This window comes from Sinohyriopsis cumingii, chromosome 17, assembly GCF_028554795.1.
Source record: "Sinohyriopsis cumingii isolate HCF-2022 chromosome 17, ASM2855479v2, whole genome shotgun sequence".
Lineage (NCBI taxonomy): Eukaryota > Metazoa > Mollusca > Bivalvia > Unionida > Unionidae > Sinohyriopsis > Sinohyriopsis cumingii.
The window spans coordinates 90222509-90366687 of record NC_142977.1 but is presented as its reverse complement, the minus strand read 5'-3'; the positions used below and the strand labels follow the sequence as shown (position 1 = coordinate 90366687).

Genomic DNA, 144179 nt, shown 5'->3' with positions numbered 1-144179 from the left:
CATGTTGACATTAGTAGGTTATTAATATTCAGCTTAATGCCAACATTAGTAAGTTATTAATATTCAGCCTAATGCAGACATTAGTAAGTTATTAATATTCAGCCTAATGCCAACATTAGTAAGTTATTAATATTCAGCCTAATGCAGACATTAGTAAGTTATTAATATTCAGCCTAATGCAGACATTAGTAAGTTATTAATATTCAGCCCCATACCGACATTAGTAAGTTATTATTATTCAACCCCATGCCGACATTAGTAAGTTATTATTATTCAACCCTTGCTGACATTAGTTAACTGTCAATATTCAACCCAATGCTGACATTACTTAACTGTTAATATTCAACCCCATGCAGACATTAATTGTTAATATTCAACCCCATACTCACATTAGTTAATTGTTAATATTCAACCCCATACTCACATTAGTTAATTGTTAATATTCAACCCCACACTCACATTGGTAAGTTGTTAATATTCAACCCCATGCTGATATTGGTAAATTATTAATACTGAGCTCCATGATGACATTGGTAAATTATTAATATTCAACGCCATGCCGACATTGGTTAATTGTTAATATTTAACCCCATGCTGACATTTGTTAATTGTTAATATTCAGCCCCATGCTGACATTTGTTAATTGTTAATATTCAACCCCATGCTGACATTTGTTAATTGTTAATATTCAACCCCATGCTGACATTTGTTAATTGTTAATATTCAACCCCATGCTGACATTTGTTAATTGTTAATATTCAACCCCATGCTGACATTTGTTAATTGTTAATATTCAACCCCATGCTGACATTTGTTAATTGTTAATATTCAACCCCTTGCTGACATTTGTTAATTGTTAATATTCAACCCCATGCTGACATTTGTTAATTGTTAATATTCAACCCCATGCTGACATTTGTTAATTGTTAATATTCAGCCCCATGCTGACATTTGTTAATTGTTAATATTCAACCCCATGCTGACATTTGTTAATTGTTAATATTCAACCCCATGCTGACATTTGTTAATTGTTAATATTCAGCCCCATGCTGACATTTGTTAATTGTTAATATTCAACCCCATGCTGACATTTGTTAATTGTTAATATTCAACCCCATGCTGACATTAGTTAATTGTTAATATTCAACCCCATGCTGACATTTGTTAATTGTTAATATTCAGCCCCATGCTGACATTAGTTAATTGTTAATATTCAACCCCATGCTGACATTTGTTAATTGTTAATATTCAACCCCTTGCTGACATTTGTTAATTGTTAATATTCAACCCCATGCTGACATTTGTTAATTGTTAATATTCAACCCCATGCTGACATTTGTTAATTGTTAATATTCAACCCCATGCTGACATTAGTTAATTGTTAATATTCAACCCCATGCTGACATTTGTTAATTGTTAATATTCAACCCCATGCTGACATTAGTTAATTGTTAATATTCAACCCCATGCTGACATTTGTTAATTGTTAATATTCAACCCCATGCTGACATTAGTTAATTGTTAATATTCAGCCCCATGCTGACATTTGTTAATTGTTAATATTCAACCCCATGCTGACATTTGTTAATTGTTAATATTCAACCCCATGCTGACATTTGTTAATTGTTAATATTCAACCCCATGCTGACATTAGTTAATTGTTAATATTCAACCCCATGCTGACATTTGTTAATTGTTAATATTCAACCCCATGCTGACATTTGTTAATTGTTAATATTGAGCCCCTTGCTGACATTGGTAATTAATATTCAGCCCCATGCTGACATTGGTAATTAATATTCAGCCCCATGCTGGCTCTATTTGTAGGGCAAGGTACCTTTACAAAAATAACCTGCTTACTTGAATCTAAATCAATAAACTTTGTTATCAAAGCAAAGCACATGACCTAAGAAAGAATGTTTTTATTTATGTTTTTACTTAATGTTGACATGCTGTACATTAAATTGCTGAGACTGTTCACTGAGTAAACTTATGTTTAAGAGTCTTGTTTTATGCTGGAGAAAGAAACACTTGAACAGCATTTTGTAAGAGACAGACAAGCTGACAGTGAGATTCACATGGCCATTACTGATTTTTGTACAAGTGTTTCTCTTTCTAATCATGTATGATTGTACATCTGGTACAGTGTGTGATTGTACATCTGGTACAGTGTATGATTGTACATCTGGTACAGTGTATATTAAAACAGAAAAAGGATAATTTTATACTTTATTATGGCTTTGTTATTTTTAACTTTCAACATATTCTATTTGCAACTCATCAATTTAAACCCATTCAACTATGAAAATTATATATAACTCAAATATCAAGGATGAACATCACAAATGGTGATTTTATATACTCTTAAGTCACCTGTTAACAGAACACGTCATTTTATTATTTCCTCCAACCTTTACTCTTCATAAAGTTGGCAATACCCTTCCTGCAGTTTAGGACACTTTTTTCAAGATTTAAACTGACTTCCATGGCAAACGGGTTTGATTTTCCATTAACCTTAAGCCACACATATCAGCTCCATTTCCATCTTAGAATATTTTTCACCCAAGAATACACACTTTTCCATCCTTCCTTAAATTTTCTAACAACTTTAGATTGATTCTCCTCCTGAGAATTTACACTAACTTTCCATTTCATTGTAGTCTGAAGGTTAGAAAATTCATCACTGGCAGGTTGTTTCCGAGACCAAGGCACAAAAGAAAATGACTTATTTTTCACCATTGTTGTTTTTTAAAAAATATCTATTCACTCTGTGCAACATCCCATAATTTTTTACAAGATGAAACATTAATTAAAACATTTTTAAGTATTTCTCCAACTGAAACAAATCAGTCAGCAATAAAACACAAGCAGTCTACTTTTTCGTTTGACAGCTGGCTTCACAAGCCTCCATATTTTACACATTTTTGTCTAATTCAGTATAATCTGATGCACAATGAAACATATGCCTTATTTGATGATAGTTCAATTAAAGTTGTCCACTTAACTTTGACAAAACTGGTTTCACAAGCTGCTTTATGTTCCAATCAAATACCAATATTGGACCAAATGTTAATTCATTCAAGTTTTAAGTATTCCCTCTTCCTCTAACTATAAGAATCAGCAATGCATACCTAAGCACAACATTAGAGACCTGCTGACTCCACCCAGTTCCTACTGATTATACATAGGTGGATTTTATTGGCTAATGAGGTGTAAACAGTCAAGCAAATGTCACTGTCATACAGTACATTTGTTATGGACAGCATGTGATTAGTAGAAAATTAAGTTGAAGTCACATGAAGTGACTGTGATTTGGATTTTTAACGTAGCTTTAACAATTTTTCAGTCATATTGCTACGATGTCTACAATGTGGCAGTTTATAGTGATGACTAGCACTGGGGCATCATGCTGTAGACATGTAGCATGATGTCCCACCCAGTCACAATATCCTGACACCAGGTTGACCAGTCCTAACACTAACCTCTTATTGCTGAATGCCAAGCGAGGCAGCTGTTAGTACCATTTTGTATAAGTCTTTGGTATGACTTGGTCGGGGATCAAACCCATGACCTCCCGCATCCGCGGTGGATGCTCTAACCATTAGGCCACCTGAGCGGTGAAGCCATATGAAGGGTAGTCAAGAGTGATGTTCCAGCCCAAATCTAGGTGCAACATAAAGTACATAATCACGTAACTACAGTCATCAAAGCAGAAAAAATCTTCAAACATAAAATACCAACTAACTAGATAGTTTTATTAGAAAATTACCCTCAACCACATAACAGCAGTCCACTGAATGGACTGGTGCTCTAATGGCTGAAAAGAATTTCCAGGAATTATATATAAGACCATTTCTTCTTTTTAACTGCAGAGTGTTTAAACCATCTTTGATTATTCTTAAGTAAAAATCCAATTTTCACATTAGCTGCTGTGGTGGACATACTGGATCTCAACTTCATACCATTTTCATTTAGGCCCAACAAAACATCACATGAAGTCTTCTAGTGGAAACCCCATGTTGACATGAATTTCATTATGGAGGTGCAAAAATTACAAAATTTTCAAGATGGATGTCATGGTAACCATATCTGATATCAGAATGGAACCATTTCTATTTAGTACCAAGTAGACATCATAAGAAATCTTTCAGTGAATTCTCAAGGTGGCTTTCTTGGCATGCAAACCGAATGTCTGAATGGCAACATTAGGACCAACTAGACATCATAATAAAGTTGTTTAGTAAAAAGCCATGAAGGAGTAGTGATAATTTTTTCATTATGGCAACTCTTATGGTCATATTTTACATCAGATTAACACTATTTTCACTTTGCAGCAACTTCTGGTGTAAACCTCATGGCAGTATTCTTATTCTTTCAGTAGGATTATCAACAGCAAGATTTTCAAGGTGGCACTATGGTAGCCATACTGGACAACAAATTGGTACCATTATCATTCAGGATCAACTAGACATCATAAGAAGTTGTCTGTTGAAAACCGCACGGCAATATTACATTTTATTAGGAAGTAGCAATAACAAGATTTTCAAGATGACCACCGTGGCAGCTGTTCTGGATATCAGATCAAAATTTTCATTTAGGACCAAATAGACCATGGGATGACTGTGTGTGCATGTTCCACGGCAATCCTACAAGTAGTTTAGGAAGAGTTGCTGTAACAAACTTGTGCTAAAGGACAATTGGACAATGCAGTCATCACATAAGCTCTTCTTGTATATAACCAATAAAGCTAAAAATGGCTGTCACCAAAAATTAACCAAGAGAAAAAATGAATATGAATTTCTAACCCTCAATGGTACTTTTCCTTGAATAAACCTTATAGCTTTCAATACTGGAACACACTGAAAACTGAGCTCTTTGCAGTAAATTTGTGTCAAAGTAAAGATTGATGTGTGGCTATCCTGTTAACAGTGTGAAATAAATATGACAATATTTTAAACTCTTTTGCTTCTCTTCCTCACCGCTGAGAGAGTATTATGGAGTTCTGTTACATTCTTCTCCTTGTCAGTATCAAATGATTTAGTTTTGCCACTCAAATTCTCCTTCCCAGTTGGCCTCTGCAGGTAGAACTTTCTGTTGATGATTGTTGCCCAGTACATGCCCATAAATGGAGCCAGCCAATAGACAAGTATGTGATTCAAGAAGGGTGTGTCACCACAACCAAAGCTATGCCCTGTTGCCATTGCAGGATGCAGGTACATGCCAGTCATTCCAACACCTGGAAAAGAACATAGGTATTATGTGTCAACTATAAGGCACCTCGGCTTAATTTCACTAGTGAAGGGACTTTTCATGTCATCACTATTAATGTTTCAGGCTATAAGGTACCTCTGCTTAATTTCACTAGCGAAGGGACTTTTCATGTCATCACTATTAATGTTTCAGGCTATAAGGTACCTCTGCTTAATTTCACTAGCGAAGGGACTTTTCATGTCATCACTATTAATGTTTCAGGCTATAAGGTACCTCTACTTAATTTCACTAGCGAAGGGACTTTTCATGTCATCACTATTAATGTTTCAGGCTATAAGGTACCTCTGCTTAATTTCACTAGCGAAGGGACTTTTCATGTCATCACTATTAATGTTTCAGGCTATAAGGTACCTCTACTTAATTTCACTAGCGAAGGGACTTTTCATGTCATCACTATTAATGTTTCAGGCTATAAGGTACCTCTACTTAATTTCACTAGCGAAGGGACTTTTCATGTCATCACTATTAATGTTTCAGGCTAAAGGTCATCATAGCTTAATTAACTATTGTAGGTATTTTTCATGACATCCAGGGCTGGATTCAGACATAAGCTAAACAAGCTACAGCTTAGGGCCTCACAGTCTGATAGGGTCTCAATCTTTATTAGAATTTTTAAAATTTGTTAGTTTTATTTAGTTTTATTTAAGTAATAATTTAACCCATGTTTGTTGCATATGTTCAATATTATTATCTATGCAATATATTTTATATAAATTACATAATTTACATTGTAATAATTAGGAAAAAATTGCCAAGTTCAGTATTTAGACAGCCTTGTTCTCTCATTCTGTTAACACTTACCAGAAAGGGCCTCTACAGCTTCCCATAGATTAGGACCTCACCATGTCTAAATCCAGCCACGATGATATCATTATTAATGTGTCAGGCTATAAGGCATCTATGATTAATTTAACTAGTGTAGGCAACTGACATCACTGGTAATGTGTCAGGCTATAAACATCTGTGTTCAGTTTCACTAATGTAGGGACTTTCCATGACATCACTTTTAACAAGGATTTTTTAATTTCTTTTACAAATCGTCAAGAATCAGTAAATTTGTAATATCTGTGCAATGTCGATGCACAAATGATTAAATACACAAGGAATATTCAGATTTGGTGACGTCATCTAAATGCACCCATTAACACATTAACCCCTGGAGGTTTTTGTCATTTTCGCATGAAATTCGAGTAGGAAACACTTTTTGAAAGCTATTTCTGAATACATCCTAATAAATCAACTTCCAGGTGATCTTCCAATAACATAATGCCTAGTTGTATTAGAAACATCATTTTTCATTGGCTATTTGGCTGGCGCATGAGCAGAAGGGTAAAAATTAGAGTTTTTTTTTCTTTTCTTTTTTGCTTAATGGACACATTATTTTTGTATTGAGACCACTCTTTATTCCAAATGCCCATCTTATCCTACTTTTTGCAGAGGTTCATCTGTCTGTTTGCAGTTCATATCAGTCTGTCTTAGATCTGAGACCAAAAAGTCTAAAATCCGGACACAAAATAAGATTCAGACCATAGGTGAACTTTGGGTGGAAAAAAATCGGGTCCAAAAAATGAGCTTTTTTTCCCTCTGTATTTTGTAGTGCAAATAGAAATTCCAGATTTTTTGGTATCATTGTAGAGCTACATCCGTCTACCTTTCTATAATACCACCCACTTTAGTGTATCATATATGACCTTGACGTTACAGACCTCAGCAGTAGGCTACTACCTCCTGCCATGTAAACAAATCACCAGGGGTTAATGTGTTATTGAGTCAGTCTTGGATAGAGGAACATTAGAGTTGTAAGGATTCCTAAAATAATTTTCTGAGACATTAAACTGAATCCATGTTACCACGATTGAGCTCTGGTCATTAACTCTCAGTTTCCAAGTTCAGACATTCCTTTTCTTTACATCTAAGACTGAAAGTTTTCAAAGACTTGTGACCCTAACCTTCAATTTTAAAAGTTTTTAAAAGTGTTTGGATCAGGTGTGTATCTAGATGTTTGTCAGAATAATTCATGAATACAGACATCATTTCTAAAAATGGATAAACATTTTTTTTAATCAATTAGAAAGAAATGACAACATAACCAATACATATAATATCTTTTGCTCTATATTAATTTGAACTTACCCATAATAACCAGAATCCCACCAAAAACAAAGCTTATGACAACATTTACAGTATTACTTCTTGTTAAAACCTGAAGACCAACCCAGCTATCAAGCAATGAACCAAACATTTCCAGCAGGAATCCATAATATGCCGGAATTTTCAAGTCAGTCTCACATTCTTTATGAATAATTTCTGTATATACTGGGTGCAATTCCATAGACATGATCAACAAGCCAAGGTTATATGCAGATATCCCAGCAAAAATAAGAATTATGCATTTCACCACCAATTTCCAGATAGGTACAACACCTCTCAAATATCCTCCCCAAACATCCAATGGATTTCCAGACCCATGGTTCATCAGCAAAGCTGTTGTTGAATTTACTGGTACCATTGAAATTAAGTACCCCAGATGACCATAAAACCTGCGTGCAAGTCCATGACCCCATGGGTAGGCAACAAAGGTGAGACATTTGATGTAGTCCAAGACATATTCTCTGAGAAGATGTGGGGTTAGGAGTTTTGCTAGCTGGTACAAAGTAAAGCAGATGACAAAAATGGACAAGTATACATAATAAGGTGCAAGGAAGGTTGGAAGACTATGGTATGGTAGTTCAAATCCCAGGACTGATGTCCATACACTATGCGACAGCTGCATGTTGACAGGCTTCTAGATCTGTAATAAAAAAGAAAAGCAACTAGACAATGCTCTGTGACTACAGATGTCAAAATTTGAGAAAATATCAACATGGTACCTAATGATCCAAATGATTGGTTACCCTGGTACCCGATCAAAGGGAAATAGTTGTAAGTTCATACATGCCAACTCCCAGAGAGGTACCATAAAGAAGTATAAGTGTAATTATTACTAATATGAGCATACAAAGAGTTATCTATATATTACATGCTATAATTCCAGAAAACCATATGCAAAACATACATTTGTTTCTGCTACTTACCTGGATATGCCCACTACAACAGTTAAATGTTTGGTATAAAGCTCATAATCCCACTACAACAGTCAGATATTTGATATAAAGCTCATAATCCCATCACAACAGTCAGATGTTTGATAAAAAGCTCATAATCCCACTACAACAGTCAGATATTTGATATAAAGCTCATAATCCCATCACAACAGTCAGATGTTTGATATAAAGCTCATAATCCCACCACAACAGTCAGATATTTGATATAAAGCTCATTATCCCACCACAACAATCAGATGTTTGATTTAAAAATCTCATAATCCCACCACAACAGTTGTAAATGGTCCACTTTAATCTCAAACAAGCAAAACTGACTACTAACTTGTGGAAATTACATGTATGTGGCACCAGATAATTACTAAATGAGGCAATTACAGAACTATCAGATATGTGTTCATGGAAGATGTTTGCTTTATTGCAGTGACTTGAATGACCCATATACAAAACAAAACCAAGGTATGATGGACAGATGGACAAGGGTTACACTGTATACCCCCACCAATATCATGGTGGGGAATAAAAAGCAGTCAAGTTGATTTCCACATGTATTTATTTTGAAAAAGTAATGACAAACAAAGCAAGGGCAAAAAAGAGTTGCTGTTGTTGTTGTCATTGTATGGTTTAACACCATTTTTCAGCACAAGATAGGCTATACATGGCGGCCAGTATAATTGGTGAGGAAGAACCCTGGAAAACCCCAGGAAGAACCACCGACCAACGAGAAGCTACCGGCAGGCTTTCTCACGTACCAACGTTAGCCAAGGCTGAGACTCGAACTCACGCAGACAGAGGTGAGATGGCAGTGATCCGTAACAGCAAGCGCTTTAGACCACTCAGGCCCCAGCAAAAAAGAATAAATCCTTAAAATGAATGATCAGATGTTTGATACAAAGTTCACAACAGTCAAATGTTAGATATAAAGCTCAGAATCCCACCATAAGTCAGATATTTGATATAAAGCTTGTAATCATACCACAACAGTCAAATGTTTGATAAAAAGCTCATATTCCTACCACAACAGTTAAATGTTTGGTATAAAGCTCATAATCCTACTACAACAGTAAAATGTTTGATACAAAGCTCAAATTTGCAAAACAAAAGTCAAATGTTTGGTATAAAGCTCATAATCCCACCACAACAGCCAGATATTTAATATAAAGCTCATAATCCCACCATAACAGTCAGGTATTTGATATAAAGCCCATAATCCCACCACAACAGCCAGATATTTAATATAAAGCTCATAATCCCACCATAACAGTCAGGTATTTGATGTAAAGCTCATAATTCCACCACAGCTATCAAATGTTTGATATAAAGCTCATAATCCCACCACAACAGTCGCATGTTTGATATAAAGCTCATAATCCCACCACAACAGTCAGATATTTGATATAAAGCTCATAATCCCACCACAAGAGCCAGATATTTGATATAAAGCTCATAATCCCACCATGACAGTCAGATATTTGATATAAAGCTCATAATCCCACCATAACAGTCAGATATTTGATATAAAGCTCATAATCCCACCATCACAGTCAGGTATTTGATATAAAGCTCATAATCCCACCACAACTGTCAAATGTTTGATACAAAGCTCATAATCCCACAGCAGTAAAATGTTTGATATAAAGCTCATAATCCCACCACAACAGTCAGATGTTTGATATAAAGCTCATTATCCCACCATAATAATCAGATGTTTGATTTAAAAATCTCATAGTCCCACCACAACAGTTGTAAATGGTCCACTGGAATCTGGAACAAGCAAAACTGACTACTAACTTGAGGAAATTACATGTATGTGGCACCATATATTACTAAATGAGGCAATTACAGAACTATCAAAAGTTATATCCATAAAAGCTAACTGGGAGGGGTCACAAACAAAGTTTAATACAAGGTTAATTATTAAATGGTAAAAAAGTATTCTAAAGTTATTAGTTAAAATGGTGGTGCTCAAACATGGCCAAGAGGCATTTAGACCCCACCTCCAAAAGCATATGTGGGTTTATGGTGCTACACCATGTTGTCTGGACAATGATCGATGGTAATGAAACAAAATGTCAATTTGTGAGTAAACAATCGATGGTGCAAACATCAAATATGAAAACACCAAGTCAGGATTTCTTGTTTGAACTTTATGACCAAAGCCAAATTTATGAATGCATGACATTTGTTTAAAATGAGAAAAGCATTTAATTTGCATATGTGCCATGCAAAATGTCCCAAATCACTTTTCTTTCATAAAGATGAATAAACATGTATCAATTACAATTTCATAACAATACAGAGAAGGATCCATGAATAAATCATGCTGTCCTGATATACATGCCATCTTGCTCACTCTACATCTATTCATCATTATGTCTATTCAACCATGCCATATCAAAATCTATTTATAGTACAACAGGTTATTGTTTGGTAAATGGTTAGTTATGCTTCTATTCAAACAAACAGTTTTGCTGGTGATGTAAAAAAAAAAAAAAAACAACCTAAAACTGACCAAAACAGTTTGGGTCCATTAACATTTGCTGACATGTGAGTCAATGATGTACATGGCTAAGTACCTGCTCTTCAACCATCCAGTGGGACAACAAAAAAAAAATAATTTAAATGCTTCATTTTCACATCAAATTTTGCTGTGGATCACTGGTCTAGTATTCCATCTTCTATAAAGTACCAGTTGGAAGATAGCTGTCAGTTTTCCTTTCCAATATTGCTTGTCAGAACATTGCTATCATTAACTTGTAATTCATAACAGGCTGGACAAATTAGATATTTAACTAATGATTTCTTTTATTATTTTATAATAATTAGCATAAATCTATTTTAACTACATAATGAATAAAATCAGCACCTTTATGGTTCAGATGTATATAAAATGTGTCCATTTATCATCTACTCATAATCCATCAAGAAACAACTTAAAACATTACATTAGGAATTTACAAATATTCCCATGTAAAACATATTCTTAATATTTTTTAAGATGTTGGTGACCATTTACAATTAGCACAAAACAAGAAAAGATACATCATTGTTTCATGTTCCATTAAATTGGTATTAAAACTTTATTAAGGAAAAAAATGTAACTCATGTAACAAGCATTGAGAAACAAAATTTTATTTTGCTATCAAAAATTCATAAAATATTTGGGAGCCAGCAATTGACAGGCTTGGTGCTGGAAGTAGGTACACAAAATCTGTTAATGATATTTTGTATTCAGCTTCTTCATTTCGCCTTAATTTGCCAACTTTCTTGAAAAGTTGACTACCAGTGGTAATTCTGATATAAATTAAAAATAGAAATATTTATGTACAATGTATTATTTAGTATACTGGGTTTGTAATGTATTAGTACATTTACTTTAAAATATTTATAAAGTCCTAGATTTATATATTATTGCATTATTTTCATTTGTGATATATACTAGATTCTTTATGCATGTCTTGGCTTTTATGTATGCTCAGTGGAATGCCAACTTGCTTACAGTGACTTCTCAACTAAGCACCGAATGTCAAAGGAAACTTTTAGGTCCTTATTGTTTATCTGATGATTTTCTTTCTATAAAGTCTCTTAATTTTTTTAATTTTATTTTCTGGATGTTTTGAAAGAAATTACTGTCAAAAAGATTTCTGAACTACTTTGAAACAACCCCTGTAACATGTACATAGGAACAAATGCAAAAGTGACTTCATACTATACTGTTTGTAATAATTTCATTCTTGCTGATAAAATAATACTGTAACTACAGTGTACTTAATATACAATACATTGAAGCATTAAAGTCGATATATGACTGAACTAGACCCTTCTATCCAACCAAATTGACACAACCAAGAACAATTATTGCACATTGTGAGTGCATATAATTTTAGAAAGAGGGATTTTCTTAACATAACCACTTACTTTCTAGCTTCATTAAAAGAATCCATTGATAGGACTGCAAATTTATGTTTACATTATTTGCCTGCATACTGGTAGTAATGATATGCTTTGGTTAAATACTATCTGTTTCACCGTTTCTTTTGTATTTTCACAAAACTGAATAATGTCAGAAAACAACCTTGCCCGTAACAGTGGTTTTTCGAACTCCACAACATAGCAATGTTCCATATGTTTTTGATCTACATGACTAAATGTTTAGGCTAAATCAGCTATGACATAACACGTAGTTTTTGGTTTCATTGAATTATATATTTTCCTTAATCTTTTTGCCCAATTTTTTATGAAAACAGGCAAAACAGAGGTAACTAAAAGTTAACAATCATGTTTTATGTCAAAACTGTCTTTATTATCAAAGTAGCACATGAAAATATATAATAAAATTTTATAATAAGTAATATTTATGAGCAATTAAAGTCTAAAATACATTTCACAGCCTCTCTTCAACAAACACTAGCATCTGACAGTAGAATGTAGACATGCCACATACCAATTATTGGAAAAAAAAGACATACAACTACACACCACTAACCTCTCTAATGGCTGGCATGATCATAAGATGATAAAATTATGAGAGGGATCTATCCGATTATGCATGAGAGAGATCATGAATGCATATGACAGTCAGTGGTTTTTGGTATTAAAATTGACATGTCTTTCCTTTATATGCCATGTTGAAAAGAGTCCATCAAAAGCAGTGTTGCCCTACTGGCCAAAAAGAATTTCCATGATGAAAATGTTTCTTCTTTTGAACTTCCAAGTGTTGAAATCATGTCTCATACTCTTAAGCAACAACAAAATTTTAATTATACCATGTGGCAGCCATAATGGGTGTAAGACTGGCACCATTTTCATTAAGATCTAGAAAATATTATTAGAAGCACTTTGGTTAAAACCCCTACATCAATATACAGTGCATTCTGCAGAAGAAACAAAAACAAAACTTTCAAGATGGCTGCCATGGAAGCCATAGTGGATTTCAGATTGGCACCATTTTCATTTAGATCCAACCAGATATCATAATTAGAATTTTGGTTTAAAACCACATGTCAAGTGGCCATCCATTCAGGAAAAGTATCAATAACAAGAGATTCAAGATGGTGGCCATATTGGATACTTGATCAACATCATTTTCATTTAGAACTAGATAACATAAAATGTCTTCTGGTGAAAACCCCATGTTGACAGAGCAATGATTAGAAGAAGCATTAATAAGTATCTAAAGATGGATACTATGATTGCTATAATGGATGTCAGATCGGCTACAATTTCATTTAGGGCCAACTATACAAGCATAATAAGTCTTTTGTTGAAAACCCATGTCAACATTACCATCCATCAATGGGGAGCAGTGACAATATTTTCAAGATGGCTGCCATGGGAACCATTTAGACACTGGAGCAGCACCATTTTCATTTAGCGCTAACTAGACACCATAAGTGGTCTTGAAGTGAAAACACCATATTGATATGACTATCCATTTAGGAGAAGTAGCGATAAAAAGATTTAAAATGGATTCCTGCACCAAAATGATTTTTATTTTCCAGGAGATGACAAATTTCAAGATTCAATTTTAAAGTATGATACTTTGATTAAAGACACAATACTGTGGTTGAAGGCAAGTGTGCAAAAGTTGCAGTGAAAAGATAACATATTTTCTCTAACAAAATTTTAAGTTTAACTTTATCATATCAAATTCCAGAACATTTTATGACAAATAAGTAATTTTCAAGGAGGTTTTCAGGGTATTTTTGTTGAATTCAAATTCCAGTTGGATTCCAGGACCTCTTAAAAATCAGAAGGGTGCATTATCCCTGTTTGAAGATGGCTATTGTGTAGGTCATACTAAATGTACAGGTGATACCATTTTAGTTTAGGACAAACGTGATCTTGGAATGAATATATGTGCAAAGTTTCATAGAAATCCTGAAACATAGTTTGGGAGTAGTAGCAATAACAGAGATATGTATGACAAACAACAGGCCATCCCATAAATTCTTCTGGAACATGACCAGTACAGCTAAAAATCTAAGAATGTGATTCAACATGTTTAATACTCTGTATACCTGAAAAACTTGTCTAAATGTGAAGATTTGATGCTGCTAATGTTTTGAAGTTACATATTATTAAGTATCCATGGGTGGGCCCCCAACACACAAATATACACAGTGTGACAATTAATTCTCTTATTCATTTGTCCAGACTTTTCTGGATGCATACATTAGCTATGATTAATTCCTGTCTAAAGGTAATGAAAAATACCTTGATTAGCAGTACATATACATCAGAACTATAGTAGTTACATGTAGTATATATTATGTTAGTGTATGAAAAGGCATTTCCCACAAGGCAAAAAGATGAATATAGTTCATTAAAAAACAAACAATAAGAACTGATCCAGCAAGATATGAGGTTTCATACTTTAGTTGGTCATTCCTTCAGATCTATTATATGTTTTGATTGTCATTAATTGTGAACTGTAAACTAAATGTAGCATAATATGGTCAGAGAAGTTTGACATGCAGATGTCATCATTGTTCTTTTACACTTCTAAAGTATGACATGCAGATGTCATCATGTTCTTCTACACATCTAAGGTATGACATGCAGATGTCATCATGTTCTTTTACACATCTAAGGTATGACATGCAGATGTCATCATGTTCTTTTACACATCGAAGGTATGACATGCAGATGTCATCATGTTCTTTTACACATCTAAGGTATGACATGCAGATGTCATCATGTTCTTCTACACATCTAAGGTATGACATGCAGATGTCATCATGTTCTTCTACACATCTAGTGTCAAACTGGTTAGATGTAGATCAAGAGTTTACACATTTTTTTGATTCCATTATGCACTTATTGATATTTTGAGACATTTCTTGTATTTGTGTTAAATATTGTTTGCTCTTGTTTTGTATGTGATATTTTCATATTGTTTGAGTCATTTGCAAGACACACAAAGAAGAATTTTAGGAGGAGGTTTCATGCCACTAGTGGCGGACATAATCGTAAATATAGGCAAAGCATAAATAAGAGGATTTTGTGTAACAAGAGATGAGAAGGCGGAACAGTACTGTAATAACAAGATTAGGTAAAGCTGAAAGGGATATTTCCCTTTATGATAAAGTCACCAACATTGCTGTGTGCTGCATGTAACTTCAGTGTATTAAAAAGTTGCATGCATTTCATCATGAGAGTATAAATGCTACGTTTCAAATAAAACAGTGTGCAAACATTTTGGATAGCTACAGAATGATAAACCCAGTGTGCCTGAAAAGAGCTCATCACTGACATCTCAACTCCATGTCTTATGTGAATTAGCCCAGAAGACAGTAGAAAATTGTGGCAATCCTGTAACCTTGCATACTGAAAGTTAAAAATGGGGACTAGTGAACGTTTTATGATGTACATGTATTTGTCAATGGCTACAGCACAAAATTTCAATGGAATACAGGCAGGCAGGTATTTAGTTAGCTAGACAGACATACAACCAGATATACTGTCAAACAGATAGTTGCAGAGCTTGTACAAAAGATATATATGAATAGAGTTTATTAAAATATTCAAACTGTTTAACTTGGGAAGATCATAGTATTTGTTACTGACATTATTTTCAATATATTTAATACCAGCAGGCAACTGAGTAATGTATCTTATAAAATGCTGCCTATGGACTTCTATATCTTTTAGTAGGTTCTAGTTTCCAGGTTTTCATGACAGACTAGAATGTTTTTAATTTGCAAACATAGATGCAGAAAAAACAGCTTATGTTCAATATCTCAAAGATTTATACAAAATCCACTTTTCCTTACCGCACAACTATTGTTAAGTATTAGCTACATTTTTGTTTTAGTGTGTACAAACTTCATGTACACTGCTTCAAAGTCTGGTGGAAAAAAGATATGAAGTTCTTATTACTGTATGTTATTCTTTCACAAACTCACTGCTATGTGTTGCACTAAACTAAACCCAAACCAACAATTATTGCTATTTCTTCACAATCAAAGTGTATCATCCTCTTGCCACCTCCACCCCACAACCTGTACTATGATGTGCTTCAACAAAAGCCTTTAATAATTTGATGCATGAGCCATATTTACAATTGGGCATAGTATTTTACTTTGCCATTTCTTATACAGCATGGTCATGAGAACTATTTGTTTTGATGTTTATACAAAATAATAATGAGAATGTCCAGTGGTGTTTCTGTGTGTGTGATTTTGATTTTTAAAGTAGCTGTAACAATGTTAGTCACATCACTACAATGTCTGCAGTGTGGTAGTTCATAGTGATGTCTAGTATTGGGGCATCATGCCGCAGTCATGTAGTATCATCTCCCAGTCACATTATCCTGACACCAGACCAACCAGTTCTAACACTAACTTCTTAATGCTGAGCACAAAGTGAGGCAGCTGCAAGTACCATTTTTATAAATCTTTTGTATGACTCGGCCAGGAACTGAACCTATGACCTCCTGCCTCCAAGGTTGATGCTATAACTACCTTGGCCACCAGAGTAGAGTGGTCACCAGACTCACCAATAGTGTTTAAATATTGGGGTCATGAGAGTTAGCTATCATGAGACTAAACAATACTCCATGGCAAATTTGTTTACAAAAACCGATTCACAGGTTAAAATGTGTGCTTCATAAAGTTACAAATTGTGTTTTATGTCCTGAGGAGTCTGGCAATTTAACAAAATATGACAAAAATTTGTGACAACATGAAACAACCTTATCTATGTAGCAGAATCAGAATTTAATAGAATAGTTGTGTGTTATTTTGACAGAATTAGATATTTTATCATTTTATATAATTAATATTCATTGACAGCTGAACGAAAGTCACCAGTTGCATTTATTTTGTTATTCTTGCTTTGTAAACATTTAGGCAACAATGAACCAGGATTATCTGTTTAAGTTATTTTGTTCCCTCTGAGCAGTTAAGCACTGGTAATTTATTGTCAACATTAATATTCAATAAATTTACATATTTCCTTTTGTGAAGGGTACATTTTTTATCTTAGGTAATTTTTCAAATTCAGCTATAAGCTGTTTGTGATGAAATTTATGATCACTTTAAAATTGCTACTTGTGATATTGTTTTCATGATACTGATCACTACAAGTAAGATAGAATGCATGGTATTTAATTGGCCTGGTTATGTGAAAATCTATGTCCTGTATTTGTGCAGAAAAAAATGGAAGCAGAGGAAAATGCTGTTATTTAAAAATATATTTGATCACTTTCGATATTAATTTCCATCATTTACCACTCCAGTGGCCTAGTGGTTAGAGCGTCCGCCTTGGATGCAGGAGGTCGTGGGTTCAATCCCCAGCTGAGTCATATCAGAGACTTACAAAAATGGTACTAACAGCTGCCTCGCTTGGCGCTCAGCATTAAGAGATTAGTGTTAGGACTGGTCGGCCTGGTGTCAGGATAATGTGACTGGGTGGGACATCGTGTTACATGTCTGTGGCATGATGCCCCAGTGCTGGACATCACTATAAACTGTCACACTGCAGACATCATAGCGATATGACTGAAAAATTGTTAAAGCTACATTGAAAATCCAAATCACATACATTCCCAAAAGGTGCAATACTAAATGCATTTAGATCTTTTGTAATTATTGTATTTCATTTCTTTGTACTACCAGATGACTGTCTGATCTTGTTTAAAAAAAATGCAAAATTGACCTATGTCCCATTTGACCAAGTACCTTGATTTATGATATAATGTGACTGATATATCAGGTTTTTTGTATGTACTCTGTATATTTCTCTCAAAATGTATAACTTGTTCAAATATATTCCAGTGGAACTACTGTATGTTGATCAGCTTGTAGTACACTTAAGTTATCAATCTGTTTATTATTTTTTGGGCATACCATTCTGTGCCCATCTGTCTGCTCACTATTTTGCTCTATACTTTAACTGCTTTACACCTGTAATATGTACGTTTTTATATTGATTTTTTTCACTATCTCTATATGGATAATCAATAAATATAAGTAAGTCATTCTTATTGAATGTAATGGGAGATGACTTAATATGTGCATGCATAATTAAATAATGTACTGATTATATTTTTATGTATATGCTTATTCTTATCTGGACCTACCATTCTGTCCATGTGCCTGTCTGTATGCCCGCTATTTTGCCCTACGCTTTGATCGCTTTAAAGTTTAAATATATTTCATTGCATTTTGCAGGGTGAGAGAAAGCAAGAGAAATATAACAAAGTCGTTATTGATTTTACAAGATGCAAAAACTATTGCACATCAAACCCATTTTTAAAAAAGGACAATTGACTTGTTTTCCTTATCTTGGAACAAGAACAAGTGATGTAACATCTATACAATAAAGGTTATTTCGTGTTGTCACACATTTTCGTTGTATTGATAAAAAGAGACTCCTGCATTATGTATACGATTTATTGTATATATCTATGTACACAATGAAACCAAATATTCCTACTTGAAAATCAAAGACGCGAATACAACTACCTAAATAAAACACTTACCGATGTACCGTTTGCTGAGAAAATCTGTCCAGATGAACGTTAGGTTCCTACTGCAGAAAAGATAGCACTCAAGATAAAGGAAAACGGCCTTGAACTAGTGTCAACAGCTATTTCAGTGACATAATTATATAATGACAAAATATATAAGATATCCACTGATACTAAAAACGCGCATAAAGTATTTAAAATAACTTCTCCAATCCAGTTCGATTTGTAACATTGGATTGAACTATATGACTGTTAGGGGACGTAACTCCAACTAGCTTTCGGTGCATTCGGAACAAAACTGTTCGTCTCTTAGCCTGATTCCCGGCCCCTATAGGGATCAGGGTCTAAACGGACCGGTACCAAAAAGGCTCACGACCAAAACGGACTAGAGATTGTGTATCAATTACTAATTACTAGTATCATGTTAGTCCTAGTTTTCTCTGACCCTTGCCACCCCATTTTTGATATTTGGACATTGATATTGGGGTGTAGGGTCAGAGTCCACTCCCTATCGAAAGGTTGGAATTTGCCGACACTATTTGGTGTCGACATAGGGTAGCCACTTACTAGCCGGTCTAGCAAACTTGAACGACCTTTCATCAAGATATACCTGCATGAAATCGATAGGAATGTGATTTATTGTCTAAAATATCGCGAGCATAGCGTTCTTTTATGTCTTTAATCTGCAGACAGACCAGACGAAAGTACATAGTTGCTGAAATTTGACCTGGATTTTCCCGTTTGCGTTCCGAGTCACATGACTATAGAAATCTCGCAACCACTCCACCAGTTGGCCATATTAATTCAGTTCCCATAGTAAACCCATGCAAACCCCATGATATTAAAAATTCAATAACTTAAAATTTTTGAGTACTCATGATTAAACCTATATTTATCAGTATAGTTGAAACCTGGATTTCAGCTTCTGTGAGGCGGAAAGGATATGAGCCGCAGCATTTTCTGGACCGGCATGTGTTTGAAACATATGCTTTCAATTCCGCATCAAAGAGTCAGGTGCTAATTTTAGTAATGAGTGTGCCAAACTCAAGACTGTTAAAAGACTGAAATTCCATCAATAAAACAATGCCTTTATTTTTTCTCTCGCTTACAACTAGGATAAGCTCTCAAAAGGTTCTTTTTCCTACAACATAAGTTACATTATTAACCAATCCTGGTCAGCCAAACCCATATATACTCTATTCCAGGCTGGTTCCCATTTTCCATACCATTAGTACCGTGTGTCGTTGTTGTTGTTGTTGTTGTTGTTGTACGGTTTAACGTCATTTTTCAGCACACGATAGGCTCATGGCGGCCAGTATTAATGGTGGAGGAAGAACCCGGAAAATCCCCGGAAAGAACCACCGACAAACGAGAAGCTACTGGCAAGCTTTCTCACATGCCCACATTAGCCGAATCCGAGACTCGAACCCACGCATACAGAGGTGAGGTGGCAGTGATCCGTAACGGAGAGCGCTTTCGACCACTCGGGGCCCCAGTACCGTGTGTCCAGAACACGACTAATTTTACTATATGCTCTCTACGTTTGTTTCTCAGTACAGACATTTCCACTGTGTGACAATCGATACAAATAATATGTTAATCTAAAATACCTTCAAAGATGACTTTACGGTGAATTTCTTGTCAAAGGTTGACCTGCATTTTTTTAAATTATATAGATGATGAACTGAAAACAGAGCAGCATGTAAACAGAACACAAACTTCACTTCCGGATAATAATAATAATAATAATGAGGACTTTGTATAGCGCTAATCTTTAGAAGCTTGACAACATTAGACAACACCTATAAGATAAAAAAAAAGCATAATGATATGATTACAAAAACAAACACCATGAAATTAGAAAACAAAAAACATGCTGATAATATTTCAGGTAGGAAACATTATTAGGTCTTTAAGTTTGTTCTTGCAGTCGAAATAAGTGAATTTTGAGAGCCCTCTTGAATGTGATCACTGTGTCTTTGTGTCTAAGTTCAGTGGGCAATTCATTCCACGTTGCTGGTATGCAAAAGAACGCTGTCCATATGACTTTGTTTTCATAGTGGGAATAATGAGTATACGATTGTCTGAAGAGGAACGTAAGTATCTTGCTGGTGTGTACACATGGGTGAGGTCGGATATGTATGTTGGACTAGAGTCCGACAGTGAAACGTAGCACAGAGAACACATTTTGTGTTTGATTCTGGATCGAATGGATAGCCAGTGTAGGGTACAGAACAGCGGGGAGGTGTGCTCTGATCGTGATACTCTAAGTTTGATCCGAGCAGCTGTGTTTTGAACCTTTTGAAGTTTCTGGAGCAGATATCGAGATGAACCAGACAGAATTGGGTTACAATAGTCCAGTCTTGAAAGTACTAATGAACACACAAGTGTTTTAGTGGCATCAACTGAAAGATATTTGCGAACTGAGCTGATGCGTCTCAGCTCAAGATATGCAGCCTTGCATATGTTCATGACATGTTGGTGCAATGTGAGAGTACTACATTAATTCTGGCCGCCATGTGTAGCCATGCTGAAAAATTGCGTTAAACCCTACAACAACAACAACATAAAATACAGGACAGCACATGACTCCGACAGAATCTAGCCCATTTACAACTTCAAGGAAACTCATGTGGATCATAAGTAGTGAATGGGGTCGATATAGGGTCTATGGGAATTAGCATTAAAAAACACCCTGGGTCACTATAGGGTCTATGTAAATTTAACATGGACAAAATCCCTGGGTCGATATAGGGTCTATGAGGAATTAGCATTACAGACCTCCCTGGGTCTGTATAGGGTCTATGTAAATTTAACATTAATCACCCTGGGTCTGTATAGGGTCTATGTAAATTTAACATGGACAAAAACCCCTGGGACTGTATAGGGTCTATGTAAAATTGAAACAGGGAGGGTCTCTATTTTTAAAAAAAAAAAAAAAAAAAAATAAAATAAAAAAGGGGTAGGCAATGGAAAGGCTATCTCTTTTCGAGAAATATGGGGCCCTGAAAAGGGCCTTTGGGTTTTCTTCTTTTTCGTCTAATTTCTTCTTTTTCTCCACCAAGTTCTTATTTTATCTCCTACACTCTTCTTCCCTTTCTTTTTTTTCTTCTCCTCCTCTTCTTTCTTCTCTTCCTCCTCTTCTTTCTTCCTCTTTTCATTTTCTTCTTCTTTTTCAATTTTTTCGTTCCATTTGCTTATTCTTATTCTTTCCTCTTCATCCTCCTTCTCCTCCTTTATCTCTTTCATCACACCACTAATCTTGTCCTTTGCTTTTCTTAAGTTATTAATTTCCATCTTTACACGATGGGGACTATAGGAATAATGGTCTTCAACCAGTCTTATTAGCATCTGTTCCATTATTCCTAAGTTGTCTAAAACGTCTTGCAAGGTTTGTATTTTGTCCATTTGGTTTGACGCCATCTTCTTTTTATTCTTTGCAGAATGGTTTGAACGACGAACACTGTGGGTTCTTATAGCGAAAGCGCGTACGTGAAGGAAAACATCCCCCTGAAACATAAAATGGATCTTACCTAGATCATGACCCAACAACGCGCACTTGAAGGAAAACATCCCCCTACTTTCTCGTTTCATATAATATAACCCTAACCATACACTCTACATACACTAAGAATTAATAAATAAACCCTTAATCTACTATTCACACTAACTTACTTCAGCATTTACAAACACAAACACACAAACACACACTTGCACTATTCATAAAGAGTTAGTGTTTATTTTCACACTACTCTACCTACACACATTGGCAAATCTATAGTTATTTCTTTTCTAGAGTATTGGGTAGCCCTTAAAAGGGCTGTTTTTTTTGAACTCCTGATGCACCTATCTAATGGTTGCACCTTCCTGGCCTGGCGCCACACACGCATCTTCTTCCCCAGTCTTCTTTCACCTTTCTTCTGGGGAGCGCAGAGGGAGGATGATTCGCTTCAACACCCCAATCCTCTGTCTCGGGAATATTGAACGACATCCTCTCTTCTCTTTTCTTTTCCTCTTCTTCCCTCTCTCTTCTCTCCTCCTCTTCTTTCTTCATTCTTGCTTCTTCTATGATAGCCTCCGCTGATAGTTCGTTTACTATGCGCCTGGCATATTCCAGGTGCATCTGGAGTTCTAACAGTTTCACTATTCTGCTATTCATTCTTGTGTTAATCAATCAACAAGGGTAGCTGGACTGCCCAGCGAGTTTCAATTTATACTGAAAGCGCGGACGTGATGGAAAACATCCCCCTAAAAACATAAAATTCATCTTACCTAGATCATGACCAAAAAAAAAAACAACAACAACGCGCGGACCTAAAAGAAACACTCACTCACTTTTTATGCTACCCATCACTATTATAAAATTTTTTATAAATCACTTCAATAGACTATCCACATACGCAAAGCAATCCAATCTAACCCTTAATATACACCTCTAACAGTCAAAATAAACAAACATCATTTTAATCTACTATCCATACCAACTTACTTGAGCACTTACAAACACAAACACACAAACACATACACTTCCACTATTAATAAAGAGTTAGTGTTTATTTTCACACTACTCTACCTACACACATTGGCAAATCGATAGTTATTTCATTTCTAGAGTATTGGGTAGCCCTGAAAAGGGCTGTTTTTTTGTTTGCTATGGCATTCTTTTTTAGTTTCTAAGAATGCGATGTCCTCTGAGGATAGACTTTCTGGCAATAGGTCTGCTTCTTCGGAAAGAGAAGAAGAACTCTTTGGTGTCGATACGGCAATCGACAAAGCCTCTGTCAGCTTCAGGTTGTTGCTGTTGTTGTTGTTGTTGCTGCTGTTGCTGCTGTTGCTGCTGTCTCTGAAGTCTGTACTTCTCTGTCCATTCTTCTTTTTCCCTGTTCATTTCTTCTCTGAAGAGCTCTTCTATCAGGTCTTCAGTGATTTTTAACATTCTCACATTCTCTATTTCTTCTGGCTTCGGTATCAGACTGTGTCTGACCCTATGCAAATTCACGTAGGCTTCGTTGAGCTTAGCTAGTTTGGAGCACATCTTCTTAGGAGGATGAGTCGACAATGGATGGTTAGACTGGGAACAACCCCGGTTCTTAAAGTCAAAGCGCGGACGTGAAGGAAAACATCCCCCACACGTTTTTTCGAGCCGCAACGTTCATGAGAGGGATAGTAAGAAATGAAAGAGCATTAATCCAACATTCTTATAGCTAAACAAAAGACAAAAGCATTTTTTCAAAACACAACATTTTTTATTCAAAAATCACTTAACACTAAACAACAACTCTAACATTTTTAACAATAATCCAACAATATAACATCAAACAATTTTTTTCAAATCACAAACATTTTTTTCTCAATTTACAATCTACTTTAAACAGGGCTGACAACGTTGTGAATGAAATTGTGATTTCCACTGTTGGAAATCATTAGGCCATTGATGGACACTACGTTTCCTAGCTTGAGACAAAAGATAAGCATAATGGTCACAAAACCATCGATCTACTTTCACATCGTTTCTAGCAGAAGAACGAGGATCGAAATGAGTCACTAAATGTTCTAAGGAATAGCCCAGGCTGCGATGATGCAGAAAATACACACAGTACTGTCCACACACCAAGGAATCTGTGCCTTGTAATTTCACATTATTGAATCGGGTGGTTTGAGCATTTCTTCTCATAAAGTCGATGATATCGTCTTCCAAAGGGGGCAATCCGTACGAATCGAAATATTCCACACATCCTTCTTGAGGAAAGTAGACGGCTACCCAGTGGGTTCCTGGGAGATGACTGTCGTCCGTGTTGATCACGTAAGCTTGATGGTCTTTAGGTTTGCGATGAGGAAGTTCATCTTTAGCACAGACGACAGGATTCCAAGAAGCCGTATACGAACTGTGGTTCAAAAGGTAATAAAGTTCCCAGGTATCCATGTTTTGTGTGTGCTTTTTTTCTTCTTCACAGGTAATAATAAGTTGTCAATTCGATCCTGACTTTTTGCTTGAAAATGTCTGACGAATAAACGGTTATTCGTTCTGTTTCCTCACTCTGATTCAGGAGAGCTTCGATACGATGGATCTCTTGAGTGGTTAATGGTGGACAAGAATGTTCACGCAAGTCTTTATACCACTGGTGCAACACGTCTTTGTTCGAGATGAGACTCCAAGCTTCGTCCAGATACTCGTCCAATTTTTCTTCTTGACTTAACATCAGGCATTTATCGTGTTGAATTTGACTGGGATGATCGTTTTGACATCCATAGCAATCTTTCTTGATCAATTCCGTCATTTTGTCGACCAAGTGTTTGGCAAAACAGGAGACTAAATGGGCTTCTTGTTCTGGCCATCTCGATTTCATCATGATCACTTCTTCTTCTTTATCCACGGTCTCCTTACATTCCATGTCCAAAGTTTCTCCACTAGGTAAAGAGGGATAACAGTCTTCCATGGTTTCTAGTAATCTAGAATGACTTCTCTCAAACTGTTGATTTCTATGGTATTATCGAATTCTGCATACAGGATGACGTTCACTGTTGCTGGTAGTTCTTTTGCAAACTGAAGTTCCACACGAATCTGGCCAGATTTTATAGGGTGGAAATGTCCCTCGTCGCTGCCTTGGTCTGGAGTGAAATCGAAAGCCCACAAAGCATAGCCTCCTGCGTAATCGTCGTACGTAATGCCGTGACTGGTGTTGGTTCCTAACTGGCCGGTGGCTTCGTACAGGGACAAGTACGATCTCAAGTAATTCATTTTTGTGGAATCAAAGTCAGGTTCGAAAGGTCGGGTACACAAGGTCTTGCCATCGCGACTGACTTCGATTTTCTTCACGTCGAAGTGTTGAAAGTTGAAAGGATTTTGAGCGAAGGCTCCGTTGAAGGCTGAATTCGAGACCATACCAAGGATTAAACGCTTGGGTAACTGTCCTTGAAAAAGATGATCTTCGATCATAGAATGCTGTCCCTTGGGAATGGTGAACGTTTTCACTTCCACACGTCGTATGGGATACTTGGCGGTTGTTCTGCTCAACGTTTGACTGATTTCGTTACTTACTTTGGGTAACACTTCCACGCGTCGTACGTAGAGTTTGGCCTCCTCGATTTTGCTTTTAGGATTGCCAGCATCAGTATCAGCCAACAAATGGAAAGCGGCACTGCTACGATTCAGTCTCAAGCGGACATTGACCCCGTTCAGCAAATATTTCTCTTGCAACCACATGTCCAAATGCAAACGATCCATCAGTTCTAAACTCTTTCCACCTAGGATTTTGTTTAGTCTTTTCGCAAAACCGTCATTGCCTTTATCTATTTCGTTAAATGCATTCGCTTCGTCAGGTTCCCACAGCACACAAGCATCGAGATGCGTATCCTTGGCATCTATTCCGTACGTCAAGAGATTTTCCAGGTAGGCACGGTAAGGGTAAGTATCCATGCTGCTGCTAACCAGTTTGTTATTCAAGTACAAGTCCACTAAGCTGAACAAGGAATGCATGAAATTGTTGACGGGAGCTATATTCTCAGTGTCTGCTACTTCACCATTATCCTTATCTAGAACTTTGACTTTCAAGTACAAGTAACTGCTATTCAGATCGATGTAATCTTCGGGCTGTCCTTTGATTTCAAACTCGATGGGAGCGGAATCGGTCAATGAGGAGACGGGATGAAATTCCACCCACTGGGATTCTTGCATGGTCATCATGGTGGGGGGCATGGCAAACAGATCCAGTTCCGTCTTGGAACAAGCGCAAGACTCTCGGTGCATCATTTTGTTCTGTTCTTTCTCAATAATCGAAAACGTCTAAGTCTCGAACGGTTCTTCTTTTCTTGATCTTTCTCGCTTGAAGTCTGGTGAAAGGGTGGTTTCTTCGTCGTCGTCTCTTTCTGCCTTGTCCTTGCTGAATGCTTGACTCGGTAGCGTGCAGAGCATTTATAGGTGTGTCTCGTCGGCCTAAAATGTCTTTGCCCGTTTGCAGCAAGACATTTTTGCCTGCCCTCATGAAGGCTTCTTTAGGGTTTTGTTTGTCGATGATGACATTTTGGAGAAATTCTTTGCCTTGCGTCAGTGCCGCATCTTTCAAGGCGTGCAATCCGCGTGTCACCATCGGTTTCAACACAGGGGCCACCGAACGAAAGGCCGATTTTAACATATCTCCTAAACCGTGTCCTCGCTGTCGAGCAACCCCTTGGTACACTGGATACATGACTTACTTACGAGTCGTGAGAGAACCGTTTTCGAAAATGGAGTTTCACCGTGACTTTTCCTTTGGTGAATGAAATATTTTGTCCCAAATCTCCTTTTATAGCAATGTTGACCGTGTCCAAATACGACTTGCTGACAGGCAAATAATGAGGATGCACAAATTCCCGGTGGACGTGATAGGTGTTTCCACCTTCCTGGTCACTGGTTGCGGTACTATCCACTTTGAAAGGAATGACACGCAGTAACGGTACGGAGGTGTGTCCCACCACGTTGTACTCCACCACATCGGAATACACGAACATCAAATTCAGTCCTTGGTTCAGTTCTACCGGTTTTCCAAAAGCTCTGTAAAAATCCATATTATTGTTGATCTTGGGGCTCATATTTTGTGCGACCATTGTTGAATATCCACCCAAAATTTCAAACAAACTACCATTGAACCTGAAGGACAACAGTTGAGTATCCTGAAATTTCATCAGTAAGCGACGAGCCACTTTATGGTACTCCAGGGTGACACTTTTTTTGATTCTGTTCAGGGCTTTGGCAAAGGCGAACTCGAACCTGTCCGCAATAGTGTCCACCAAATGTTGGCCACTAAAATAAAACCCTGCCGGAATTTTCAAGGTGTAGATTTTGAAGGGTGGATTGCTGGCTTGTTTTGTGTCCCCTGAAAACCCGATGTCATTCATGACTTCTTGTAATTGTTGGTTCAGGATTTCGACCTCAAAAGTGTTTTGCTTTTCGGTGATGTTTTGGATTTGTGTAGGGTGAATCATTTCTACTAAAGCCACTTCCCAATGGGCTTCTTGATCTAAGGGGATGGCTTGAGGTAATTTGGCCGTGTAACAGCACAACGTGTTGTGGGGAAACACCTCCATGGAACTGTCACTGGGTAAGGTTAAGTAAAATTGGTTTTGGTGACTCATAATTCCAGAGTTCTGTGGCTGTCCGAGGGGTTAGTGGATGTCAGAGGCGTGTCTCCGCCCAAAATGGGGTTCTGGTTGTGGTTGTTGTTGGAGTGGTGACTGGCACTGGCACTAGACACAACGTTCCCGTTCGAGGAGAATTTCAGGGAGGGATTGGGAAGCAGGTAACCGATGCAACTGCTCAATAAAATGGTCCACAATTGTTTGTCTCCTTGTTGCAAACTCAAATTGGCAATGGCTGCCCCGATGACACAATACACCACGAAGATTTGGCAGAAAAAGACGATTTGCGTTTTAGGCACACGTTCTCCACACCACACCCACAAGGGTTGTTTTTGTAAATCTTGCACAGAAGAACTAGGTGAAGAAGGAGTGGTCGACGTAGCTGCGTCTGATGTGTGAAAGGGCATGATGGTCACTTCTTCTTTTTATAGTCGATGACTTGCGAAGCGTCGATCCAAGAATCGAAACTGGGTGGATATCCTTTCCAACGTACTTTGACTTCTTTGACACGTCGTTTGCCCACTTTACGGGTTCTGCGTTCGAGAATGCTTTCGATGTCGTACACTTCGTCTTCTTTTTTGGTGACACGTTGTAACTCGGGCAAATAAAACGTTCCTTTGAGTACTTCTCCGTTCATGTCTTCCAATTTATAGACGGCAGGATGACGGCCATGCACTCGTCCAGTGACGCGAAACAATTCGGTCGTCCAGTTAGGTAAGTAACCTTTGTCGAAAGTGCGTTTGGTTTTGCCAATGCGCACCCAATCTCCTACAACCAACTCTCCACTTTTCTTGGGGACAGCCCTCGTCGGGGACGTACCGAACAGGCGCTCAAACACCAGCACTTCGTTGTCGGGAGTCACGTCTTGCGTGGCACGTCCGATGCTTCGATGGTAAGATTGGTTGTACGCTTGCACCAGGTGCGGTAAGATGTCGATGTACTTCAGAGTGTGGTGATGCGTAAAATATTTCCACATGCGTTCTTTCAAAGTGCGTTGAAAACGTTCCACGATGCTGGCTTTGGTTTCGGGATTCTCGGTGGTAAAAAAATGAATGTCACGTTTCTTTAATTCTTTTTGGAAAGCTTGGTTCAGAAATTCGGTGCCTTTGTCCGTTTGCCATCGAAGAGGGTGACGACCGCTTTGTTTCAACACCCGTTGCAGGGCTCGCACTAACTCGCTGCTCGATTTGGAAGTCAAGGGCACGACCCAGGCAAATTTGGAAAAGACGTCGATGACACAAAACAAATATTTGTAACCACGATTGTAGCTGGCCAAATGAGAGACATCGGCTAAATCGGCTTGCCATTGATGATCGATGCCTTCCACTCGGGTGCGACTTCTGGCAAACTTGCGTCGAATGGGTTTGTGTAAAGTGTAGGTAGCTTGTTCTTGTAACCATCGTTGCACTTGAGGTAAACGGAGACTTTTCAGTCGCGTTTTGGCAGCACGATACAATTTTTGAACTCCTGCGTAACCTGCAGGATGGGAGGGATCGTAGTAAATGCTGGCTAAGACTTTTTCCATTTTTTGTGTTGGTTGGTGTGTTAATAAGGCACCCACTCTTGGAGGATGCTACTCTTTTTCTCTTGGGGTATTTTCTTGGATTGCAATGCTTTGCGTGTGCGACCGGCAATAAGTGTCGAAGAGGAGGAGGATGTCTAAGGGGGGGGGATATCGGTTCTTGTTTCACTTCTGTCTTCACTTCTGACTTCACTTTCTTTTTCTCTTGTGAGGAAGAAGGGGTGGCCATCATCTTTTTAATCCATCCAATTCTGGAGGTAGGTGGTGTTGTTAACTTGCGACCTTTCTCGGGTGGAGTTTGAAACACTTCCTCTTCTTCTTTTCCTTTTTTCTGTCTTGGTCACTGGTACTGGTACTGGTACTGGTGATGGTGCTGGACTTTTCATCAAGGTCATAAAATCTTTCAGAGTGGGTAGAGCTGTTTCGTCTAAAGCTTTCTGGTGAAAGAGTTGCAGTCGTTGCAAGAGTTGACCGTACTTTTGCGATTTTTCTGTTTCGGACAAATCTTGGCGATCCATCAAGGACTGCAATTCGTGTTGTAACTGGGACATCTCGCTCAAATGGGGATTGGGAGGTAAATGCGGGGTGTGTTGTTCTTGCCACCGATGGTATTCCATCCATCGTTTGTAAGGCACTAAAGCTAGTTTTCGTCCTTCCATGGGTTGTCAGGGGTCGATTCTGAGATCTTGGAACTTCCGAGGCCTTTTTATCTTGCTCCCACCAGTCCTCCAAACATGGTTCCCAAGACTCCTTTCAGTATGGGGCCTAACAAGAGAGGTAAAATACCTCCACGTTGCACTAACATCTTCTTTTTTTGACGAATGGGAATTTTCTTTCTTAACCATTTGGCGAAGAACGTGACGATGTTTGCCTAAGCATTGTTTCTGGTGTTTGGACAAAGGGATCGTGCCTTTCAAAACGTTCAAACAACATTCGCACACGGTATCGATGACCTCTTTGGAGGCTGTTTGAATGAGTTTTTTTCGTAGGGGTGGAGAAGCTTTGGACAGGACAGATAACATGTCCCCATGTTTGGCTAAACGTGGTGGCAGTCCTTTCCTTTTCTTTCCTTGGGGTTTTCTGGAGGGTGACATCTTTGAGTCTTCAGGAGCACCAAAAAAACACTGATACCCGACTTGGTCACAGGCCTTTTTTATACTGGAACGCGTCGCCACTGATTGTCTTTACGTCGTATTAGTTTGAGGACAGGCATGACACGTCGTGCAGGGGTACGTAACGGACTAAATCGAGCCAGTTCTTGCTTGGACAAATCCAGTAAACTTTGTAACATGCCCGATCTTTCATGGACTTTGATTTTGGGAGAAGGTACTTTGTGAGCAGCAGCCACTGCCGCTAAATTGGAGGGTCCTGCCACTGGGGAAGTTCTTTTGGGGGTCATCAACGGAGAAGTTCTTGGTGTGATCAACGTCTCCAAGTACTCTTCAGTTCCTGGTGACATCAACGGAGAAGTGGACAAACGTGAGGCTGCCGGAGAGGCAGTCACCGCTGTGGCAGGTCGTGGTTTGCGAGTGTAAGGTTGCGTCCTGGCCGAAGTACCTCTCTTGCGACTAGTTTTCTTCTGTGGACTTTTCTTTTTCTGGGGACTTTTTTTCTGTTTCTTTTTCTGGGGGCTTCTTTTCTTTTTCCGGGGTGGTGTCTGGTTAGAGGAGGGTCCTGCCACTGGAGAAGTTATTCTTCTTGGGGACCTGGTCTTTTTCTTTTTCTTCTTGGGGCTTCGTTGGACTTTTGTCTTGGGGATAACTTTGGGGGCATTAGGATCCCATCTTAAGAGTGAGCGAATGATGACCCCTCCTAGAGTACCGCTCCCTCCAGGTTTCAAAATGATTTGTTTTTTGGTTTGAGTATCGATGCGGGGATCGGCCAGTTGGACCAAAGCGACTTTGTTTCGATCGAAAAAGCGTTGGGTTTGATGAGGAATCTGAATGATTCCTTGGAGTAATTGACGTGCCGTCACCGTGAACCATCGTAAGACTTCTTTGAGACTAGCTTCTAAGACACGAGCTCGTGTTTGTGGATCTTTTTCTCGACTGATGCCATACAAGGCACGAATCAATTTGACGGGAAGATGCGACTGAAGGGACGTCATGTTCGCACTGAGAGTGAGACAGACGAAAAAGGGTCTGAGGTTTTTATAGACTTTTTTTATGGGAAGTGAAATGAAGTCGAGGACGGAGACGTGTACAGGACAGGCCCTCCGTCTTGGCACCAGTGGTGAAACAAGTGGGTACGAAATCGCAAATCCTCGGGAGTCGTAGGTTTCAAATCGACGAGTAAATAGGCGTGTGGCGTTTGAGTGGCATCGTCGTACGCCTGAGTCAGCCAAGGCGTTCCTAACTGTTTGGCTAAGACTTGCACTTGCGATTTATCTCGAGGGCTTTTAAACAAGACCACGTAATGCGCATTGAGACTGATGGTGCGATGGGCTTTACTTTGTTGAAACAAATTTTGGGTGATGTAAACGACACTGGCATTACGGTGATGCCCTTTGCGCGTGAACCACAATTTAATTTCTTCTTCGTCTTCTCCTAACATGTCGTCGAAAATGACCAAATGGGTTTGACGGGAGTCAGAGACGATGCTGTCGTCTTCTTTAGGAATGCCTTCCACAAACACAATGGAATCGCCTTGACTTTCTCGCAAGAGGCTGTACGCCGATTGCCACTCTTTGTAACACCACACGATCCGTTGAGGTGGCCGATCGATCAAATGATGTTTATGTTCGATCAAACGTTTGACGAATTCGGTTTTGCCTGAACCGCTAGGTCCAGCAATGAGCATGTTAAAGGGATGGCGAAGATACAAAGCCTCCCAACTGGCACGATCTAAGTGTTCGTCGATGACTTTGACAGTAGAGGAAGAGGGAGCAGAGACAGCAGAGGTAGCCATGGTGTGAGAAATGTCACTTGTGACACGAAAAACAAACAAGACAAGAGTTTATATACTTTTTCAGAACACGTTTATTGAATGGTTTTTTTTCAAACATGAATACGAAAGACAAAAATGCATAAAAGCCAAAGGCTTAAGTACAACAATAAAAGTCACATGATAACGATGAACGTGGAATAAACACAAGTGTCTGTACAACATGTTTTGGGTAATGTTCTAACCAGTTCTATAGTAGGGGGTAAGGTCACACAAGTGTCCTCCCGAAAGGGTCTTTCAGGTCTGTCCACGACAGTCCTGTCCTGGGTGACGGGTTCTTCTGGCACCGTCACTAACACGGGTTGAAAAGTAACTTTTTTCCTTGAACAACTCTCGTGCATACTGGGCCACTTCTTGGGTCCAAGCCTCAAAACCCCATTCTTTCCAGGCACGGACATCTGTCCAATGGGGATGTAAGTCACAAGCTACACACACATCGTCATACACGTCTTGGGTAGCTAAAAGTTGACGAATCTTTTTTTCCTGTTGAGGTCGAGAAGTATCCAGATGAAAACGCAAGGCTTTGAGCAAAATGAGTTTTTCGTGACCATTTAAGGCCATGGAGGTGGTAAGTACTGATCGTAAAGAGTCCACAAAGAATCGGCTGGTAAACGAAATCCCAAAAAACAAGTCACTAAGACACACACCACTTGTCGTCCCAAATTGAATGGATAAAATTCTTGTAATAATTGATGATAATGATCCACGGTTTGAATATGGTCATTGAGTTCCTTCCACGGAATCTGTTGGATTACATACGACATAAGTCGTGGCATAACAGCCTGTTTTTATAGTCTCTTTGTTTCGAAAAGAATACACGTACTTTCTAGCCAGAGATCTTCGTTTTCCAGTTGGGAATGTAAATCTTGCATACTGTAACCGAAACGTCAGAGTTCGTTTAGGTGTTTCCTCTTCCGCTAAGTAGATTCCACGTAACAAATGTTGGTAATCCTTTACCTTGTCTTCCTCAATGGGTTGCTCTAGGTGAATCTCGAAGTAACCAAAATGATCAACACGTGAATCATCGGGGGCCTGGAAGTATTGAACAAGGTCTGACCACTGAAACAATTTCTGACGAATCAGTTCTCTTATACCATTCAGGTACCAGTGGTTAAAGATCTGGTGACGTAACGGATGCAGTTGTTCTTTACGTTTCACTTGTATTTTCACCAGCTCTCGGTAAATGCGTTCTCTCAACTCCACAGGCAAAGCACGAATGTTCTCTAGCAAAGTATCCATGAATAGGTCATACTAAATCCTCTTTGGTCTGACACAAGAAATGTACTCTTTGCACAAACATGGTTTCACTTCAGTGTCGAATTTAAATCGTTGAGTCACTAATCTACACATTACAATTCGTTCAGAAGTTTCCTCTTTCACTAAGTTGACATTGTGTTCAAGATGTTGGTAATTCGTTAACTCTTCCTCTGGAATTCGATGCAGTACGTTTACAATGATGTAACTACAATCGTCCATACCAAACCAATCCTTTTTAAAACTAGAGGATCGTTGATCAATGTCTGTCCGATGGAACACTTTCAATTGAATCAATCCTTGTATAGCCTTCAGGTACCAGTGGTTCAAACACCGGTGACGTAACGGATGCAATTGTTCTTTACGTTTCACTTGTATTTTCACCAGCTCTCGGTAAATGCGTTCTCTCAACTCCACAGGCAAAGCACGAATGTTCTCTTGTAAAGTATCCATGAACAGATTATTATGGTAAGAAGTTACTTCAATGTCTCGGTCCCACTAAAGGTAAGTAATGACAATTCGGTGACCATCGAGCATGTTCTACGTAGGCCGAATCTTGCGGTTCCCAGTGGTGAAGTGACACACCGCAACTGAAGCACTTGACTTGATCTCCTTCGCCCAAGTAGAAAAATCCGGCTCTGGCTAATTCTTCGGGGGTCGGTCCTCCCAGATACTTAGGCCATTTTCCTTTGAACGATTGAAGACGATTTTCAAAGTCGCAGTATTCCGACAAACGCACAGGAAACGAATATTCGTCTTTCACAGGTTCGTTTCGATGAGGGTTGAGTGACATGGGTAGGAGTTTGCTCAGGGCTGGATGACATCCGTAGGGGGGTAGACGTAAAGGTGAACATTCCCCTTTAAAACGAAACCCAGTAAAATGTCCAAGAGGACGAGCAGCATCGCTTTCGCATCCCACAGGTTTGACACGCACAGCATCACTTTCCATGATAGGGGTAGGGGCACTAAAGTTCCCATGATGCTTTACGGCATCGCTCAGGTCACAACGTACAGCATCGGTCCCATCGCAAGGCTCACAATCGCACTCGTCTGCAAACTCGGTTACGCAATTACAATGGTAACCACATGGACAATCGCAGTTTCCTTCCGGACATTTTCCGTCGCAATGCCTGGGTCTTATCCATCCAGTATTAGTCACACTAGAGAAAGATACAACTTTTTTACAATCCCCAAACTGGAACGATGTCTCTTTCAAAGTATTCATCTTGTTCGCTCGGTCTTGGTAGTCACAATGAACTATCGATCTTGACCATAGCCCTTTTTTATACTAGTCGCAATGCAGTCTCCAGCTTGTACATCTTTCCTTTTTTACGTTTTTTATGTCTTGTTTCGGAAGGTACCGTCTCTAAGGTACCGTCAACATTGTACCGTAGTGTGATGGGTGGAAAGGCCATAGAAAGGTAAGGGCAGTGCGGAGACCATCGAGTATGTTCCAGAATAGCTGAATCTTTATAGATACATAGATCCATTCGTAACTTCAGTCCGCAAGGGAAACACTGTACCTCGTATCCCAATCCTGACTCAGGTCCCAAGTAGACAAATCTAGTTCTAGCTAAAACATGCGAAGAAGGTAATCCTTCCCTATCCGTAGGCCATTTCTGAAACGTGTCCAATCGACGGGCACAATCACAATAGTCAGGTAAGAAGACTGGAAAATGGTAGGGTTTGAACTTGGAGTTCTCATCGGGTTTCTCACTCGATTCTTGCTGTGACGAAGTCATCTTTCTGGTGAGTGGCTATCCTCTTACAACCAATGTTTTATACCAACGTGTCCATACGGTAAGGTGAAATGATTGCGAAGTCGAACTCGCTTCTGGTACACGATTTGATAAACTTTTTCCAAAGGTCGACTGACGATGTGGTGAGTGGGTAAACGTACAATCTTGTTCGGTTGGTAAGTGGTCACTTTAAAGTTTCCATCCTCTCCCGATTGCAAGGCTTCTTTCAATACCCCAAAGTTGACCACTCGACTGGTACGATAATTCAGAGTCAGTCCTTTCACTTTGCACGTCGTGTGCACTTCTCCTTGTTTGTCCCGGTATTCGTAGCCGTAATTTTTGGGACCGCCACTGACGAAACTTAGAATCTTGTCGTCGGGATGCTCGTCTGTCCAGGCTCCTAAACGGTCTCCTTCGATGTTAGGGTGATGTTGAATCGGGTGATGGATGTAAATACAACTGTCCGTGTCAAAGTACAGGACGCGTTCTTCTAACAGTTCTAAAGCTTCGTACAATTTTAAGCGAGCATGAGCTGTCACGTAAGCCGCAATGATGACATTTCCAAAAGGGTCGTCTTGTACAAAGTCCAGATCTTCTTCGTAATTGACCAAGATCAAATTCTCTCGAACGACGTCCACGTGTTTCATGTATTTGGTTTTGTCGTGAATCATCTGGAAGTAGCGGGAAGGTTCTGTCAAATATTCCGTCTTGGGTAAACACGGTCGTTGTGCCATTTTACCCCACAAGCAATTTAACATCACTTTGGCAAACGATCGCCTTCCTTCGTTTTTCTCGATGTGGTCTAAAGTGATGCCTTCTTGTTCGTAGTATTTCTCTTTGAATTGTATTTGGTCTTCGGGAGTGTGACACCAGGAAGGATAGCCGCTGGCTTCTTGCTTCAGTTTCAAAAAGGCATCCACGTAGTCGGCGAAAATGCCTTTCTGAGTAGGGTCACCCTTGTGGTATTGTTGTGTCTTGGGAAAGTGATAAATTTCGTACACTTCTAACAGTTGGTATCCCATGTCCAGAGCTTTGAACAATTCTACGCTGACCCAGGTTCCCGTCAAGGCCCGTTCTTCCTGGCTGTGCTGACAAGCTTGGTCTTGGTTGCACGTTTCGGCACAAGTACGGCACAAGGGAAACATCAGTTTGCCTTGACAATGGTGAGGTAAGACGGGATGGTATAGGTTCGTGGGAGGCAAAACTTTGCACTTGATCAAGCCTTCGTATTGTCGAATGTTTTTCAGGTCGATGTGTTCCGTCAGCAATTGCGGGTGCCCTACAGGAAAGCGACAATATTTGCACACGTAGGGATACAGCGAACACACGTCCAAGTATTTGATTTCTTCTCCTTTCTCTTCGTCGGCTTGGTACAGCAAACAGGTGGCATTGGTCCTTCCTCCGTACAAACTATCCCTCGGGTTCAGCGGGTCCATGAACTGGTAACTTTCCACGAGGCGTTTAAACTCGGAATCGGTTTTCATACGGTGATCGTACTCGTGTTCCCACATTTCCACCACTTGGTATCCTTGCTGTTCTAACTTTAGGCGTCGCTGATAAGTGTCCTGGTACAAGTCTTCCATGGTTCGTTGTAAAAACTGATTTTTAGTGCCACGGTCAGGGTAACAGACGGGACATCCGTGAAATAAGCAACCGTTAAACTCGTACACGATCTTGGGGTTTTCTAAGTCCCAACCATCGACCGAATACGTTCCGATGGTCTTTTCACCCCCTCCGTTGCGGGCATGCTGAATCCACTTGTCTTCCTTGTCGCACAAGTAATGTAACCAACGTAGGGCTTTGACCGAGTATTGACGTTTGACATAGTGGGTCGTTTGAGGACTGATGACAGCCACGGTGTTTTCAGGCATGAATCGTTGTCGATACACTAAGGAACACGCTTTGGCAATGGTGCAAGCTTCTTTCAAAGGATCGACCCCTCCGTGTTCCATGAACAGTTCTCGAAATTTTCCACAGCAACGCCGTAAAATGTCCACGTCGGAACGACAATACTTTAGCATTTCTTCCTGAAAGTCGAAAGGGTCCGAGGCGTGAGCCTGGTACCAAGCGTAGAAAGCTTCTCGTTGTTCGGTACGCATGTTGTCGGGGTCGTAATAGTGAGTCTCAGGCAAATGGGGTAAAACGGCATGTTGATTGGCTTCCGTATTGAAAAAGTGTGGAAAGTACCCTTTAGCCATTTCTGTCATTCCAAACGTTTTAGGCATTCGACTCAAAGGCATGGCCAAGTAACTCATCGAATCTTTAAACTGCACTTGTCCCACTTGCATGAAAATGATTTTGGCTCCGTTCAAAGTCACTCTAGGACGTTCGGTACCTTGTTCGGTATAGTATCTCAAAAGAAACTGTCCATCGTATCCGGAGAAATTGTGAGCCATCACTATGGCATGGCGATGACAATCTCGGTAACGTTCGATGTCCTCTTGGCTCCATGTCTTGTCGATGGGGTCTAAGACCCATTTGGCAAAATCGTCTAGCGTCTTTGGTCCTCGAAAGATTTTTTCACGCCCTCCAGGAATTTTGCTGCAGTGAGGGCAATGTCTGAAGATAGGTTCTTGAATACACTTCTCGCACGCTCGATGAGCCACGCAGAAATTAGGAATGTGAATGCCAGTCTCTTGCATGCATTCGAAATCGAAAAAGATGAAATTGCCTTTCTTCTTGTGACCGTCTTCTTTCTCTGGTGGGGGTTGGTATTTTTGCACGTAACATTGGTGTTCCAAGTCCACGATGTGGTGACAAATGTGACATTTTTTCTTTCCTGAACATACGTGTGTCTTGACACTATTGGTACGTATGCCTTGTCCACACGCGGGGCAGAATCTCAGCAGTTGACAAGCGCATTTCTTCTGTGAACCTTGCGTCTTCAAATGTTGTTGGTAACAGGTAGGGCTGACAAACGTGCGCAGACAAGTTGAACAAGGCACTGGTTCTTCGCTCAGACAGGGTGGAGAGGCCAAACATCCTGAGCATTTCTATCCACAATGTTTGTGTTGCTCTCGATTATTATAACCATAGTCACATTTCTCACAATAATAAACATATCCCAGGAATCCGGTGATACTGGTAATGGTATCGAAATGTTCATCGTGATGATAAACATGAATGTATTTTCCGTCCTTAAAATCTTGCCCTCGAAACAACAAAGACCCGCGCACTTCTTGAGGGTGCACTTTCAAGGTGTATCGTGGAGCTAGGGCATCTTGCAATTTTTGCATCTCAGGAATGCCACAGGGTGTGTCTTTGGACATGCCAGCTTGTCGTAACAGGAGTTCTGCTTCACTTCGTTGTTTGGCTCGGTCCGATTGTCGAATGTTCTCCCAGTCTCTTTTCCATTCTACCGTGTCGTTCTTGTTGGCATAGGTTCGTCCCACCACGATGGCACGGGCTAAACACATCTGGTCATGAGGATTGTGAATTTGGACAAGGCTACGCTTAATGCTGCGAAGGTCGTTCACCAATAACATCTTTTTGCGTCCGGTCCCTTGAGGAGGAGAGACGTGGGTCATGTCCAATGTGGCTTTTCCATCGGTGATGTCAAACTGGTCATTAGATTGTTGCACGTGTTGAATCTTGTCCATGACTTTGGAAGCGGTCAATTCTGCAGGGGTGCTAAACTCGATCCAAACAGGGGATTTCAAACCGTCGTGTTGTATGGAAAGTCTCAAGCGGTCGTCTTCTTTGGGTTGACATTGTCGCTTGAGTGCAGTGAGCAGAGAATCCCACACTCCGGTGATGAACCCTTCTGCTTTCTCTAACGGTACTTCGGACTTGAAATCTTTAAACTTCACCGTGTATTTGTAAGCCGTGGTTCTAAATTTTCTAGAGTAGCGCTTTTCCGTCTCTCGAATGGAATAGTATTTTTCAGGGTTGACTAAGGGTGGTGAACTTGGTTTAGAGGGTTCGGATTCTGGTTCACTCATGTCCTCTTCAAAATCACTGGCATGAATTTGTGCCAAGATTTCAGCCCTGGTACGAGGCGATAGATCACGTTTCTGCCTCTTACTTTCTTCTTCTTCTTTCTTCTCGAATGAATGGGATCGTTTCATCTTGAAAGCAAAAAGTCAAATGACTCAAGTTCAAACACCATGAGCTACTTTATAGTCATAGCAGACCAGCGTATATAAAAGGGTGTGTGTCTTATCCTTTCACTATTCATTTCACTCTCAAGCCGAGCACAACGATGGAAGAGACTAACCAGATGGAACGTTTCGTCAGAGCTTTGCGAGGGGTCATTAGAAAATTCTCTTCAGACCAGCCTACGGACTACTCTCCTTCCTTTAGAGATAAAAGTCAAGATACTTGCTATATCTGTCAGAAGAAAGGGCATTGGTCTTCAGAGTGTCCAGACCGTCAAAAAAGAACAAAAACAGGGACTAAAAAAGACAAAAGTCAAGATACCTGTTATTATTGTAAAGAAAAAGGACATTGGTCTCCAGATTGCCCAAAAAAGAAACAAGAGGAGTCAGAAGAAAAGAAGGATTCTTCAGAAGAAGAGAGGGATTCTTCGGAAGAAGAGAGGGATTCTTCAGAGGAAGAAGAGGAAGAAAAAAGACAATTCTATTTACAAGAGGCAAAGAAACAGGAGAAGAAGAAAAGAAGAAGGGAAGAAAATGAGGAAAAGACGGTGAAGAAATTCAAAAAACAGAGAGACTAAACAAGTAGAAAGAAGAAGTCAATGAACTTTTTATTAAAGGGTTGTGTTGTGAATTGTGAATTGGATTGTAAAAAATGGATAAAAGAATAAATGAATGATATAAGGTAAGTGTCTTTGAGTTTTGATTTTAAAATAAGAACGTACACTCACGCACTCATACACAGACACGTACTATAAGGGTAAAATGGGTGGGTTTTTTTTGAGTTATTGGCAAATTGAAATTGTATTTCTTTTCGAGAAATGTGGGTGGCCCTGAAAAGGGCCTTTTTCTTCATGGTGAAGGGGTGAGTTTAAGCAATCAACTTTAACTGCCTTATGCCTTTGCCACGGCCAAGGCCTACTTCTGGACTGCGTAATGTTGATGATGATAATGATTGGGTTGAAATCACTAAGGGTGGTACGGTAGGCTTAGTCACAGGGTTGACGTGTTTAGCTCGGGAAGGTCGTATTCTCTTCGGTCGTGATAAAGAAGTCTGATACATTTGTTTCAGACTTCTTAACTCCGCTAAAATGTCCAACAGTACCGTAACCGTTTGATTTTCACCCTCTTGTTTCTTTGCTGCTACTTCTTCTTGCTGTTGCTGCTGTTGTTTTTTTCTTACCTCTTCTTCTTGTTGCTGTTGCTGTAGGAGAAAAGCCTGTTCCGCTTCCTTTTGTCGTTGTATAAATTTCTCCAATTCTTCTTTCTGTCTCTGTCTAAAATTCTCCACTTGCGGTAATGAAGAAGGTAACGAAGGTTCCGGAACAAATTCTTGCGAGGAGAGAAAATCCACAAAATCCCAATTCACCTCTTCTGAAAGTAAGTCCGGGTTCCCTTGGGCGGTCTCCCCTGCTGGTGCACCCCATTGGATCGTTTTCTGAGTTTCCGTCATGTTGAATCACTGTCGCATAGATTGACTGCACACAAGCGCTAGCGAATCTATATAGACTACGTGACGTCACAGACTGCTGTCTTCGGATTGGATGCGGGCTGACTGAATTCTGTAACGCGTGTTCGGATTGGTGAATGAACTCAATCCGTTTCAATCCTACCTCTGCCTATAAATAAACGCAGTTCAGTGCATTGATTCACCTGTTCTCGTCGCTTCAAGATGTGGACCACAGCTGAGTCATCCACCCTTGTGTCTTCCATGATGTTTAGGACAGACATGCTCATGTATGTCCGATCCAAGTGGACCGTTGTCCACAGGACAAACACCAGCCTGTGGATACGTAGGATCTACGTCGAAAGACAAGGATGCCTGAAAAGAGTGCTAATTTACGGGCCAACAGTGAGACGCAGCCTAAGGACAAGAAGAAGACCAATGCGGTGCCCTTTATGTTAATGAATACATTAACATAAACCCAAAGGCCCTTTTCAGGGCCAGCCATATTTCTCGAAAAGAGATAGCCTTTCCATTGCCTACCCCTTTTTTATTTTATTTTTTATTTTTTATTTTTTAAAAAATAGAGACCCTCCCTGTTTCAATTTTACATAGACCCTATACAGTCCCAGGGGTTTTTGTCCATGTTAAATTTACATAGACCCTATACAGACCCAGGGTGATTAATGTTAAATTTACATAGACCCTATACAGACCCAGGGAGGTCTGTAATGCTAATTCCTCATAGACCCTATATCGACCCAGGGATTTTGTCCATGTTAAATTTACATAGACCCTATAGTGACCCAGGGTGTTTTTTAATGCTAATTCCCATAGACCCTATATCGACCCCATTCGCTACTATCATACTTCGAATGTATGTCAATACCTGTCATTAGGAATCAGGTCACAGTTAATTTTATATATATTCTCTACAGCTGTTTCTCAGTACTGAACTTTCCATTGCATCCAACTGATAATAGATCATATAGTTTTCTAAAGTACCTTCAGACGAACTATCGGTGATGTTCTTGTTGTAGGTTATCTGGCATTTTCATTTTGAGAGACTTGGCTATAAATACAGCACCGTACATTGGGTCAGATTTCACAATAAGGTCATAATCAATGCCTCATTACTCACAGTGCACTATTGCCGAAATACACGCGGACAACCACACCATAATGCCCAAATCCTAAAGAATAAACAAATACCTTTAGATCAGTATCAAGAATGCTAAATCTAACTCCTGTATCACTACCAAATGGAGAGAGGAAAATATGCTCTAAAATTAACTGTGACTACATTTGTACTGAACATGAAGTAATAATTGTAATATGATGCCATTAGACCACATCGGCTAGTTACGAAACAAGGACTGAATGACGAGTTGCGAATGCAAAGTTTGTTTTAGTTTGGTTCCCTGATTTATATGCTCATATGTTCGACTATGCTAGACGAATATAGTCATTATTAGTGGAATGCAACTCCGGGAGCATACGAAGCAGTGAGCCAGATTACTTTGTTATTCATTCGTAACTGCTCGGTCAATCCTACGGTCAGTCCAATCTTTGAAATAGCTGAGATGGTCCGGTTTACAAAATATGATTTAGAAACATTATTGCGCCGACAGACAACTGAGGCATCTTTTTGTCTCGCCGAGGAAACTCCCATTCAATCCTACGCTCAATCAAAACGTAGAAATACTCTGTATGTTGCGAATAGATTGTGGTTCTTTCTTGCGACGAAATTTCTGCTGAAAAAAATGTATTAATTTTCCTTAAATTACTTCGTCGATATAAACTGGAGACATATGTTTATCTCTCCAAAATAGCCGAAGGCATTCGGATACGATCTAGCTAGTCCGATAAATCAGCCCCACACCTTTAATAATATTGAATGGTGGTTTAAGGGCTGTTATCGCCTATTCATTAAAGTCTCAAAAAATTTGCTGCCGCTTTTTGTCTGCACACGTCAGTACATATTTTATACAATTACCAGTATTTCTCGCGGCTGTTGAGCTACCGTTGACTGTATGGTTCTTTTGGCGACATGTACATATTATTTCCGGATCAAATCCTATGTTTGGCGACTTGTAAATCCACGTGGAATAACACAACCCTCCTTCCTTTGACCATTTTGAATATCGCACTAGATTTGGCTGTTTCCAAATACCAGTAAGTGTCTAAACTCAGCGCAGATTTCTTCTGGAAAGATTTACATGCAGTAAAATTGCACATTTTACTAACCAGGTGAAATCAGACCCACATATCATCCATCAGCTTCACCACAGATTTGGGGAGCTAATTGATCGGACTACGATCTAGTCTCTTGTGACCTCCGTTACTTGCACATTAAATGAACCAGTTATAGCACAGTCATTACTTTATAAAATGTACCTTATCATTAGTATTAAATTGTTTAATATGCTTGTTAAAAAAGTCGTTGCAACATAGCGAAAATATGGACGTAATTGTAAAACGTTACTATTATAATTTTGTAAGTTCGCCATGATGGCACGCAATTTGATTTTTTTTAACGATATTCGGAACGTCCTCATCTCTTTCTGATGCTAGTAGAATAAATTCGAATCTCTGCAAAAGACTCAGAGGTAATCGCAGTGATACTTCCCAAACTGTTTTTTTTTTAAAATTCTTTTTCAGACGAGTATCGGACTAGATACGAGAAGAACATAATCTTATAACAAGATATGTCATGAAAATAATACTCGACTTCACCTGTCACGTTTGCCTGCCCGCGATTACGTAAGTCAGGAACAAAGGAATGGGTTAGCGCAATGAGTTGTCGACCCTGCACTGTTGTGGAGATTTTGTTTGTACAAGAACCCTTCGTTAGGTGTTAACACTAGCATATGGATGTTAAAAGCTTTATTCTAAGAACAAAGGACCCTCGATGCTATTGTAAATCTCTCCGCTTGACAGATGGCCTGAGGCTCGTCTGTTAAGGTGGACAGACTGGGGCTAGAATTGATATCCAATCATAACTGAGGAAGGGTGGGGCCATCAATCCGAACCAGAACTTAGTCATTTGAACTAATAACGAATTAGTGATTTGTAAGCCGTCGTACTGGTAAAGCAGAATATACTCACTCCGAGGGAGCCACTCGTGATTTGGCGGGAAAATTCTTAGTACATTCTAAGGACAGAAAGCTTCGTAAAGGAAGCTTTTGGGGACAGAGTAGTGAAGTCCCGAGTCTCAGAGAGACAGGATAGAAATAGGCGTTGAACGCCGGAAGGAGAAATAGAGAATAGAATTAGGCGGGGAATAAGCCTCGTTGAAGGAAAGAGAGAAAGAAAAGGAGGAGGAGAAAGGAAGACAAAAGGGGAGGAGGACAGGGAGAATCGGAGAACGCCGGAAGGAGGAAAGCAATTGGCGTAGTAAACTCAGATGTGTAGAAACCAAGTACAGGGGAAAGCCATCTCACACTAAAATCATGTGATGAAATAGGTTGTCACATGGTCGAGAGGAAACAAATTGGTTGAGAACTTAATATCGTTTAATTTGTATTATGTATTAAATTGTTATTCTTTTGGATTTCACCCTTGTGTTCTTAATAATTTAATTGTCGGTATTGCTGACTGGGGGCTCGAAGCTTTACCTCTCTCTATCACTAATTTCACTTCCTACAAAAACGAGCCAGGGTGGGAATTCCTCAGTAATTCAAATAAATGTTGGGAGCATCCCACCTCAACGACTAACAGGGAGTCATATAGAACTTCACAGTGGGCGCTTCGTCCGGGATTTGAATTAGACATAAATATTATTATACGACCTAAAGTTTATTTGTTAGGAAGTATTAGTGAACAGTGTGAGATATTTTCCATCCTGTGTATTTTGAATTTTATGATTTTTCATCTTGTGTATGTTATATTTTGATATTTGCATGCTTGGTAGATTTTTAATTACTTGCAGTAATTTTGAAGCAAATATCGAGCAAATTATCTTACCTGAGCGAAGTTAGTGGTGTTAACAGGTAAGTATTTGGTTAGAAACGTGTAACATCTGTCAATTGTTAGTGAGTCGAGACAAGGTATCACTTACTGTAATATCATAATAAAATGGCTACAGAAAGACAGATGATTAAGGAGTACCGTGCCATGGGTGCGGAAGATCTCGGCTAGGAGGGAGATCGCCTGGCGGCGTTCGTTGAAGAACGCATAAAAGAATGGAAGGCAGAAAGAGCAGCGGACAGAGAGCTGGCCAAGATATCAGCGGAAAGAGAAGCACAGAAAGAGCTGGAGCTGGCCAGGATATCAGCGGCCACAAAAGAACGAGAGCTCGCTCACACTCTCGAAATGGAGAAGGTCAGGTTAGCGGCTAGGGACACCGATAGGGACGACACCAGTACAAGTTCTGGAGGGACCGAACGACCTTTCATCGACCACCGAATGGTCCAGATAAGTATGCCGCGGTTCAACGATAAAGAGGAATCTATCGACGATTTTCTCGTGCAGTTTGAGAAACTCGCTCACGCTCATAAAATTCCTGAACAACATTGGGCGATTAATGTCTCAGCTTTTTTGCAAGGTGCAGCTCGTGAAGTCTAGCACGGCTTAGCTGCAGACGATGCTGACGACTATAATGCGCTCAAGAAGGCCCTTCTTTGCCATTATCGGCTGACCGCCGAAACGTACCGTAAACTTTTTCGGGACTCGACGAAAAAGGCAATGGAGATCCACTCTCAATTCCACACCCGTGTTCGAGGGTTATTTGAGAAGTGGATGAAGATGGCTGAAGTCGAACGATCGTACGACGGGCTACGCGAGGTTATACTCAAGGAACATGTCCTGAGTACTTACCGTCGCGAGTTGACAGTCTTCCTAGCAGAGAGAGAGTACCGGACGCTCGAAGAGATCGCTAGCATGGCGGAGCGATACGAGCAGGCACACTCGAAGAGTGGAGGTTCCGGGGGTGCGGACCGACCCCGACCCACTGAGTCACGCCGTGTGGTTGAGGTAGAGCCGGCTGTCCGTAACCGTCAGGGCGACGGGAGGGTCAGAGGGGGATCTACAGGTAAGGATCCCAACCATAGACCTGGACAGGCCTCACCCACGAAAGCGGGACTTGCAGGTGGGCGAGGGCCGCCGACATGTTACAACTGCAAGCGCCCGGGGCATATTGCCAGGGACTGTCCCAAGGGCAGGCAGACCCAGGTGAATGCCGTCGCTAGGAAGGAGCGCGAGCCGGAGGCAAGCTGTAACCCAGCCAACCTTGCGTCTGCTGCTGTCAACGGAGAAGGTGCCACCATCTTGTATGACACTGGGTGTAACGTTCCAGCCCTTGTCGACAAGAAATACGTGAAGCCCGAAGATTACACAGGGGAGGTAATCGAAGTTCAGTACGCGAACAGCGCGCGTGACTCATTGCCAGTGGCTGTCATTGACCTCGATTCACCGTACGTGAAGGGGAAAATTGAAGCTGCGTGCTTGGATGGTTTATCACATGACGTCATACTGGGATGTCGTTATGTGTTGCCACAACCGAACCCCGAAACCTGCACACCGATGCCTGTGAGTGCTGTGGAAACCAGGTCCAAGAGTCGACAGACGAAAGCGAAGCCGATGGAAGTTACATCGACACCGGTGAGTAACGTTCTTCCGGCCGAGCTGAGGAAGCTGCGACAGGAAGATGCAACTCTGGCGCAGTTGCACAAACACGCTTCAGCAGGAACGGAGAAAGAAACTCCGAATGGCGTGGTGAAGTTCGCATACAAGAAGGGGATCTTGTATCGCCACGCCAGGAATGGTAATGAACACTTTAAGCAAGTCGTCGTGCCAAAGGAGAAGCGAGGTGAAGTGTTGAAACTCGCGCACGAGAGTCTCATGGGTGGACACATGGGAATTGCCAAGACGCGTGACCGTCTTTTCAAAGAATTCTACTGGCCAGGGGTCCAGGGAGACGTTAAGCGGTTCTATCTCTCCTGTGACAAGTGTCAGAGAATGGCACCGAAAACGGATCATCGACCCGTCCCCTTGGGGAGTACACCCCTTATCGATGAACCGTATCGATGAACCGTTTAGACGCGTCGCGATGGACTTGATCGGACCGATAAAACCCGCGTCGTCCACGGAAATCGGTATATTTTAACGGTCGTAGATTACGCTACACGCTATCCGGAGGACGTCGCGTTGCGTAATATTGATTCGGAAACCGTCGCGGAAGCGCTGTTTGGGATTTGGTCAAGAGTCCGAGTGCCCGACGAGATCCTGACCGACCAAGGGACACAATTCATGAGTCGCGTGATGGTAGAGGTAAACCGACTGATGTCGATTAAACATCTTACGACTACACCGTATCGCCCTCAATGTAACGGGCTGGTCGAACGGTTTAACGGGACATTGAAGAACACGCTCAAGAAGCTGTGCGAAGGCCGCCCTAAAGATTGGGACAGATACATTCCTGCAATGCTTTTCGCATATCGGGAAGTACCCCAAGCGAGTTTAGGGTTTTCTCCCTTTGAACTCTTGTACGGGAGGACCGTACGTGGTCCAATCGCCGTACTGAGACAACTGTGGACGGACGATCACGCTGTGGAAGAGGTATGCACTACCTACCAGTACGTCGCGGACTTGCGCAACAAACTGGAGGAAGTTTGTTCCCTCGCACAGGAGAACCTCAAGCGAGCGAAGGCGCGTCAGGCGAAAAATTACAACAAGCGCGCAAAACCACGCCAGTTTGAAGTAGGGGACGAGGTGTTGTTACTGCTGCCCCAAGAACACAACAAGATGCAAGTTTCCTGGAGGGGTCGTTACGTTGTCACCGAGAAGGTCGGAGGTCAAACCTATCGGATACGGCTACCAACGAAGGAGAAATTGTACCATGCCAATCTCCTTAAGAGATACCGGGAAAAAGAGACCGTCAGCGGTTTTGTTATCGCCACGATAGTCACCGAGGACGCCGAAGCGATACGGAAGGTGCCAACACTGTTCCGAGTTGTGCGTTAACGAGGGCTGAGACACCCTCGGACGTGGAGTGCGACCCCATGTTGACTGCGGTACAGCGGGAAGAGATTGAGACGTTGCTGGCCGGGTATTCCGATGTGCTTACGGAAATACCCGGGAGAACGTCGCTTGTCGAGTTCGGGTTAAAGCTGGTTGACGACCGGCCAGTCCAACGGAAACCCTACCCCTTGCCCCACACAAAACGACAAGTCGTAAGGGAGGAAATCGAGGAGATGATTGCTCTGGGAGTAATCGAACCCGCCGACTCTCCGTACAGCTCTCCGGTAATCCTAGTGCAAAAGAAGGATGGCACCCATCGGTTTTGTGTCGACTACCGGAAGCTGAATCAGGTGACAGAATTTCAAGTCGAAATGCTACCTGACTCGGAACATATTTTCTCTTCTGTCTCGAAAGCGAAATATTTCTCCAAGCTGGATTTGTCTAAGGGCTATTGGCAAATTCTGGTAAGGGAGGAGGATAGGGTAAAGCTCGCTTTTGCTGCTCCGACGGGACCTACCAGTGGTTGGTCATGCCGTTCGGGGTACAGAACGCGCCCAGCGTCTTTACTGGGATGATGCGGAAGCTGTTGGAACCCTTGCGCGATAGGGGTGTCCACAACTTCATGGATGACCTCTTGTTAGCCACAGAGACGTGGGGTGAACACCTCACTCTGTTGGCTGACGTTTTGGAGCGGCTACGTCAGGCGGGATTGACAGCTCGCCCTTCCAAATGTCACCTTGGGTTCCGGACATTCGATTATTTGGGACATACCCTGAGCCAAGGCACGCTGTCCCCGGAGAAGTCGAAGGTGGAACAGCTGAGAAACGCCGCACGGCCCACCACAAAAACTGAGGTGAGGTCATTCCTGGGATTGGCCGGATATTACCGGAGGTATGTGGCCAATTTCAGTGCGATTGCGGGGCCGTTGTCTGACCTAACCAAGAAACGGGCCCCGAGTAAAGTTATTTGGACTGATTCGTGTGAGCACGCTTTCCAAACGCTAAAGGATAGGCTTACATCCGACGCGGTTGTCCGTCTACCAGACCTGTCCAAAGACTTCGTGCTTCGTACTGACGCATGTGACACGGGACTTGGAGCAGTACTACTGCAAGAGCACGAGGGCACGCTTTTTCCTGTCGCGTACGGCAGTCGGAAACTGTCTGCTGCCGAGAAGAATTACTCCGTATCGGAGAGGGAATGCCTCGGAATCGTGTTTGGAATATCACGGTTGGAGCGGTACTTGTACGGACGCAAGTTCATATTGGAAACTGACCACCAACCTCTCGCCTATCTCGCGCAGGCGAAATTGTCGAATGGACGCTTAATGCGATGGTCGCTGTTCTTGCAGCAGTATCAAATACAGATTAGATACGTGAAAGGAACTGAGAACGTAGGCGCTGATTTCATGAGTAGAAGCGCTGAAATGTCATAGATCGCTTTGTAGATAATCGTATGTTGTGTGTATATTCGTGTCCGTAGTCAGCGTGTAGTGTCGCTATAATTTTGTTATTTTATTACGTGCAGTAACGCGCATTTGCATTTCAAGTAATTTGTTGAATAAAATCCCGATTTTATTCTCAAGCGTGGGGGGGGGGGATTGTCACGTTTGCCTGCCCGCGATTGCGTTAAGTCAGGAACAAAGGAATGGGTTAGCGACTTGTAAAGCCACGTGGAATAACACAACCCTCCGTCCTTTGACCATTTTGAATATCGCACTAGATTTGGCTGTTACCAAAAACCAGTAAGTGTCTAAACTCAGCGCAGATTTCTTCTGGAATGATTTACATGCAGTAAAATTGCACATTTTACTAACCGGGTGAAATCAGACCCACATATCATCCATCAGCTTCACCACAGATTTGGGGAGCTAATTGATCGGACTACGATCTAGTCTCTTGTGACCTCCGTTACTTGCACATTAAATGAACCAGTTATAGCACAGTCATTACTTTATAAAATGTACCTTATCATTAGTATTAAATTGTTTAATATGCTTGTTAAAAAAGTCGTTGCAACATAGTGAAAATATGGACGTAATTGTAAAACGTTACTATTATAATTTTGTAAGTTCGCCATGATGGCACGCAATTTGATTTTTTTTAACGATATTCGGAACGTCCTCATCTCTTTCTGATGCTAGTAGAATAAATTCGAATCTCTGCAAAAGACTCAGAGGTAATCGCAGTGATACTTCCCAAACTGTTTTTTTTTTTAAAATTCTTTTTCAGACGAGTATCGGACTAGATACGAGAAGAACATAATCTTATAACAAGATATGTCATGAAAATAATACTCGACTTCACCTGTCACGTTTGCCTGCCCGCGATTACGTAAGTCAGGAACAAAGGAATGGGTTAGCGCAATGAGTTGTCGACCCTGCACTGTTACGGCGATTTTGTTTGTACAAGAACCCTTCGTTAGGTGTTAACACTTAGCATATGGATGTTAAAAGCTTTATTTTAAGAACAAAGGACCCTCGATGCTATTGTAAATCTCTCCGCTTGACAGATGGCCTGAGGCTCGTCTGTTAAGGTGGACAGACTGGGGCTAGAATTGATATCCAATCATAACTGAGGAAGGGTGGGGCCATCAATCCGAACCAGAACTTAAGTCATTTGAACTAATAACGAATTAGTGATTTGTAAGCCGTCGTACTGGTAAAGCAGAATATACTCACTCCGAGGGAGCCACTCGTGATTTGGCGGGAAAACTCTTAGTACATTCTAAGGACAGAAAGCTTCGTAAAGGAAGCTTTTGGGGACAGAGTAGTGAAGTCCCGAGTCTCAGAGAGACAGGATAGAAGTAGGCGTTGAACGCCGGAAGGAGAAGTAGAGAATAGAATTAGGCGGGGAATAAGCCTCGTTGAAGGAAAGAGAGAAAGAAAAGGAGGAGGAGAAAGGAAGACAAAAGGGGAGGAGGACAGGGAGAATCGGAGAACGTCGGAAGGAGGAAAGCAATTGGCTTAGTAAACTCAGATGAGTAGAAACCAAGTACAGGGGAAAGCCATCTCACACTAAAATCACGTGATGAAATAGGTTGTCACATGGTCGAGAGGAAACAGATTGGTTGAGAACTTAATATCGTTTAATTTGTATTATGTATTAAATTGTTATTCTTTTGGATTTCACCCTTGTGTTCTTAATAATTTAATTGTCGGTATTGCTGACTGGGGGCTCGGAGCTTTACCTCTCTCTATCACTAATTTCACTTCCTACAAAAACGAGCCAGGGTGGAAATTCCTCAGTAATTCAAATAAATGTTGGGAGCATCCCACCCCAACGACTAACAGGGAGTCAAATAGAACTTCACATCACCAATAGAAAAAGCTGTACATGTAATTTGCAATACTGTTTCAAAATTAAAAACTTTAGAAATCATTCAATTTCAGTTGTCTACAAAGTTTGGTTGCGTTCCTCTTCTAGTCATTGTGAGGTTGTAAATATATCACGACGTACTAACAACCAAGGGCTTATGAGTGACCTCCTGTAATAGTATGGGTGTAAAATTGCAATTTTTATTTTTTCAGTATTACGTTCGTTTACATAACTGCGAAAAATATGTACAGAAAATAATTTGAGATCGGGCGAAATGTCTTCCCAGTTTCATTACTGCAAAGTTTTATCGAAGCGCCTTTTATCAGAAACAGAAAAGTTTTTATTTAAAAAACTGTTACCAGTCCCCTGTACGGCGAAGCTCAAACTGGTTCAACGAGTTTATTTGATTTTTGGTGTCTAACGTGGGTAGCTAATTGTAGTCTTCACCAAACAGATCTTGCATGAATTCATTACATTTCTGCCATTCGAGATTATCTTTTTATTTTAATTATGTTGTAACGCCAAAACTAGGTTTTCGTCAAAACTGGAAAAGTGAGTCACTGACTAATGAGACGAGGCGATGTTTTATGTTAATTTAATGATAACGTACACATGAATATTTACATTGGGTAATTGAGGCACAGATCCTGCATCAGCGTCTGTTTAGAAAGTCGCGTTTAGTTTTATTCTGTTAAACGTTTCAATTTCAGTTGTACCTTGAATAACTACAGCAAATATGTCCAGAGAAATCGGTAACAGATCTACCAAGCATCTTACCAGACCCATAGTACCAGGAAATCTTGCAGGTCTCGCGGTATTAACTCCAATAGTAAATCAATGGAAACACCATGACATTAAAAATTCAATAGCTTCAGATTTCTGAATGCTCATGATTAATTCTATATTTATCAATACATATATCTTCTTAATGCAAGCTGATGTGTAGAGAAGACCATATGAGCCGTGGCAATTTTTTTTATTATCCACATGTGTTTGAAACATGTTTTCAATTCCGCACCAAAGAATCGGGTGCTAATTTCAGTCATGAATTTTACTTTCTGTATAAAGACTGAAATTCCATTAATAGAACATTGTCTAGGATTTCTCGGATTTCTAGGATTTCTCTTTAAAAAGAATCTTTTTACTAAAATTGTAGTTTCATTATCAACCAATACTGGCCAGCCAAGCAATATATACTCTGTTTTATCTTCACCGATTTCTAAACTAGTTGCCATTCTTACGTATGATTAGTGCCATAGGTAAGTAGGACCGCTCCTGTGGCCTAGTGGTTAGAGCGTCCGCCTCGGATACGGGATGTCGTTTGTTCGATCCCCGGCCGAGTCATACCAAAGACTTATTAAAAATGGTACTAACAGCTGCCTCGCTTGGCGCTCAGCATTAAGAGGTTAGTGTTAGGACTGGTTGACCTGGTATCAGGATAAAGAGTCTGGGTGGGACAACATGTTACATGTCTGCGGCATGATGCCCCAGTGTTAGACACCACTATAAACTTCCACACTGCAGACGTAGCGATATGACTGAAAAATTGCTAAAGCAACGTTAAAAGTTCAAATCACACACACACAGTACCGTAAGTCCTGCAGATGCTCAGATAATGTTAATTTGAGACTACCAAATATCAACCTGCCTGGAGTGAATCGGCATAATGTTTGCATAAATATCAGGGAAAAGAACGTTAAAACCACATATCCCCATGCAGATTCTTTAAATCAAGAGAATTTATTTTTATATCATCCATGAGTAATCATTGAGGCACATCATTGATAGCATGACGTCATGATATGAATAAAGTACAGTAAAATAATTAAACAGGCTTTTCTGGTTGCATGTGCGTCGTTGAAAAGATCTTTGTTTTTCAGCTCGATGTTAAGCTGACATTAGGAACCCTAGCACACATAGGTATTGTCTGAAACACAACTTGCATAACACATGAAAGACAGCAAGTCTGACAGTTTTACTTACTGCAAAGCATCAACTATTTTTCATGGAGCACGTGACCGAAAGTAATGATATATTGTTTAATTACCCCCCCCCCCCCACTTAATAATAATCTCCTTTCAAGTTTCGTGAAAGTCCAAGCTTAATATAAATCCCCTTTTAAGTTTGTTGGTGATACAAGTTTAATATTAATCAATTTTACGTTTAATGGTAGTCCAAGCTGTTAATCATGATAGCACAACGGCAGTCTACACCTTTACTCTTAACTTCGCCTGTCTCCACTTCACATGTACGTCTATCATGTCCGAATAGTCACGATGCTGCTGGTAAATATCTCTCTTTCTTTATTTCTTTTAATAATGTATGTGTGTGTCCACAACGTTTCTCCGTTTCAAAGAAGCGTCCGTGTTGTCATGACAGTAGGGATAAAACTATTCAGTGATTCACGAGCTTCTGTTGCAAAGCATAGCAATAATTATTTTTGAAAATCAAATTTCCGAATATACAGGTATGGTTATTCATAGAATAATTGTTGTTCATTCGCATATAATGCAACATTTGGTTCATAAAGTGGAATGTAAAGAGTGGGTGGTGGTGGTAAGATATATTATTGTTCTTTAAAGGTGCGCGATTAAAGGATCAGTAACTCGTATTTTCCACGAACCATACACTTTATAAAAAAAGACAAGCAAACAAATACTTTTTCTGCGATATACACAAAAAGCAATTATTATACAGTTTAGACAGATGTCAGATATATCGTTTACTAAACTATAAACATATTTTCGATGGAATGCAGAAAACATATTAGTCACAAAATATAGTATTTTCAATTAATCATTGGGAAAATTAGCCTTGCCAAGAATCATATATATATATTAGTCCCAACTGGATACCTAATACAAGAATCTCAACACAAGAACACAATACATTTTTCATCGACAAAGTTTTAGTTTTGAAAAGCTGTTCTTCGTTTATTTTCTTTCTCGCTGGAAATTATTCAATCCTGATCCATTTGTTGAAAAATGTAGTCTCGTATGCAAGGAATGTAAACAGCAACACAATAAATACAAAATATTAGGTTTGAGAGACAAAATGTTTGTGTTTGCCATTGGTTTAATTGGGAAATTAGTCTCATGACGTCATTTTAGAGGACAACCATTTCAGCACTATTTTTGTTATAAAATTGCGATAATCATGGTAGCAATCATAATCTAATATAATTACGGAGTTTAAATAGAAGATTATAAAGCAGTGGCGTCACTCGGGTTGGTGTCACCCAGTGCGGTAGCTCATGGTGTCACCCCCATGGTCCTCCTTCCGTAACAGACCATACAGAATCCTTAGCAATGTCATTTTGCTGTCACCCCCTCTGATGGTGTCACCCGGTGCAGTCCGCACCCCCGCATCCCCCTAGCGACGCCACTGCTGTGCCTGCTAGTCATGTATTAAACTATGATCGGTTATCCGCTTATGAAATCCGACTAGACCGAGCAGTGTGTGCTCTGTAAAATTTTCAATTTTCCATTTTGGTGTCACCCCTCTGAGATGGTGTCACCCGGTGCGGTCCGCACCCCCCGCAACCCCCGCCCCCAGCGACGCCACTGTTATAAAGCATAAGCACGTCCGTGCGTTATTTATGGATTAATAGTTGTATCTATTCAAATGGGTCGATGACAATTTGCAAAAGAGAATTTAATGACAAACTGGCAAAGTCGGTTGATTTTCTTTGTCGCTTGTGATTTGTTTTTGGTATGGTAATGGAATTTGATATATGCATTTTACCTAAGAAAATGATTATTATGTAATCGTAACATTCTTCTGTGTTCAAGTTAATTGTACAATGTCCCTCCGGATGGTTCTGTTACTTAGGCTGCATGCAATGAGGTGAATTGTGTTGACAATATGCATTGTGATCTACGTTTGTACGTTTCAGTGTGATTCTTGCTGCTAATATTTAATTTAATTTTGTCATATGTTGTGTTGTATGCGGGGACCGTGTTTGGGTTTCGGACCATACAACGACGGAGCATGCACCGTACTTGACAGAATTCTTGTACGTTCACCAGTAGGTGTTCGACAACACTTCTACGACAATATTGGCTATAGTGCACAAATGAAAGGGGAGGTAAATACCTTTCCGAAACTCAGACCGAGGCAGCCGACCCTGGATGGCATGGCATTGAACCCGTCAAATTGATGTAACGAACATTATAACCCTAATTAGTTCAGACTGTTGTAACGAGCATTATGACCCGAATGAGGTTATGTAGCCTTGTACAAGTTTTAATACCTTTTAAACAGAAAATAACAGACTCCATACATTTTGTAATGATTTATATACAAACTAAAATATGAAACTCAAAAACTGTCCTTTTGTATATCTTGAGTGAAATTTTAATACAATAAAAGGGTAACAATACAAATCTTAGAGAACGGATGAAAAAATCGAAAACATTAAAATTTATATGTTTAGAAGTGAAAAAACAAATAAACTCATCGTAATAGTTTTACCACCTGTTATTAAACTATGTTCAATTATGGTTAATAAAAGCACATACATCGTCACATTCCACATTACGCTAAACCATGCTTCAAAAAACACTGCAAATGGTCACATTCCACATTACACTAAACCATGCTTCAAAAACACTGCAAATGGTCATATTCCACATTACGCTAAACCATGCTTCAAAAAACACTGCAAATGGTCACATTCCACATTACACTAAACCATGCTTCAAAAACACTGCAAATGGTCATATTCCACATTACACTAAACCATGCTTCAAACAATACTGCAAATGGTCACATTCCACATTACACTAAACCATGCTTCAAAAAACACTGCAAATGGTCACATTCCACATTACACTAAACCATGCTTCAAACAATACTGCAAATGGTCATATTTCACATTACACTACGCCATGTTTCATAAAAACGATGCAAATGGTCATATTGTACATCACACAAAAATATAACACTGCAAATTGTTATATTGCACATAACTCAAAAGTATAGCACTTCAAGTCGTAATCTTTCACATCATACAAAGTACAACACTGCAAATCGTCATAATACAAATTACATAAAATTATGCACACAAACCGAATCAATATAATACTTGGATTTTTCGTTGCTCAGTAATACGTTATATAGTTTTATTACTGTGAAAGTATACATGGACATGTTCTTGATCAAAACATTGCCGAAAATAAAACAATATTCTCAATGTTTCGAAATAAATGTGGCCAAACGCTGCTAGTCGAACTGCCGGTGTGTTTGCAAGAATTTATTATTCCATCTTTTTTTCTTCCTATCATCTAGTTTGAGCGATTGTTTGTCATTTATGTGGTTGCACATAAGATACAGTGGAAAGTTTTCATAAACTCCAGTGGAATCAGTCACGACTTTTGTATAAACGAGTATACTGACACTCTATCAACATTCTGGTAAAAACGAGTATACTGACACTCTATCAACATTCTTGTAAAAACGAGTATACTGACACCCTATCAACATTCTTGTAAAAACGAGTATACTGACACTCTATCAACATTCTTGTAAAATTAGTATACTGACACTCTATCAACATTCTTGTTAAAACGAGTATACTGACACTCTATCAACACTCTTGTAAAAACGAGTATACTGACACTCTATCAACATTCAAGACATGAGTTTGAACGTAATGACACAAATTTGAGCAATACATTTGAACTTCATTGATTTCTGGACGTTTCATCCAAAGTGTGATGACGGTTGCAATTTTCCGTACAAATATGTTTTAATAACCAATTGATCACTATGAAGAGCGCTGTAAAAACGTAATTTTGAAAGATGAAACTGTTTACTGTTCTCTCTAATACTAAAAACCTCAAACAGGCAGTAATACAGGAATGTAGGTGAAAAGCAATTTAGACTGATATAAAGGTAAACTCTCTCTATATATAAATGCATTAATACGGGAATGTAGGTAAAAGCAGTCTAGACTGATATAAAGGTAAACACTCTCTCTATAAATGTATTCATTAGTACAGCAAGGAACGGCAAAATCGTCAATAGAACGAATGCCCGGCTGGATTGAGTCAGAGGGAGAACATGTCCGTGGGGGTTGTTATGTAAATAATGAATCTGCTCTTTCTACAGGCAGGGAGAAAATGTTATGCTTAGTAAAAAAAAACTGAAAATCGTTATATAGCATATTACTTGAACAACTGTTGGATTTTTTTTTTTTTGTTGCTGCGAAATTCTATTTGTTACTAACAATCACTATCTTCGAGACTAAACACGGACAGACACTTGTGTTAACATTGTTCTTCATTACATGATTATATTAATTTTATTATAACACGTGCACCCTCATTTTATCAATAGTAAATGCCATGTTATTTGTTGCTGACTGCTCATCATCTGACTGCACAACATACACAAATCATAACCAATCATCGAGAATAAAGTGTATTGGTACGGTCTTTTTAAAATTCTTATAATGTATAAGATTATTTGCACTGAAGATGCAGCTTGTACTTTAAAAAAAAACAACATTTATCTCCAATCAAAAAAGAAAAGAAAAGATAAAAAGCGAGGAGTAATCAGTGCCTCTTGTGATAACCTACGCGTGTTCGAACTGAGATTGGAAAAGTGATCATATAGCTAATACTGGTGGAAATGAAAACCTTTGCAACTATTTTGGGGTACCTTTACCTTACACTTTCTTATCGTTTCAATCGCCTTTCGAAACGTGTCAGTTTCGTACCGTTCAAACCGTCCATCAGACGTCTCTGTGTCTCCGTATCGTACAGTTCAAACCGTCCATCAGTCGCCTGTGCCTCCATACTGTATCGTCTCGCCATTACAATTAATGAAATTTGCTTTTCTACATCAATTTAACTTGAACGAAAGTTAATCGATTTATCTTAAATTCTATTAAATGAGATTAAGTTATAAGAATTGAAAAGAACCGTTCAAATCTTTCTATGTTATAAGGTTAATGTACTGTACCTTTTTTTGATACCATATCGTACTGTTTCGTACCGTTCTAATCGAACCTCCTCATAATTTAGTACGGTTTCCAAACATTTTCGTACCATTGCGCACTGTTTGCCTTTCAGTCTTCATACCACTTCCAATGTTGGAAAAGGAAGTTACTAGTCAATAGGAATGGGGTGGGGTGGGATTTCGTAAAAACTCTGCTATATTCTGTAACAGGATTTTAGTATAGCGGCACGTGAATGTTTGATTATTGATGGATAAGGTCAGGTTTAGCGACATTCCCTATTGCAACATACAACTTCAAAGCACACTTACACTGCTGTCAGTTTGCGTAAATAGTTCTTAAAGCTGAGGTTTCCTAAGTCTCATTAATATTATTCGTCTGGGGTGGACTAAATTTCGTAGGAATATAAACGCTATTTTCGTCCATTTCTACGATGTTCACACACATAACCATAGGATTTGGTCAAGACTCAACAGGTACTTGAAGAAATGTTCTACAACGTCATCTGGGAATATTTCAGTCAAACACTGGACGAGAGAACATCGTAGATAAATTGGTGTACTTGTTACTTATTCCCTTTTTTTCTTGCTGTCTTTCTCCCATTCAACGACGTCTACGTGCAAAGCTTTGTCGAGGTACAAAGCTATGATGCATCCCATGAAAGGACCTCCCCAGTAGACAAGGAAATGTTCCCACTTTTCTGTCCCCTCACATCCAAACGTGTGTCCTAACGCCATTGCCGGATTAAAATACATTCCTGTAAGATGTATACCTGCAAAATATCATGAAATATAACCGTAAGCCCTCTTTTTTGACAAGTTTCCAACTTAAATTTGTTTTCGATAATAGCTGCAAGTAAGAAGTTAAGTTAAGATAAATTTCATCCAATGAAAAAGATAAAAAGAACTGTTTTTTTTGTGAGTGCAAGTGATGTTCCACATTCGTATCAATGCAATAATCAGTCCGAATGCAGCTGCTAAATTAACTAGGGAAATATTACCATATAAGTGTGGAAGCCCTCAGATGACAAAAATCTCTATTAGCCTAACCTGAGCATAGAAATCATTCCAACAAGAAACACATACTTACAGGTCAACATCTGATCCTTTACGTTACGATTTTCATTTAGAAGGTTGAACAAGTCGGGGGAAATGTTTTTTAAATTTACCAACTCTTTTAGCCTGAAAATGGTACTAGAATATATCAAAATAGAAGATACAGTATGTACTCAAAATGCTAGTTATATGTGAATAGTAAAATGTTTCTTGATTTTGTGTAAAATTCAGAAGAGTTTTCTTTGAAGCTGTTTTCAAATGAAAACCTTTCAGCTGCAGAATACTAGAAAACAACCGTCAATTCAAAGACAAATAGAGCTCTCAAGCATTAAAGGGCAGGAGTTGAAAGTTGATTAGTGTTAGGGGACTTGAGGGACTTACCCATGACAATCATGAGAGATCCGTTACAACATTTCAGAAGTTCGTCTACAAAAGACATTTTGGCTATTGTCTGCTTTCCTAACCATGTATCAACAAGAGTGGCTGCCATCTCTATTAGCATTCCTGTCAGAAGAGCCACATTTAGGTCGGAAGTACAAGTAATCTCAAAGTAGCGCTCTCTATGGTCTGGCACCATATCCATGGCCCATATTAGACGAGCAAGTCGGTAGGAGGCCAAGCCTGCGAACGTCTGCACGATAATTTTCTGCAAAGCACCACGTATTGAGATCTGTCTCTCGACCAATTCTACCACAGCCTTACATGGACTTTCCGATGCTCCCATGAAAGTCCTGTTGGCAATTAAACACTCAGTGACGACGGCTATGAATAACCAAACGCTGCCATAGTTTTTCATGATGAAGTTATTCTCGAAAAAGTAGGCACACACCTCCATTGTCGCTGAAAAGTCTGCTACGTATCCGCGAAGCCATTCGGGGGTTACAAATTGGTTCACCAGACGGATTACGTAGCCGCTCGACATGACGATGACGAAATAAACGAGAGTGGCATAGAGGGGAGATATGAATTCGCCCTCTGGTAATTCCCCAAAGACTGCCGCCCAGACATCCTTCCAAATCATGATGTTATCTGCATAGAAGTAAATAAGTAAGAACATGATTATATTTTATTTCAATAGTTCATAATTATATGTTACATCGTGTAATCACCAGCTATATAGTACAATTGTCGATGTGAAGGAGACGAAACTACCAGGAACTGACTACTGATCACGAATGGTCTACTAATAGTCATTTATTGTTATGACCATATTGTCGATCGAATACATTACATCAAAGGATCATGGTACAAAATGTAGCCACACTGCTATCCGCCCTCTGAGCACAAATGTGTTTCGACCGAGATTCAGCGAATCAAACTCATGATACTGCTCAAGTGCAAAAACGGGAAGAGCACGAATAAATGATAAAGCACCGCCTACCTTTTCGATACAGTACAAAAACTACTGTTGAACATGGCAGCGACTTGGTCAGAACACTGCCACAATATAGCCCGGACTAACGAATATATGTATGGCCCTGAACCAAAGTCAAGAATACATATGAGTCTTACATCGTCCTGGAGTCTTCTAACTTAAAACAGATTAAAATAAATGATGTATGAAATAACACTATATTAAATCTTAGAGTTTTTACGTTCCATGCATTCAGTAAGTGCCAAATCTTGAGATTCATGCCATATAGTTTTGTACATCATAATTGTACAGCAATCCAACCTTTTACAGACAAATCATATGGATGCTATGGATGAACATAAGCACTGTTTTAATTAAATTCATTTTAAGAGTTGCCATGCCTTGCATGCCAAACTCTTAGTGTATGCCATGACTTGCATATTTAAATCTAAGTGTATGCCATGGATTGCATATCTAATTCCTAGTGCATGCCATGCCTTGCACATATACCTCTTAGAGTATGCTATGCCTTGCACACATAATTCTTAGTGTATGCAATGCCTTGCACACATAATTCTTAGTGTATGCAATGCCTTGCACACATACCTCGTAGTGCATACCATGCCTTGCACATATACCTCTTAGTGCATGCAATGCTTTGCACACATAATTCTTAGTGTATGCAATGCCTTGCACACATACCTCTTAGTGTATGCCATGCCTTGCACACACATCTCTTAGTATATGCCATGCACATATACCTCTTAGTGTATGTCATGACTTGCACACATAATTCTTAGTGTATGCCATGCATTGCACATATACCTCTTAGTGTATGCCATGCCTTGCACATATGCATCTTAGTGTATGACATGCCTTGTACACATAATTCTTAGTGTATGCCATGCCTTGCACATATACCTCTTAGTGTATGCCATGCCTTGCACATATGCATCTTAGTGTATGACATGCCTTGCACACACAATTCTTAGTGTATGTCATGCCTTGCACATATACCTCTTAGTGTATGCCATGCCTTGCACACATACCTCTTAGTGTATGCCATGCCTTGCACACATACCTCTTAGTGTATGCCATGCCTTGCACACATACCTCTTAGTGTATGCCATGCCTTGCACACATACCTCTTAGCGTATGCCATGTCTTGCACACATACCTCTTAGTGTATGACATGCCTTGCACACATACCTCTTAGTTTATGCCATGCCTTGCTGTATGCCATGCCTTGCATACTTAACTCTTAGTGTATGCCATCCCTTGCACACTTAACTCTTAATGTATGACATGCCTTGCTGTATGCCATGCCTTGCATACTTAACTCTTGGTGTATGCCATCCCTTGCACACTTAACTCTTAGTGTATCAAAAGTCTGAGGTGAAAAAATAATAAAAGTCGATCGAAAGGAATCGCTTTAGCTGCAACTGGAGCATGCTCGAGCGTTTTCGCCATTGATCGAAAAGAAACCACCTCAGAAATAATTCAATGACCGCCACCCCATATACATGTAGCAAATAACGTCACGTAAATCACACTGGGATGACTTGATCATAGCTGAAATATTCCAAAGTTTCTTGCTTCAAACAACTCACTAGAGAATTTTAATAATTCCATAGACGTATCAAAATTCTTTTGACATGGTTCTATTTTTGTCTAGCGTCGTGTGATCGAGTTCTTTGATATTTTATACGATTTTACCCCCTTTTAAGCGGTACTACTCTATCAAAGTCGTTTTGACATGATTTTAGTAAGAAAGTCAAGAAGTGTTTCGGATTAACTCTAGCGACCAGTAACACTGCAGTTAGAACGTACCGTTGACGTAGTTTAATAACCACGTGACAAAAACAGATTTTATCATTTAAGTAATCTGGAAATCCAATAGACAACGCTTGTGCTTAAATATAGAAGAAAAGCAAACAAATAAAACATCAGATTAAAACTGGAATGTAATACTGAAACATTCCTGAATGCAAATTTTGTCTCACATTATGTTGACGCATCAACTTACCAGCAAGAAGAATATCGAGGATGATGGGTTTCTTAGATCTTAAAATATTAAATAACGAACCATCATTTCTGTTAAGCACTACTTGATACAAGTTGTTAAACCTGGCATACAAGTAAGTAAAGATCTAATTTTTGAATATAAACAATTACAACAGCTACATCTAAGATAAAGTCAAAACAAAAATTTATAAAAAAGAATGTATATAATTCTATCCAGGCTGGTATTTTCTCTTGGCATTAGTTTGAATGCTAATGGACCCCTGAGAATACCTCTAAAACGCCCACATAATGCGACAAATTGGACACACAACTTCTGATTAAATGAAATATTTTGAATGAAAGAACATTTACTTCAATAAATAAAAAAAACTTCATGGTCGTCGTCGGAGTTTATAACAACAACAACAACAACAACCAACTTGGATTGATTGGCTGTTAAGGTCCACCACTATAAAAAAAAAGAAGATAAAAAACATCAACACCATTGAGCAAAATGTTATTATGTTATTTCTTTCCATACTCCCTTCTATTATTACCAAGAAATAGTTATTATTTGCTTCTTCTCAAAATATTTCCGTATCAAGTACCAGTATGTGGCTTTGATTAACACCAAAATCAAACCAACACTGGTCTGAATCATTTGCCAACATGCCGATTTTAACTTTTCAGTACTTAAAACGGGTTATTATTTTAAATGGCGACATAGAACCAAGCCGATTAGAAGTTCTACAAGATCTACAGTCCTATTAATAGAATCAAAATATTTTTCCAGTAATCGCTGGAACGACTTTTATCATGTATAGGCTCCTAAAAACATTTATAGTTGTTTCCAGCATGCAGAGAGAGAGAGAGAGAGGGAGAGAGGTGGCGTCGATACTAGGCCCCAGAAACTTCCATGGACCTCCACTGGGAACAATAGCAACTGAAGCACACACACACACCCCATCTCGCTGCTTTGTATCCAATTCCAGATGTTTGGTATTACTTGCGGTTCAACAGGTTGCATTTCTTTATCTGTGTACGGTTTAGTATATTAACGGCTAGAGTCGACTGTTTAGTCTTTCATTTACCAACTTGTACATAGGTTGTAGATATAAACAGCGACGTGAAGAAGTCAGAAGTGACAAAAACAAATCCGGAGTCTGAATAGATCAAACACGCCGTTTCATATCAACTAGAACATCAATAGGTCTTCATAAGGATCTTCTTCGTCTTCTGAGAGAGAGAGCGAGAGAGAGAGAGTTGTTGTTGTAGGGTTTAACGCCATTTTTCAGCACACGATAGGCTATACATGGCGGCCAGTATTAATGGTGGAGGAAGAAACCGGGAAATCACCGGAAAGAACCACCAACCCTCGAGAAGCTACTGGCAAGCTTTCTCACATACCCACATTGGCCGAATCCGAGACTCGAACGCACGCAGACAGAGGTGAGATGGCAATGATCCGTAACGGTGAGCGCTTTAGACCACTCGGCCACTCGGGAGAGAGTACATTATTAATGACCAAAAATGTATAACTTAGAAAACGGTAAATACTAATCTATCATGTCGAATATGTTTATCGCCAACAGTTGATGACATTAACCTACTGGAACATGAAGAAAATCTTTCACTAAGAAATATATGCTTCATCGCGAAAACATCCACTTGATTCGTGAAGAAAGCGTTATCTTAACGAATCCAATATTGTTATTCATGAAAAAGTAATCAAAATTTGACTGAACACGTTAAAACTTAAAGGCTTTCAGCGGGAACTTCTTTTCACGAGTTCAATTTCTTACACGTAGAAATCTCATACTTTCATAAAGAAACCGATTTTCGTGATTTTTTTTATATTCTAAACAAAAAGCTGTACATTTTCTTCACAAAAAAGAAACTATTGTCAAAGTGAATAACTTTATTACCTAAAGATTTGAATCGAAGTGTATCACTTTCCTGAAGATTTTGGGTTTTATCTAAAAGAATACCTGCCGACACAATGGCTGTGCAACAAGACACTTTCTGCATATGTAGTACTAGCTACGATGTTGTAACCTCAACGCTCTTGAAGTAGAGGTACTAATATTAGTTATAATATAGTACCAATTCTGGCTTGATCTGCCTAATCCAGCTTGCCCGATGTATACTATTACAGTAAATGGACACTAATAAATGGGCGTTAGTTATCTATGGCGTCGGCGGGGTAGGGGCTGGTAGTTATGCTATTGGGTATTTGACCCGGGTGCCTTTTTACCTGATTGGTTAGGTAACAGGTCTTTTACCGTCCCCTTACGTAAATGGACAGTCAGGGTTCCCTTAATAGTGTTGGCGTGTTTATTTACATACGCAGCTAATGGAATCATTATGAAATAGTACTTTATTTGTAAATTGTAAAATTAGATGCCACAAGAGGTTAACTCAACTGGCATACCAATATGTAAACTTGTAAAACAAGTCTATTTAAGTCCTGACGCTGTAAAGTGGAAAGAAAAGATAGGAGCACTTAGTGGTCACATTAACTACTAGGTTTTTTAAACAAATATTTATTTTTCCGGATTCATGCTTTGATCAGATTGAATAAGACTCTTACTACCATCCCCTATTACCGAAAGTCAATCACGGTGGCATAACATAACTGACCTTGTTAACATTACTGAAGGGCACAGTGATATTCGATAGATAGATATACATTCTCGATATAATTACGTAATTTGCGTTTGATATAACTTGCAGTAAATTGGAATCAACCATCATTAACAAATAGTATACAAATGTGACCAATATTGAATCTTGTTTTCTAGTCTATGCCCAGTACGCGCTAAAATATGAGCGTGATGTCTACTAATGTTACCTATCAGTCTGCGACATAGTCGTTAAATTAGCGACTCTGTTATTTGGTGATTCACTATCCAATTTAGGATATTATAGCAATGCCGACCAACTCCGAGATCACATCTGTATGTTAAGAACAACAAATGAGTTCCAAACTACGTGGCCCATTTCTTTGTTAATTTTCATGACTTAACTAAAGTCAGTATAACATATCTCTTGTAAGTAAATTTAAACTAAACACAATTCTTTCAAAGAAAGTGTGGTGATGTGTTTTTGCAAAGCGTAAAGTTGCTGATGCTTACTGGACACTTCCGTTGTCAAATCTTTATTTTCGGAGGTGCGAGGTTTTCCACGTTGTAAAGCTCACCTGTTATTATGTACTTTTGAGACAGTGACGTATGTAAGGTAAGTTGTTTGCATTTGAAACATGCACAGTAGAGATGAATGTTGGCATACCTTTATGCTGCTTTGATGTAATGTGGCCGACATTTCTTTGGATATTGTACTTGTGAAAATTGTACATGATTTAAGCACACTGCTAACTAAAATGACTGTTCCTTTGTTCTAAAAAAATCAGCCTGAATTAGTCTAAAGTACACTATCTTTAGCACATATTAAAGTAGGGAAAATTAATGTTGCCCAGCTAGACAATACTAGCTTCTGAAAGTGCAATGGATGAATTACCAAATATATGGAATGTAAAAAAAGTTATCAGATCTTTTTTTTATGCAATTTACCTCTGAAGTCCAGGAAGTGAAAATGACCAAGTGGAGCTAGCAGTTTTTTGAAAGGTGCACACCTGGAGTAAGGCCAAGCTGCATACTCTATAACCCATATTACACCCATCAATCATAACCAAAATAAGAGTTAAAGGTTCTTTGGATTATACCTAAGATATACAAGGTCTTTTTTAAATAACCAGTATAACCAGTGAGCAAACCCGAGGAAATTCTAAACCTATAAAAAATACGAAACTGTAGAAGTTTGGTTACCTAAGAACGAAAACAAATGTAAAGTGGTTACAACATTCATTTTTTTAAAAAATTCATTTGCAATCAATGGAAAATCTCTGGGAATGTGTCCGGAAAAAGTCCGGTCCGGATAGTTGGGTTACAAAAGGCAATTATATTTGGAAGTGAGTCATGGGAAAAGCGTATTGGTTTAGGTATGAAAAGCTAAACAAGCTTAAAAATATGACTTTTACATATTTTTGTATTAATCATTTTTATATGATTGCCATAAAATAATGCAAATAACAATGAATAACATAAAAACAACACATATCTCAGACATTTAATATGGCAACTGTCACCTTTGGGCAATGAGACCTCGTTTCCAAGATTACTTAGTGGTTTTCCAGGCTAAACGTATTCATAATTAATTTTATCTGCCTAGAGTGTTACTTTCTTTAATTTATATTTTCCATCGGCTTCAGATTATAGATTCATCAATCTAATCCCCAGGATGGGATATTTTGCTGATGAAAATAAATTGATTTATGGAAATTAATGAATCCTATATTAGATTTTTTTATAGAAACATTTTAAATTTATTATGCAACGGGATGATTCAACAGAAATCCAGACCTATGATAATTTTTAGTAAAGGTTGTCATGATAGATCTGCATCGTTCGTGTATTCTTGAATGGTGGCTTCTGTCAAAGATGGTCAATTTCTGTTGAGCTGTTTTTAAAAAAAGGCATCATAAGTACACGTCTCAATGGTATTCATATCAATGCTTTCCACCACGTTTAGTCATCTTCTATTCAGTAGGTTAATAGACAAAGTTGTTGAAAGATTTCTCTATTTGTTGTAACAGTGGTTTTGCTATCTTCAGTAACAAATTGTAAAAATAGCCATAATTAAAGGTGAATCGGCATCTTTGATATAAATCTGCGAAGTCTTTCGGCCATAATCAAATTCAGTTCAGCTAATTGTTTTGATTTTTGGGAGAAGTCTATGAAGTTAGAGTGTCACCATATATATTTGTTGTTGACATCATTATATCAACATGAAATCTCTTCATGTCAAATATAGTTAAAATTGTTCCTTAGTTGTTTTTTGTTTTAGACGTTTACAATAGCAAATTTTGACGGACGCATGACGAACAAAGCGTCATGAACTCCCTTGATGTTATGCGTATTTAATTTATATTGTATGCTTGACTTTTGTCCATGACTGAGATATAGATTTTGGACTTTTGTTAATTTTAAAACTACTTTACTTGAATTTAAGTTCAACGCCTGACCTTGTTTACGAATTAGTATAAAAAATACCATTAGGAATTATTAATTTCCCAGAACATTTTGTTCTGTCATAGGCCAGGTGAAATTTTTATATAAGGATATTTTAGTAAACAATTATTCGTTCCTGTTTTATATCTGCCTTTGGGAATTTACTCTCAGTGTTTAGTTGTGTGCAGATATAATTTGAGATAAATCATGCATTATTCATTGGAAATACAATGTGCTCATTTACTTTTTAGACCAAAATACTACTTTGGGATTATTGTGAATCCATTCAAAGCCATACTTTATTATATCAATCTGATACATCCAAGACTATTGGAAAATCAGCACATTCTTGACTATTGGTACATCAACGCATTCAAGATTAATGGTGTGTGATTTGTATTTTTTAACGTAGTTTTAACAATTTTTCAGTCATATTGCTACGATGTCTGCAGTGTGGCAGTTTATAGTGATGTCTAACACTGGGGCATCATGCAGCAGACATGTAGCATGATGTCCCACCCAGTCACATTATCCTGACACCAGGCCGACCAATCCTAACACTAACCTCTTAATGCTGAGCGCCAAGCGTGGTAGCTGTTAGTACCATTTTTGTAAGTCTTTGGTATCACTCGGCCGGGGATGGAACCCACGACCTCCCGCATCCGAGGCGGACGCTCTAACCACTAGGCCACCGGAGCGGTCAAGATTAATGGAACACTCTATACTTTTGGTTTTGTAAATGAACATTTAGAAGTATCCGGGATTTAATTCTCAATAATGTAAGTGTCTTTTGAATTTCCACTTTGTTTTCAACGGAAATAAATATTATTTTTGATTTTCAAAACTTGTTGTTTCGCTTCTTTCTGTGACTAGCTTAAGACCATGGATGTCGTAACATCATCAAGAATTTCTATTTCTTACGAAGAAAGAATAAAGTAAAATCTTCATAAATAATAATAATGATAATAATAATATAAACGTGGACTTAAAACAGCACCTAGTCTTTAGAAGCTTTAAGCACTTTAAAATATCAGATAACACATAAAAACATGTACAACGACAAAATTGCAAAAACAAAAACCATGAAATTACAACAACTAAAAACATACCGACAAAAATAAAGGTATTGATCATTATTAAGTCTTTTTAAGTCTGTTCTCTCGTAGTCGAAATAGATGAGTTTTAAGAGCACTCTTGAATGAGATCACATTGTCCTTTTGTATATGGTCTGTGGGCAATTCGTTCCACGTAACTGGGCCCTGCTACGCAAAAGAACGTTGTCCGTACGACTTTGTTTTAACAGTGGGAACAACGAGAATGCGAGTGTCGTCGTCGGAGTGTATGTTGTAAGAAAATGTGTACACTTGGGTGAATTCAGATAAATGTAGCATAGTGAACATATTTTATGTTTGATTCTGGATAGGGAGGTGTGCTCAGTTCTTCGTTCTCTAAGGATGATCCGAGCATCTGTGTTTTGAACTTTTTGAATTTTCTGTAGCAGATTACAACACAAAGACTTTCTCATTCACATCCTTTACCTCAAACAATAAATATCAGCAGCACCAACATTAAATTCACCCAATCAGTACAAAACTAAGTGTTACTCTTGACAGTACTCTCACATTGCACCAACATGTCATGAACGTATATGCAAGGCTGCATATCTTGAGCTGAGACGCATCAGCCCAATTCACAAATATCTTTCAGTTGACGCCACTAAAACACGTGTGTTCATTAGTACTTTCAAGACTGGACTATTGTAACTCAATTCTGTCTGGTTCATCTCAATATCTGCTCCAAAAACTTCAAAAAGTTCAAAACACAGCTGCTCGGATCATACTTAGAGTACCACGATCAGAGCACACCTCCCCGCTGCTCTGTACCCTACACTGGCTATCCATTCGATCCAGAATCAAACACAAAATTTGTTCTCTGTGCTACGTTTCACTGTCGGACTCTAGTCCAACATACATATCCGACCTCACCCATGTATACACACCAGCAAGATACTTACGTTCATCTTCTGACAATCGTATACTCATTATTCCCACTATGAAACAAAGTCATATGGACAGCGTTCTTTTGCATACCAGGGCCAAGCAACGTGGAATGAATTGCCCACTGAACTTAGACACAAAGACACAGTGATCACATTCAAGAGGGCTCTCAAAACTCACTTATTGCAAGAACAAACTTAAAGACCTAATAATGTTTCCTACCTTAAATATTCTCAGCATGTTTTTTAATGCTTTCTAATTTCATGGCGTTTGTTTTTGTAATATCATTATATGTTTTTTTATCTTATAGGTGTTGTCTAATGTTGTAAAGCGCTTAGAGTTTCTAAAGATTAGGCGCTATACAAAGTCATCATTATTATTATTATTAGATACTGAGACGAACCAGATAGAAGTGAATTGCAATGGTCCAGTCCTGAAAGTAATAAGGAACATACAAGTCTTTTAGTGACATCAACCGAAAGAAAATTGCGATTGGAGCTGATGCGTCTCAGCTCCAGATATGCAACCTTGTATATTGTTCATTACATGTTGGTGTAATGACAGCATACTGTTGAGAGTGACATTTAAACTTCTTACTATGTAAATTTTATGTTGGCGTTGCTGATACTGATTTGTTTGAGGTATAGGATACGAATGAGAAAAGTCTTTAGGTGGTGATCAGGATCGCTTCAGTTTTATCATGATTCATCGACAGTTTCTTATATGTTTTCCATGATTTCACATTGGAATTGCACCTCTCTACGCAATGGACGGTAGCCTCAGCTACAGCTGGACAGCTAGAATTGTATACTTGAGTGTTATGAGCAGGGCCGGCGCTACCATATAGGCAAACTAGGCAGCCGCCTAGGGCGCTGATTTCGTGGGGGGGGGGGGGCGGCGCAGTTTTAATTATTTTTTATTGTTTATAAATTTGAAAATTTATATTTTCCGGCGGGGGGGGGGGGGGGGGGGCGGCGGCGCCAGAATCTAACCTTGCCTAGGGCGCCAGATAGGTTGGTCGGGTCTAGCGCCGGCCCTGGTTATGAGCGTATAATTGGTGAGACACTGGATGCTGATCCATGATACTTGAGAGCGGCTGAATATAGAGAATGAAGAGAACGGGGCAGAGAACAGAGCCTTGTGGAACCAACCTTGCTGGAATGTTTTATTTACGGACACAGTTTGTATCTTTTGGGATAAGTAGGAAGTGAACCGTAGTAAGGTTGTATCTTGAATACCAAATGCATGCTGGAGACATTGAAGTAACATATCATGGTCTATTGCGTCAAATGCCGCAAACAAATCAAGGAGGGTCAGGACAATAATCTCACCACTATCCAAAGCAGAGAGAAGATCATGAACTATTCTCAGAAGGGCAGTTTCAGTATGGCAAGGGTGATATGCAGGTTGTCCATTACTAAAAAGACTATCTGAATTCTGATCAGATGCAAGTTGAGAGAGACTGATGTAACGAATGGGAGGTTATTAACAGGCCAGTAGTTCTTTAAATCGTTCGGGTCAAGGGTTGCTTTCTTCAACAGAGGCTTAAAACAATGGCAGTTTTGAAAAAAATGACTGGAATTCCCTGGATGAGAGGGAAGTATTGATAACATCGGTTAGTGACGGCAATATTGAATCTAAACACTCTAGCAATCAGTAACGTCTGAATCGGATCGAGTTCACGTGACTTTGGGAAGCTCTTTATCACAACTGTATGTAACTAATCCATAAAGACGGGATCAAATGATGTTAAAGGTTGTCATGCATAGTCTGTATCAGTTAAAGGTTGTCATGCATAGTCTGTATCAGTTAAAGGTTGTCATGCATAGTCTGTATCAGTTAAAGGTTGTCATGCATAGTATGTATCAGTTAAAGGTTGTCATGCATAGTCTGTATCAGTTAAAGGTTGTCATGCATAGTCTGTATGACAAATGCATGAAAGAATTGATATTTTTTATGTAGAAAGTAAATAGTCAAATCATGAAAACGGTACATTTTTAGAGAAAATAAGCAATTTTCATGAAATTACTTTCTTGACGAGAAATGTACCTGAATACGCTGCTGATGAAAATTTTTCACGAGAAAATGTTCCTTCTTGCATTTAAAGGAAATCAGCAGAATGAATGTCGCTTTGGAAATTGTCACTGCATGTCCAAACAATTTTTCACAAGTAACATTTTCCCGGAAAGAAATGTATACTCTCCGTGCCACATTTTGCCCCATACGGCATGCCTAAATTTGCGGTAATTAAAAACATCCGAGTATTTCTTACTTCTCTTCTGCAGCCGCACTATTGATTATCAACACGTGTCTATGCATGTTGTAGTATTGCTTGACAGCAGAAGAATTCGTCTCTGCATTAAATGTATAAGAAAAATTACATGCAAATTGTATGTGCTTGCACGGAAACCTTTTCGATTCCTTCCAATATCACCTCCACAAAATCGTTTATAATATGCATAATAACAATCCACCGAACATAAGGGTCTCACCTTTGTATTGCCTGCTTCTAGTGTTTACGTCTACTATTTGTTGATTACATGATTTACATATAGTTTTATAACTGCACTCAGATGAACTTAGGGGAGATATTAAAAGTCAAAGGTTTATTTCTGTTGTTTAATATGGTTAATATATAATTAAAGGAGACTATATTCAGTATTTTGACGATGATGATGATGATGATGATGATGATAACTATGATGATTTGTAGAATCAATGCATACTACAACAATTTTATATGTATATATCAACATGTATCTATCTGAGTGTCTGTATGTATGTTCCTTAAAAAACGATACATCTTTCTTTGTTTGCGTAAGTGTGCAGGTTGAAATCGATCTTCCTTGAATGACAAACGACCAGAAAAGTATTGGCCATATGACACTAAACAAATAAGCGAATCTTCGTAATTCAATAAAAATCTGACAACATCCACCAAAGAAAATCAAAAAAGGGCAAAGGTCGGTTGTGTGTGAGCTACATTTTTAACGTAGCTTTAACACTTTTTCAGCATTATCGCTACAATGTCTGCCCTGTGACAGTTTACAGTGATGTTTTTGGTATGGTATGGTATTTTTAAAAGTCTTTTGGTATGTATCGGCCGGGGTTCAAACCAGCGACCTCCCGCATCAAAGGCGGACGCTTTACCACTAGGCCACCAGAGCAAAGATCCGTAGACATCGCATTGTATAGTGAAGATATATTAGAGGTAACGTGAAGTCATTTCATGCAACATTTACTTGGCATAAACGAAAGAAATAATAATTAGTGAAATTAATTAATGCTGACGAAAATGCAAGGTAAAAGAGCTGATTTTTTTAATAGAAACAAACTGCATTTGTATCGTATCGCAAATTATTTGGCAGTGTTTTCAATCCATTTACAGTTTAAATATTATATTTCGAAACATTTGGATAATGTGCACATTTTACATTTTTCCTGAGATCCATTTAATATATTTAACAAAAATATTGACAACTGGTTAAAGTTGTTAAATATGCTTAATACCACTGTAATTGAACTGGTCCCCTGTTTAAATTAATATACGGTGCCTTTATATATTGGGCTGGCACACTTTTCAGGCTAGTGCATCTCCCTCTCTTCGTCTCGTCCGCTTAAATATTATAAGTAGTAACAACCGCATAGAATGTAGGCTGATAAATGCAGTGATGCACGTATATTATTGTTTTAAAGTCACTAAGGCCGAACGCAAGAATGTGAAGAAGGAAAAAAAAAAACAACATAAAGAATCTATGGATAGGAACTTGTCCAATCAACCATCTGTTATATAGTGTCTGTGTGTTTGTTTTTTTTTTATAAATCGGCCGTTGAAAAGGTTTACTTAAATCGATTGTGATATGAAAACGAACTAATAATTATTCTCTACGATTCTGACTACCAGACTAGAACAAATACGGTACAGAGATCCCCTCACCCCACCTACTTCCGTAGAACAATATTATTTATATGTTAATTGTTTCATGTACCCAATATACATTGTACTTAATCATATCAGTTTATGATAAAATCTGTGATATAATCGCCCTTTTGTGAACAACAAAATTAAACACCCAAATGATCGAGTGGTTATCAACTGAAAAATTGAGTGACTCCGTTGCTGAGTTAGTATGCTTTAGATAAGTATATACATACCATTAGCCAATGAATATTTTCGCAACAGCCGAGCTCCTTTTAGTTGCTGTTCTTCAGGGTAAGAATGTACGTTCTTACCATTTGTGCGCAAATATATTACACATGTGACCTGACATACTGTACAGTACACCTACCTCTTCAATCCAGTCGATGATAACTCCAAATCAATCCGTCCGCTCTGGTTAAGATTGTGGTGTAGGTCAAGTGAGACAATGCTGTATCTAGCGTTACTATAAATAGACCCAAGGCAACGAATTGCCGAGCAAGGCAATATCAGGTATCTAGCTTCAGCAATGTATTCCAAGCAAAACATTGGACGTGCATATGGTACAATGAGTGCGATACAGAGTCAATAGCTATGTTTACATTTACTCCCTGGGCGTACGTTGAGGGGGGTCTTACGCTCCACTCCTGATTTTTTCAGAATCCATGGTGAAAAATTCCTGCTGACCCCATGATTTACTCTAATAACGTTCCAAAATTATGTAGGAAAGGAAAAGCACAGAAATGAAATAGAAGATCACACTGCAAAATAGCTTCAAAATCGTTGCTTAATGTTGACTCCGTCATAAAAGAAAATGTTCTTCACTGAAAAGATTTGATTTTGTGAACAATGAATTTTAATGGACACTAATTCGAGAAACCAAAAACAACGATTTAGTCGTGACATTATTTTTCTTAAATGAATACAATGCCTTTGTAATAGTAGCCCTATGTTATATATTAAGCCTTGGAAACTCATAGTATGAACTTCAGTTAAAAACACCGTTGTCTGACTTTTTAATATCACTTGATATAGCGCGAGTCCTTTTGAATGCAGAAATTTACATCCATTTATATCTGGACAATTGTTATTATGAATTATTATTTAATGGATCTTATGTTTTCTTAACAGTTAATAAGATTTAAAATTGTCGTTTTAGAGTTTTCATTCTAAGCAAGAAATTTAATGGTGAAGTTTTAATCTATATTCAACATATATTATATGGGTTCTTTGACTGTACACGTTTCTTTTTCCATCATATGTGAGCCATCGAACGAACGACAAAGCCGATAGAACATGTCCCCCCACCCCCCTTTTTTTTTTTTGGTTTTGTTTTGTTTTCTTACAGTACTTTATATTGAATAAGCAGTTTCCGTTTCATTCTGTGTCGGATTTCGTTTGTGTCAACAGGCAACCACGTACTGCGATCTATTATTGACTCACGGTACTAACTCAGTTCCCGTAGTAAAACTATGCAAACACCATGATATTAAAACTACAATAACTCTAAATTTCTGAGTGCTCATAAGGTATAACGGTACCAATTGCGCAAGTCCAGGTGGGCGGAACTTAAGGTGTATGGAACATTGTATTCAGAATTAAAGAACAAAACTAGCTGTGATTGGTGCATTATGTAAGACTTGTACTTTCTGTTTGGCTTAAAAAAAAGTTGAGCCTCTTGGCAACATGTGAGTTTGTGTTAATTTCTATCTAGATCATATTTTGTATTTTTTATGATTTTTTTAAAATATGGTACACATGACTGAAAATGTGCTTGTTGTGACTAGATAACTCTTACCCCTGTCTAGTTCCAGTAGAGTTATCTCTCTTAAATGCAATGGAGTACCTGGTTATGTCATTGTCAAATTGACAATCTAGCATTGTTCTATAGGACAGCGTGTGACATGCATGCCCAAGTAGGACAGAAAGTATATTTATTTCACAAAACATTAGCATTGAGGTATATGGAAAAACAATTGGTACCGTGATACCATAAGCAAACCTATATTTCTATCAGTATAGATGCATCCTGAATTACAACTTCTGTGTACAGAAAAGGTTCTGAGCCGCGGTATTTTCTGGACCTACAAGTGTTTAAAACAAGTCCTTTCAATTCCGCACTAAAGAGTCGGGTGCTAATTTCAGTAATGAGTATTCCACATTCAAGACTGTTAAATGACTGAAATTCCATAAATAAAACAATGACTCTATTATTTCAGTCACAACTAGGATAAGCTCTAAAAAAAATTCTTTTTACTAAAATCGATTTTTCATTATCAACCAATCCTGGCCAGCCAAATCCACATATACTATATTCTATCTTCACTCATTTCAAGACTAGTTCCCATTTTTCTTGACCATTAATACGAAGAGTCCTATGCTGTAAGGTCTCACTGGATAGTTTCGTATTTTGACACGATAAATTCAATAAATCATAGGAAACAAACAATTTTGAATTTTAAACTTCTTAAGGTTGCGTTTTATTTAGAATTGGCTAAAGTTTTGAAAATAAGAAGATTTTCCCTTAATCAGACTGCTATCTGAATTCTTAAGGTCTCACTGGATAGTTTCGTATTTTGACACCCCCCTAATTTTTAAGGTAGAAGGCATGAACCTAATTTTCACAAGCCTAACATTTATAAATTCACACATAAGCTAAATCTATAACGTGGTTTAGATTTACTTTGAGTTAGGCTTGGAAACAGGTTGGCTTGTTGGTGACTGCCTGTCACAGTTAGATGATCATTGGAGATCAAATGCGTAACTTGGGCTGCAAATGAGCTGCCGACTTAGCTTAAGTATTTATGTGTCTGCTACAGAGGTAAATATATAAAAATCTAGATGGTTGAGGGGTGATTAAAAGTACGCTAATTTGTTATAGTACTAGTGAACTTTATTCATGCATAAGGCACATACTGATTCTTTTAGCTGTCTTGTCACAGGAAAATATTTAAAACAGCTATTTCTTGTAAAAAAAAATATGAGTGTAAAATTTAGGGGTTGGTGGCAGTGTTGGTTCAGTATAAAAACCACTAGTTGCATCAGGAATTAACCTAATTACTGCAGTCAAAATCTCACATGTATGCTTTCTACAAAAATCATTAGTTTGTTTTTATTTGTATCTTCAGTGTAAAATTATTCTCATTTTTATGTAATTGGTCATTGTTGGATGAAAATTCACCAGATAAGCTGTCCAGCGAGACCTAACGAAGGCCGGCAAGGTCCACAGTTGGAACATCTTTGACCTATTCTATCAGGTCGAGAAAAAACCTCGCATGTAATTCTTCACCAATAAGAATATATTTTTACTTACTTTTATTCATATAAAACAATATGGCGGTGGAAGGAGATAAACTCACATCTGGAACATTGTCGGCCTCTGCTGTCTTAACATATGTGATGTACTCTGCAATTATTTCACAATCTGACAGAAATGGCTGAGCGATGTTCTGATCGCATGGTTCAGCGTATAGCACCGAACTGTTCCAATCAATTAATAATTTTTATTTTGCCTTTCTTCGTAAAAATTATTCCTCTTCACTTGACAAAAACGATCTTTTATACTTTTGTTTATATAATTTGAATTAACGGAAGTGACTTTTCCCTTCATGTCGGCAATATAAAAAAGTCGGAAAAATCTTCCATCATTCATCTAATGAATGATATCACCCCTCTTACACCCCACCCCCAAGACTACCATAAATTGCATTAGAATATTAACCCTCTGATTCACATCATACGAACGCAATACACACATAGAATGCAGAATGAGAACAAACGAATGAATGAAGGAATGAATAAATGAAAGTACAAGAAAAAAGCCAAAACAAAATTTCGAAATATTTCAAATATTCATTGTATAAACAAATTAGAATATACAAGTGAATAAAAATAACGAACATTACAAGAGTATAAGATAAACGGAAATCTGACTCGATTTCATAAACAAAGTGACACTTCGTTTCGCATTTGGATATTTTAACTTCAGCTAAACCAGGAACTGAAATACCGTTGTAAGGGGTTAATTACAAAATGATGGCTATTCCTTTTGATCTGATATAGACCTATTAGGTATGTATGTTTATCTAGTTTTTGATGACGGATTAATTAGAATGGGCAATGAAAGAGTTCTCTTATTAGGATGTCCTTCCTGAGTGCACACAATAAATTATAAACATAGCCGACAAGGCATTAATCTTCCCTAAATAGTAGACTTGAAACAATAAAATAAACCTTTATTTTATTTTATTTAATGTGCAAAAACACGTGTTTTACTTGATTTGCTAGGAGATTTCTTACAATAACCCAAGCACGAATATTTTTCATATTACTGAACAAGATAGATTGGTATTTGCAAACGTGTATTTCAGCAATGAATAAAACTATAAAACAAATTGAAGTAAATAACCAATCATCTCCCACATCAAACATAAATCAAACCCCCATCCCCGACTCACACACACAAGCAAAAAGCAAAAACCAAGGGTAAAAATGAGTGTCTAGATATGAAAGTATGTAAAATTGTAGTGTTAAATTTAAAACATATACTGAAAGGACGTTGCTATCAAGGTACATTATTGCAAGTTCGGGTAGTTGTTGTTGTTGTTGAGTTTAATTATAGTGGCGTGCGCACAATTGTGCATGTGCCACTTTTTTCTGACTGCATAGCAGCCTGCTAGTTGTTCCTGGGGAAGGGAATGGTGCCACCTCCCCCAGGCTTTTATGGGTTCAAGGAACCCTCATAGTTTGGCCTCAATCTGTGGGTCCATAAAGGTCTCTTACAGTTGAATGGTTGGCTGTCATTAGTGGGAAGGAGTGCTCGGGAATGGTCCTGGTTGCTTTACATCGCTGGTTTCTTGTTGTATTTGCCTGGTGTTTCTTGTGAATTTTATTTTTTTCTTTCTCAAAATGTTCTAAAAAGGGGGGGGGGTCTATGCTGTTTATAGAGGTTGTTAGTAGAAATCATGTATGAAGAGAGATTTTCAAGGTTATTATTGTATTACTAGTCGAGGTGTTTAGGGTATGCTTCCTACGTTATGTTATTTATAAGTATTTTGATATTGCCTCTTTAAGTTATTTATTTATTAATGTTTTTTGAGATTGAATGTTATTTATACTTTATTTAGCAAGAGACCGGAGTCCTAGCTGATTACACGGTTCGTTAAGGACATCTAGGACCGGAGTCCTAGCTGATTACTCGGTTCGTTAAGGACATCTAGGACATCCGATTTTGCGGTTTCTTTAGTTTTTGATAGGTGCTTCGTAAGTGAATTATTTATTATTATTTTTATAACATTTAATGATATATTAAGAGCTTTTATGTGGTGGCTTCTAAATTTATTTAGCTAGCTACTGGGTCTTTTGGTTTTGTGGGGATAGTAATTATATTTTGTTTCTAAGTCCTGCTGAGTCTATGAATTTATTTATATTTTTATTTGCTGATTGTTTATTTTTATTACAGTCCATAAGTAACTCTGGGTTTGTGTGTGGTGATCCAATCTCTTTTTGGTTTTTGATAAATATTTTCCAAGAGGGTTGATATTTTGGGCATATATTGAATACGTGGTGTAGATCTTCGGTGGTGTGGCAGTTAAAGCAGTTAATGGTTGCTGGTTTGGGTCCTATAAACCTTCCAAAACTGTTTGCTAGTTTAGTTTTTCCAGTCATTATCCTGTTTATGGTTTTCTGTTCTAAATAGGTACCCTTATGTAGCTGTATGTTCCTATCTACGGTTTTTTGGGTTTCATGGTGCTTTTTACCTTTTGTGGAGGAGTTCCAAAAATCTTGCCATGTTTGGTCTATCTATGTTTGTGCGAAGCTTAGTGCTTCTGTAGAGCCATAGTTAAGCTTGATAGAGCTTTGATCTCCTAATTTGGTTTGTGCAACTTTGTCTGCTGTTTCGTTGCCAGAGATTCCAATGTGCGACCGTATCCACATGAGCTCGACTAATTGATGTGCTGTGGTGATATCGTTCGGGTAGTCATTGTTGAACGACGAATGGCATCAATGACGTCACGCTAAGATAGGTATCTCTGCACATCTTTACTTATATAAATTGCATTTTCCAAGCTGGATGGGTAGTCGATTTCTAAAATCCTAATGAAACTACAATTTTGCGTTTAATAAACCAAATCACTAATCGTATTTGTGTAAAAAAAAACCAAATAACGAAATTGACGTGTTTAATAAGATCTGTTCATTGGCATTGAATCGCAAACTTTACTTTCTCAATTTTGACAAAACTTTTAAGTTTCATATAGAATTCCGTTTCCAAACTCATATCAAATGTTTCCATTTCCATAGAAAGATAGTAACTATAATATATTAGGAACTACTTTGTAAACAAACAATGTACATTCATGTAGTTGAGGCTTTATGTTTTGGATAATTAAATTTGTTGGTGAATGAACTAAAGCAGCTGTGTTGTCCATCGGAAAGTACAGCTGGTAAAGTTAATGAACACCGATTGAGTAACATAATTTTTGGTGATATGTGCTTAGTCGTGAGGGAATATGGGCTCGTGTGTGCAGGTAAGGCGATGGAAGCCGTTTACCCGCAGACCTAGGTTCGAATCTCCGTAGAGTACGAATTAAAAATTATGTAACCTGTATGATAGTATTATTCGTATTAAAACATTAATTCTGCCTACTATTATCAAGCATTCTTCTATAGGAAGCCAGGGATAGCACTTTCCGTTCTGTCAGGTGCATATTTATAATTCTCTCTCTCTCTCTCTCTCTCTCTCTCTCTCTCTCTCAGGGATTGATTAAGATAAATGCAATGCAAAACTTGTATTGAACTAGCCTGAGCGCTTTCGATTCTTAATGAGTCTTTTTCAAAGCAAAGGCAAATACAAAACATAGACAATACAAGCAAATAAAACAATAAAACCGTTGTATTTGCAAAACTTTACATGACTATTTATACAGGAATGAAACCTTTAAATTTATTGTATAGTTTACTTCAACTTGTTGCGGATTCTGGAAAATATTTTATATTAACTTGAAGCGTTATGAGTTGGTATCTGAAACTTATCGACAAAAGTTCAGGAGCAATAAAAAGAAACTTCACATATTATTTTAGTTTCAGTTTATTTTTCCTGATCAGACTTCTTCTAATGAGATTGTTCTTATTCAGGGAGCAGAGTGCGGCTTTGTTAATGTTCCTCTCCATAGTGTAAATTTGTCATCAGACTTAGTCTTTGTGACAGTCGGAACATACCCATCAAGGATATTTATTTATTACTAGGCAATGAACAAAGTGGAGATAAGTTTGTGGTTAATTCCCTTGTAGCTGACAAGCCTTGTTTGGATCGGAAAGTCGATCCTATTAAAAACGAATTCCTTGATTTATACCCTGCTTGTGCAGTTAATAGAGCTATGGCAAAGAAAGTGTTTGAAAATGATGATGATCAGGAAATTATTCCTTTAGCTGATACATGTGTTGATCACGCTTTTGATAAGGTCACTTTTACTCCTTGTTTGGATCAATCAAAGAGTATTGATTACAGTGGGCCTCTTTTAACTACTCATTCAATTTATTCTAAACAGAGTGACAACGATAATCACTTGTCGTCGAACAGGAAAAAGATACTGAGATCTGCTGTTGCTTCAGAGGGCCAGTAGTGAAACTGAAGCCATATAAATATCTGTTTGTTCTTTGTTAAAAATGGGTCCTTATGAGAACATGGAGACCACCTGAGGTACTTGCTGGTGACGAGAGATCGGTGAACTATCAAACTGTAGTCCCAAACTCGTATAGAAAGGAAAGTCTTAGTTTGACCAATGAAACTATTTTGACTGGTCATTTAGGGATCAATAAGACGTAGCACAAGTTCTTGAATCACTTTTATTGGCAAATATTAAAAGTGATGTTTTGCTGCAGATGTGAAAGTTAAAGGTACAACTAAATTGATTGCTTGATTAATATCGATATCAGCATACCATTACTCCTTTAATATATTTATACCCGATGAGTACTAATACATACAAATCTTGTCACACTTGTCGAATGGTGGGAAAACCCAATCAGAAGATACACAAGGCTGATCTGTAACCTACTCCTGTATTTGACGAACCACTCAGCAGAATAATGGTAGATTATTACTCAAGACCAAGTCAGGCGACCACTACTTGTTGACCATAGTGTGTGCGTCCATAAGATTACCAGAGGCAATTACTATGATGAATTATAAAACAAAAACAATGGTAAAAGCTTTGAATAAGGTTTTTTTTTTACACAATGTTAGTTTCAAAAATCTATCCAATCAAGGGTCACATTTTATGTCTGGAATTTTCCGGCAAGTTTTTCAAGAATTAATCATCCATCAAGTCAGAAGTGAAATTAAAGTACAACAGAACTACAATGGACATAACTTTTCAGTCTGGTGATGGAGTTCTGTCTCTCTTGCTCGTTCTTCAAAGTTTACGTCAGATTAGGTATAATGGTCCTTACAAAGTTAGAAAGAAAATGAGTGAGCTAAATATTAGTACTCAGCGGATGTAAATATATTAACGGAGTACCGGTATGTTGACAGATATATCCAGATTAATCAAGAAATCAATTTAGTTGTACCTGTCCCAAAACACTGAGGATTTAAGCGATGGCTTGCAATCGGACTGTAGTGACCTTGGAGTAAAAAAATCTTTGTAACTTAGAAATTATAAATAATCTGGACCAAACACTTTCACATCCGCAGCAAAAAGAAAAGAATGAACTATTGATGTTACATGAATATGAGTACTTTCTTTCCAAATGTTCCTACAAGAACATAAATGTTTCAAAAAAGAAATTCATTATTTGCTGGAGAATGACTTCATAGAACCGTGTAAAAGTGACTGGATTTCACCATATCTACTGGCGCCGAAACCTGATATTACTTTCCGCATGTGCGCTGACTATAGAAAGATAAATACTGTGACTAAAATAGATTAATTTCCATTGCCAAGAATCGATGAATGCATTGATAAAATTAGTCATGCAAGGTATATCACCAAATCTGACCTTCTAAAAGGATACTGGTAAATTCCATTGACAGCAAGGGCATAGGAAATTTCGGCATTTGTGACTACAGATGGATTTTATAACTATAAAGTGAGACCATATGGGATGAAAGGTTCGCCTTGTACTTTTTAACCTTTAATGAGCATGATTACGTCTGGTCTAGTTAATTGTAATGCTCACATAGATGCCTCTGCTACATTTCTAGGACATATCAAAGGACATGGACAAGTTGAACCTGTAGATGCTAAAGTCAAGACTATCTCTGAATCCCATGTGCCTATCAGTAAAAAGCAAGTGTCGGAAATTTTATTCCAAGTTTTCCATAACTGTTGAACCCCTGACAAATTTATTGAGCAAGAAAATCAAGTTTCATTGATCTGAACAATGTCATGAGGCTTTTTATAAGTTAAAGGACATACTTAAGACTTCACCAGTTCTTACAGCTCCCAATTTCATTAAATCATTTAAAATGTCTGTTGATGCAAGTGATGTTGCGGTTGGAGCAGCATTGATTCAAGAAGACAAAAATGGTGTCAATCATCCAATGTGTTATTTTTCTAAGAAATTAAATAAGCACTAAAGAAATTATTCCACAATCGAGAAGGAATGTTCGGCCTTGATACTGGCATTACAAGATTTTGAAGTCAATATTGTGTTTAGTGATCACAACCCCCTTACTTTCACTGGCAAGGTGAAAAACAAACATCAGAGATTATTGAGGTGGAGTTTGATGTAGCAAAAATGTAATATTTACATTAAGCACGTTAAGGGAAAAGACAATTTAATAGCCAATGAGTGTTGCCCTGTATATAAATATTGTATTGTTTCATGTATACTTTGTGTCCTTCAAACGATTTCAACTGATGTAATATTTTATTTATCACAAGTATATTTGACTAATAGTAAAAAGAAAACTTTACTGCATAAATCTTTCTTTTTCTTTATAAGAGGATGTGTTATACATATTCAATTTGCATTGTTTGTTTGCCAACTGTCTTTTTTAAATGTCATTATATGCCATGGATAATATTACATTATATGATGGACTTGACCTTGTCCAAAATTAAGCTAATTTTCTACCTGGCCTGAATTACTGATTTTGGTTTTGAGTAAATATGTTTAACTCAATCTGTGTCTTAAACTTTAGAAATTCTTTATATTGTAATTTCAGTAGTAGACGTCTCTTTACAACCCAGATTTTATTTTGTAAATATTATGAATCTTCAAGGAAGTTTTTTTCCATTTGGTAATTTTTTTGTTAGAAAATGTTAATTGTGACCTGAGGTCAAGTAGAAGTCTATATACTCTTGATACTGGAAAAATTATTCATTTATATTATTGTTGTGTCCATTAGTTCATCTGGGCTGGATTATATAATTTCAAATTGTTAAATTCAAGTGAATTTTATTTGGAAATACAAGGTGCTCATTAAAAAAAACCCAACTATTCTTGGACAGAGACATTACCGGGATTAATAGTGAATTCAGACCTGGAATTATATTATTGTGTTCCAACAAAAGACTTCGTACAACAAAATAATACAAGCCGCCACATGCACATCAATACCTTCAGCACTGGACTTAAATTGGATTTCTACTGAAGTTTATTAAGAACGTTTTCTATTAGGACTTGTGTCTGTAATTTTATGATTGTTTTGGGATTTAATTCGCAGTACCATAAGTTTCGCTTTTTACATTTTAACAATGTATTATAGTGAAATAAATATTTTGTTGACATTTACATAACTTGTTACTTTTCACTCTTTTCTGCTACTTATTTGAAAAGCATACTCTTAACAGAATGTATGTATGTATGTGTGTGTGTGTGTATGTATGTATGCATGTATGCATGCGGTTAGGTAGGTAGGGAGGTAGGTAGGTAGTTAGGTAGGAAGTTAGGTAGGTAAGTAGGTATTTGTTGATGGTGGGGCCCCGAGTGGCCGAGTGGTCTAAAGCGCTCACCGTTACGGATCACTGCCATCTCACCTCTGTCTGCGTGGGTTCGAGTCTCGGGTTCGGCCAATGTGGATATGTGAGAAAGCTTGCCGGTAGCTTCTCGTGGGTCGGTGGTTCTTTCCGGGGTTTTCCCGGTTTCTTCCTCCACCATCAATATTGGCCGCCATGTGTAGCCTATCATGTGCTGAAAAATGGCGTTAAACTCTACAACAACAAAATGTGTTGATGGTCATTCAGCTAAAAGCAATTAAAAATCCATCCTGTATTTAGGTGTATGTATGGAAACTCCCACCTTGTACGTCAAAATTAAAACTAAAATAGCAAATTCAAACAATCCACAGTATCTAAATGACCTAGCTAAAGACAAAAGATAAACGGTTCACAAGATCTAAATTTAGTCAATATATTCTATTAAGTATCTGAATAATTTATCTAGTTTCTCTTTTGTGTCGCTTCGTTTGGTTTTGGCTATTTTATTAATCGATACGCACACATTTTCAACTATGTTGTGGTCGAATGGTTTAATTATTAAAGGTTTTGCCTGCTAATTTTTCTTGAACATTTTATACTTCCTTTACTGAGTATAGTAATGCGGGGAACGTTTTACAGGGGAACTTTTAAACATTATCATTGCTTTTTAGGCGCAATACTAATTTCAAGAGATCTTTTATTCCAATATAATATTACTTTCCTTCATGTTGTCCAGAAACTATGAACATATGATTCGTTCTCAATTTTGAACAGGCCTAATGTTGTTACCACTGATTACGCCATGGACATTTACGGACATACTGAATTTATTTTCAAATTTTTCTGTAACTGCAACTTTTATATAACGCCTGTCGAGCAAACTACTGTAGAAGTATTATCGCTTTATTTAGAATCGATTCAGGTGTTTAAACAAAACATTTGTTATCATCATTTATATATGCTAACACATGCTTCTTTGCCCCTTCCTCTATCCCAGGCAGGCGAATCTGTGTACAAGCTTTCCTTTTGTGCTGTCTATGATAGTTTGGTCAAATTTTCCGAGAATGTTATCCGATGGAATGTCCTTGATAAAATTCTTCTCTAGTTGGCTATAATTAGTTTCTGATGAATTGCATATAGACATTTCTCTTCGTTTTATTTGACTAAATGCCCTCGTATAGTTAACGTAATCGTCTTACTGATAGCTGAATTAGTACCGAATCAAATATTTGGAGTTTCATGCTGCTTGTATTATTCTCATATAGTTCGACCTCACCAAAGAATCCGTAAAGGTCATGATTATTGCCACTTGAAATGTTTTTGTCATCGATTTTGTTACCAAATTATTCTTACTTTTCGATATTGTTATGATCATGTCGCTTACGTCATTGTAGCCGACACAGATTTAGCCGTTGCCTACGTCATTGCCTACAATGGTTTGCTTTTGTACTCTCATTAGTCTTTAACTTCTTTTCCTGTGACTTTGAAACTCTACTTACCTTCATTGTTTTTGTTGCAAAGATCTAATATTACATGCTTTGCTTACATGTTTATGACGTCATATGACGAAGTAATGCCGATGAGTTTTACTTCACTGTGCTATTATTTTTCCGTTCGTTGAATTTTTAGGATCATCCCTAATCTGTTGTTTCAAACACGTGTTTGAATCTGTACAGTTCTTGTCTTAATTTGTACAGATTTTGACTTATTTTGCAGTTTTTATCTTAATTTGTTCAATTCGTCATTTTCTTTTCGTTGTTGAAATTCCTCTTAAGTTCTCTGCCATTTCCGTTGCTTTAACGTGCTTTTTTCTCCCGTAAAAATTCCTTGAACATTGAAATATATTATCCATTGGTGAACATTCCTTTAAATTTATTCCCAGTAGTTTCAATGAACGTTCAACTACATTATCCAATGTTGAAAACTCCTCTGATTTAATTATCAAAGATTATTTCATTTCTCAATCACTGTATTGATTTTAATATTAATGTACGTCTTGACCCATATGTGCCTTCACTTACTTGACAGATACAGTCATGAATCGTACAAAACCCTAATTAATCTGCAAATACTCCATGAACATAACATAAAAGCCAGTAGTATTTCTGCAATAATATGTTGTGTAAAGTCCGCCTATTTTATTAGCATTTATATACTTTTTGTGTTTTAAACGGAAAATACTCAACGTTTACAATCCCCGGTTCCTTTTATCAATGCTCGGATTTGTCGGTGGTTTTCATTTCAAATAATTCTGTTTCGAACTCAGCCATGCTAATCGTTTTATCATCAATAGCTACGGAATACAGCTTGGTAATTGAATTGAGCCAGCTGTGTGAAGAGACACGTAAACGCGAAGGTGCCGTAACTAGATTATTTACCAGTACCTCCAGTCAGACCGCCAGTCAGACATGTTACTACTGATGGTGATGGCTCTAGCAACAATTCCGACTGGTGTGACTGTTAGTTAATGTAGTCGTGATTCTTGCCATATCATGGCAAACGGTGGTTGCCGATCTTGTAATTGTTGTTCCTCTTCGGTTATTCTCTCACGGCGGATCTCGAAGCCAACACCATCAGTAGTACTTTTTCTGTCAATAATGCGATCGCAAAGTATATTAGACTTGATGTGTGCAGACAAAGCGGTATATGAGGCGCCCTACAGTTTCGTATTTTGCCTAAGGTTAGATTTGAAAACTAAAAGAATTTCCCTGGTTTTCCTCACTGGTAAACCAGACTATCTGAAAAAGATATTGTGTTGTTAAATGACCATTTCATTTCCCTATAGTTTGGTGTATGATTAAAGTAGTGTAATTTGGGTTATAGAGTATAAGCTGGGACTTACTTCAGACTCGCTCCAGTGGTCATTTTCACTTCCTGGAATTCAAATGAAAATTGTATTTAAAAAAAAACAAAAACGAGCCGATAACTTTTTTTACTTTTATATATTTTATACTTCAGAAGCGGGTACGAAGGCAAAATTAGTTTTCCTTATCTTGGCAACAGCTAAAGATATTATACTTTAGACTAATCCAGGCACGTGAAATGAGCACGTGGGAGTAGCTATTTTGGATAGCCGTGTGCCTAGATCACGTACAATTTCCACAAGTACAAATTACAGCCAAAGTAAATGAAAACAGCATAGAGGTATGGAAACATTCTCTCCACTTTGCATGTTATAAATGCAAAGAACTTCACCTTACACCCGTCACTTTCTTAAAAGTACCTAATATCTGCAGAGCCCCCTCCCCTCCCGAAAACCTCTTTAAATATAACAAAGTGTTATCCTTTATTTTTCAGTTATAATTGACAAAGTCATAATGTACAACGTAATAATGTACAACGTTATAATGTGCAACGTTATAATGTACAACGTTTTAATGTACAACGTTATAATGTGCAATATTATAATGTACAACGTTATAATGTGCAACGTTATAATATACAACGTTTTAATGTACAACGTAATAATGTACAACGTTATAATGTGCAATGTTATAATGTACAACGTTATCATGTGCAACATTATAATGTACGACGTTATAATGTACAACATCATAATATGCAACGTCAAAATGTACAAGGTAATAAAGTACAACATTATAATGTACACCGTTATAAAGTAGAACATTATAATTTGTAACGTTATAATGTACAACGTTATAATATGCAACGTTATAATGTACTTATAGGTTACCGCATTTGTATGGGAAAATATGAACGAGATTTTTGGATGGAATATATATCCATCCGACAAAACGAGTTCATATTTTCCCATACAAATGCAGTAATCTTTTTATTATATCCTCATTTTCTTACTCAAATTAAGGCCTAATTATATAAACAAAATACACAAAAGAAACAACGTAAATGAATGTACGCCGTATTCCAGACTAAATACACTAGCGCAGATTCATATTACACAATAACATTAATGCGACCATAACTCCGCCCAGATAAAGTTGAACTTGTCGCGCGCTAGACATAAGTTTCGAAAGAAAATGGCGTTTTTGACTACTTAAAATTGAAAGTTGGACTCATATTGTGTATGAATGCGCATTGCTACAAGTTTTCCGTTTGATCTGGACTGAATAGATTTTGGTATTTGTGTCGATTCTACGAAATTTCGTGATTGTGGACTGGATTCATCTGTCCAAATTGTACATGAAATACGTCGGACTGAAGCAGCGCGGGAGAAGCGTGTTTACATCTGTCATTGACTATTTAAAATCATAATGTGGGGAAAATATGAAGTGTTTCATTTGCATTTATCAAAACGACGCTCTTGAATTTGATGTTTATTTCATTTTGAGTGCAGTAAGGAGGATGTAATTGCACTAAGAATATAGTCGAAATTACAGTACAATTTCGAAATGTGTTATCAAACTTGAGAACTCATGACATGGCTCATGTAATTCGGATTTGCAGAACTAAGAAATTACATTTTGAGGAAATTCAGAATGTAAAACTGTAAGTATATTTTTTTTGCCATTCTTATTACCAGCTAAAAGAGACAGTTTATGCCTTTATAACTTGCGTGATATTTGTAGGTACCAAGCAATTTTATGAAATCTGGCGTCTATCGCCAAAATCCAAAACATTGTATCAAAAAATTATCGCGGAATGTAGTAAAGCAGCTGGTATGTGGCAATCCACGAAACATCTGCTTTAGTTCATTCAGAAACAAATTTAATCAACCAAAACGGAAAGCGTCTGCTACACGAGTGTACATGATTTGTTTACAAAGTAGTTAATAATACACTATTGGGCACACGTGTCCTCTGCGTGAGTGTAATATGATGGTGTGCAATATCGTAAAATACTGAACGACTCTGGCAATGTAAAGTTAACGGAGAAAAAATGAGCATATAATAAAACGTTATAATATACAACGTTATAATGTGCAACGTTATGATGTACAACGTTATAATGTGCAACGTTATAATTTGCAACGTTATAACGTACAACGTTATAATGTGGAACGTTATAATGTACTTATAGGTTACTGCATTTGTATGGGAAAATATGAAGGAGTTTTGGGATGGAATACTGCACAAACTTGTGAGTGTATATCCTTCCAACAAAACGAGTTCATATTTTCCCATACACATGCAGTAACCATTTTATTATATGCTCATATTTTTAATTCTACCTAAGGTTTAATTATATAAACAAAATACACTACAAGAAACATCGTAAATGAATGAATGCCGTATTCCAAACTAAATACACAAGCGCAGATTTGTCATTACACAATGACATCATTATTAATGCGCACATAACTCCGCCCAGATAAATTTGAACTTAGTCGCGCGCTCGACATAGCTTTTGAAAGAAAATGGCGTGTCTAGTTAAAATTGAAATTTGCAGTCATATTGTGAATGAATGCGCATTGCAACAACTTTTCCATTTGATCTGGAATGAATATATTTTGGTATTTTGTTTCGATTCGACGAAAGTTTGTGATTTTGGACTGGATTCATCTGTGCAAATTATACATGAAATACATCGGATTGAAGTGGCGCGGGAGGAGCGTGTTTACGTCTTGAAATGTGTTTCTGTTTCTGTCATTGAATGTTTGAAATCATAACGTGGGAAAAATATGAAGTCTTTCAATTACAATTATCAAAAAGACGCTATGGAATTTAATGCTTATTTCATTTTGAGTACAGTAAGGAGGATGCAATTGCACTTATCATCAAAATTACAGCACAATTTCGAAATGTGTAATCCAGATTGAAAACCTATGACATGGCTCATGTAATTCGGAATTGCAGAATTAAGAAAAAACATTTTGAGGAAATTCAGGATGTAAAACTGTAAGTATATTGTATTTTGCCATTCTTATCACCAGATAAAGAAGACAGTATATGCCTTGTCACTTGTATGTTATTTGTAAGGACCCAATCTCCCGTCTTTTACATAATGTAGCTAGCCTAAATTCTTAACATTGTATCAACGCGGAATGTGCCAAAACAGCTGGGATTTTTGCAGTCCACGAAACATGTTTTAGTTATTCAGAAACAAATTTAAACAAACACAACGTAAAGAGCCTCTTACGAGAGTGTATATGATTTGTTTACAAACCAAAAGTGCTGACGTCTGCGTCATTGTTTGTTTACAACAGAAGTTCCTTTATTCACGTGAATGCTATATGTGTATTGTCGCGCGCGTTCAGTGTCGGGGAATATTGAACGATTCTGACAATGTAAAGTTAACAGGGAAAAAATGAGCATATAATAATTATAGGTTACTGCATCTTATGGAAAATATAAACGAGATTTTTGGACGGAATACTGCATGACACTGGGAGTGCAGTATATCTTTCTGACAAATCGAGTTCATATTTTCCCATACAAATGCAGTAACCTTTTTATTATATGCTCATTTTTTTATTCTACATAAGGCTTAATTATATAAACAAAATACACTATAAGAAACAACGTAAATGAACGTATGCCGTATTCCAAACTAAATATACAAGCGCATATTTATCATTACACAACAACTTTATTACTGCGCACATAACTCCGCCCAGATAAATTTGAGCTTAGTCGCGCGCTCGACATAACTTTCGAAAGAAAAAGGCGTGTCTAGTTAAAATTGAAATTTGGAGTCATACTGTGAATGAATGTGCATTGCAACAACTTTTCCATTTGCTCTGGAATGAATAGATTTTTTGTATTTTTCTAGATTCTATGAAATTTCGTGATTATGGACTGGATTTGCATGTGACAATTCAACATGAAATACACTGGATTGAAGAACCTAGGGAGAAGCAAATGTGTTTCTGTTTCTGTCACTGAATATTTGAAATCATAATGTGGGTAAAATATGAAGTCTTTCAATTGCAATTATCAAAAAGACGCTATGAAATTTAATGCTTATTTCATTTTGAGTGCAGTAAGGAGGATGTAATTGCACTTATCATCGCATTACAGTACAATTTCGAAATGTGTAATCCAGATTGGGAACCTCTGGCATGGCTCGTGTAATTCGGATTTGTAGAACTAAGAAAGTACATTTTGAGGAAATTCAGTATGTAAAACTGTAAGTATATGTTTTTGCCATTCTTATCACCAGCTAAAGAAGACAGTATATAACTTGTCACTTGTATGTTATTTGTAAGGACCTTATCTTGCGTCTGTTATATACTGTAGCTAGCCTAAATCCGAAACATTGTATCATCGCGGAATGTTGCCAAAGCAGCTGGTATGTGGCAGTTAACCAAACGTCTGTTTGAGTTCATTCAGAAACAAATTTAAACAACCACAACGTAAAGCGCCTCTATGCGAGTATACATTTGTTTACAAATCAAAAGTGCTGGCGTCTGCGTCCATTGTTTGTTTACAGTAGAAAGTAGTTCTTTCATGCACGTGAGTGCTATATGTGTATTGGCGCGCGGGTTCAATATCGGGTAATATTGCACGATTCTGACAATGTAAAGTTAACGGGGGAAAAAATGAGCATATAATAAAACGTTTTAATGTACAACGTTATAATATACAACGTTTAATCACATAACCGGTAAACAATGCTTATAGTGTGTGTAGTTTCATACTGTTGATATTATACATGCAAACATATCACTTATGTGATTCTGATTGGTCCAAATAAGCCCATGAAATTATTGTGCAGTATTCTCGTTACTGATTGGCTGCGATCGTGGGAAAACGTTTTTAGCCCAGCCTTGTGGAATGTTTTATTTTCATTTAACATTTTTGGCCGCCATTATTTGATTCGACTCGCGAAAGGGAATTGGGGAAAAAATGATCTCGTCTGTTTCAATATTGCCAATCTACCCCCACAGGGGTTTGTAATGTCATGCATAACATATCATAACATGAAAAATGGCACACATCCCAAGACAAAAACAATAACAACAAGTAAAACTACCGGTATTGCTTAGATGCTAACGAGGGTGTGAATGGGGATGGATGGGCGGTATATCTGTAGCATGGAATCCACCCTATATACCAGTTTGTTTTAAATGTGAACTTACTAAAGTAAATAAACTCACCTTTGTTCACAGAAGAATGTAGACATAAACCGGTCTCCCCAACTGACAGAACTTTATCCAACCACAGCATATTTACGCGGTAAATACGTGATGCAAGTCCTACTCAAAAAATATATTTCTTTGCGTCTTCTGTACAATCTAATGTTCTAAATCAAATACTGCAAATATCCGGTCACAAATACATTACAGTAAATATGTGTATTTCTGCATCCAGTAATCTTCTTTTCATAAAAATACTGCAACAATGTAATGTTTAGATGTGATGTGGAATTTCAAATACTGTCAATGTATTGTAAAGGCCAAATCAATACTATGCACCGTATCATAAATTCAATATTAAATCGTTATCCATTTGAGATCCTCTATATAATGTAAAATCTTATACAACTTTATAATGTACAACGTTCCGATTAAAGAGTCTGAGAAAGGTATAGTATTCGGAAAACATAAGAAGAAAAAAAAATCACTTGCAAAAGTCGATTATCAGAGAAAAAAACCTACACTTTTGTTATGGTTGTTTCGTCCTTTTTTTTGCCAACGTCGTTCTTATTAGATTTGTACTGAAATGAAAAAAATTGAACTAAATCACGCAAATGATTACTTTTCTTGTATATATTTGCAAGGAAGGGAACAGTCAGAAACAGCAAAAGTAACAGGAATAACTGAATTGACTAACAGACATTTAGCGAATTCACGTTCCAATATAAATTATTCAGCATCAATATTAATATTTAAAGGCATCTTAAATAACCCAAAGTGTTTTCATATGAATAGATTCTCGAAAGAAATGATAAAGAATCGAGACTTCTTAATCACCCATCACGGCATTTGATCTGTTCACTGTCTCCTGTAAGCTGAGCAAAATAAAAACTTACATTGATATAAGAATAGCAGTATGGCAGTGTAGTTTTTGCCTCCTTTGCTACCAGACGGTTCATCAGACACCCGTACTCGTCTCTAACCCCAAAGACAAGCTATCCTCCATGCGAAATGGAACAAAACAAACGTGGGCAAACAAGACTAAAAAGAAACTGCCTAATATTGTGTAAGGATCAGTACACCCTCAAAAGAAATAGGATAACTCGCCCACTCCGCCCGTCGTTTTTGATGAGGTACTTAAGAGTGGTCTGGTTAAACAGATGCTTCGGGGCCATAAGTATACGAATGGTATCCCAACTCAATTTATTTTACATAGCACATTATCGCGCTGCAAGAGAGGGGCAGCGCAAGTATATGATACGATTTTTAGACGCTCTTCATAGGCACAAAGTGAATGAAATTTACGATGGGAGGTGCAACATTATTGTGGATACATGCATCAGTCGTCTGATGAAAATGATGTTACTGTCGTATTCGATATGTCTCATTTCCTGTTACTGAGGCGAACTCCTTACTGACAAAATGTTTTTACTCAAGACCGCAGAAGGATTTCACTATTGGTACTCCGAGATAAAAGCGGTCAGTTATATGTCAAGGATTGATTTACAGCTTCGTGTTCGCCATGGAGAGTACGAGTGGGTGTGCTGCTAACAGAAAAATGTGGCAGTGTTTTTATTAAGTATATAAACTTCCGCGTGTGTGTAAATACGAAGCTCCGTGGCGTTGGAACGCAGAAGCTCCATGGCATCGGGACGCAACCTATGCCAAAGCGATCTTACTTGGGAAATATGGCCACAATGGTGTCAAAGTAGACAATATCCTCAGCGCTGAGCTGGTTATGCCGCTTGGACGTGACCAGGACGGATTCAAAACAACTGCTCCGTAAATTCACATTGGCGACCGCGTGATCCTGAACCGCAAAGACAGCAGCTCCATCAGCATTAAAAAGATTCTCCAAACGCTGAAAAATACACTAATGCAGGGTCGGGATGTGGCCAGGAGGAGGTCAATCTCTAGCCGAATCACCCGTTTCGTTGGTCCAGTTACACAGCAACACTTAAATGGGTCTTTGGTCCAGTTACATAGCAACACTTAAATGGGTCTAGCCGAGGTCTGTGATCAATGTGAAGAATGTAGATAATCGTAGTTCTGAGTGGGCCATTTTGTCGACACTACACCCGGCCAGCGACTTTCAAGACAGGCCTGAACAGCCAAACCCAAATAGATTTGCATTTCTGAGTGAAATGAAAGACTCGGTCTTGCAATACGTATGGATAAAAGTCTTGGTCTGCTGCTTAACCGTCAAGCAAGCAGTCGCATAAATAATATCAGTTCACTCAAAAACTGCTAGTCAGTCACGAGATTTACTGCGGCGGTCAAATCCGAACCTGGTAAAACAGTCAAATTAACTGCAGTGCTGCGAAAGATGAAAGTCCTGATATATAATCTAAGCCAAATTTAAATGCCTGAAAAATACACGAAGGCGCCTGATATCGGCACGACAACGCAAATCGAAGAACAAATTCCGTGTGGGTATTGTATGCTGTGGTTTGATGTGACGGTAAACAGAGCCAGTCATTTATCGAGCTTAGTGTACTCCAGACACAGTGGAGGTGTTCCTTCGATCGATGGAAGTCACAGAGAAATAGATTCAAAAGCAGCTTGATTAGCCAGCACGTCATATTATGAGGGGTAAAACATTCTTGAGTTTTCTGCAGCCAGTCACTATTGGATTTGTCAAAAACATTTGCTGACAAAGAGCAAAGCCCGTTCTGCTATAAAATGAAAGAAAAGTCATGGCTCCAAATAGTTTGTAATTACTGCCAGATCGAGAGGTTCAGCATAAAACGTATAAAATCTGCAGCTAAGAATTTATCCCAAAAAAAACCAACCAAATCCCCGTGGAGCTTCATTACTTGCGTGGGTACGATCACCACTTGATCATGCAAACAGTAACTACGGCATCCGACTCGCCGATAAGCGTGATCCTCAATAACATTTTGGCTGTGACAATAGCAGTTCATCTGTTCGATCCTGCTTATGAACACCTTCCTGGAGAAGTTAACGAGCAATCTGACGGTGGAGAACTTCAAAATCACTCGTCGATACTGCCAAACCAATCGGACATGCTCACCAAAAAAGGCGTGTATCTGTAGGAGTACAACGAGTATGACCGGACATAACATGCCGAAACTCAGCTGCCACAGATCGAAGTGTTTTCCTCGCGGTTGTCACGTGATGGTACTTCCGCACCTACAAGGACCATCCGTAGAAAGTCTGGTCTGCGCTCGAGTGCAAAAATCTCTTTCAGTGTCACGATCTGTATCGGCGCACGGCCGTGGTTTTGCTCGCCGACGTGTTTGTGGCATTTCGTGACACCGCTACATGGATACGTTGTACAAGTCCGATCCCGCCCGTTACTTTTCGTCATAGCATATGGGATAAGATGCACTGTTGTCCAAGACAAACATCGAGCTGAAATTACTCACGGACATTAACCAGCATATGTTTATCAAGCGATCACTTCCTAGCAAAATATCAAAGTCCAGCCACAGACACGTTCGTGCCAACAGCCCCAAAATATATGGTATCCCAAGAGCACTTACACGAGGACCACAACGATTATCCGCTGACTCCAGAAGACCTGTACTTGCGACTGGTCTTGCATGCCACCATGATCCATCGCGCGCTCAGATTTTGCCAGGAAGCTTGGATATCTCCACACATTCAAATAAAAATGGATCTACTCAAAAGGGCCACTAGTGACTTTGAGAAGCACATTTTTAAACTCAAGAAGAATGCCATGTTTGGGAAAGCCATGAAAAATATGAGCAAACGAATACGCGTTGATCATGCCCGTGAAAATAGCGAGTAGGATAGACTTAAAAGGTTCATTGAGGACTCAGCCTTCGAGTCCAGAAAAATCTTTGATGGAGGACTTGTTGCTGTTCAGAAAGAAAAAAAACCCACCAAATTCTCAAATGACGAAACCGATCTAATTGGGATCATCCATGCTGGACTTATTGAAGCTTCTCATGTACGAGTTTTACTACGACACGATCAAACCATTTTATCAGGATCGGGTTAAGATGTTGTACACATCACCGACAATGATGTGTACACGGACATCCACTGTATTCCACCAAAAACAAAAAAGTAGTTGGCAAGTTCAAACAAGAATGCTCGGGTAAACCAATTGAAAAGTATGTGGTACTGCAGCCAAAAATGCACGTGATGTTGAACATTCCAAGAACATTAAAAAGGATAAAGGCATTCCACGGCTGACTGTGCAGAAGGACGTCAAGCATGCACTGTACCTGGAATGTATTTGAGACCGCCGTGAGTTCGCACAAGATGATCCGATACAAGAACCATCACATGAGTGTATACCGATGCACCAAGACAAGTTTATCATTGATGGCATCACCACTCACGTGTTTGGTCATGCACTATTGCAAACGACACAGGTTAACGTGTCAACACAAATTCCGATGGTAATTCCGTATCTGCTTAAATGTCTTTCAATTCCTTTCGCACAAATGCACGTCTGGGAGGTATTGATCCATTGGCCGGTGGTAACAGGTTGGTTGTCTTGGAGTATCTATCCGTTCCGAAATGGTAAACATGTCCACAGACCTTACCGGGTCAGTGATACGATGATTGTGGCACACCTCCAACTCTCCAGAAGCATACAAATACCAAAAATGCTTGTCTCCGAGCGGTTGTAACTGTTTTGACTGTGAAATCATTTTCTGAGTAACTGTTACTGATTTGCGTTGAATTGCACTGGCTGCTGTTAATCCAGTCGTGCGTGTGAGTTCATTGTTCAAGGCTGCTATGACCAGTGGAAGTTGTGCTACCCATTCCCAAGTCTGCTCTGGCCTCATCAGTAATCAGTAATGAGATTAAATCATTCCATAATAGCTTGGTGACAATGCACGCTGATGTGCCCGACACATACTCGTGCACGGTGTTTGGCTAACATCGTAACCACATATTTGATAACCTTGTCAGGATCCACTTGTAACAATCGTGGCCATCTGAGTTGATCATGTGCATAAACGCACTCAAGTGCATCTGTGACACTGCCATAATCTTTGGACATCAGCTCCACTTTTTTGTGTAGGCTAGCCATGTCGAAATAATGAGCGCATATTGGAAGGTGCGTAACTTATCTTGTCGATCATGTGGAAGAAATGACAAATCAACTTGATGGACTTCATACGGTGTTTGCACATCAAACCAACAGCACAAAATCTTTCTGGTACAGGGAAATACATTTTCGCAGAGTATTATTTTGCCAATCATGTTCGAGCAATCCCATGAGTCACCATAGCTGCCTGAGCAAGGCTAGCCAAACAAGCCAAAGCCAACAAGTCCTCCATAACGGTTCCACAGCAGTTTCACCTCTCTAGTACCAATGAGGGCTGTAGCATATGTAGGATAATCTGCGGCTCTTTGCTTCCATTGTTTACTAATGGTTTACTTATCCCTGTCTCCATGGGGACTGTCCACCACCCAATGCAACCTTGGCTTTCATGCCTTCTTTAACGACCATCATGCCCTTCTCCCAGTTTTGGTTTCCATGTCAACGCACTCGCGCCCACGGATATCACTGATTGCCATATAAACAAAGTCATATCAGTAGCAAGCCGTATCCATGCAATTGATAGGTGCTTCATGGTATTTGACTAGTTGCAGTTAGAATTGAGTCTCAGATCCAGGAGTGTACCAGGTCCATATTAATTCTAGACTGGAAGGTGATTATCGCCCGGATATTTACTCCAAGGTGACTTTGGTAACTTTGTTGATGTGACCGAGATATCACCGCTGCTGTTTATTTTTTTTTCTTCTAAAAACTGGATCCTACAAACAGAACCTATTTATTTCACACAGAACACATGTCCCCGTAACCATCGATTTTCCATTATTATGTTTTTGAGCCCTTGAGTTAGATTCCTGGTAAGTGTTTCGGCACGACATATCACGCAATATGATAACATTATTGTATTGTGTATAAGAATCGTATTATCCATTTATATCACGCAGAAAAAAAATTCACAGATGACCTTTCCGTCATCGATTTCTCCATGCAAGCAACACCTAGACCAGCCAGGCATGGTGACGGAATCCAAAACTCATTTCAGGTACTCATCATTGGCCCTGCCAGATCTGGTAAAACTCAGCTGTTGCTGAACATGGTTTTACAATGGATCAATAGAGACCACTTCCATGCAGGTCTTAAAATGTACCCCTCCCTCACAAGAGATTTAGTTATCAAAGGACTAAAAAAAGGTTTGGATCAAATGGGTATACAGCGAATTTACTAGGGGTATAAAAAAAATATGTGGTTACCCAGTGTGAAAAACAGTCAGTGGGGATTAATTGTATCAATATACTACTTGAACCACAACTTACATGATTTAGATTTCAACGCCACTTCTACGATATCTAACTACTTTTGACATGGACCGTTCTTTGGGAGATCATGTTTGTCCCATGTTCCATGCCAAAAACTATGGAGAAAATTAGTGAAAGTATGCGAATAAATGTTATGGCCTTTATAGTCACCGGATATGCAGATAGATATAGAGCGGATCAATTGTATCAATGTTTTTTTTTCAGGAATTGGAATACTACTTAGTGGATTTTTATATAACATCTCTTTGTGATTGGCTCGAACGGTGGGAAATATTTAAGCAAAATTCATCTAAAGAGGGTTTTTTCTATTATAGAAAAAAGTCTTCATTCCTGTTTTAACTTCAGTCTATCCACTGTTGTGTTCAGATATAAATTCAGAGGAATTATTTCTTCAAATTATTTATTGAAACTACAAAGTGCTCATTGACTTCTAGGACTAAAACACTACTTTAGGATTGTTGAGGACTCGTTCAAAGACATTCTGGATTATATTAATGTGATACATCAAGACTCTTGGTACATCAATACAGACAAGATTAATGCACTTCATTCCAAATATTTTATACTTTTTTAATTGTGATAGAACATTTAGGTATTCATGCATGTATAATAATAATAATAATAATGAGGACTTTGTATAATCTTTAGAAGCTCTAAGCGTTTTACAACATTAGACAACACCTATAAGATATAAATAAAAAACAAAAAAACAACAAATTAAAAAAAACCATAATAATATTATTACAAAAACAAACACCATGAAATTAGAAAACTATTAAAAAATAAAAAACATGCTGAGAATATTTAAGGTAGGAAACATTATTAGGTCTTTAAGTTTGTTCTTGCAGTCAAAATAGTGAGTTTTGAGAGCCCTCTTGAATGTGATCACTGTATCTTGGTGTCTAAGTTCAGTGGGCAATTCATTCCACATTGCTGGGCCCTGGTATGCAAAAGAACGCTGTCCCTATGACTTTGTTTTCATAGTGGGAATAATGAGTATACGATTGTCAGAAGAGGAGCGTAAGTATCTTGCTGGTGTGCACACATGGGTGAGATCGGATAGGTATGTGGGACTAGAGTCCGACAGTGAAATGTAGCACAGAGAACAAATTTTGTGTTTGATTCTGGATCGAATGGATAGCCAGTGTAGGGTACTGAGCAGCGAGGAGGTGTGCTCTGATCATGGTACTCCAAGTATGATCCGAGCAGCTGTGTTTTGAACTTTTTGAAGTTTCTGGAGCAGATATTGAGATGAACCAGACAGAATTAAGTTACAATAGTCAAGTCTTGAAAGTACTAATGAACACACAAGTGTTTTAGTGGCATCCACTGAAAGATATCTGCGAACTGAGCTGATGTGTCTCAGCTCAAGATATGCAGCCTTGCATATGTTCATGACATGTTGGTGCAATGTGAGAGTACTGTCTAGAGTAACACCTAGGTTTTGTACTGATTGTGTGAATTTAATGTTGGAGTTGCTGATATTTATTGTTTGAGGTAAAGGATGTGAATGAGAAAGTCTTTTTATTGTGATCAGAGTGGCCTCAGTGTTATCATCATTCATCTGCAGGTTGTTACATGTCATCCATGATTTCACATCAGAAATGCACCTCTCTACACCTTGGATGGTAGCATCAACTTCAGTTGGGTGGCTAGATTTGTATATTTGGGTGTCATCAGCATACAGTTGGTGAGACACTGGATGATGATGTATGACACTTGAGAGCGACTGAGTGTACAGAATGAAGAAAACAGTCCAAGAACAGACCCCTTTGGAACACCACAACATAGATCAACTGGGCTGGAGTGTATTCCATTTGCAGATACAATTTGTGTCCTGTTGACCAAGTAGGACTTGAACCAAAGTAAGGCTGTAGACGGTGAAGTAATATATCATGGTCTATTGTGTCAAATGCTGCAGACAAATCAAGGAGGGTGAGGACTGTAATCTTTCCGCTATCCAACGCAGAGAGAATGTCATTAACTACTTTTAGAAGAGTAGTTTCAGTACTGTGGCAAGGGCGATATGCAGATTGTATATTGCTAAAAAGACTTTGAATTTCGATGAGATACAAGCTGGGATAGAACAACCTTTTCTAAGATTTTTTTTTTATATGAATGGGAGATTAGAAACTGGGCAGTAGTTCTTTAAATCATTATGGTCTAGTGTTGGTTTCTTCAGCAGAGGCTTTACAATGGCAGTTTTGAAAAATGACGGGAATTCCCCAGATGAGAGAGAGGTATTAATAACATCAGTTAGTGAAGGCAATACTGGATCTAAGCACTCAAGCAGCAGTGATGTTGGAACTGGATCAAGTTCACATGACTTTGGTGCACTCTTCATCAGGACTGTCCGTACGAATTCCATAGAGACAGGTTCAAATGCTGCTAATGGTTGCTGCTCAAATTCTGTATCCCAACTGTATGGTGATGACGAGTCAATTGAAATTGTGGTGTTAAGCTTATCTCTAATGGTTTGTACTTGTCACGGAAGAAATATGCAAACATGTCCAGAAGGTCGACTGGACAGAAGGTAGTTGGAAGTGGTATTGATTTGTTCCTGGACATTAGCTTGTTAGTAATCTCGAAACTCTTTGCAGATGGAACTTTCCATGATCTTAGTAGTGTAGTGAGCTGATTTCGCTGCATGAACTATATTTGTGACATTCTTCTCAGCGACTTCATAAATTTGCTTATGAATAGTGAGTCTGGTGGAAAGCCAGAGCCTCTCAGCTTTACGGCGGTCTCTTTTACTATTCATACAAGCCGCCCAATTCGGTCTCGACTTTTTTTTTTTAAATTAGTGCAGTACCAGTGAAATGCTCAAATGAGTTGACATTAATATTTTTTAGGATCCTCTGTTTCGTTCACTTCGTCGATTAATAATCACTTGAAAAAGTCTACATTTTTTTGAGCTAGCGAAATTAGGGAGTACCTTGCCGGCGGCTGGCATCTTTTATAATTTGATTAATGACTATTTCTAGTTAACCGTTTAAGACTGTACGATACATACTCAATGTGTTTATAGCCCCTGATCTTTCATTTGTATACATCATCGCATTTAAGTTTTGATTTTTCTCTTCTTTATTTCTTTGGTACATACACGTTGACTGCCCTATCATGCGGTCTACCTCGGTAATATTGTAAGAGTGCATAACATGGTTTCCGAACCATTGCTATGAGCGACAACATAAACAAGGTAAAGGTTGGGTCGGCATGACGTCACAAGCTTAGCGACCTCCGCCATATTGCCAAGGTGAAAACAAATGCTTAGTAACAGTACGGTACACAGGCACTTGATTGGTGAGTGTACACATTAGTTTCCACAGTATCAAGTGCCTGTGCAGTACAGTAGCGTTAGTTATGTTTAGTTTACCAATATTTTTTTTATTATTTCTGTTTTCTCAATTTCTGTGCTGCGTAGTCTTCTGTACAAGCTGGATATAAAACAGTCATACAAAATGATACATATAATTATATTGTTATGAAGAATATACAATATATCAATCAAAAAAAAAAAATTACACAACTTTATATAGTACATTGGCATTAAGGCCATTAGGATAAGAAGTATCTAATTTATGAATCCAATAAATTTTTTTTATGAGTCTACTCATGTCACCGTGCATAATATATATTGGCATGAAAGAAAAATCAAGTAGAGAGTGATTATTGGTGTTAAAATGTGTTGAAATATTAAACGAAAACTGAGGATCTCTATTAAAAAAAATTATATGAAAGCTATGATTATTCATTGTTTTAGAAACGTGTTGAAGTGTTTGTCCAACATATTGAATGTTACATTTTTTACAGGTTATCAAATAAATCACAGAAGTTGATATGCAGCTAGTGTTATCATGTAGAGAAAATACCTCTTTTGTATTAGCGCTACTGAAAAAAGTATAGTCAGAGCTTCTTCTGACCCTTGCCACCCCAGTTTTTGATATTTGGACATTTATGTTGGGGTGTGTTATGTTTGCATAGAATTTAAAGCGTCTGTGTTGTTTTTTTTTATATCCCAATTATGTTATAGACGTAATATATTTTAGGTTGATAAGGGTGGCAGTGGTGTGTACGTGTCACGTACATATTTACACGACAATATACGCCAATTAGTGTCAAGGCATTTTGAAGGCTGTGTGTTATATAGTTTGTATATTGTACACTTTTATAAAATGACGAATATAAATGCAAGGATCATAAGATCAGTTCGCCATTCATGCAGTGTCTCACATTTACAAAGAGACGCTGAATAGCGATGCTAATGCACGATATTTACAGAAACTTAAAGTTGTGGAAATTAATGATTGTCCTTATAAATTTCCAGCAAATATTTGGGTAATTAACCCAACAAAATGGCCTGAAGTGGCATGGCCTGATGTTTGCAACTGTCTTACAGATACACCTGGTAAGTTTGCTTTTTAACAAAATATTTACTGAAGTAATTGTATACCTTTTTCTCAAAAATATTTTTCTTTCATTAAACCATATCAAAATCTGAAATTTTCAGTCGGTATTACCTATGATCCTAATTTTTATTTAAAGTTCTCATTAATTTATATTTTTCCATTATTATTATTCTTTAATTGTCCTATTAAACTTTGATTAATAAGCACTATAAGTTGTATATTTTTCAACCTATGTACATTTATCCACACTGTATTTATAAAAAGTATTGCAAATCTTAGGCATATCTTAAAATTTTGTTTAAATGTCACCGACACGTTACTGAAGCTACTAGAATAATGGCAGTCGTTTTCACCTCGGCAGTCATAACTATGCACCGACAATGCCCGGATATGAAAAAGTGCCCAGATTCCCGACCCACCTTATGTGCCACGAAATACAAAACTGTTTTTCTTCTTTTATTCTTGGGGCAATACCAACGCCATGTAGCAATGTGTAAAATATAAAGTTGGTAATTTCTATAAATAATCATTGTGAAAATTGACTAAATATATACATGCAATATTAGCTCATCTTGTTTGAATATTCCAACAAAAATTGTAGATTCTGTGGGTTTTGCTAGATCTGTGGGTTTTGTGAGCTGTTGGTTGTGGGTTTTGTGGGTTTTGTTAGAACTGTGGGTTTGTGGACGTTGTGGGTTTTGTCAGGAGTATATAAGGCTTTGTGGGCTGTTTGTGGGAATTCAGTCAGCTAGCAGCCATCAAATCAGGTACATCACAGTTATTGTGATTTTTTTTTAAATTTTTTTTTTTAGTTTATTATAGAGTTATGTAACTTTAGGCAATATTTTGGACAGTAAATTTATGTTAATGTTTATTTAAGTAAAAAATCATTAATTCCTTTCTCTCTTCTAAATTATATGCATTCTAGTCATTTCTAATTTATTTTTTACAAGCGAACTAGATATTGTTTATCATTTGTTATTTGAAACTCAGTTATATGGTCAAGTAAGTGTTGTCCTCACAGACCAATACTTTTATTTATTTCTTTATTTATTTTCTTTAATTAATTATTTTTATGAAGCTAAAGGCATACAAAGAAGTTTCTCTACATTACAAATATATAATTCCTTTTCGTAAATTTTAGGTCCAACAAAGTTCTCAGGGAAATAGAATGTACATGTATAAGTCATTGTGAGTTTTTTTCACTGACTTGACATTCTAGATTCAATTCAGCAGTACTTGATTATTCTAGCAATCTATACAACATAAATTATGATTCTATTTTACAATTTACAAGTTGTCTAAGTCATTGTGAGTGCTTTCCTCACCTACTTGACAGCCAATTCACTCCCATCTATATTATTCACATCAAATAAGTATTATGCTATAGTTGAAGTGTAAAGTCAGGCAAGTGTTTTCCTTGCAGATTTTTACATTTCACAATTACAATCAAGTCATAGTTTCACTTCTGTAGTAAACTTTATTGCAACTAAATCCACATATGGTAACTCTAATATAATGTTCATTCATCAGAAGAAGTAATATAATGAACTAATAGTATAGTGCTAATGTGTACCCTGACCTTGCATGAAATTATCATATACCATACTGTACCTCAAAACAATGATAATATTTTGGCTTAGTATAAAAACAACAAGACTGTCATGATTATGAACTGACTTTATTCACTGTTTCTTAATAAAGTCTGGTGGTACAGCGGTGGGATCTGCAATTTTAAAAGACAGATCCTGATATTCAAACCCAGGTCCAAGAGAAGTTGCAGGAGAAGGTTCCGCTGGAGATACTTTGCTGATACAGAGCTCCAAACAAGCAAGTCTGGGTATACTGCACCTTAATTTGAGCTGTTGTTTCTGTCATGGGTAAATGGAGGAATCAAAAAGCTCAGGGGATGAGTCAAATGACTGTCGAGCAAGACCAGATCCAAAACAAAGGCACCTCATGTGAAGTAGAAACGGATGCTGGATGCAGATTTCCAGTGGAATTGGCAGCTGAAGATCACAGTGAATTTGGTGGGGATGTCACCTCTGAAAAAAGACGACAGGACACATCAGGAATGAAGAAGATTTAAATGATAATAGGGCAACTAATATTGATTTTAATGCAGGGCAAAATAGGTCATGTGAAGCTAGTGAGAGAAGGTCAAGAACATTAAGTACATCTGTCCAGGTGTTGCCAGACACCAGAGAGTGGCAGAGGAATCTAATGTGTGCTGACAAAGGCGATGTTATTGGAGGAAATGCTAAAATGGCCAAGGAAAATTCTACAGATCTGACTGGGAACATTGTATCTGCAGAAAGTCCTGCAATGCAAGGGTTTATGAAAGAGGTATCAGGGACAATGCAGAGTATAGAGAATGTATTACAAGGGTTGGTGGCTAGAGCCCAGTCACCATCTTGTGGAAATATTCCAGCTGGGGAGTCTCAAGATTCAGTTATTGAGACACGAAGAAGAAATAGAGAAGTACATTCAACAAGGACACGAATGTCACGGATAGTGAAGGTATAGCTGATGATGGTATGAGTTCATCAGATGCTGAAATGAAGGGTATAGTTCGGGCATTTCCAGATCTAGTCTGAATATGGGACAGGATACAAGTTTCAGAACTGCAAGGAGTCATATTGTGTGACTTACTGCATTTACAGGGAAAGAATCATGAAATAAATGGATCAACAGGTTTACAGCAATAGCTGATAGGCAACACTGGACCAATGAGCAGAAACTGGACAAGTTATTACCAAGCCTGCATGGACAGGCTGGGGACTTTGTATTCAGTCAGCTTCCTAGAAAGACCTTAGGAAATTTCAGAGCACTAGTGAATGAGCTGAACAATCGCTATCATACTGTAGAGACGACAAAGACTTACGCTGGGCAATTCAGCAGAATGAAGCAAAAACAAGGAGAGCGTGCAGAAGAGTAAGCTGCAGAGTGAAAGCGGCTGTATGACAAGCCACATCCTAATAGAGACACAAGAGCCAGAAGAGACGATTTACTTAGAAGATTTTTAGATGGTCTGTATGATGACAGAGCACGTTTCCAGGTAGAATATGTCAAGGAACCAAATGTCATTGATGAAGAAGTGTGCCATGGAGTAAATTTTATGCAAACCAAGACACGCCTCAATGTCCATAAATCTCCGCAAGATAGAACGTTTAAAAAGATGACAAGAAGGACTACACCACAGGGAGTTGAGTCAGATTTAGATGTTGATTGCGAATTAATTGAGGAAGATGAGTACAAAACAGGTGAGCATGTATACTGGGTTCCAGTAAAGAATGATGGCATGAAGAAAGCACAGAATACAGTCAAGGGTGGACCTGCTTCAATAAAGGCAAGAAAAGAAGATACGATGGAAAGTGAGAAATCTAGCAAGAATAAATCCCAAGACAAAGAAATTCTGCAACAGATAGTTGATAAAATAAAGAAAATTGAAGATGGGTTGAAGAGGATACAGCAAAACAATATGTCCACATTGCTATGCAAGTGAGGCAGGCCACAAATGCAAACTTACCAGAAGAGAAATGAGGGGAATGGTCACAATCTAAACTGTTATAGTTGCTGGGAGGAGAAAATTTTTTCAAGAGACTGCCCAATTAAGCACATAAAACTCTATGCTGATGGAACGAGGTCAAATCTGCAAACTGGAGAGCTCACTCTTCAAGGGAAATCAGTCACCAATCCTACTGATTGCAATTCTGATGCTTTAAACGAAATAAGACTGGCTCCAAAGGGAATAAGTGCAGACCCATTAGACAAGGGCACGCATACAGAAGATAATGTTCAAATAAGTCCAGATTTATCAGACAATGCATCCCAAAGTATGATGGAACTTACATTAAGGGTTGAATAGAAGGGGTAAAACTGATCTTTATTGCAGATACAGTGCAACAAAGATTATTATTGCTGACAGAATTTATAAGCAAATACCCAAGGAGAAACGTCCACCATTAAAGAAGTCTGGGACACTGTTAAAAGAATTGGGAAAAGCCACACTTCATCTAGAACTGGGACCACTGAAACTGGACAGGGAGGTAATAGTCACAGAAACTGAAGATGAAGGACTTCTTGGAACAGACATACTGCAAAATGAAAATGATGGACCTGTCAACATTTTGCTAAGCAAAGGGTTAATTAAACTTCATGGTGTATCAATACCATGCATACAGACTGGACTTAATAAAGATACAGTGAGAAATAAGAACAGCAGATGATTTCATCATACCAGGAAATAGTGAAGCAGTAATAGATGTTTTTGTGGATAGGAGGGAAGAAGATGGAACTGCAAAACAAAAAGAATTTCTGACTGAACCAAGCAAAATTTTTACAGATAAATATTCCCTGATGCTCTAGTGGACACAAAAGATAAAGCCACTCAGAAGCTCAGCCCAACAGCTGTATCTATCAAACAGGACACACGCGTCAGACAAGCATACAGACATGATGGCATTCAAATGACACTCTTTGACACCGAAGTTACTGAAGAAACTGTAAATTTTAACCAAATCTGCAGAATCAAAAATCAATTATTAGAAAGACAATGTCTTAGTGGGATGAAGAGTAACTTCGAAAGAGTGGATGTGAAGAGAATGATAGCTGCATTGTACCAGAACACTTATGAGATTTGTATGAGAGTACTGTTGTAACAAAAGGCCAACAAGAATCAAATGTAATAGCAGATTTACTTAATAAGTTTGCAAATACTTTCTCCAGAGATGACAATGCTTTAGGATTGACAACACTAATTGAGCACAGCATTGACACTTAAGATGCAAAAGCCAGTCAAACAATCCCCAAGACGAGTGCCATTGGCCTTCACTGCAGAAGAAAAGAAAGCAATACAAGAATGGAGGATAAAGGAGTAATACAGAAATCAACTTCACCTTGGGCATCACCCATTGTGCTGGTTAGAAAGAATGGCCAGGTTACACCTTGCGTAGATTACAGACAATTGAATGCAGTGACTGTTAAAGATGCTTTTCCTTTACCCCATGTGCAAGATTGCTGGAGTCCTTCTCATCACTGGATCTTACCTCAGGGTATCACCAAATTCCAGTAAGTATGGACTCTACGAATACAAGACCATGCCCATGGGACTTACTGTCTCATTTACATTGATGACGTCATTGTTTTTGGGGAAAACGTAGAGGAACACGTCACGACTTGAAAAAGTTTTACAAAGAATACAAAATGCTGGATTAAAATTGAAACCAGATAAATGTCATTTACTACAAAATGAGGTGGAATTTTTGGGTCATATTGTTAGCAAGGAAGGAGTAAAATCTTGCCCTAGGAACATCATGAAAATACTAGAATGACCGATACCAACAAATGTAACAGAGGTACGACAAATATTAGGGATGGGAAGTTATTATCGCCGTTTTGTGAAACAAAATTCTAAGATTGTACGCCCTTTGGTGGAACTGACACACAAGGGGAAATCTTTTCAGTGGATACCATTATGTGATAAAGCATTTGAACATCTAAAGACAGCACATACAAGTCCAGATATCATGGCTTATCCTTTATCTACTCGTGAGTTTATTCTTGACATCGATGTCAGTGATGTGGGAATACGTGCTGTTCTCAGTCAATACCAAGATGGGAAGGAACGAGTGATAACCTTTCCCAGTTGATCTTTAAACTGAGCAGAAAAAAACTACTGGTCAACTGACAAGGAACTATTAGCAGTACGTTATTTTGTTGAGTATTTTAGACAATACCTTTTGGGCAGAACCTTCAAAATCAGGACAGACCATCAAGCTTTAGTTCGGCTGTTCAAACTGGAAGAACAGAAGGAACGGATAGCTATATGGATTGAAATCCTATCAGCATATAGCCATATAACTTTACAGCGGAATACCATCGCGGCACCAACCATGGCAATGCAGATGCTCTCAGCAGGTGTCCTAATCCACGTGATTTTAACTGTGATGATGTTGATATGATGGAGCCTTTGCGTCGTGGACCACGCAGGAAATGTAGGAAAAGAGAAGACAACATGATGGGATATTTCTCAGCAACAAACAGATTCAATCCTAAGCAGGCAGAGGGTCTTCAGATTGTTAATTTAGAAGAAACTACAGATGACTTATCAGGCAGCTGACAGCCTGACCTTTTATGACATAGAACAAGTAATGGGTTCCAATCAGGCAGAGGGTCCGATTATCAGGACTGAACAAGAAAGTGAGAATTTTAGAATTGTGAAAACCAGAGCTCAATAAAGAAAGGATTTAAAGACAAAGTTAGTCCCTGAAGAGGAGAAAGAAGTTCAATGCAGAAAAGAGAACAAGTCAGACAGTTGGGTACCTTGGACTGGAAACTACAGCATGATGAAACTCCAACAGCTACAAGAAGAGGATGAAGATGTAGGTCCTATCATGAAGGCAAAACAAGAAAATAAACAACAATTGAGTGCAGAAATTACTGCTTTGAGTCCAGCAACTCAACATTATTGGGTATTATGGGATATCTTAGAACTGCAGAATGGGGTTCTGTTTAAGAAGTTCATCAGGAAAGATGGCACTGGAGAACATTTACAATTCATTGTTCCTTGGGTACTGAGGAGGGATATAATGTTTGAGATGCATGACTGTGTTATCTGGACACTTAGGAATAAAGAAGACACGTGAGAAAACCCTTCAAAGATTTTACTGGTACGAAATGCAGTTAGACATTAAGAACTGGGTAATAAAATGTGATATTTGTGGTGCAAATAAGAAACCCAACAAGAACCCAAGAACACCACTGGGTAACATGGCAGTTGGTGCACCATTGGATAGGTTGGCAACAGATATTTTGGGGCCTTTACCTCAGACACCTAATGGAAACCAGTACATTTTGGTTGCAACTGATCATTGTACCAAATGGGTCGAAATATTTGCAGTACCTGACCAGGCTGCCGAAACATGTGCACAGAAAATATTGGAGCAGGTTATTAGCAGATTTGGATGCCCTTTGACCATACATTCTGATCAAGGTCGGAACTATGAAAGTGAAAATCCAAGATGTAATGGAATAGTAGAGAGGTTCAACCGTATTCTTTTAAGGATGATCAAAGCCTATTTTAGGGGAGAGCAAGAGAATTGGGATTTGCACTTAGGTTGTTTAGCGGCTGTTTATCGAGCAAAACTACATGAGTCTAAACGTTTAACACCAAATTTACTGAAGATAGGGAAATAAGTATGGTTCCCTGCTGAACTTGGATATGTGCAGAACCAGACAATAGGAAATTTCACAAGTTATGGTGAGTATGTTGATCTGATTAGAGATAGGATGCATCATGCTCATCAGGTTGCCAGAAAACATTTACAGTCTGCAGCAAGACACCAGAAAGATTTGTATGATGCCAAGGTGTCTCTGAGTACTTACCAGCCAGGAGATTTAGTATGTTTAATAGCAGATAGTAGGAAGATTGATGTGTCCCCAAAACTGCTGAACATGTAAGATGGACCATATTTTGTCAAGCAGACAATAAGTTTTTTAAAGTACTTGATACAGCTGGATCTATATGGGAGAGAAAACCTTGTTGATCACAGCAAACTGAAGAAATATACAGGTGAAAAGCCCCCCAAGATGGATGGTGAAGGCTTCCAGAATGGCAGTCATGGAATCAAGAACTGGAAAAGAACATTAATTTTTAAAGACAGTTCATGAACATTGAGACAGCTGATTGTGAAGTAGTAGTATGATGTCAAGTTGGAAGGGTTAGTGCAAGGACTATAAATTTAAACTAAACAGGGTTGAAAAACAATACTACTACTACTAATAATACTGATTATAATGTTATGGTCTAAATATTATCAAGGTCAAAATATTGGCACAGGCATCTCATTAAATTTACCATTTAAAAAGATTGTTTCTCATATTCTAACCTTTATACTAGGTCTATGTATTTTTTTGGTATCTTTATATATTTTATTCAGGGCTCACCTCATTGATGACACATTATCCGTTGGCATTGTCAAACTTCATGCCACATACAGTTATTTTGGCCAGTACAGACATCCAACCAATGTGTTTCAGGTAGATGTGTGCTTCTAATGACATTTTTTTCCCCCTCTGCATTGCATTTTATTGGCATATATATTATTGTTGTAAACTAAACTGATATTTGATTTTAAGATATCATGCATGCATAACTGATTTGGCCCACTGCTCTTTAGTTTGCCAATTATCTGTTCAACTTACTCTGAAATATCATGCATTGTAAACTTTAATTTTAACAGTAAATTATCAGTCAGTAAATTTAATACATTATATAAATATTCAGCTCTTCTAGGATTGCTTATGTCAGGATAGCAACTTGAGTTTTTATATTAACACATTTCCTGTTGAAGGGATGTTGAACACTTCAAAATAAGTTACCTCATACAAATGTAAAATATATTTATTTGGGTACATATGATCACAGTAAGTATGCAAACAGTCATATGCACTTCAGTATTGAATACTTAAAAATTTCATTTCAGTATTATACTTGAAGTTACTGAATTTTTCTTACTGTGCAATGTATACTTTATAATAGTTTAGAATAGGGAAACAAAACTTGTACCCATCATTCCGGTGGCCTAGTGGTTAAAGTGTCCGCCTCAGATGCGGTAGGTCATGAGTTTGATCCCCGGCCGAGTTTTACCAAAGACTTAGAAAAATGGTACTAACAGCTGCCTTGCTTGGTGCTCAGCATTAAGAGGTTAGCGTTAGGACTGGTCGGCCTGGTGTCGGGATAATGTGACTGGGTGGGACATCATGCTAAAAGTCTGCGGCATGTTGCCCCAGTGCTAGACATCACTATAAACTGTCACACTGCAGACATCATAGGGAAATGACTGAAAAATTGTTAAAGCTTTGTTAACAATCCAGATCACACACACACAAAACCTGTACCTAGAATTGCCCTCAAGCCAAATTTGTGTATCTATGTTCTTAAACATTTCTTTGTTTACAAAGTACTTGTACTTGAAACCTGTGTCATCTATAGGCTTGGAGTTTAAGATATTTATAAATATTAATGATATAAGTGTTGAATTACAATATATATTGTTTATAGTTAACTTGAGTAATTTAATTCCATGTTCTTGTTCTTGAAGATTACTACAGTACTTTCCATAAAATTTAAAGCATCAGTTTTCTGTATAAAAGTGCCCTCAGTGTAAATTTTACGAGTGTTGTGAGGACACTAACACTCTTGGCAGGGGGTATTGTAATAACCTGCATTTCGTGAGTGAGGTATGCATGTGTGTATACTATTCATACAAGCCGCCCAATTCAGTCTCAATTATTTTTTTAAATCAGTGCATTACCAGTGAATTGGTCAAATGAGTTGACATTAATATTTTCTATAGTCTGATAATACAAACCCATTTGTTTGTACCCCCCTACCTATTTAAATAATGGAAACCTTTAGTGTGATAAAAAGTGCAAGGAACTTAGTCAATTCATTCATTGATTTATAGTTTCTAACCTGACTCTGAGTAGAGTGGCCCTAACACCATCATCCTATGTGCGTTTCATGCTTAACTGAAGTTTTCATTGTAATAGACGGACATGCTCGGATCCATTTCCAGTTTCTGGACAAGTCCATTTCTAGCAAAGGGGTTTATCACGACTATAGAAGTATATACATAAGTCGTCTGCTTCTGATATTTACAATGTCGAATCAAGCAAAGGAAAATAATGACAACTACAAATTTGCTTTTCATGTGGATTTAACAAGCGGTTTAATTTCTATGTTCATATATGCAGAGGGATATAATTCCAAATTCTCAACGTTATGTAGTTTACGCAACTATTCAGCAGTTACCGAACAGGATGAACTACATCATTTAATATGTTATCTGATGGAAATAAACTAGCCTACAGTGTACGTAATATGGTGCCGTGTTAGTATGGAAAGTCCGTTAAGCATGAAATGGTGCAGGGGGTGCCAGCATTAATGTCATTCTGGTCACAGTCAGGTTAGAAATTATAAATCATTTATTCAATTGAATTAGTTCTGTGCACTTTTTATCATGTTAAACATTCTCGTTTTTGAAATCGGTAGGGGGGTACAAACAAACGGGGATGTAGAGTCAGACTAAAGGATCCCTGTTTCCTCGATTAATAGTTATATATAAAAAATACAGTAAAACCTGTAATGAGAGACCATTATGTTTTGGCAGAAGGGGTGGTCTTTCAAGACAGATTCTTCTGTACTTTATTTCCTATACTATAGTTAGTATACTGTAGTCTACATGTTTTTGAGCTAGCGAAAGTACGGAGTATCATGCCGGTGGCTGGCATCCTTGATAATTTGATTAATGATTAATGATTGATTTGATTAATAATGATTTCTAGTTAACCGTTTAAGACTGTATGATACATACTCAATGTGTTTATAGCCCCTGACGTTTCATTTGTATACATCATCGCATTTAAGTTTGGTTTTTCTCTTCTTTATTTCTTTGGTACATATACATGTTGACTGCCTTGTCATGCGGTCTACCTTGGTAATATTGTAAGAGTGCATAACACGGTTTCCGAACCATTGCTATGCGACAGCATAACATGATATGTGCCGCGAAATGCAAAACTGATTTTTTTTTTTTTTTTTTCTTGGGGCAATACCGTCGCCATGTAGCAATGTGTAAATATTAAGCTGGTAATTTCTATAAATAATCATTGTGAAAATTGACTATATATATATATATACAAGCAATACGAGCTCGTGCTTGTTTGAATATGCCAACAAAATGTTTAGGTTTTGTGTGTTTTGCTAGAAGAACTGTAGGTTCTGTGGGCTGTTTGTTGTGGATTTTGTTAGAACTGTGGGTATAGTGGGCGTTATGGGCTTTGTTTGATTTGTGGGCTCTGTTGGTTGTGGGTTCTGTGGGTTTTGCCAGGAGTACTTAAGGCATTGTGGGCTGTTTGTGGGGGGTTCAGTCAGCTAGCAGCCATCAAATGAGGTACACCACAGTTATTATGAGTTTTATTTTATTATTTTTTTAAAATTTTGTTTTGTTTAGTTTATTATTGAGTTATGTAATAAAAGGCAATGTTTCGGACAGTAAATTTATGTTAATGTTTATTTAATTGAAAATCATTTTTTTTGTTTTGTTATTTTTTAAAATATATTTTAAATTTCTTTCTTTCTTCCAAATTACATGCATTCTAGTCATTTCTAATTTATTTTTACAAGCAAACTAGATATTGTTATAGCATTTATTATTTGAATTTCAGTTATATGGTCACATGAGTGTTGTTCTTACTTACCAATACTTTTGTTTATTTCTTTATTTATTTTCTTTATTTAATTAGTTTTATGAAGCTAAAGACATACAGAGAAGTTTCTCTACATTACAAATATATAATTCCTTTTCTTAAATTTTAGGTCCAACAAAGTTCTTGGGGAAATTGAATGTCTAAGTCATTGTGAGGGTTTTCTTCACTGACTTGACATTCTTGATTCAGTTCAACAATACTTGATTATTCTAGCAATCTATAAGTTATGTTTCTATTTTACAATTTATTAGTTGTCTAAGTCATTGTGAGTGCTTTCCTCACCTACTTGACAGCCAATTCACTTCCATCTATATCAATTCACATCAAATAAGTATTATGCTATAGCTGAAGTATAAAGTCAGGCAAGTGTTTTCCTTGCAGATTTTTACATTTCACAATTACAATCAAGTCATAATTTCTCTTCTGTAGTAAACTTTATTGCAACTAAATCCACACATGTTAACTCTAATATAACTTTCATTCATCAGAAGAAGTAATATAATGAACAAATAGTGTGTTATGGTTGAAAAGAAATCAAGAGTTCGATTTTACTCCATTCTCCCTCCTCCCTAGTCAGCTGATAAAAAGCATACTCATCCCTGGTGCCATAGTCCAAGATAGTATTATCTGGACCTAGCTCGGTCATTACAATATATATATATATATATATATATATATATATATATATATATATATATATATATATATATATATATATATATATCAAAAGGGTGCTTCATACTAAATTAAAATATTTACGTCAGTAGGTGTATTTCTGAATATGTTCTATTTAGTCATACGCTGATCACGGAAAGCAGATTATTTAGAATTCGATTCACTCATCTCAATCACATGCTATTGTACACAACAATGGATGGTACCTATTGGTACGATTTCAGCCTATTCCATAGATAAAACTAGTTTGTCCTTTTTGCTGATTTTGAAGATCAATATAAATTAGCTGATACAATTTTACTTGATATTTATATTTCTCAAAAGTACATCAGTATTCTACTATATGCAAATAACATGTAACAATTCTAATATACATGTATTATATAATGTTGTACTATTCCCGTTGAAGATCAGAGAATCAACGTGTTAGTTATAAAATAATCTAAAAATATACATGAACGCCATCAGATGGATTAATTCAAATTGTACCGATTGCCACTGTTACAAATGAGAGGCCGAGTGGTCTAAAGCGCTCTCCGTTACGGATCACTGCCATCTCACCTCTGTCTGCGTGGGTTCGAGCCTAAGATTCGACCAATGTGGGTATGTGAGAAAGCTTGCCAGTAGCTTCTTGTGGGTCGGTGGTTCTTCCCGGTGTTTTCCCAGGTTCTTCCTCCACCATTAATACTGGCCGCCATACATAGCCTATCGTGTGCTGAAAAATGGCATTAAACCCAACAACAACAACAACAACAACAACAAAAGAGAGTAAGCAGTCAGTAATCCAACTAAAATATTTTAATAGTAATGATGTGACTATCATAAGTTATACTGTCTTAGTTCTTGAGGTTTATAATATGTCGCATGATGAGATACTAAAGTGTATTAGTGGGGAAATTACAATAGTGTTACTACTTTCATCGCAACTTTGGCAATATGACATAATGAAATTACAGTAAAACCTGTTATGAGAGAACACCTGACATGAGAGACCATTATGTTTTGGCAGAAGGGGTGGTCTTTCAAGACAGGTTCTTCTGTACTTTATTTCTAACTGAGAGTTATATCTGCCCCTATGTATGCTATTCTACCTATATTTACATATTTAGACTTATTTCATAACTTCTTTCTCTTTTTCTTTTTTTGCTTCTTTTTTTTTATTCTTCTGTTCCCTACTGCCAACACTCCCAAAGGATGAACATGTCTTAGATATATGTCAGGATTGTAGACCCTCTAGTATATAATTATGTAATCAATGAGGGTGCGCTGTGAAAAAATACCTAAAAGCGAACCACAAATATTGAAAAGTAAGCATTAAATGCATCAAGTATTCACAGTATTAAAATTATATATTAACATAAATCATGCAACATTTCAGTAACTGAATCTGCTTGACTCGATGCTGTTCGATATGCTGTGATACCCATAGACTGTGGTATGCTTGTTATACTATAATCTATGTGACTCTATGCTGTTCGATATGCTGTGATACCCATAGACCATGGTATGCTTGTTATATTATAATCTATGTGACTCAATGCTGTTCGATATGCTGTGATACCCATAGACTATGGTATGCTTGTTATACTATAATCTATGTGACTCAATGCTGTTCGATATGCTGTGATATCCATAGACTATGATATGCTTGTTATACTATAATCTACGTGACTCGATGCTGTTCGATATGCTGTGATACCCATAGACTATGGTATGCTTGTTATACTATGATCTACGTGACTCGATGCTGTTTGATATGTTGTGATACCCATAGACCATGGTATGCTTGTTATACTATAATCTATGTGACTTGATGCTGTTCGATATGCTGTGATACCCATAGACCATGGTATGCTTGTTATACTATAATCTATGTGACTCAATGCTGTTCGATATGCTGTGATACCCATAGACCATGGTATGCTTGTTATACTATAATCTATGTGACTCGATGCTGTTCGATATGCTGTGATACCCATAGACCATGGTATGCTTGTTATACTATAATCTATGTGACTCGATGCTGTTCGATATGCTGTGATACCCATAGACTATGGTATGCTTGTTATACTATAATCTACGTGACTCGATGCTGTTCGATATGCTGTGATACCCATAGACCATGGTATGCTTGTTATACTATAATCTATGTGACTCGATGCTGTTCAATATGCTGTGATACCCATAGACTATCGTATGCTTGTTATACTGTGAGTCAAACTGTTCATATTTTGGAAACACTCTTGATTAAATAAAGTAATACAATTTATTAAGTAGCCACTTTAATTCTCATCAAAATCATGCACATATTTGAAAATGACAGAGAAATTGAAGATGGATGAATGTTGATTGTAAACCAAAATTAAATCACAATTGAAATTTGCGTACAGCATCAGTTACTTTAATAGACTGCAAACTCGCCAAGACCACGCAATTCATGATGGAGAAAGGAAAAATAGAACTAAAATCCTTACAAGAAAAGTCACAATTATTAAAATATTTGCTACAAAATGTTACTTCTGAAGCGAGTCCAATACTACCAGTCTGTGATGTTTCTACAATAATCCCACTCCAACAATGTCCACTGTATCGATCCACGCAGGAAATGTTCTAACGAAAATCAAAGTTGCTTCATGTTGTTTTGAAAACAGTAAATAATTGTACAAAATGCACAATTGGACGTGCTATATGCACGAGGGAAATTTGTAACAAAAAAGTCGATGTCATAAAATTATGGTTAAATATTTGGGACGCCTTGTATCACATACACGGTACACTTTACAAATAGCATGTGCAGTTTCATATTTTTTATATGACAACATGGTAAATATCACTTTATGCATTTTTAATTGGTCCAAATAAACAGATGAAATCATTATGCAGTATGATAAACTATCCATTAAATTGTACTTTAAATTGCCATGTTTAAGAAACACTCAGGAAGGAAGTAATTCCTGAATAATTTTGCAATGTTAACAAAGTGTTCTGCACGTAAAAATGAAGTGTTCGTGTGACTGGATGGGACATCATGCACCATGTCAGCGGCATGATGCACCAGTGTTAGACATCACTATAAACTGCCACAATGCAGGCATCGTAGCGATATGACTGAGACATTGTTAAAGCTACGTTAAAAATCCAGAACTTCTTTCGTAGATGGACTTCATCCCTAGAGATAAAACGCCACAGGAGGCTCCATACCAAAAGTCTATAAAGTGGGGACATAATGGCCTAAACGTATATGTAAGGTATACACTTCTATCCGCATGTGATTTAGGCGATCTCCTTCATCTAGTCTCGAAATAGCCAGACAAAATTTTGTTCTCGAACTTTTGCTCCTGTTATAAACCCTCCCCCCCAGAATATATCGAAGAAACGTTGAAATAAAGATCCTAGAAGTATAGTTTTATTTGCTAGAAACTATTGATACAGTCTATTAACATTTGCGTGTTTTTCATAACCGGTACCCATAGGACACCCCTCATTTCACCGTTTCCTCTAGACGAAATTCGTCACGAACTCCTATGTGGATGGACTCTATCCCCTAGAGATAAAATGTCAAAGAAGGGTCCGTGTCAAAACTCTATAAAGAAGGGACGTAACATCACAGCTGTATATGTACAATATAATCGTCTTACAGTATGTTTTGTACCCGGCCTCCTTTATCTAGCCTCGAATTCCCCGAAATGGGCTTGACAAATTTTCTTCAGTTGCTTCCTACTGTTAGGACGGATCATTATCTATTAACACTCAAACAGGGATTCAAATCAAAATTCTCAAAGTAAGGATTGATGCATCGCAAAATTTTACTCAGATCTGTTCACAGATTGTCACGGTTTATAATACTGCCGGTTTTCTGCTTGCTTTTGACGAACACAGTTAATAATACTTTCGGGATTCAAAGATATTGTGCATAGAAGATGTCGAATAATAATCAATTTCAAAATCATTTTAGGGTTAGATTTTAGGAACCAGGTATGGAACGAAGAGGTAATATCTTATTGGGTTTTGTTATACCTATCATATATTGCGCTCCAGATTTCTAGAAATCATCTCGACGAATTTTCTTAATTTTTTTTCTACATTTGGAATAGATCCCTAACTAGATACTGTCCAAGAAGCGTTGAAATAAATATCTTCTAAGTAGGGGTTCAATAATTAGAATCTATTCATTCGATCCAAATTATGCACGTTTTTCATACCTGGTGTCCGTAGTTTTACCATTATTTCGTTGAGTCCTCTCGACAAGATTCGTTGGGACTTCTTTTGTGACTGGACACTATCCCGTAGAGATAACAAGTAAATGAAATGGCCATGTGATATATCTTTAAAGATGAGACGTAATCGCCCAACCTATAAGATAACATCTTCTTGAGGCTTGTGTTTTACCCACTCCCCACTCCCCTTTACTTAACCCCAATTTCTGGAAATCGGCTACCAGTATGCTTGTTTCCGCAGTTTCAAGGACTTCAAGACAACACTATTAACTGAAGGTTTCTTAAACTCGTAAATACTCCGCATAATTCTCCTCTAAGAACATGATGACCACACAAGATATATCTCCAAACTCATGCTTGTATTTTTTTTGTGTGGTTTCACGTTTGCTTGAGTCATTAGTAAGCTTTTCAAATCCGAATACTTCACGCCATGCACAATGAAACACGACCCAAACACCTAATTAGTCCTATATCAAATTACTAAACATTTGTACCTACCCATATCCTAAGCCCTTTCTGAGCATACATATAGTCTGTGATCTGTCTGTATTCAGTTTTATATAGCTGGTACCAAAAGAGCACTCGTATTTGTCCAATCGGGTTAGAATAACAGCAATGCATGCCCCGAAGAGCTTTCATCTGCAATAACTAAGTGGTAACCAATTACCTGAACTGGGAATAAGGAATAAATAGCCAACTGCAGATTAAACTTGGTTCAGCGATTTTTCTCCTTTTTTGTATTAGATACTTGGACTGTCCATTTGGCGGTAGGGGTGGAGGGAGAGGGCTGGAATATTTTAACACTAAACCTACTGATTTCCAGCCTTCAGAGAACTTAACTAAAATCTCGCTCTAATTTGTGGAAAGTAGTTAATTTGTGGAAAGAACATATTATATCCAGTTGTATTAATTTAAAAGTACGGAGCCCATTAAGGGACACATTTTACATTTTTTGAATCCGAGATCTCGATTTACTTATCCGAGTCAATCTTAGTTAATATAGAAGTCTATACTAAGATGTCTTTGGTTTTCAAATTAGATGAAGTGTATACGACTTACACAATTAGGTCTTCTTGATTTGACCTCAGCTAATTCATAAAGAGAAGTAATAAATATCAAAAGGTCAAAATATGTTTGCAAAGTTTGAATTGAAATTTTCAAGATGCTTATGCCACTTGGAATCTTATCAAAATGTGTGTGTGTGTGTGTGTGTGTTTTGGGGGAGTGGTATTTTCAAAATTGAGTATTCCACATCAATATGGTAAGGATTTATCTTTAGAAAACATTACTTCACCACGTCCTGCAAAATGGATATGATGTTAAAGGTCTTTGAAAGTGACTTTAATTAACTGAATCACAAATGATTTGTATAGGTATCACTCCACTATTTAAGTTCCATACACGTTTCCTTCATTTTGCCACATTTATGATGAAATCCAGCGAAATAGTTAGAAGTTCAGATGCACCAAGACTATTTTACTTGTATTAGGCACAAACTTGGACGCAGCCTGTCCAAAAATCGGTATAGGTAACGTGGCATTTTATGGAAATAGCAACATCTGGCTAAAATCACTGGACTTTCTAGTGCAAGTAACCTTTTCAAAACCGATCGAAAAACACTTGTTTGCTTGATCTTCCTATGTACAACCAAGGGCCGAATAAAAATGCTGTATTTTCTGTTTAGGGTTTATTGCCGCTTTCAGTTGAATGCAAATCAAATTGTTCACTGTTTAATAAATCTCTTGGAAAAATCAGAGAAAAATGTAATGTTTTCTTCTTGGAAATTAAATAGGACGCAGCAAAAAGCTGATTTAATGACTGCAGAAAGATGCACAAGAATTATGGGGTTAGAAACTGGAACTTCACACAAAAAGAACATTACAAATGTAAAAGCTAACACTTTGGCAAGGTTAGTAAATACCTCATTGGTCTACAAAGATAAAAAAAAACTATAAACGATAAATGTGATACACCCACCTTCTTTCAGGGCCTGACCTTCAGGAAATAAAGATAGTATTTTGCAATTACTCTCCATTATCATCGGTAAAGTTTCTGATTCATAGTCTCAGTGGAAGTTATTTTCATGAACATCAGATTTGGTGGAATCAGAAAACATGACCAGACGATGTATCGTATCTTAGTAAAAACCAAAGTTCAATGGCTGCAGAAAGCTGCATATGTGTATGTAGGAACTGGGTCAAAAAGGTGCTAATTTTAAATTAATGTGTACATGTTTCAGATGTACACGTGGCATTTAATTGAGCTGTACTTCTGTATGGGCTTGACATATGACGATATAACAAAGATTTTATCAATAAAATACAATACCAAGAGATATGTGCTTCCTCTAAAAGGTTATTCTGATTTGGATAATGTGCTTTCATTTATTGAATAAGTGTCTCTTAAATGGTTTGAAAGTGATGAAGGAAAACGTTAGACTGTTGCTTAAGATGCTGCGCGCACATCAAAACTGCCTACCCTTCTGCACGAGATTCTCACGTGAGATCTAACTCAGGTTAGTCTCATGTGCAATTTAACATGCAAATTAGGTAGAACTCACGTGAGCAAATAGTTTCTAATAAGAAAATCATATGTGCAGGAATTGTTAACAAAAGCAACATATTGCTCATGTGAGCAAGATCTGCTAACGTGAGCAATATCTTGCTCACGTGAGCAAGATTTTGCTCACGTGAGTGGCATCTTGCTCACATGAGCAAAAACAACAAAAAACAACTATAGTATTTAGTTTTTATTGAATACATACATCTTTTACAAGAATTAAACAGAGTAAGATCAATATTCAAATCTAGTAATCATAAGCATATATTTTGAATTAGATTAGTGATCTTTTAATAAGTTAAGACAACTAGAGTATGTATGTATGTACCTGTTATATTAATACATCACATTTATTCTAAAAACCTTAAGGTCATAATGAAAGATACTGCTGGAAATTTGCTTCACATGAAGACCATTCTTCACTGTTCCAGAAAATTCAAAGCAAACAAAACGTGTAATTGACATTCCTGCTTCTGAATTTCATCATTTGCCAGTCTGCAACAACATTTTCACTTGGATATTGCTCTCTTTGAATCAATGCACTTCCTGCTGACCACTGAATTTAAGTTAGCAGGCTCAGTTTTGAACTGTTGAAAAATTAAACCTGAAATGGAAATGAAAAAGTGGGTAGAAGTTTTTTTCTTCTGATCACAGCATTTGAGACATTCTGTAAGGTGGATTTTTGAAGATTCGTTTTACAAGGTAAAGGCAAAATACATAATTGTAGTTTGGATTAGATGGCACTTTATCACACTGAAAATAGGAGCCAACTGTTTTCCCAAGGACACACTTACGCAGCCAACCCAGTCTGAAAATTCATCCTTTGGACTATGAGTCAAATTGCTCTACCAATAGAATTACCATAGTTCAGTAGCAAACATATAAACTGCACTGTTGATGAGATACCTGCAAGTCACGTTGCATATTCCAAATTTGACTACATCTGGATAAAGATGCCAATGTGTACCCAGGTATTCTCCCATTGATAATAACCTGGGTAATAAAAAGAACAATTGGGTATCCGTTAAAAAAAAAGTGTTCACTTGGGCTCATATCATTGCTTACAATTTACTTGTCATACGTGGTCTCTATAATAATACAATCCTTTCTCAAGTGACCTATTTAGGAATCAATGCTGATATTTCAAGATTGACAATCCTAACTTCATGCCTGTCCATGGTTCATGTGCCAATTTTCTCATGACTTAAAACACTCTTGTTTTCAGATCCTGGTGACATTACCTGGGTCAAATAAAATTAAGCACAATATGAATGTCTGGTTTAACTTGGCTATTGTAACATGCACTTCTTATACCACCATGTTAGGACAAAAAAATGAATGAAATGGACAACTATACAAACTGAAATATAAAGATCAAAAAAAGTTTGCTACTTAATAACAGTTTTGAAAAAATCAAATAAAAATTAATGTATTGGTAACTTCTGCATGAATTTTACATCAAACAGTTCCAAGAAAACAGACAGGTTCTTGAATGTGAAACCATTAGCCCTAGATTCATTCTATTATGATACTACACACATAGCAGTCCAGCTTAAATAGAAAATAAATGGCACCAGATATCATTTTTAAAAAAAGAAGAAAAAACAACAACAACAAAAATAACCCGGGATGTATCAATGCAACTGATGGATGTTATGTAACTGAAAAATGTTAGAGAAAAGAGATTTTGTTAAACTTAAAAACATGTTGCACTGGACCGTCGTTATGGGATGAACCATGGCAGGTTGAGGATAATACAACAATCAACAATCCACTTTATGACGATTCGCGAAAGTTACTGTAGACATGTACACTGACGAAATGACTGCTATGCACAAATAATTTATCAATTTCTTTTGTGTCTATTCTCATCCATACTACAATCCACATGAGTTCAGCTGATTTGTGACAAAAATTATAACTGCATATACATTTTTCATACAGTTTTCTGTAATAATGGCATGTAATTTATACTCTTGTTGTGCTCAGATTATGATTTTTGCCACTTATATTAGTAATAATTATACTTACAGCTCTTTTTGGGGTTGGAACATGTGAACCTACAACAAAGCAGTTCAGCTTCACATTTAATACAATTTCCTTTTGATTGTATCCTCTGGTAACCAATCGTTAGGAATGACGGGTACACATTAGAAATTTCCAAAAATTGACATCTCTACTTCTGGAACAGTCCTCTGGAAGATTTCTCCAAAACTTTTAGGTTACATTTTTCCAAAATATGTACATTTGTAAAATATAAAGAAATTCAAAATCTGGTTTCCAATTTTTATATTTAAAAAAAAATGTATTGGGGGTCATATTTTAGAGTCTGAAATGCATATGTATCATGTGTATTACATCAAAAGAGTTGAAGCGTCTTATACATACCCTTTACTGGAGTAGGAATTTCCTCTAGCATGGCAATGGGGTTTTGTCTGACTTCTTCCTGTTGCTTTCAATGTTTTGCACTTCTTTCAAATGATTGCTAACTTTGTTGTGTTGATTAAATTTTGTGACCTTTATGAAGTTTAATCTGTAAAAAGATCAAAATTAATATAATTGATCATTTTTTTTTATCTATGCAAAACATAAAGAATGCACAGAAATGAGAAAAAGATTTGATTGGCAAAAGAGTTCTAGTGTATATAAGCATTAAGAAAAGCTGTAATTCTTATCCAATTAAATTTTATCTCTATTTTAAATTTACCAATCAAAATATTTGACAGACAGGGCAAATGTCTTTTAGGAATGAAATCATGAATTAAGCTACTGCATTTGGTTCTCAATCGTGTATGCTTATCTTGATCCACCCAATCAGCAATAAAATAATACGAAGAACATTTATGTTTGTGTAAATTGTTTCAATCGGTAACGCAAGTGCTCCTCACTGAGGCGCCCGCATTATTATTGGGGGTGGGGGTAAGAGCCAGACATGGTTGCACAGTTGAATTGTGGAAGGCTTAAATATTCGATGATAGTGTGGTGTAGATATCAGTTTTAGAAACAGGAGGTTGAATTATTATCTTTTAGTAAAATGTGAAACAAACCCTTGGCTCAATTTTAAACGACCATGCGAATTTATGCTTATGCTTATAATGTCGATGATTCAGGCTATCCACTTAGTCCTACCTGTAAAACCCGACGCTGATATTGATGTTGTGGGCGTCAGGGTCTTACAGCCTAAGTAATGGCGCTGTGTAGTGTGTTTTTGATGTCAACTAACATCGTTACAAATGTAAAATTTTCAGGAATATTTCACACAACTGACAACTAAAATAATGACGCTTTTCTACAAAGTAAAGTTATATTGTTTTAGTCAGACTTTACTTACTATGATGCCTTTTCTCTAATAAATTCAAATTCTCACAAAAGAAATGGGCCCGTTTTCAAGTTTCTTTGGCCTACTTTTCATTGGGCTGGAAAGCAATGAAAGCCGAAAATGCCGAAATCGGATAAAGTTGAAACATTATTTTTTAACGAAACGAATAAAAAAATATTTTATGTCTATTTCAACTGTAAGCAACGTTTCGTTTCGTTCAAGAAACATATCCTAAACATCAACCTACTTAAACTTACTTCGGCATACCTCGACTACCGTCGCATTGCAACAAATTCAAATGTAGGTCAACGGAACGTGAAAATGCATCCATTTGCTAGTGTCATATTTTCATTCCACCAGGATAAAGACAGCACAGTAAGTATATTAATTACACATAAATTAGTGGGAAAATGTCGATATAGGCTGCCAAATGTGTGAGATGTTCCTGAAACGTTGATTACTCATTCCGATGTCAACGACATCGGAACACACTATACAAGGCCTTTATTTGGACAGTAAGACATAGCACCTCAACAAAATCAAAATGTGCTATGTCTTACATGTAGGACTAGCCATCCACTTTGATCAATCTATATGCGAAAATTGTAAAAAGAAATAAGTAAAAGTAACTTACCTCTTTCTCGGCAAAAAACCAGTCTTTCATAATCCTTGAATCTTCCTTAACAGCACGTCGACGTCTTCTGTTTCGTACTGGACATTAACATCAGTACCGACGTGGACATCTTTGGATGTTGGTGTTGGTTTCTACATTTTAATAATGTCCACACTCTTGCTGTCAGAATGTTTTAAGAGCAAACATGTTGCAGGAGAATATTAAATAACTTTCTTCATAAACAGCGTGGTCCTTGGTAAGATAACCCCGCGCATAAATTTCTGTCTGTTCGGTTTAAAAGTGCTATTCTACATGTACACTGTAGGTCAACATCCAGCATCTGTTGAGTTCATCTGAGGCGCCATTAAGGGTAAATTATTAGTAAACATGTTGTACGCATAGGGGCTTGTATCATTAATTACAATATTAAAGTCAGTCATACATGTAGAATAAAAATAATACTTTTATTATTTTATACTACTGTGTGACTATTGACTGACATTTAAATTGTAAGCAACGATGCGAGCCCTTCTTGTTTTACACTCCTTTGTACACATGTACTTGGGTATTTCTTAATGTTATATTTTATTTATCAAATAAATGCTATTTTATAATCTGATGTTTCATAAAAACTGAGCTGTAAGTGAATTCATATCATTAATAAGTTAATTAATATAGACCTAGTTAATTTTGATGTTTTTACAGTAGCTTGTGCCGAGCCATACCCCATAGGACACTCTAATGGTTCTAACAAGCCGATTCTTCCTCCGTGTACTCTGATAACGTGGGTCACAGAAAAGTTAACGGAAACGTCAGTGATTTGTTTTGTGATTATTTCAATAGGAAACTTCTTTTATAAACTTTGAAATGACACGATCTGAACATTTAAAAGGCTGCAAATAAGCAAGATTTTCCATTGCCAAGAATATACACTTGTAAAACAGTGCGAAACAGCTACACAACCAAACACGACTGGATTGGGCAGTTTCTTACGGATTTATTAAATTTTATCTACAGTACATATCGTACAATGGCAGTTATAATTTAGTATTAGCATTAGTGAATCCACTGACAGCTAATAGAGAAGCTGGATTCGCATTTCCATACAATAATGTCACTGAAAAAGACTAACGGAGCACATCGTTGCCAGTAATAAGGGGCCGTCCATTTAGCACGTACGCATGGAGGGGAGGGGGTAACCCAAATGCTTTTTTTTTTTAAATTTTTTTTTTACTGATAATGTACATATGCATAGGAAACGGGGTTGGGGTGAAACCTCGATAATAATTTGTCTAATACGTAACTTGTTCGACTAGTCGGCGTTTGAATTTTAGCGGACACTAGACAAAATGTTTAATGTTACCTCGCGTATTTCTTTGATGCCAGACATTCAACGTCGGTGGACAATGTTTTATCAAACACGTTAATATTATTAATCCTTTATGGTTTCTGCGTGGATTAAACATAGGCCGTTTTATAGAATATGGGGAGGGGGGCGTCAAGCGTACGTACGCGGGGGGGGGGGTGCGTAAAAAAGTATGCATGCGTACGCGGGGGGGGGGGGGGGGTCAAGCTCTGCCAGATTTTTGTGTACGTACTAAATGGATGACCCCTAAGCCGAATTACACAATTCAATAAGTATAAGATTGTATTGACTTTTGTGCGAACGTTAGGCATGGAAGAAAACGACGTAGTTATGTAATTCTCCAATTTTTCTGGAAAATGACTTGAGAGATTTTTAGGCCAAAAGGACTGTGTATCAGTGTTTATTTTTTTCCAGATATGTGGCTATGTATTTGTTTTACAATTTTATAGTGGAGTTTTAGAAGTTTGTGAATAAAGGAGTTGTATCATATGTTTATGGTACATAGGATTCATTTTAGGGCAAAAGTTTTAGTTCCTTTTTATATTTGTAAACTGTGCATTTTGGGGAGAGAAACATTTCACCTTTTTACGGATTACTTTATTAAACATCAACCACGATCAGTATGCAAATTATTAACTCTATTCTTTGACAGCTGTTAAAGTTTAATGGGTAGTCTGGTTATACGAGGCCTTAATTCTGAATTGTTTCGTTTTATGAACAGTGAAATGAACCTTAATATGTTCAAATACAAGGAGCCTGTTGGGTCAAAATAAGATTAAAACTCACTGTGAGAAAATAAGTTGAAGATGTTTTAAATTTAAAAGATACAACAAAGCAACAGCAAGTGCAAAATAGAAATGATGTCTATTTGACAATAATGGAGATGCTTGACATTCAACATTGACACAAAATATTTAAGTCCAAATTGCTCATGTGATAACTCACATGAGAAAATCCAACTTTGAATAAATTTGAAATAAGTGTTTAATCAGAATCAAAGTCCAAGTTTCTCACGTGATAACTCATGTGAGAAATTAGAACTCTGCCTTATTTTCAAACATGGTTGTATGTAATGAAAAGAATGTTTTCTAAGTTCTACTTTCTCATGTGAAAATTTAGATTCTCACGTGAGCAAAATCTGCACACGTGAGAATCAGGTTAGTTTTTCCTTGGCTCACAAGATCTAACAAACTTCACACATGAGCCTGCAAAATCTACCCAATTTGCATACATTTATAACAAGGTTCTCATGTGCAGCTTATGAGCAGCTCATGTGAACTGGTGAGATTTTTCTGTACGGGTGGATCCACAAGGAGCTGAGTTAAGACAAAGACGATGCTTACGACGCCGACATTTCTTCTCCAAAGGCCAAACCTACTGATGACACACTGACTCATATGACAAACTTCAATTGTATGGATTGTGCATAAATGGCTGCATTGACGGATATTCCAAGAAACTGATCTGCTTAAAGGTTGGAAGATCTAATCGTGACCCAAAAGTCATTGCAAAATATTTTCTTGATGCTGCTGTTGAAGAATATGGAGGAAGTACAAATGGTTATGCGTTGCAATATGGGTATATAAAACGTTAGAGTTGCTGATATTCCTTCGACGGTCTAATGACCTGTATATTAAAAAAGATAGACCTTTCATATATGGCACTCTGAACACCAAGACTGAGTAACGGTAGGGAATACTTAGAAAAGAGTGCTGTCAAATTTGGACTGAAGAACTAAAGGTACTTCGAAATAGTGGATTATTTTCATGCAATGCATTAGACATCAACCTAGTATTATGAGGATTTTGTATGTATGTATGTTCATTTTTCCTAAAATTTGTAACTTCAAAACGGATATTTCAATAACCTATGGGTATAATCTACCGCGCCATCACTCTTAATAAAAGTCTTTAATTTACAAATGTCACCGGGAAAAACGCCAAAGCTACTAATTTCAAAATTGGTTCAAGTATATGTTTCTGTAGTGAAAATGTAATAGCACTTGTTGTTACTATCACTTGATTTAGCAAAACAAAGTTTTTTTTGTTTATGTTGACTTTGAGTTTTAAATAAATTTCACCAGATTAAAAAAAAAAAATACTTGCGTGTTATCTCGGCACATAAATCACCGTATAGAAACAGGATAAAAAAAAGAGAAGAAAAAAAATGGATACAAATTAAATAGTTATAATTGCACAATTTACAGTTTTACAGCATGAGAGATATGACTATTAGGTGAATTGTTCCATTCTAGAGGATGCATTTTGAAACCTAAAATCAAATTGGCATACATTCAAACACAAGGAAAAAGTCATGCTGCATACCTTTGTCTTATTCTTCTTATGTAATTCGAAGCTATGTTACACATTATGTTTTATTTTTACCTCTCCACTGGAAATTTTTAATGGCTATGATTTGCTTAATTTAAAGGACATTTCCAACTTTTAATTTTTAATGTCTGGCTGACGGAATGACATGCTCTAGCGTGTACAGTACGATACAAAATATCGAAAGTTTTCATCTGACAGGAAGGCAAACGAAAACACACAACTTATTTGAGTGTAGTTTTTGCTGACTCTATGATACAAGGGAAATGTATGTACAAAAGGGTTTTGCCTTTCTGCTCATAAGGGCGCAATCTTTATTAAATAGTATATAATTGTAATACCGAAAGAAATGGATTTAATCTCAATATATTTTAATAGAAAATTACTTCCAATATAATGTAATCCAAACTTACTTTTAATACAATTTAGAGAAAATTTCAATCTTATTACTTGTACTAAAAATTCTGTCCTAATACTACCACTGAGGCAATATACATAAATTTGCGCCTACTCAATTGGCTTTTAACACAACTGTGATGGGCTTGATGCTAGATATAGATATATCCGTAGATCTTATTTTGTCACAAAAAACTTCTTCAATGCATATATCAATTAGAATTATTTCGAAGAAATGATAAAAGGTGTTTTCGTTTGCCTTCCTGTAAGATGAAAGCTATATCAAACTTATGTTAAATGCTACTAATAAACAGATTGTTGTAACCATTTTTTGATAGTAATATGCACTCAGATTACTTCGCATTGTTATTAGTTCTGTAGGCATTAAAGGAGACCAGAAACAAAAATTTTCCTTTTATGTATGTAATTCTCTACAAATTTTAATTGGACTGTGATGTTTATAAATTAAATATCATAGGCGGGTAGTGATTATATTGCGCGGAAGATACCACGATTCCGTAAATTGCCGAGTTTTTCCGACCTTTGATGAGACGATAGATCACGTGGTCCCGTGACGCACTACTAGCCAGTCCTCAAATACAAACAAATACATGTCGAGCGAGACAGACAGGAGGATACCAGATTTGGGATGCTCATTCAAAAGTTTAATATGCTTCCGAGTTATGCTCATAACTATATCTGACAAACCTAAATTTGTGTATTCAGAACTAAAATTCAGCTGGGATAAGACAACGTGCTTGATGAAAACAGACGCACTTCGGGTGCGCTCTTAGAAATGAGTCGTTAAATAAGACAACGATTATGTAAACTGCAATCTAGTTAGAACAAACAGCCAGGAAATCCACCGGATAGAATGGAGTAGTAAGCACACGTTTACATTTCTAGCACCTTTATTGTTTTTCACTTTTGCTTTTTCGTTCTCAATTTTTTCAATTTTTTCAAATTGCATTTTCATATTTCACAATTTATGCATTTTGTATTTCAAAGGAGATGTTTTACTCTTTGCTTTGTTTTTGCAAATTGTTTTGTTAGTTTACCTAGTCCATAATTAGGAATCAATTGCTTTATTTTTTGCTTTATATCCTAGTTTTGGAGCAAAGGGTTTCATATATATTGGTGTGAGACTTACTCACTAACATTGGACTATATAGAGTGAGCACAATTGACCACTCATTGCAACAATGGCTACAAACGCGATAGAACGTGAGCCCATGGCAGAACGCCAAGTGGGAACGAAACTGAGAACTTACTTCAACACAATGTTTGATGAAGTTGGGGGATACCAAAGGCTAGTTGCCTTTCACCCTGAAGAGTGCCAGACGTTGAATTTCGGAGATATTGAAAACTCCCCACGTCAAGCGGAAATCTTGACAGCACTTAGAGTGCAAGGCATCCTAATACAAGAAATAGACGACCTACAGAACGGGGGGAAAAACAAGTTCATACTTTACCCAAAAGGGAACACTCCTTTAGTAAAAGAAAAGGAGATAGAAATAAAGGGCCGAAAGGTCCAAATAACAGAAGCAGAGCCAATTATTTGAGAGGTTGAGGCCAGAACGATAGACGTTATTATATCGGGCCTCCCGCTAGAAACTGAAACACAGGAGGTTATAGACAAATTAATATCCAAATTCAGAGTTAAAGTACAATCCAGCAAAATGGACACTGTTTATGGTTTTCAAACAGTCAAAACGGGTCAGGATAATAAGAGTCCCTAGACAAGAGGCAAAGCAAATTCAAACTTTTTTTATGTAATGGGATTTTTGCTCAGGTCATGGTACAGAAAGAGAGAGACCCTGTACCAGGTGCAAACAAATAGGCCATGCACCTAAAGAGTGCACAAATCAATTAACACAAAATAGGTCACAGTCATACGCGGATAAAGTGACACAAAATCTAGAAAGCACTCAAACACAAACATACAACGATAGATTACAAGATGATGTAGACAGGCTGATACAACAAATCAGAAATGAAGCTGAAGGAGAGGTAGTAACAAGCATACCTGAACTCAATCAATCAGAAATAGAGGGGGAATCTAAAAAATCTTCACAATGGGCACAACTTTTAACACCAGACAAAACAGGGAGAGCTCTGTATACTCAAGGAAGAGAAATTGGAACCCAGAATATATCTGAAGTGTTAAGAGAGGAAGGGGAGTTAGAAATAGAGCAGGACGACTCAGAAATGAGCGGGCTGCTTCCCCTAGCCTCAACACCAATACCAACTGAGAGGAGAAAGAGAAAGTTACTAAACTCCCCCTCGTTATCATCTCTTAGCAATGAATCATAGAAAGGGGACTACTCTAAAATCATGGAAAATGATAGCAACTTGCCAAAGAAAGATAAGGGATAAAATCCCTAAAGACAAGACAGGACATGAAAATGAGGGAACAAATGAAACCGGAAGTGACAGTGACGTAGGGACGGACAAAGACAATAACGACATGAGTGAAAAGGACAATGGAAAAGACGAACACGACGACAAAGAAGATGATGGAATGATGCAAATCAGATTCAAAGTAAAAACCCTAAACTCCGACGAAGAAACTGAACAGAAAACTGAAATGGACACGGAACTTGAACAAGAAACAGACAATACAGGAATCAGAACAAACTACGAATCAAAAGTCGATGAGGGGCCGGTGCCCCTATAAATTAGTTTAGAATAATTCTTAAATAAGGAAAATTCACAATCTTATATTACATAAATATTTAACAAAATTAAAATAACTCGAAACGAGACGGCCACCTGGAGGAAAACAAAAATGGAGGGAATAAATTTCCAAATAGCCTCAATTAATACAAATTGGATAGATAGGGATAAAATTAAAAAAAATTATAAAACTAACTGAATATGATGTCATACTGTTACAGGAGACACATAATAAATTGACTGATGAATTAATTGCAATGATTGAGGAAATAATGAATGGAATTGTTATACTAAATAATTTTAAAAAAGATGACATAAGGGCGGGAGTGGTTACTATTATAAAAAAATGGTTTAAATTATGATCGAATAGAAGGAGAAGATCTAAAAGGAAGAGTAATTCATATAAAAATAAAACAATTACATATAGTAAATGTATATTGCCCGGCGACAAGGTATAAGAGACATGAATTTATTCAAAATTTAAGCAAACATTTGTACAATTATACAATGGGAAACTTAGTTCTTGGAGGGGATTTTAACTGGGTTGGCGAAGTAGTAAATAGAACAGGGGGGTTAGCAACAAATGATCAAAGCTCCAAAGAAATAATGAAACAACTTTTAACAGGACATAAACTAGTGGATATATATAGGAGATTAAACTCACTCAAAACTGAATTTACATACGAATACAGAAATAAAGGCAGTAGAATAGATACATTTTACGTTACCAAATTTGAAGAAAATATATATACAAAGGCAGAAATAATTGATTTTAAGATATCAGATCATAAACTAGTCACTTTAGAAATGAAAACAAACTATAGGGAAAAGTGGGGAAAAGGATCGTGGAAGATCAATAACCAAATATTCGAAGAAGATTTTATCAACGAAATTAAAATGGGACTTGTCCAAATAAAAATTGAATATGGGAAAGAATTTAGTAAAATAATTCAAGATTGGGATATGCTTAAAAACAAAATAAAAGAAATGGCCATCTACCACTCAAAAAAGAAGAAAAAATTAAAACTATGGGAGAAAGAGGAATTAAACTTTAGACTTAAAAACATAACATTAACAGAGGAAACAAGGAAAGAATACACAAAAAAATTAAATCAAATTCTAAAAGAGGAAAAAAAATGGGAAAATCGTAAGGGCGGGAAAACATAACAGTATTTATACAAAAGCAGAAGGATTATACAAGAGAGAAGAAATGAGACGAGGGGTGGAAAAACTATCGAAAAACTACGTGAAAATGGAAAAGAAGTTAAAGAAAAATTAGATATAATAGAAATGATAAGACAATATTGTCACGTTTGCCTGCCCGTGATTACGTAAGTCAGGAACAAAGGAATGGGTTAGCGCCATGTGTATGTAGACCCAGCGTCTATCGTAGCGATTCGTGTTTGTACAAGAGCCCACAGCGTTAGGTGTCAGAACTAACATGTAGACGTTGGAAGCTTTGTTCTAGAACAAAGGACCCTCGATGCTGTTGTAAATCTCCCCGCTTTGACAGATGGCCTGAGGCTCGTCTGTTAATCTGAATCGACTGGGGTAGAATTGATATGCAATCGGAACTGAGAAATAGAATTAAAAAAGGAATAAAACAAATAATAAATGTAAATCAAACATGTGGGGGAAAAGGAAGAAACATACAAAGTAACATTTTAAACATAAAAACCATAATTGATTTTATTAATGAAACAGGTGCGAAATGTGCTATGGTACTTTTCGACCAGGAAAAAGCTTTCGAAAGAATTGAACATAACTACATACAAAAAGTATTAGAAAAATTTGGTTTTGGAAACAATTTTCTAAACTGGACCAAAATCCTGTACACCAACATATCTGCAAGGTACAGGTAAATGGGGCAATAACGGGTAAATTTTACATACAAAAATCAGTGAGGCAAGGTTGCCCACTGTCGATGCTATTATATGTAATAGCAATTGAAATTCTAAGCATAACAATTAGAACCAACAAAGGAATTGAAGGTATCAAAATTCCGAATTTAAAAGAGGAATTTAAGATGCTCCAACACGCAGATGATTGTACCAATTTTATTAAGGATCCAAATTCCTTTAAACACTTAGAAAATGAATATAATTCATTTGGAAAAGCATCACGATAAAAAATTAACCATGAAAAAACAGAAATACAAAAAATAGGAAACTGGAGGGGAAATCACCCTGTATTAACCCGCACCTAATTAAGGACACGGTAGAGCATTAGGAATTTTCTTTGGGAAAAACGAATAAAAAGAAAACTGTAAAAAGGAGACAAAGCAAATAAATGAAAATATCAAAATCTGGGCACTTACGCCAATTTGCTTAATGGAGCGCGCGCAAGTAGCAAAAACTTATTTATATTCAAACCTAAATTATCTTCTAAACTCTGTAGATATAGCGAAAAAAAATACTGGATAAAATAGATAATGGAATTATAAAATATATATGGAACTTTAAAACACACTATGTAAAAAAAAATCTACTTTGTATAGATCTAAAAACAGGGGAGGATTGGCCTTACCAAGTCCCATCTTAATAAAAATGTACCAATATTTTAAACAGATTCAAATGTCTAAAAAGCCAACCGTCAACTCCTTGGGAGGCTTTATATATTTATTGGTTTGGTTTTTCAATGAAAAATAGGATGGATGTTTATAAAAATAATAAATTAGTGAGAAAAAAAACTAGAGGTGCCAAGAACATTTAGAGGCATAAAAGAATTATTATGCAAATATAGGGAAAATAAAAAAATATGGGAAATTGATACAAAAAAACATATAATTGGATTAGAGAAAATTTAACCTATAGGATAAAAAATAAAGTAGAGGAAGAAAATATGGGGGTAAATTGGGAAAGGGTCTGGGGACACTGGGCCACCACCGACTCACTGAAAATACAGAGTATGCTCTTCAAATACCTCCATAACTCATGGCTGACTGGTGAAGTAGTGATGCAAAGTAGCCAATTTTACCAAATATCATGCCATAGCACAGTGTGAGACCAGAAAACAAGATAGGATTAAATTAATAATGGAAATATACAAAAAAGAAAAGTATAAAAGAAATCAATTATATATTTAGATGGAAATTTTGATAAACAATTACTAAGAAAAGTTACAGATTACATAATTACAACAATGAAGACATGTGGCCAAGTGATAACAATTAAAAAATAACGTATGAACGTAACAAAAATTTTTCGATAACTAGATGAATTTAAAAACAAGGATAATCAATTAACTTAACTAAAATGTAAAATAAAAGTTTAAAATGTTTCTTTTTTCTTTTTTTTTCTTCAAAAATTTAATTAATTAAATTTTTTAAAGTACTTTGTCTGCCTTTATGGGTCTATCCTAAAATCAAATTACTATTTAGATGGGGGAACAGGGACCCGTATGAGGAAAAGTACGTTTTAATGACATCATTGGGCTATGTCACATGGTGCCACGCGAAGTGAACAGGCCTATGAAAGAGTCCAGAAAAACGAACCTATAGGGAATACACTCACACAACAATACACGAAAACCAAGTTCCAAATCTTTCTCCTCTTATAGTAATACCTTCCTACTGTACAGCTCCCTTACTGTATAGAATTTTCCCCTTTAAATGGGAATCTAAACCCTGTAGAAATTTGTTGGCAATAAACTAATAAATAAAAAGAGGCAGCCTAATTCGAGTTGGGAGATATACATAAATAATAAAGAGAGTATTGACACCACCCGAACACAGCTGACCTCATTGCCCGAAACTAGTAATGCGAAGAACAACACATGTAATTGCACTCATGATACATTAGGAAAAAAATATTCTGTAAAACCTTAGTATACTGTTACTTCGCCCAAATTCAAAATTATCTAACAAGACTAAATAAATAATATTTTATTCATTTGATCCAATAATAAGGACTTTAGAACTGGGAAAAATTTGAAATAGTTGGCTATCCCGACATAAAAACAAAGTATAGCACACATACAATATAGCATATATATAAAAAGCACACATGGGATATTAGGAAACCTCTTGCCAAGGTCAACTAAAAAGAATGGGAAGGAATCCCGAGTTAGGTGATGCAAACCTAGTCGGATGAACAACCCTATAGAATACACTAGGGAAATCAAAAATACCCCGTCAAATTCTTAAAAATCTTTTTGACCTAAATTCTTTTGAATAAAGTAGACAAACAACACATCTAAGGGGGACACAATTACACATAACACACCTTTTATTTTTTTGGGACAAGTGGGGGGGGGGGGCATCTGTCTGGTACCCCCCCCCCCCCCCAAATATAACTATCTGTTGAATTGTGTGTTAACAATGTGTTTAAGATCTGACATCAGAAAAATACAACAGTAAGAAGGTGCTCATATGTCATATTTTGGAATTAAAAAAATGCAATGTAATTTTTAAATAAATACTTATACATCGTGTGCTGTGCAAAAATGTGATAAGGATTAAGTGATGGTGCCCAATGTAAAAATTAAAAATTTACCACAATGCAATAGATTCATTTAAGAAGGATGAGGTTCAATCGTATTATATGTAAATGACATTCATTACCTACACCCAACACACACACACACGCACACCACCACCACCACCAAAAGTACGATATCTTGAAAATATGCATCCAACACTGAAACGCTGAGAGATAATACTGATTTATGGGCGAAGAGACTAGAACGGGACCGACTTGTGTGTGAAACAATATCCATTACCTTGGAGGTGTAAAAGGCATTGAGAACGGTTTTCATCGGTCGTAACTTAAGCATTAGTTTGTCACACACACACACACACACACACACAAAACCCACAAATAAATCTGCAAAGCAGAAATCATAAGTAATTAATTTAAACATTAAGAAGCTTCCTTCTTATGATTCAATCACAGTGTATTTTACATGCAGGCTACAGTTTGCGTATTGACAAATCTGATAGTATATACATGTCTGGTATAAATAGTTTATGTACTGTACTGGTCAGTGCTGAAAGAAATTTTGTAGGCCCAGGGCTGGTAACTTAAATAAACTCACTAGCCCTGACTGAAATTTCTCACCCATGCGACAAAGAAATCTGCTTGTTTTGCTAACCTTCCTTTTCCTGTCTCAGTCTAGTCGTCTCAGAACAATCGTCTCAGTCAAGGTGTTCACGCGCTCAGAACTACTTTTAAAAAAGAAACCCTTCTTGTCTTCTGCTGTGCCTGACGTAGTTGTACTAAAATCAAACAACAACAACAACAACATCAACATATATATAACAAAAATATAGTAACTTAAGTTAAATCCATGTTTGAGAACACACCTTACAAAAACATTTAGAGAGAGACAAAGACTAACGCAAATGATGTCGAGCTTTTTGGTATTATGCTTGTTCGTTCCACACAGCATTTTCAGTTATATCCTACATGCAGTCCTAGCTCAGTAGAGTTTTAAATCATCGTCATTAAATGTAGCTAAAACTACTTAACTAATTTTAAATACTTCGTGTGAAACAAAGTATATACTGTTAGCTACATTTAATGACGCTGACCTGAAAATGACTGTGCTACAGATAGGATACAATTCTCAATGCTGTGTGAAATGAACAATATAATAGGAAACACTGCTCCATGCATATAGACTATAGACCTATACACTTCATAGCCTCCCAACTCTCTTAACAACTACGGAAAACTTAGTAACAGCCAGAAAAGTGTTATATAAAACATGTTTTTTTTTTTTCTTCTAATTTTATTAAGCATCTCCACTGTACCCCGGTTGAATCAGAAAGATACCTACAATATTTAATGACAAATAATACACTTACCAGCCAGAAGGAATCATTTATCCGTCAGCACATAATTCCATAGGCAAATTTCACTGTAGCACTTGCCATATTTCCAGGACGGAAAAATAAATCTTCAAAGAATCCGTGAACTTGAAAGTTTAGCATATGGTTATCCGCTAGAGACCGTTTTTGGAGGGTCTATTATTATACACAGAGGTAATTTTACAATCAATATTTAGGACAACACAAGTATGTCACACACAGTGTCACCTACTCCAAAGAAAAGAATAGTTATATACGATAGTTTCCCATGAATAATCTAAAGAAAGATGTTACTCTTCATTACAGCTTGTACCAAAGATAACTAGAGTAGAGCTGAGTAGCCAATATCGTTTTATTATTTAAAATATAACTTTTCAAAATTGGAACTGATGAAAATAAAACAGCTTCTTGTAATAAATATTCATTTTTTATTGTCAATTTTACATAACATCCATATATTAAATGTGATAATACGTCATTATTATGCGACGTTTTATGTTTTTATTTTTCTTTGCTCACGCGTATAAACTGTGTACTTCGGACGCAACGGTCACACCACAGCCCTCATTAGCATATTTATATTAATGCGCCGCATGTAAACATTGGACGTGAACACTAGTGCTGAAATTCTTTTTATTTTAAAGGAAAATATTGGGTGAGAAAAATAATCTACGTTGAGGTTTGGACCGAGACAATGAAATCTCAGTCTTGGGTTTATATTATATATCTCCCCATTCGGGCAAGCCTCGTGGGGGAGACAAATAATATAAACCCTTGACTGAGATTTCCTTGTCTCTGCCCAAACCCCAACGTAGATTCTATATATCTTATCATTTAAAACTTATCTTTGCACTTGATCTAAATAGTTCTCAACGGAAGGGAGAGCTTCCGGCTTGCTATAGTTTTGATTCCCAATATGAAACAGGCAAAACCTATCAGCAAGCGAATCACCCTGTACATGTGTCTTGACTGATGTCGCGTTACGTCCCGGGAATGTATGTTCTGACCGATGTCGCATTACGTTCCAGGCATGTACGTGTCCTCACTGATGTCGCATTACATCTAAGGCATGTTACACAATATTTTTGTTTTTTCTTTTGAGGAGAGTTTCTTTTTTTATTTTGCTTGTATAATATTTTTGATGTGTTATAAATATTTATCGAGTGTTGTTGAGTAAAAATACAAATCACATAAATTTGTAATGGAGATATAACAGTAATGGTCACATATCAAACTATAATTAACCCATGGAGGATGAATACGCAACTAATTGTGGTTTTAACAGTAGGCTATCGCATCTGTCCTCTTAATATTAGTGATGAACATCCACGTATTAATTGATAATAAATAACAAACAAACAGGAAACGAGAACAACATATCCGTTTTCCTAAACCAATTAAACATCTTATATAAAGTCATCGATTTCCCTTCAACTTTCCCTTTTATCTCTCGCTCTGTCTCTCTCCATACGGACACAAACTATGTGGAAGTCGGGAATTGAGGGAGAAAAAAAGAATCTGAACTGGACGGAAACCTTGAACTTATATCAAGCAACACCGACGGACCCGATCTGTTATAATTTTATGTTTACACTTTTCATACAACGTTGCAATTACCTATGGAAACGAAAAGGCCGTACTTAGCCAGGTGGCATACATATAATTATAATCAATTTTAATATTGATTCTGTTTTTTTTTTCTTTGCATGATTCTTTCATCTATTAGGTTCTATAACGTTTCATTAAAATGGCCGCAGCCCCCCCCCCCCCATCTCTCTCTCTCTCTCTCTCTCACATACACACACATATAAGTAAAGCACTGTAAATAACTGTAAGGTGACTCAGTGGTTAGCGTGCCAGACTCATTACAGAAAGAGTGCGGGTTCGAATTCTAAAATCGGACCAGCCTGTGTCAGCTATAGTTGTGTGCCCTTTTTTAATAACCTACCTGTGTTGTTTTTCCCAAGTAACTAACTTGTGTTGCTGTACCATAAAGCACAAAAGCAAACCAAAACTTTAATTGCCTGAATTTCCTCTTGTTGGTTAGACATTTCAATTAGCATATTCTTTACACGTTTAGATTTATTTGCAGGTCATTGAATGGTAACGCTTTCAGTGTTCGTATCCATACCATGCTTGTAGTGCACTCTCCGTTTAAACCAACTTTCAGTTTTAAATTATACACTACTAAGACAAATGTAAATGAAGCTCAAAAATGGAATTTGTTGTACAATTTCTAAAAGGATTGTGAATAACTACAACAGATGCAGAACTGCATTTAGCAGCAGGGGCCCCTGGTGGCGGATTAGTCTAAAGCGCACATCTTTACCGGTCACTGCCATCCCACCTTTTTCCTTGTGAATTTGATATAGTTATGTGAGAAAGCTTGCTAGTAGCTTCCCTTGGGTCGGTGGTTCTTACCGGCGTTTTCCCGGGTACTTCCTCCACCAGTTATACTGGCAGCAATATATGACCTATCTTGCGCCGATACATTTCGTTAAACCCAAAACAACGACATTTCGTAGGGGACACATTGGGAAGGGATGTAAAGAGTACAGTCATTGCAGTTTGCTGAAGTCAATTTTACCCGAGTTGGATACATAAAAGTGTATTTGTGTGGGTACAAATAAAAACAACATGTATATTATGCAAATATCATAAATATTAATAGAGAGATTATGAACTGCTACTGCTGTAAATGTTTTAAATGAATTCAAATTCAGATTCACAACCCTTGTTTTACACACCATTTCGCATCCCTCGTCCCACAACCATCTTTATTTCTGACCTGAGCATAATTTGTTATCGCACCAGCCAATTTCAATCTCTTTCTCTCTCATATTTAGAAGCATCTGCATTGCCCAGAAGATTGTCTCTTTATTGAGCTGATGACTAGTCATCTGCATCATGGACATCATGTTTGTTATATTTTGTTCCTAGCTTTAGTTGGAGTTTCTCCAACAATGTGGTTTTTCTACTATACTTCTGTTGTTTGCTAAATAATTCCTGGCAAAATCTTTTTGTGGCATACACATCACCAAGATTTGGAATTTGCAGTTGTAACTGATTGTCTAGCAGTGTACACAGGGTTTTGCAATCAATCTAAAATACAAAGAAAAAGAGTCAATAATTTCAGCAATATAATTTCTTGTGATATGTGCAAGTAAATAAGATCGATTGGTAACATTAAAAAAGCTTACTCATGGTTGACATTATAGTGGAGAGCTTATGAAAATCTGTAGCATGCTGTCCAGGACTATTATGCAATTTTAAAGCTGGACAAGTAACATTTTCCAAGGCCCTAGTCCAGGACAAGTCATTTTCCCCTGTTTTAAAACAAGTCGAGCAAGCACTCAGTTTCATACTTGATTAACTTTATCAACCTTTATCTTGGGTATTCTTGCCCTCTGGGCATACAAAATGCTTGACTCTATCTCCATTTATTCATTCGGAACCTGTGATACCAGAGGAAGTGGTCACTGATAACTTTGCATGTGCGCGAATTCTAGTAATGCTTGACTGCATATTGGGCTAAGTGAGCATACTATCAACTAATCAAAACACCTAAAACAATGAAATATGACATGATCAATTAGCATTTTTTAAAGGACCTTGCATTTTTTTTAAATGACCTTGCTATTGTGTTTACCCAACAGTGACTAATGAGCGGATTACCATAAGATTTCAATCTACCAAGTCAATGAATTGAAATAAATGAAAGGCAATTTAACAATATAAGTGCACTTTTCATTTGTAAAATGACGCTAATGAGTGGTTAATTTTTTAATTAATTAAACAGATGATCGACTTCTACTTGCGGTATTGCATTTGAAGTGGATTAATTGCACAAAGGCAGCGGTTTACGTTTGCATTTAAACAAGACGGATGTTATGAACACTTTAGTAGAAGAAATTGTCAAATGAAGTGATCTTTTCTATTTAGATATAATATTGACAATTTCTGGATTTACTCAAACAAGGTTCATGACAGTTTTGGACCTTGTAAATTTTGGTTGATGTTTCGATCTCAGGCCTCCCTCTGGAAATTGAAACAATAGAACTGACGAACAAGATTGAAAGAAAACTCAAAACAAAGGTAGTGAAATCCAAAATGGCCACAGACTGGGGTTTTGACAATGTAAAAACAGGCGCCCGTATTGTCACCGTGGCCAAAGAAGATGCTCCTAAGATCCCAACGTTTTTCTACGTAATGGGATTTAGGTTAAAAAGTTGGTTGTTGTTGTTGTGGGGTTTAACGCCATTTTTCAGCACACGGTAGGCCATATATGGCGGCCAGTATTAATGGTGGAGGAAGAAACCGGGAAAACCCCGGAAAGAACCACCGACCCACGAGAAGCTACTGGCATGCTTTCTCACATATCTACATTGGCTGAATCTGAGACTCGAACCGGCGCAGACAGAGGTGAGATGGCAGTGATCCGTAACGGCGAACGCTTTAGACCACTCGGCCACTCGGGGCCCCTAAAAAGTTGGTACAGAGGGTATGAAAACCATAGAAAGTGCCCCAAATGCCAACAAACAGGGCGTGACCCTAGAATGTGCACATACCAGCAGGCACCAATGATAAAAACAACAACAACCTATGGTAGTAAAGTAGCGGAAAACCAAAAAAAAAATAATCAGAAATAGACATCGACACACAAATAGGGATGCTATTAACTGAAATAAAAAACGAGGAAAACAAAGGGGGAGACATAGCCGAAACCACAACAAACAATGAGCTAATGTCACTCACAGAAATAGACCTAACGGAGATAAAGGGAAACTCTCTAACCCCGGAGTGGGATAAAATACTCAGCCCGAATAAAACAGGGAACATCCAAACCCCCTTCAAGGGGCCTCCGATTACGTTGACCAACAGGCTTTCCCTTATAAAGAAGAGGAAAACTCAGTAGTAGAGGACAGTGACAAAATGGAAGGTGAGGAGTCAGATATGAGTTTGAATCATCTGACCTCTACTCCCTTGCCAAAAATAAGAATAAATAGAATAAACAAAAGGAAAGCCCTCCCCAGGTCAAGCTCGTCACAGGAGAGGGGCAGTAGCGACACAGAACGAGAGTGCCCTGTAACTATATATATATATATATATATATATATATATATATATATATATATATATATATATATATATATATATGTGTGTGTGTGTGTGTGTGTGTGAAATTAAACAGGACAAGACGATGGAAAAAAAAAAAAAAAAAAAAATGAGACAGGGAAATGACAACGAAGACAGAGATAGAGACAATTACAATAGCGAAAACGACAACATCACAGAAAACGAAACGGAATCGCAATGAACGGAAAACGACAACGGAACGGAAATGGACACGGAATACACCAAAGACCAAACGAGCATAGATAAGACAGAAGACAATACACCAGAAGAAACTACTCCAACATCTAAGAATTTGGAAGGGGGGGGGGAGATTCAGTGCCCCCTGAAATAAACAATACAAATTAAGTAAATAAGAAAACACACATATTCAATTTGAAACTAAGTTAAAAATAACCACGTATAACCGAAATGCGGCAACCTGAAAGGAAAGTGAAAAATGGAAGGAAAAAACTTCCGCGTTTCATCTATAACTGCAAATGGGATCAACAAAGAAAAATTAACAAAACTATACCATGAAACCAACAATTATGTCTTGTTTATACAAGAAACACATAATGGTTTCACCAGCGAGT

At 37.5% G+C, this 144179-nt stretch overlaps 2 protein-coding genes and 2 long non-coding RNA genes across 7 annotated transcripts; all 4 read right to left on the bottom strand.

Moving 5' to 3' along the window:
* Window positions 1-2215: 2215 nt before the first annotated feature.
* On the bottom strand, window positions 2216-19110 carry LOC149779400 (uncharacterized). Its single transcript, XM_089940065.1, has 3 exons — window positions 18859-19110; window positions 7405-8062; window positions 2216-5236 (listed from the first exon to the last, which is right to left on the bottom strand). The coding sequence occupies exons 2-3, from the start codon at window positions 8042-8044 to the stop codon at window positions 4953-4955; spliced, it is 924 nt and encodes a 307-aa protein (XP_089796191.1). The 5' UTR covers window positions 8045-8062; window positions 18859-19110; the 3' UTR covers window positions 2216-4952.
* A 36399-nt stretch (window positions 19111-55509) lies between these two features.
* LOC149779399 (aquaporin-11-like) lies at window positions 55510-101895 on the bottom strand. Of its 3 annotated transcripts, XM_089940064.1 has the most exons (5): window positions 101845-101895; window positions 93033-93091; window positions 87357-87388; window positions 59628-60275; window positions 55510-58963 (listed from the first exon to the last, which is right to left on the bottom strand). In XM_089940064.1, exons 4-5 carry the CDS (start codon window positions 60265-60267, stop codon window positions 58761-58763), a joined length of 843 nt encoding a protein of 280 aa, XP_089796190.1. In that variant the 5' UTR covers window positions 60268-60275; window positions 87357-87388; window positions 93033-93091; window positions 101845-101895; the 3' UTR covers window positions 55510-58760. The 3 variants fall into 3 exon arrangements, with proteins under 3 accessions (XP_089796190.1, XP_089796188.1, XP_089796189.1); XM_089940062.1 differs by lacking the exons at window positions 87357-87388; window positions 93033-93091; window positions 101845-101895 and adding an exon at window positions 73957-74110; XM_089940063.1 differs by lacking the exons at window positions 87357-87388; window positions 93033-93091; window positions 101845-101895 and adding an exon at window positions 73823-73951.
* A 3010-nt stretch (window positions 101896-104905) lies between these two features.
* Window positions 104906-138803, bottom strand: LOC149779397 (uncharacterized). Its single transcript, XR_016415646.1, has 2 exons — window positions 138469-138803; window positions 104906-105285 (listed from the first exon to the last, which is right to left on the bottom strand). It is a non-coding gene; the product is annotated as an uncharacterized LOC149779397 (long non-coding RNA).
* Window positions 122143-126212, bottom strand: LOC149779398 (uncharacterized). 2 transcript variants are annotated; one of them, XR_016415645.1, is made up of 3 exons: window positions 125919-126212; window positions 124354-124498; window positions 122143-122569 (listed from the first exon to the last, which is right to left on the bottom strand). It is a non-coding gene; the product is annotated as an uncharacterized LOC149779398 (long non-coding RNA). The 2 variants fall into 2 exon arrangements; XR_016415644.1 differs by lacking the exon at window positions 125919-126212 and adding an exon at window positions 125297-125459.
* Window positions 138804-144179: the final 5376 nt, after the last annotated feature.

Coding starts and splice junctions, on each gene's coding strand:
- LOC149779399 (XM_089940064.1), bottom strand. CDS start 60,267: ATGATTTGGAAGGATGTCTGGGCGGCAGTCTTTGGGGAATTACCAGAG. Junction 58,964..59,627: donor ATCTCTCATGATTGTCATGG/GTAAGTCCCTCA, acceptor GATATTTTGCAG/GTATACATCTTACAGGAATG.
- LOC149779400 (XM_089940065.1), bottom strand. CDS start 8,044: ATGCAGCTGTCGCATAGTGTATGGACATCAGTCCTGGGATTTGAACTA. Junction 5,237..7,404: donor TGGGATTCTGGTTATTATGG/GTAAGTTCAAAT, acceptor GTTCTTTTCCAG/GTGTTGGAATGACTGGCATG.